At 38.0% G+C, this 144,179-nt stretch overlaps 1 protein-coding gene across 3 annotated transcripts; it reads right to left on the bottom strand.

Moving 5' to 3' along the window:
- Positions 1 to 347: 347 nt before the first annotated feature.
- GPR143 (G protein-coupled receptor 143) lies at positions 348 to 112,107 on the bottom strand. Of its 3 annotated transcripts, XM_053706456.1 has the most exons (10): positions 111,535 to 112,107; positions 98,750 to 98,859; positions 95,565 to 95,659; positions 54,097 to 54,189; positions 52,109 to 52,218; positions 39,608 to 39,716; positions 18,292 to 18,409; positions 13,732 to 13,984; positions 2,246 to 2,344; positions 1,328 to 1,464 (listed from the first exon to the last, which is right to left on the bottom strand). In XM_053706456.1, the coding sequence occupies exons 1-9, from the start codon at positions 111,788 to 111,790 to the stop codon at positions 2,292 to 2,294; spliced, it is 1,197 nt and encodes a 398-aa protein (XP_053562431.1). In that variant the 5' UTR covers positions 111,791 to 112,107; the 3' UTR covers positions 1,328 to 1,464; positions 2,246 to 2,291. The 3 variants fall into 3 exon arrangements, with proteins under 3 accessions (XP_053562430.1, XP_053562432.1, XP_053562431.1); XM_053706455.1 differs by lacking the exon at positions 2,246 to 2,344 and having other exon boundaries at positions 348 to 1,464; positions 111,535 to 112,106; XM_053706457.1 differs by lacking the exons at positions 2,246 to 2,344; positions 111,535 to 112,107 and adding an exon at positions 100,883 to 101,153 and having other exon boundaries at positions 348 to 1,464.
- Between the last annotated feature and the right edge of the window lie 32,072 nt (positions 112,108 to 144,179).

Here is a 144,179-nt window from a genome sequence, read left to right on the forward strand (position 1 = left end):
GGGAGATACAGACACAACTCCGTGGAGAATTTTGGAAGTTTCTACCAGAAAGGTGCATCCATTGGCTAAAAGTGTCCTACAGAAATATCAACCAGCCAAGAAATCATAGGAGGGGAATCATTACAGACTAAAGGACCACTACTTCTTTGGCTCATCCCATGTGTTAACATTACCTCATATGATTGGGGTAATTTCTGGTAAGAAGACAATCATTTACCAGTCTTCATCTGCATTTCCTTACTTATTTTGTGGGACTTTAGTATCTATTATTATTAATTAATTAATTAATTAATTAATTAATTAATTATTATTATACTTTGAAAAAGTTTATCAATTCTGTGCACTGAATTATTCTGATTATTTCTTCTTGATTTTCTTATCGTTCTAATTATGTCTGATATTGTTTATACAAATAATTAAAGGGACAGTAAAATCAAAATTAAACTTTCATAATTCAGATAGAGCATGCTATTTTAACCATCTTACCAATTTACTTGTCATCTGATTTGCTTTGTTCTATCTGTATCCTTTGTTGAAAATAATACTTAGGTAGGCTCAGGAGCAGCAATGCACTACTGGGAACTAGAAGCCAATTAGTGGCTGCACATATATGCCTCTTGTCATTGGCTCAACTAATGTGTTCATATAACTCTTAGTAGTGCATTGCTGCACCTTCATCAAAGGTACCAAGAAAATAATAAAAGTAAACTGGAAAGTTGTTTAAAATTGTATGCTCTATCTCAATCATGGAAGATCAATTTTGAGTTTTATGTCCCTTTTAATGTTTTGTTTTGTTTTTTAACATAGAACTAATAGAGAAAAAGCTAAAATTATTAAGGTGGCTTTATGGTCAAAATAAAGAATTCTGTTAAAATTAATTTTATAGGTCTTATGTAATTATAAATTGCAATCAACCCCCTTTCTAGATTTGACTTTTTGCAGGCAAGTCACTCACAACATGAGAGTAAGCTCAGAGTATGTGCTGGAGAATGTGCAGAGTGCTGATTATGTCACATAAAAGGTCATACATAACCTTTTACAGTTAGTACTGGTCAAATTAGTGCGCATGCACCTACCTCGTATAATGGGAGATACTTACATGCATCTGGCTGGGGGGCTGTGTAAAGTTTTATTTTGTTTTATTATCTTTTTGTAATTCTGCATTTGCAGACGTACATTTTCCTATAAATGTTATTTTCAAGATTTACCTTAACGTCCTTTTAGCAATCCCAGTTTAAAACAAATAGAATAGGCAGACTGGATGAGATCTACCTTCTTATACATTTAATGTAAGACAATGATAACATTTTGTGCAGCTCAAGCAGGTCTGTATTTTCATGCATGAGACTTATTTCACCAGCTTTTGGATTTCACCGTTTTCCAATGATTCACAATCAGCTTCAATATCACCTGCATTTGGCAGTTCATTGGATATGTGGATTTCAATTGTGCTTGTTTCAGAATCTAGAGAGGAAAAAACAAAAATTGATCATGTCCACTTAGGTTACAAAGCACAGCCTATTTCTATTAATTAATAACTTAAAAGGGACAGTCTACACCTTAGTCATCCTAAAGTCTTACTTTAGATTAAGCTGCAAATATCCTCCTGCACTAATTCCTATATCATGCAGCAGTAACAGTAAAAAAGTTATTTCAAAATGAATATTGTTTCAGGCGACTTGAAATGGCTGCCAAACACCGCCCACTAATGACATTACGATCTGGACTCCATCTAGGCATTCTGCCAAATAGCATTGATAGTCTGTTTAATCTAATTAGTGAGTCTTTTGTAACTAGTAAAGTTGATAATGCAGCTTAGATTGTGATGTCATCAGTGGGCGGAGCTTGGCAGCCATTTCAAAGTGGCCAGAAGCAAAATTAATTTTAAAATAACTTTTTTACTGTTCCTGCTGCATGATATAGAAAGGGGCGCAGGGGGCAATTTGAAGCTTAATCTAAGGTAAGACTTTAAAATGACTATGGTTTAGACTGTCCCTTTAAGGGATTGTGTATCTGTACAACATTAAATGCAATTGTGTACAGCTACATTATTTCAATGATTACAGTAATATCTGTAGAAATTTAAAAAAACATTAGGTACATTACTTACATTTATTTTCATACATTTTGCTTTTTTGAAAGGGGCTCAAAACAAATGAAAAATTTAAAGGGACACTATCATGTAGAAATGCATTTATGTTGATCATTTGATGGAGAAGAATTTTACTATGAGTAAGACACTTACCTTGCTAAGTATTTTTTCATCCATTCAGCCTTTAATACAGCTGTGCTCATGGGAGATAAATCTTCTGGGCAGAAACACTTTGATTATGAGTTGTTGCGTCTGCATGTTAGCCAAAAGAACTTGGTTTAATTAGAAAATGAATATACATGTGTAAATATTGTGTAATTCATTTAGTAGCAAGGAAATCAAATTTTCAGAAATAGAAAAAATCTTCCTATTATACAAAAAAAAAATGTTTAGCTTGAGAAATGTTTATTCATAGTAAATACTTCCTCTTTATTACATTATAGTGCCCCTTTAAGAAAAAAAATGAGCAGACTCTACTATAACAAATGTCTATGTGACATTTACCAGTTTAGTTCCACCTAATGACAACAACACAGTTTTAGTCGCTTCAAGGACATCTCACATACGAGTGTAGAGGAACACTGAAATCAAGATTTTTCTATAATATATATGATATAGCAGCATTTAAATATGCTGAGAAAAAGACTGTTTACACAAATATTGCAGTTTTAGTTGTCATTTGCAAGAAGTGCTCATTGGTTAAAAGGTTTTAAATAACAGCCAAAGAACATTAGTGGAATGTACCGATCAACCAATGAGCATTAGAAGTGCACAAATGATACTGATGTATAAGTTCAAACAGCTTTTACTTAGCTCTATTTCAGCAAAAAAACATTTTAATGTTTAAATACTGCTCTTTGGATTATATAATTTGCTTGAGCATTATGTCCCTTGAAAGATCCATCAATAAGCCTAACATGCAGCTATGTAGAAGGGTAAATGAACATGAACTAGAGTTTACAGCATTGTTATCTAAAAAAAAGCCCAGGGCTCCACCAATTCTTCCTTCACAGTACCTCTTCCAGTTTACAGAGTGGCCTTTAAAGGAACAGTGTACGTGGAGGTTTAGAATAGATCATGCCCCTATGGGGGTGGTGCAGAAAGATACTAAAATGTTCATTTCCCATTGTTCTTGCTAAGTATTGGTCTTACTGTCTATAGAGAAATAAGATAGTTGTTTGTAAATATATAAATATAAGCAAATGAGGTATGCTCTTCCTGCAAGCTCAGCCACTTTGATTGGGTTCTGATCTCAATTAGCAGAGATAGCTACTTCATATGCAAAAATATACATAAAGGAGTAATTTCCAACACATTTTAAACTCTGCTGTTGGTATAGTAAGTCATTCTAAATATGTTGAGGGTAAACCAGTTTTACATTTAAAGGGACAGTCTACACCAAAATTGTTATTGTTTAAAAATATAGATATTACCTTTATTACCAATTCCCTAGTTTTGCATAACCAACACAGTTATATAAATGCACTTTTTACCTCAGTGATTACCTTGTATCTAAGCCTCTGCAAACTGCCCCCTTATGTCAGTTCTTTTGACAGACTTGCATTTTAGCCAATCAGAGCTGGTTTACTGGAACTCCACGTGCATGAGCACAGTTATCTATATGACACACATGAACTAACACCCTCTAGTGGTGAAAAGCTGTTAAAATGCCCTGAGAGAAGCGGCGGCCTTCAAGGGCTTAGAAATTTGCATATGAACCTCCTAGGTTTAGCTTTCAACTAAGAATACCTCGAGAACAAAGCAAAATTGGTAATAAAAGTAAATTGGAAAAATGTTTAGAATTACATTCTCTATCTGAACCATTAAAGTTTATTTTGGACTAGACTGTCCCTTTAACTAATTCCTGTTCACTGTCTGTATACATCTGCTTTACATACCTCTGTGTATGAATGTGTATGCTTGCTGCACTTACCTTCATAGATATCTGAAGCTTATTTTTATTTTTTTGTTCAACGTTGATGTATTAAAAAATAAAATTCTAATCTAGTTCCTTGTTTGAAAGGGTTTGACAATTTTAAATTAATTGTGCAGTAGCACGAAAGAAGAGAGTTTTATATGAATGTGCAATATAAGAATTAAACTACAAAGTAGTACACTTATTAACTGACATATAAATTAGTTGAAGAACTCACAAACTAATTATTACTGTAATTATTTTTTCATTTATTTGTAATGTCATTATATTTCCCATCACAACATAAAACAAGACTGGGGAGGTACACAGCGGTATCTGAGAGTCCTGCTTCTGAGAGAGAATACAATATAAGGTAATTGCTAGAGAGAAGGAGAAGATGGTTGCTTGATGCATTAGTTGATAATTATAGAAAAGTGCATTGAGGATATCATTACTTTGATAGCTGGGTAAGTTGCATGAACGGGAGAGACTAGAGAGTTAGGACATAAACTTCTTTGTCAATTCTGAGGGAAGTTTGAAACGTGAGGGTGGGATAAATGAATGAAAGGAGTTACAAAGGCATAATATTGTGCTTCTGGCCAGTTATGAGTTACACATGCTGCAGAGTGTGCAAGGCATAATATTGTGCTTCTGGACAGTTATGAGTTACACATGCTGCAGAGTCACAGGCATAATATTGTGCTTCTGGACAGTTATGAGTTACACATGCTGCAGAGTGTGCAAGGCATAATATTGTGCTTCTGGCCAGTTATGAGTTACACATGCTGCAGAGTGTGCAAGGCATAATATTGTGCTTCTGGACAGTTATGAGTTACACATGCTGCAGAGTCACAGGCATAATATTGTGCTTCTGGACAGTTATGAGTTACACATGCTGCAGAGTGTACAAGGCATAATATTGTGCTTCTGGACAGTTAAGAGTTACACATGCTGCAGAGTGTGCAAGGCATAATATTGTGCTTCTGGCCAGTTATGAGTTACACATGCTGCAGAATTTGCAAGGCATAATATTGTGCTTCTGGACAGTTAAGAGTTACACATGCTGCAGAGTGTACAAGGCATAATATTGTGCTTCTGGCCAGTTATGAGTTACACATGCTGCAGAGTGTGCAAGGCATAATATTGTGCTTCTGGACAGTTATGAGTTACACATGCTGCAGAGTGTGCAAGGCATAATATTGTGCTTCTGGACAGTTAAGAGTTACACATGCTGCAGAGTGTACAAGGCATAATATTGTGCTTCTGGTCAGCTATGAGTTACACATGCTGCAGAGTGTGCAAGGCATAATATTGTGCTTCTGGACAGTTATGAGTTACACATGCTGCAGAGTGTGCAAGGCATAATATTGTGCTTCTGGACAGTTATGAGTTACACATGCTGCAGAGTGTGCAAGGCATAATATTGTGCTTCTGGACAGTTATGAGTTACACATGCTGCAGAGTGTGCAAGGCATAATATTGTGCTTCTGGACAGTTATGAGTTACACATGCTGCAGAGTGTGCAAGGCATAATATTGTGCTTCTAGACAGTTATGAGTTACACATGCTGCAGAGTGTGCAAGGCATAATATTGTGCTTCTGGCCAGTTATGAGTTACACATGCTGCAGAGTGTGCAAGGCATAATATTGTGCTTCTGGCCAGTTATAAGTTACACATGCTGCAGAGTGTGCAAGGCATAATATTGTGCTTCTGGACAGTTATGAGTTACACATGCTGCAGAGTGTGCAAGGCATAATATTGTGCTTCTGGACAGTTATGAGTTACACATGCTGCAGAGTGTGCAAGGCATACTATTGTGCTTCTGGACAGTTATGAGTTACACATGCTGCAGAGTGTGCAAGGCATAATATTGTGCTTCTGGCCAGTTATGAGTTACACATGCTGCAGAGTGTGCAAGGCATAATATTGTGCTTCTGGACAGTTATGAGTTACACATGCTGCAGAGCAGTGATGTGCAGTCACTAGAGGCAGGTGAGGCAGTGCTTCACCTCTCATATGGGCAAAAATATATATTTTTTTTATTGACTTAAAAAAAAAAAAAAAAAAAAATTGTATTTTTTTTCCCCAGCATTTTTTTTTTCACAGCTATATGTTGTGCAATGAAGAGGCACAAGCAGGTCTGCCCACCATTACACAAAATGCTGTGCCATCTACTGGATGAAAGTGGTTAAGATCATTGCATGGCCCATTAACTGCTTATTTGAGGCAGTCCTATTTGGGCTGAACCAATCCAGTGAGAGGCATTAGTAAATGGAACTTAGGGTTGGGGCTGGATGTTAAATCATATAAAATAAAACAAAAACGGAAAAAAACAACTTTCATTTATTTTGTTGCTGTCCTGTGAACCTGCTAGCTTTGCTAAAGTGAAAAAGAGAGTTCTGTTCTTCCCCTCTAAGTGCAGTGGAATGTGCCACTGTCACTTCCTGAATCCTTACAGAGCAGGAAGAGAGAGAGGCACAGAGAGCACTGTTTCAGCCCCATCTTATTAAAGTAAGATTTTACTGAAAAGGATTCTGTTAGTGAAAATGATAATTCAATGAATGTGGTTTAGTGTTTTTTTTACTCTTTTACAGCAAAGGATCGTTTTTGTATTTTGTTTACTCAAACTTTACACCCACTAACTTAGCAGCTTGCCTCTGTACTGCACACTAATGTATGGTCTCATTTAGTTATAGTCTCACTTAGTCTCTGTAGCTTTGCTGTTTTATTACTTAAAAATGCAGTGGGCCCTCTCCCCCCCCCCCCCTTGTATGTGTGTGTGTGTGTGTGTGTGTGTGTGTCTCTCTCTCTCTCTCTCTATCCATCTCTCTCCTTATGTGTTGTTCTCCCCCATGGTCTCTTTTTCTCTCTGTCTCTCTTCCTCCCCCTCAGACTCTCTCATCCCTTATGTGTCTCTCTAACCCTCTGTGTGTGATTGTGTCTCTCTCTAACCCTCTGTGTGTGATTGTCTCTCTCTCTCTATCTCTAACCCTCTGTGTGTGATTGTGTCTCTCTCTAACCCTCTGTGTGTGATTGTCTCTCTCTCTCTCTCTCTCTTTCTCTCTAACCCTCTGTGTGTGATTGTCTCTCTCTCTCTCTCTCTTTCTTTCTCTCTCTAACCCTCTGTGTGTGATTGTGTGTATCTCTCTTTCTCTCTCTCTAACCCTCTGTGTGTGATTGTGTCTCTCTCTAACCCTCTGTGTGTGATTGTGTCTCTCTCTCTCTATCTCTAAACCTCTGTGTGTGATTGTGTCTCTCTCTAACCCTCTGTGTGTGATTGTGTCTCTCTCTCTCTCTCTCTCTCTCTCTCTCTAACCCTCTGTGTGTGATTGTGTGTCTCTCTCTCTCTCTCTTTCTTTCTCTCTCTAACTCTCTGTGTGTGATTGTGTATCTCTCTCTCTCTTTCTCTAACCCTCTGTGTGTGATTGTGTCTCTCTCTAACCCTCTGTGTGTGATTGTGTCTCTCTCTCTCTCTCTAACCCTCTGTGTGTGATTGTGTCTCTCGCTCTCTCTCTAACCCTCTGTGTGTGATTGTGTATCTCGCGCTCTCTCTAACCCTCTGTGTGTGATTGTGTCTCTCTCTAACCCTCTGTGCAGGACCGTCTTTAACACAGGGCAAAAGGGACAGCTGCCCTGGGCCCAGTCTCTGTTGAGGGGCCCAAGAGTCCTAAAAAAAAAAAATTTTTTTTTTTTTTTTTTTTTAATGATTCATACCAGACTGCTGATGTGACATGGGGAACACACACATTCAGCCCTAATACTGTCACAGTCAATCTGTGCAGCTGCATACACTGCTCTCTTCAGTCTTGAGGCTGTGTGACTCATCTCACACTGTATCCATGCAGCCTTGGACAGACAGCATCATGTCTACTGGTCCCCTTAGCCCTGCTCTTTCTGCTGTGGCCCTAAGATCAACTAACTGAAGTTTGTTAGGGGAATAGTGCAATGTAGAAAGGTGTCAGTGGGAAGAATAAGTGAGTGCACACATGCCCCTCCCCATGCAGCATTGTCTAGTTCAGGGTGAGAGGGAACTTGTTCCTAGCAAAGAAGCTACATGTGCTGGTGTGGCTGATGTATAGCGTCATGCTGATACTTCACACATTAATGTAAGGTTTATTTTTATAGTTTTTATTTTCTCTCTGTCTCAGATTTTACAGCTTCCCATAGTAGTTCTGCTGTTCAAGTCAGTAAACTTATATTTGTCTGCACCTCCATGCTTCCTCCTTTATCTTGCTTTGCTCCTGTTGGCTGCCCTATATCTCTTTAACCAGCTAACCTCACACCAGAATCACATTCAAAAGAATATTAAATGAATCCACAGTGGAGGAATTTATATATTTATTTACTTATTAGTTCTGCTTAGGTCCAGTTTCACATATTGCAATTTTTTTTAATTTTTTTTTTTTTAAATGATTAGCCCAGCAGTGGATGATCCACCGCTGGGCTAATAATAAATAAAAATTGATTTAGTTGTTTTTTGGGATGTTGGGGTGGAGAGCGAAATTGCATGGGGTGGGGGTGGGGGGGGCCCAAGAAAATTTTTGCCCAGGGTCCAATCAATATTAAAGACGGCCCTGCCTCTGTGTGTGATTGTGTCTCTCTCTCTTTCTCTCTAACCCTCTGTGTGTGATTGTCTCTCTCTCTCTCTCTCTCTCTCTCTCTCTCTAACCCTCTGTGTGTGATTGTGTCTCTCTCTCTCTAACCCTCTGTGTGTGATTGTGTCTCTCTCTAACCCTCTGTGTGTGATTGTGTCTCCCTCTTTCTCTCTCTCTCTCTAACCCTCTGTGTGTGATTGTGTCTCTCGCTCTCTCTCTAACCCTCTGTGTGTGATTGTGTCTCTAGCTCTCTCTCTAACCCTCTGTGTGTGATTGTGTCTCTCGCGCTCTCTCTAACCCTCTGTGTGCGATTGTGTCTCTTTCTTTCTCTCTCTAACCCTCTGTGTGTGATTGTGTCTCTCTTTCTCTCTCTCTCTCTCTAACCCTCTGAGTGTGATTGTGTCTCTTTCTTTCTCTCTCTCTCTCTAACCCTCTGTGTGTGATTGTGTCTCTCTCTAACCCTCTGTATGTTATTGAATCATTGTGTCTCTCTCTCTTTCTCTCTCTCTAACCCTCTGTGTGTGATTGTCTCTCTCTCTCTTTATTTCTCTCTCTCTAACCCTCTGTGTGTGATTGTGTGTCTCTCTCTCTTTCTCTCTCTAACCCTCTGTGTGTGATTGTGTCTCTCTCTTTCTCTCTCTCTAACCCTCTGTGTGTGATTGTGTCTCTCTCTCTTTCTCTCTCTCTCTAACCCCTCTGTGTGTGATTGTGTCTCTCTCTCTTTCTCTTTCTCTTTCTCTCTAACCCCTCTGTGTGTGATTGTGTCTCTCTCTCTTTCTCTCTAACCCTCTGTGTCTCTCTCCCCCGTCTGTCTCTCCCTCTCCCCCCGAATGCTTCTCTGTGTTTCTGTCTACCTTTTATTTAATTAATCAATTGATAGTGCCACCTGATCGTGTGGCTTTATTTAAAGGGGTGAGGCCAAGCGCCCCACCATCTTTAGATTTCACCAGCCGCCACTGGATCAAGACATTTTTATATTTACTGCATAATGAAAGAATCTATAAGCATAATTTGCAGCATTAAAGTAAAAAATATGTTTTAAACATATTTTAATGGGCATGGATTTCTAGATCTCATAATCAGAGCAAGCCTTGTGTTATCTGGCAAGAGTTTCTGTTACAATCCTTTTAGACTAAAATCAGATGTTTACTAAGTTGACCAGTTTTCCAAGACACCATTTAAAGGGACATGAAACCCATATCAATCCCATATGCAAATTTAAATAACTTTCCAATTTACATCTAATATCTATTTTTTTCATTCTTTTGATATCCTTTGTTGAAAATCATATCTAAATATGCTCAGTAGCTGCTGATTGGTGGCTGCACATAGATACCACATGTGATTGGCTCACCCATGTACATTGCTATTTCTTCAACAAAGGATATCTAAAGAATGAAGGCGTATCCTAGCCACTGCCTCACCAGCCTCTGACGTCACTGCACGTCACTGCTGCAGAGTGTACAAGGCATAATAGTGTGCTTCTGGACAGTTATGAGTTACACATGCTGCAGAGTGTGCAAGGCATAATATTGTGCTTCTGGACAGTTATGAGTTACACATGCTGCAGAGTGTGCAAGGCATAATATTGTGCTTCTGGACAGTTATGAGTTACACATGCTGCAGAGTGTACAAGGCATAATATTGTGCTTCTGGACAGTTATGAGTTACACATGCTGCAGAGTGTACAAGGCATAATAGTGTGCTTCTGGACAGTTATGAGTTACACATGCTGCAGAGTGTGCAAGGCATAATATTGTGCTTCTGGACAGTTATGAGTTACACATGCTGCAGAGTGTGCAAGGCATAATATTGTGCTTCTGGACAGTTATGAGTTACACATGCTGCAGAGTGTACAAGGCATAATATTGTGCTTCTGGACAGTTATGAGTTACACATGCTGCAGAGTGTGCAAGGCATAATATTGTGCTTCTGGACAGTTATGAGTTACACATGCTGCAGAGTGTGCAAGGCATAATATTGTGCTTCTGGACAGTTATGAGTTACACATGCTGCAGAGTGTTTAGCTAGTTCAAATAAAGAAATAAACCTAAAGGAAGAATTTCAATTCACTTATATTCTTCTTGTATAACAAGTCATTGAAAATCCATTAAGGGGAATCTAGTTTTAACTAACCATCTGGAAATGTGGGCACAAGGTGTTAAATGAAGGGTGAGGGTGCTGTATTGCAGACAACGTTGTAAGTGTATTTAATGAGGGGCAGCAGAATATGATCTTTGAGTGCAGTGCAAGAGTCTTATAATCTGATCTCACAAAAGAGAAAAAGGTGTTAATAGCGAGAATTTAAATAGATGTGATTGCTTGTGTGAAGTATCTCGTATCACAGACATGTCCTAAGCTGATGAGGTTGTCTCTATTTTTTTTTCACGTTTTCTCATATACACACGTAACAGTGGACTATTTTATAAAGGCTGTTTTTTTGTTTTGTTTAGTGAGATAGAAGCAGCTCCAATGATTTAAATCACGCCACTCTATGCTCCGACAAAGTGCAGTACAAATCACATGAAATCTCATCATTTTCAAGCAGTGATGTTGTGCCAAGTTTTTTCAATGAAAAGTAAATTTCACAAATATGTTACATTGAATCTTGATGTTATAACGGGAAATCACGTTGCAATCTTGTGATAAACTGCGTCTGTATGCAAATCTATTGGTTATACCAGTAATAAGGAACAGCTTTTGATTTTACACTTGTGGGAGATCTCAATAAAACTTAAAGACCATTTCTCCTTTTTAAAGTGAAATGGGGAAGGGCAGTAGTGTTGGTAAATTAATGTTGTCAGTTTATATTATACATTTAACGAAAAAAATCTTTAAAAAAAAAAAGATTTTTCTAAGATATTTTTTGAGGACACATTATCTTTTACATGGTAAAGATATACCACAATTACTGTCCTGTCAATCCACCTATTCACAGCCAGGGGGCCCTCTCACTCTAAAATTGGAAACAAAGGTTCTTTTATATTTTACACCTTAAAAGATCCTAAATCACAGTAAAAATGCTCTAATTTGCTCCTAGGAGTCAGGCCAACTCGGTCAACCATGTAATCTTAATCTAAAAAAAAATAACAAATTATTATTTGCTAAGAAATAAGGAATGAAAATGAATTTAATAAAAGAGCTTTCATTAGTCCCTATTTAAAGAGACATCAAATTAGTTGAGATTATAATTCTTTAGAGAGAATAATTTATTGTGTAGCCCATTAAAGGGACATTAAACCCAATTTTTTTCTTTCATGATTCAGGTAGAGAATACATTTTTAAACAACATTCTAATTTACTTCTCTTATCTAATTTACTTCATTCTTTAGATATTCTTTGTTGAAGAAATAGCAATGTACATGGGTGAGCCAATCACACAAGGCATTTATGTGCGGCCACCAATCAGCAGCTACTGAGCCTAACTAGATATGCTTTTCAGCAAAGGATATGAAGATAATGAAGCAAATTAGTTAATAGAAGTAAATTAGAACTTTGTTTTAAATTGTGTGCTCTTTCAAAATCATGAAAGAAAAATTTTGTGTTTCATGTCCCTTTAACAAATCTAGACAAGTCAAAAAGAATCAATGTATCCAGAGGTTTTCTTTGAGAAAAACAAGTCCTTTGACTTGACTAGATTTGTTAATGGTCTACACCCTTGTTTCTCCTGGGGGTACTTGGGGCATTGACAAGGGGTACTCCTGGGGGTACTTGGGGCATTGACAAGGGGTACTCCTGATGTAGCTATTGTAAACATGACATATCAAAAAAAGCTGTGTTTTAAGGTCTATCCTCGAGAACTACTAACAAGGCAGAGTGTGAGTATTTCCCTGCCTATGTTAGACCTCTGCTCTATCACTGATTCATCTCAAATTAGTAAAACCAAAGATGGGCTTAGATCTGGCTTGTTAGTGACATATGAGGACTGGAGTTGAGCTTTACTGATATGAACAGAGAAAGTGTATTACTGTGACTGTGACAAGTGGCAGTTAAATGTGCCACTGGGAAATAGGTAAAGTGCATCATACTGAAGTGAGCTGCTGTAAAACAAGATAGATAAACTGTTCATGAAATGGGTATTAAGAATATGAAGATGGTACCATAAATATTACTTTCCTCATCATGCATAACATAGTTTATTTTCCTATGTTTTATTGTAAGAAGCTAAGTAATTGCATCTAAGTATTAATATCTATGGATTATATTTTTGTGTTTTATGTGTTTATTATTCTCTGTGGTAATTTTGCCAAATATTAAATTCCGGAAAACATAAAACAAATATCAGATTCCTATATATTTACTTCATTAACATATCTGATACAAGCTTGTGAAATCAAATGTTGCACAATTTCCATTTTTTCTTATGTAAAAGATAATGTGCTACATTTGGGGTACATAGAAATTAAATGAATGTCTACAGCGATGTGTATTTATGTGTTTATATGTGTATATATGTGTATTCATGTGTATTCATGTGTATTTATGCGTTTATATGTGTATATATGTGTATTCATGTGTATTGATGCGTTTATATGTGTATATATGTGTATTCATGTGTATTTATGGGTTTATATGTGTATATATGTGTATTCATGTGTATTTATGCGTTTATATATGTGTATTCATGTGCATTTATGTGTTTATATGTGTATATATGTTAGAAAAATGGCACCAATAGTCTTGCTCTACACAGGGTTGCCAACAAACTTCACTTTGTAAAAATAGCAATATCTGCAAAGCGCAATAAAACGAGGTATGCCTGTACATATCTAGATAATATTCTCAGGCTAATCTTTGCATTGAATACATCATTAAATCTATAATTTATTTACTGTTTTATGTCCCTTTAATAAATGCAAGGAGTGAGCTGTATCAGTAAATGCTAAAGTAATCTACCACAAAAAGAGGATGTTATCACTTTTAATTCAGCAAAAAATTCTTCGTAGTTGAAAAAATAATTCACAGTGGTCACAAAATATACTGTACAATTTGTATCTGTAACACAGCATCACATTGTAAAACAATAAAAGAAAACTGGATTTTTGACCAGATGAGGAGTCATCATCAGATAACTACCAGCCTTGGTAAACCGGAGAGTTTCTGTGCAGTCTCTCTATACTTCCATTACCTTCAGAAATAATGCTCAATGCGTCATCTGTTTGCTGGCTATTCCCAAAGTCAGTCTTACTCTGGTTCTGGATGTAGCCAGGGTAGTCCAGGAAAGAACCATTGGGAACAGTTTGTACAGGCTCATTAGCAGCAGAAGTAGACAAACGCTCCCAACCTGTTTCTTTTTGTCGAAAACTTAGTTCAATATCACAACCTGTCCATCCATAAAATGCCAATGAGAAAAGGAAGCCTTGCATTGGATTCAGTATGCCCTAAAATGTAGGTATACATAGATGTTAGATTAACCTAAAGACAGATATGCAGCGTTACTGCACTCATGAAAAGCAGTTCAACATATTCTTGTAACTTCAATTCAAATAATCAGACCACAAGAAAATCAGAACATCTGACTTTCACAAGTTCTGATTGGTTGACTTCACTTATGACTGCCTAATTTGTTTGATTGTTTAAGCTTTGTCAGTGATGTACATTTACAGACATATATTGCAGTAATCATTTGTTTACACCAGCAGTTATTTATGTCCCTTTTTAAGGGACACTGTACTGTAATTGTTTTCCCCAAGCAAAAACAAAAGCTATTTCAAATACAAAAATAAACCAAATTTAGTACTCTGCTGCTGGTATAAGTTTTGGGTAACTCAAGGAAAAACACAATTTAAAGTACAGTGCCCATTTAATGAGACGGAGAATATAAAGAACAAACTTTCTAGGTGGTCTCATGTATGACTTCACCACAGGCATCACACTAGCTCTTGCACACTAGCACTCCAAAAAAGTAGAAACACCTTTATTGGGAGATAAAACATGAGAAACGTTTCGGGGCACCTGCCCTTTTGTCAAGCTAATACACATATGTGAAAAACACACATTTATCACATACTCCATAAAACTGGTGTCCAATCAACTATCACCAGGAGTGCATATACTTATAATACGTCATCAACTTTATTCACATCAAATTTAACCCCACATTATTTAAATGAAGGGAAGCAAATTGAATTCTCTGATCAGGACATAGTATCCAATCTACAAGTTCACTTAGCCTCAGCAGATCTTTTATTCTATCTCCTCCCCTAAGCTTTTTTCTAGCCTGCTCTATGATCATAAACCTCAGTTGGTTTGCCTGATGTCCCATTTGTAAAAAATTGGCAAGTACAGGCAAGTCAGCTGTGGCCTTATTTCGTATAGTAGATTTATGTTGACAAATATGGTCGGCTGTTACCTCTACATACAGTCATCCTACATACTGTGGGGATGGCTAGTGTTAAATATGCACTAAATGAAGCAATCAGTATTAGTTTATAGTTTATATGCAAAAAAAACTGACATGGCGATGTGGTCAAGTGTGGCCACATAATATGCCTGTTTAGTTATGAATACCATTGATAAAAAGGTTGTTTTCATAAATGCATTGTATAAACAATATTCTCTGGGGTGGTTCCGCTGCATTGATGATTTGTTCATTGTGTGACAGGGTCCCACAGAAGCATTACAGGAATTAATATTACATATTGAAAGTGAGGTTTGCTTTTTTAAATTAAGTATAAAGAGTGATAACCATCATATAGAATTTTTGGACACAATGGTAGATAAAGAGTATTTTACACACAGATTTATATGTCAAACCAACAGACTGGAACATTCTGTTACATAGACAAAGCTTTTATCCTCCTAGGGTGTCCCCTAAATCACAAACGTATGCATGTGAATAGGAAAGTGTCAGATCCTGAAATTAGGAAGGGTAGATCTGATAACATGATGAGCAAATTTGTCAGGTTATAATAAACAATAACTACAATGTGTACAAGATGAATTCAACAATGTTGGAAAAAGACACAGGGGCATAAAGTTGACAGAATTAATTTTGTCAGTACTTTAATTTTTTTTTAAAAAGTATTGGTATCTTTTACAGGAAGGATGCCCTGAGGTTAAGGAATTTACTCAATTACCAAGAGCGTCATACCGGAAAAGTAATACCGATAATGATAGTGGAAATTCATTTTTTGGCAAGGCTAAGAATGATACATACCCTTGATTAGGCTATACACAAAATAATATTGTAATTTAGGGTGGAGAAATGACACGCCTTTATACAGGAAATAATTTTAGATTTCTGGGTTCTTTAATTGCAAATCCACATTTGTGGTGTATGCTTTAAAGTGTCCCTATGGATACTTTTATGTAGGAGAGACAACTCAAAAGATAAAAGGACTGCATTTGCCAACACAAACCCACTATACAAAATCAGGCCACAGCTGAGTTGCCTATGCCTGCTCATTTTTTACAAATGGGACATCAAGAAAACCAGCTGAGGTTTATCATTATATATCAGGCTAGAAAAAAAACCTAGGAGAGGAGATAGCATAAAAGATATGTTGTACAATGAGGCTAAGTGAATTTGTAGACTGGATACTATGTCTTCAAAAGGCCTGAACATGTGGACTCCTTTATGTAGGAGAGACCACTCAAAAGATAAAGGACCATATTTACCAACGCAAATCCACTATACAAAATGAGGCCACAGCTGACTCACCTGTACCTGCCCATTTTTTACAAATTGGACATTAGGCAAACCAGCTGAGGTTTGTGATCTTATTTCAGGCTACAAACAAAACTTGAGGAGGAAATAGAATAAAAGATCTGCTGTATAATGAGGCTAAGTGAATTTGTAGATTGGATACTACATCTTGGAAAGGCCTGAACAGGGAATTCAATTTGCTTCCTTTTATTTAAATACTGTAGGATTTTTTGTTACACTGATATATTACTCTGTTTATACATTAGGACTGCACCTGTAAGAGAACTGCTAATCTTTTTTCTTTTGTTTTGTTTTTAATGGGTGTTACAATTTATATATAGACATGTGGGGGTTACATTTTATGTGAATAAAGTTGATTATGTAATAGAAGTATATGGCCCCCTGGTGATAGCTTATTAGGCATCTGTTTTATGGAGTTTAGGATAAATGTGTGTTTTTCACATAAGTGTATTAACTTGAGAAAGGGGCATGTGCCCCGAAACGTTGCTCATGTTTTAGCTGCCATTAAAGGTTTTTCTACCTTTGGGGTGTTGCCTTCCTTCATATTTATTCTACAGTTAGTTTTGGGTACAAGAGATGATGATTCAGTAGGCATTGCACCCTATTGAGAATATATATATATATATATATATATATATATATATATATATATATATAAATATATTTTTTTATAATATCGACTGAGTGCAATATTGAGTGCTGGTCTGAACATTGGTCGTCACTAGTTCTGGAGCCAGCCCTACATTTCCCCACAAAGCAGAGGCCCTCCACACAATATTTGCACATGGTGCATATGTTATTTATTTATAAACCAAGTTCTCATATGAAAGAATAGCAATCATACATGTTAAAAATACTGCCTACCTGAAAACATGAGGTAAAAGGAGTTTAAACTGATACAGAAACTAACAGTAATGACTATCTATGCAGATGTGATTCATAGGGATTATTTGCTTACTGGATAATTAAGACAACTTCAGACACATCAATAAGAGGAGGAAGAAATAAAGTTGTTTAGTACAAATATAAAAGTTAAATATAAATAAAATAATGTATTTTAAACTACTCTTTAACATGCCATAAATAAAAAACAGTGTTTCTAAAAGCATTATTCATGCGTATACTATTATTGTTGTCTTAAAGGGACACTAAACCCAAATTTTTTCTTTCATGATATAGAGAGCACATGCAATTTTAAGCAACTTTCTAATTTACTCCTATTATCAATTTTTCTTCATTTTCTTGCTATCTTTATTTGAAAATGAAGGTCTCTAAGCTGTGGAATTCGGATAGAGATGGCACAAGTCCTGTATTCCTCTTAAAACAGTTTTCCCAGATAACACTGAAGATAAGAAAAACTTCACTGGTGTATGTAAATGTTAACCACGTATAAAAAATGCAGTATACATCAGAAGTCGGCTCCTCACGGTAGGATCCCTCCAGTCTACAGATGCAGATTAACTGGGGACCTGCGCCATCTCTATCCAAATTCTACATATTTCAACAGTCCCTTGGGAAAGACTGTAAGAAGGCAGCAATCCACCTAAAGGGAAGTACTGTTCTTACCCATTGTATACAGTAATTTACAATAACATCTGCAATAGCCTGTATTTGTTGTTTGTAATAATCTAAGCTAAGGAGCCAGACAATTTTTGGTTCAGACCCTGGACAGCACTTGGTTATCATTTAGCCACCAATTAGCAAGCACAACCCAGGTTGTGAACCAAAAAAGGGCCGGCTTCTAAACTTACATTCTTGCTTTTCAAATAAAGATAGCAAGAGAATAAAGAAAAAATGATAATAGGATTAAAATTAGAAAGTTGCTTAAAATTGCATGCTCTATCTGAATCATGAAAGAAATATTTGGATTCAGTGTCCCTTTAAAGTATCTTCGTCTGCTGTAATTTATTTCATTCATAACATAATTCATTACTTTTAAAACACAGAAGGATCACTATACTGTTATAAAAAAAGGTTATACAGTATTATGAAATATAAATTAGGTCATGCATGACTCACCATTATGAACCATGTGATGAATGCCACATTCCTCACATTTTTCAACAGATCTCCGTTCATGTCTGGCTGCATCTCCAGATAGAACAACAGGCTCTCATTAATAATATTAGATATCCAACTAAAAAGAGATAAAAAAAAAAGGCTTAGATACCCTAAATGACACATACTTTAGTTTAACAAGCTTAATTGCTAAATGGATATAGATCAAAAGGGATGTTCTTAGCAACATATAAATGCATTATACATAACAAATAAGACGAGAACTTACTGTTTTATTCTTCAATCTATGTAAAATAGTAATGTATTAAACCAGAAAGAAATAGTTATTCTATTAGCTGCACTCAATTAAAGAAAACGTCTAGTGTAAAATTTGTTTCCAGTGATTCACTGCAGAGTTTAAAACGTATGTGAAATTACTCCTTTAGGTGTATTTTTATATATTAAATAGCTGTTACTGCTAAGTGAAACCCCATTGAAATGGGCTGAGCTTGTATTGAAAGCAGACATAGTTAGCTTATCTGTCTAGTTATTTACATACTGCCTTTCTTATCTTATGTATCACTGTTTACTCATACACCAATAAATAGAGAGAACAATGGAACATTAACATTTTAGTACCTCTCTGAATTTGGAATTATCAGTAGATTTTTGTTCTCAGAAATGTCTAAGATTGTTTTCATTTCCCTGCCATTGTATCATGTGAGAGCCATCAGCCAATAACAGACTCATATTCATATACACAATGAACTCTTGCTTGGTAGGAGCTGATGCCTCAAAATGTGTGCATATAAAGAAACTGAGCAAAAACTGATAATGAAGGTAAATTGAAAAGTTGTTTACAATTGCATGTTTTGCCTGAATCATAAAAGTAGCTGGTCCATTTTTTGTTCAGAACCTGGGTAGCACTTGCTGATAGGTGGCTATATGTAGCCACCAATCAGCAAGTGCTACCAAAGGTGCTGAACCAAATATGGGCTGGCTCCTAAGCTTACATTCCTGCTTTTTCAAATAAAGATACCAGGATAATGAAGAAAATTTGATAATAGGTGTAAATTAGAAAGTTGCTTAAAATGGCATGATCTATCTGAATCGTGAAATAAAAAATTTGGGTTTCATATCCCTTTAATAAATAAAGCTGGAATTTTAGTTGTATAAAATGCAAGATGCGGTAATATTTTGCAATTGGAAAAGTAATGGTGAGAGAGTGAATGTGTGTATGAAGAAGAAAGAGAATTGGATCAATTATTACTACAAGGTAGAGTACATGGGATGGTGAATAGGTTGTGTGAATGCCTCTTAAAGACAGTGACATTTATTAAGCTACATTTTTAATATCTTATTTGACAATTCTTTCATTCCACAGGTTTAGTTATACTGAACAGTAAGAAATACTGAATTCAAATTTAGAAACACTAAACTATCATACCCTACAAAAAATTATAATCATATATCAAACATGGGCGTCCGTAGAAATTTTTCCAGGGGGGGCAAAAAAGTTAATTTTATATATATATATATATATATATATATATATATATATATATATATATATATATATATATATGATACAAGAAGAAAGGCGAGGACTCAGGAACTTGAAGCCAGGTGACTTTATTTGATATACAAAGGTGAGTAGCACTAACACAGGTGTGCAAGGGGTGCTAGATCTGACGCGTTTCGCGCATGCTCACATGCGCTTCATCAGAGATCTAGTAGTGTTACCTGTGGAAGGTTTATATAGAGAGTATCGGCCAATAGAACAAAATTCACAAAAGTGGGCAGCACTAATCCCAGCACTGATCCCTGTAATAATATACTAAAACTGGGTGTAAACGTGTACTATCTCAAGTGAGTGTATAAATGAATAGGTAAGTGACATCAGTGAATAACTTTCTAAAATCTGTTCGTTAAATCAGGAAAAAAGTATTTTTTAGTGCAAAGTGAAAGGAAACATGGGAGGTAATTTAAAAGTGATGTTAAAATCAAGTGGTGGTGAATTAATTAGGATGAACTATTGGCACAATGTTCACTACATTCAGACTAAAAGACTGGAAACCAGGGGCGGAGAGGGTCCAAGGGGGGATACTCTCCACCCCTGGATTCCATAATTGTGTTAAAAGCACACATCCTAGGCGTGCATTGGGGTTACTATTACTACTTTTTTATATTTTTTTTATTTTTATTTTTTTGTCTTGTATTAATGTATGTTTTTATTTGTTTGTTTTGTTTTTTATTCTTTTATTCATTTCCTTTCTTTTCTTTACACCTCGTGATATTTGTCTTCATGCTACTAAAGTCTTTGTCTGAAATATCTTTAAATTAATTTGGCCCAGAGATCACAGGGAATCAATGGTACGTTATTCTTAAATTTTATAAGTTGATTATCTCCATAGCATTGGATTCCTGTATTGGTAGCAGGGACACTTGTAATGTTTGCTGTACCATAAAACTCTCATTACAAATTATGAAACTAAGTTTTGAATGGACTAATAGATTAGGAAGGGCATTATTCCTGAAAGTCGCAAGATCACACTTGGGGATAAAGAAAAAGAGGGTACATTAAAGAAAAATCTAAAATTGCTAAATTAAAACAATATATATCTACCAAAAAGGTATCTTGCTAGTGAAGAAAGAGATATTGGTTAGATAAGGCATATTAAAATAAAAATGAATGTAAAAATAAATGTAAAAAAAAAAAAATGTAAAAAAAATGTAAAAAAAAGGGGGGATAATAGTAATAATGATAATTAATAGTAATATATGGCCATATCTTTGCTACATAGGTAGGGAATTAAGCAGGGTGCTTGGGTAAGGCCAATAGGATTGTTGATTCTATGTGCCCCTAGTGGCCGGACAAGTTAACACAGTATATAGAGTGGATACCTAGTTTTTGTGTCAGGACCAAGGGGGAAAAAACTGTACCTATTGGACATTAATTGCCCGCTCTATGTAAGCTTAATGCAGGTGACACGGGTACCCGGGTAGGGAGTGCGGAGGTCAGATCAGAAAAAGGATACTAAATGCTAAGTTAGAGCGATATGCAATTCTGGAATCGGCAATGGCCATTAAAAGAGAATGGTCTGAATGTAAGGTATGAGTTACAAACCAGTGAGAGAAAAGGGAACACTAAAAATTAAGTTGTCTAAATAAAACAGAAACCTAGGGACAGACATTCCTGGGCCTGGAGTTGAGTGTTAGGACAGGGGGGGAGGAGGGGAGATAATGAGGGGAAATGAAGGGGGGAAAAAATTAAGAAAGGGGCAGAAAGGTCCCCTGCTGATAGGGCATATATCAAACCTAATCAATGAATAGGTCAAGGTCATGTCTCATATTGATGCCATGGGGAGATTTGGTGTGAAGGGTAAATATCCAGTATGCCTCTTTCTTCTGGAGTTTCCCAACCCTATCCCCTCCTCTGATGTCATTGTGGATATGTTCGATGCCTACAAATGTAAAAAGATGTTTAATATGATTGCCGTGAGGCCGGAAATGTTTAGCTACAGGGGTTCTAGGGATTTCATCTTCTAAGGATAATAAGTGTTGTCTGATGCGGTCCTTGAGTGGTCGTGTGGTGAGGCCTACGTATTGTAGGTAGCACTGCCGACATGTAATTAGGTATACTACAAAACGGGTAGTACAGTCTATTCTTTGTTTGATAGAGAATGTTTTGCCCGTGCTGGAAGAGGTGAAGTGATCTGTTTTCTGAGTGTAATTGCAACTCTTGCAGGTATGGCCACATTTAAAGAAACCTTTACTGAGGCTGAGCCAGTGTGTCCCAGGTGTAGGTTTGTTGGTGAAATGTTTCCTAACCCTATCCCCCACTGTGGGGGCCTTCTTGGCTACACATTTAATTTGTTGTTTGGTTATGTGTTGTAGTTTGGCGTCACTCTGAAGAATGGGAAGGTATTTGAGTACTATTTTGCAGACCTCATCAAATTGTCTGCTGTATTGGGTGGAAAAGACAATTTCATCAGTAAATGCATGTTTCTTTGTGGTGTTAGTGGTATTTCTACTAGTGTAGCTTGAGAACAGAGTCTGCCTCTCTATTTTGCTCACTTGATTGGCTGTTTGTATGAGTGACTTCTTATTATAACCCCTCTCTAGGAGTCTCTGGGTGATGGCATCTGCCTGTATTCTGTACTGTTAAATTTTGGAACAGTTTCTGCGCGCCCTAATGTATTGGCCTTTGGGGATGCCCCTGATAGTGTGTCTAACATGGCAAGAGTCAGCTCTAAGTATGGTATTACGTGCTAGGGTCTTCCTGTGAATTGTGGAAATGATGTTAGATCCTTCATCTATATAAAGATGTAAATCTAAATAAGCTATAGAATTGAATGATAACGAATACGTAAACCCTAATATATATATAAATAAATCAAGGGTTGAAAATAACCCTAGAATACTAGTCGTAGTTTACACTATACATTTTGAAGTTACCACATGCTAAACTTTAATACACTTTCATAAACTTCTTTTATGCACTTAGATACATCGACACAGACACATTCAGACTAACAAACACAGATACATTAGCACCTTGATACACTTACACATACACACTGTCACTCACACATCCTGACACGCAATGAAACATACATACTGACACACACACTGTCACTCACACATACTGACACACAATCAATCACACAAACAGGGAATTTGTTCAGCAGGAAACATTGGGAGGTTGGCTTGGAGCTACGTTTTGACAATATTTGAATGATTTACCTTCATAATAAATATACATATATATACATATATATATATATATATATATATATATATATATATATATATATATATATAAAGAATCATGTAAGCCACATACAGACATATTAACCTGTTTGCCTATCATTTTATACTCAGCACCATATGCACCATGGTGCAAGTAAGATCTTAAAAAAGGGTCCTGGAGAACGCCTTTGTACTATACTGCCTGCCACTTGTTGTCTATTTAAAGGGACAGTAAAGTCATAATTAGACAGACATTCATGATTTAGATCAGTGTTCTACAGTCCTCAGGAGCCTTAACAGGCCAGATATTCATTATATTTGTATTATTTATTATTATTTATTTTGTCCCCTTTTTCTGTAATTCTATTCTGACATTTTGAGCTTTTCAGTTTCTGTTAGAAATGGAAGTGCAGAACACTGTTATATAACACACAGCTATTGGCTGAACACTCTAGTGACTTATTTATAATTGTCCCATTGCAGAGAAGGTAACCTAAGTTACAACATGACAGCTCCCATTGTTTCATTAACAATAAAACTTTACACTTATTTTAACTAATGAAACTTAAAAAAATACATCTACATGTTATACTCAGACTAATCTTTATTTGAATGCATCATTCTAGCATTTATTTAGTGTTTAATATCCCTTTAAATTATAATGCACACACAGACCTAGCAATCTGCCTGCCATTCTTCTACTACTTTGTATACACAGATTGTTAGCAGTTATACAGGTGGTAGCAGCAGGATTTAGCAATACTTTGCTTGATCATTGGTGTCAATCGCATTGCTAAATCCTGCTGCTCCTGATTGTGTAACTAGTAAAAAATATACAGTGCCACAAGGGTGCACGGAGGGGAAAAAAAAACTACACATTTTGTGCAGCTGTAACAGAACTTATCTGACTTTCCCCAGTACTGGCTGCTTATGAGAGGCTTGTTTTTTTCACACATGAACACTTATGTTCCTTCATAGGATCACCAGTTCAAGAGAGGGAGGGAAATAATGCATGCTGGGAATTGGAGTCCAAGAACTGCAGTTACACAATACAGAGATTGAACTAAAAATTCCAGAATGCTTTGCAACTCCCAGAATACTGTGCTTCTTCCTCTAACACTGAACTACAATGAAAGAATTAAAAGACATAAAAATATACATTCTATTGTCTTTTTTTGTTCCTGCAGTTTTACTTCAGGTGTGGGGGGGGGGATTTTTTTTTGGGGGGAGGCAATTGCCCCCTTATGCCCCCCCTCTGGACACCCATGATATCAACAAACTTCAACAGCATTCTTGATCTCCCAAAATCCCTTATCCTCTAATCATCCACCAAAGCATTTTCCCTAGACCTAATTCTTCAGCCCTTTTTATCAAATGTTTCCACCTCGTCTGCTCCATACACTAAGAACTGCTGATGATATTGCGGCACCTACCATACTATGCCACCCTAAAACTTACAAAGCCTCAGTCTTGACATTCAAAACAACTACTAGGGATAGGCGAATGTGGCTAAATCGAATGTTAGAACGAATATTCCTTTGTATATTTGTGTAATGACCATGGTTAATCAACCCTGCACCAGTCACTTGTTTGGCACAGAAAGGGTTAACAGTCCCTTTTTACCTTAACCAATCTGTCACAGTCTAGCCACTCCAGGCAAGCCTGTGACTTAGTTCAGTGGGTGCAATGGTTAACAACACTTTCTATTCTGTTCTAGACATCAAAAAAAATGTGCAAAACTCCCCTTTAATGCCACCCATACTAAACTATCTCTAAGCTGCCACCACTTAAGCTTTATTATATGTGAGATCTTAAAGGGACAGTATACTGTAAAATAGTTGTCCCTTAATGTGTTTACAATTGCTTTTTTTACCAACTGCGGAGTAAAAAAATGTATGAAAATTAGCTTTTTAAGATTTATTTGTGTAAATTAAAGCTCTGATTTTGTGTTTTGAAGCCACAACCTAATAAAATGGGTTGAGCTTGTAGGTATAATCAGATCTCATTACTGTATCACATTGTGTACATAAACATGTTTTTTATCTTATATCTGTCCATAAAACAATCACCAGTACTTGGAGAGAACAATGGAAAATCAACATTTTATTACCTTATCTCTGTTATATCCCACTGGGAGTATAATTTCTTCTGCTGGCTGTGTTTACAAAGCTTATCTATAGCTGGGATCTGCGGCCACAACATTTTTTCAGAATAGGTAGGGATACCACATGCTAAATCAATTATTTCAAATGCCAATATAAGGGTAAAGGATCTACTTGTAAACAATTTAATACATTCCAGCAGGTAAAGTGGATCATTGGGAACAAATTAAAGGGGAGAACATTTTTGAGTAAACTGTTCCTTTAAGGAATCCCCAGACTTACACATTAAATCCCAGAATACAATTAAGCAAAAAACTATCTTAAAAAAACACAGTATTAATACTACCAGTCTCTTTCAGCAACGTGGTTCAAATATTAGACAAAGGCAAAAACTTAATAAATTAATATGTATTATGAGCAAAAATCAAGTCACAGCAAGTTATTAATAAAAAGATGTTAACAAATAGAATTAAACACAAGCAAAATAAAAAAGGAGAAATAACAGAACTTAATACTTTACTAGCTTAGATGTCTGCGCCAGGGAGTGTGACGGATACCCCGGCTACCCCAACTGGGTAGCTCCGCCAAACGGGTCCTGCTTCCCCCCCTGATGACTGCAGCTATATAGCTGGCAAGTGACTACAGCCTGTAGCCACCCCTGATGCCCGACAGCCCCAGTATTCAGGGCCCCACCCTGTGGCAGACTCCGGCTACCCAGACTAGGTAGCTCTGCCAGAGGGTCCTTCCTCTGCCTGGAACAGGATGCTATGTAGCCCAGGAAAGTGATTTTAGCAGGAGCCCACCCCAATAACTGGACATACTAGCATTCAGGTGAAACAAGAACTGATTTTATTGGGAAACACACACTCCTTTTATACACACAGCTCATCTTGATAAGGCACTGGACAATCCCACAATTTTCCCGCCATTCCCACCCCTCCAGACAGACCGGCACCTCCATAGCAGCCCCAGTCCCACAGAATCATAGGACCCAGGGGTGGCGGCACTTGAACGCTCTCTGTCCCCTGATGACACAGTCCAAAAAGCAGCATGATTCATTACTGGGGACTGGAGATACAGTCCATTGAAGTTATGGGGGTAGGGGTGTCCAAAACCCCCGGTTCCCAAAGGAGCTCCCCTCCGGTAATTCCCCCACCTCTTGTCCTCCTTAGGGGTTACCAATCCCCAAAAGAGCGGCGTTTTGGAGCATGAGTTCCATGAGCCCGGCCAGCCTAGGACGGTTTTTCCTGGTCATAGATCAGCTCTTCCATGACCAAGTGTACACAGCAACACAACACATAGCACGCATCTGGGAGATCCCAAAAGCCATGAAATCTAATGTAACAGGGAGTGATCCATGTAGTAGGGGGGTGGGGGTAGCCTTGGCTTTCTGGTATCCATGACATCTCTCGCCCTCCAGTTCAACAGACCCGGCTAGATCCTTAACGGGTCAGCCTGGGGCTGTCCGATGGTGGCCCTTTACTTCTCGGTTGCTGGGAGAGGTTATCCCATCTCTCCTGAGCTTAGGGCATCCTGAGGGGTTCCTGCTGGCATTTATACCCTGCACCCTGGGCGCAAGGATAGTCACACGATGCAAAGTCCCAAACAAGTTTGCCAAGGCCGGCTCCCAAGCAGTTGCTCTCCCACAAATTCTAGTGTCTTTAGGTTCCATGGCCACATTGCCTCCCTCTGTGACACTCTGTTGAGTACCGGCTGACCCACAAATAAAGCCAGTGCTGGTTTCCCGGCTGTATTCCCACCACAGACCATAGGGTGAGGTTGCTACTTGGTGGGGCAGGCAAACCTCAGGTGCCCAAACGTGTGGCACCAACTGCATGAGCTTATAACCTCCTTGCCCAATGCAACGCCTGCCCCGTGTGAGAAATCCTCCTGGGCGGAAAAAGGGTAGAGATCGTGCCCAGCTACTAGGAAGAGAGACGGGCTGTCTCTCCTCCTGGGAAGGGGATCTGCTGCTGGGGAGTGAGGCTGGCTACCTCCACTCCCTGAGAAACTGTGCTGTCGCTGGTGAGGGAGACCATCTGTCTCCACTCCCTGGAAGGAGTGCTGCTGTTGAGGATGAAGACCAGCGGTCTCTGCTACCTGGAAGGGGTGCTGCTGCTGGGAATGGAGACCGGCTGTCTCCACTACCTGCAACTGGTTCTGCCTCTGGGGAGAGATAACAGCATCCATCTCTCCCTGCAAGGGGTTCTGCCACTGGGGAGAGAGACAAACTGTCTCCTCTCCCAGAAAGGGATTTTGCCACTGGGGAGAGAGACAGCCTGTCTCCTCTCCCTGCATGGGGTTCTGCCACTGGGGAGAGAGACCAACCGTCTCCTCTCCCAGGAAGGGTTTCTGCTGCTGGGGAGAGATATCAATATCCGTCTCTCCCTGCAAGGGGTTCTGTGTAAGGAGAGGGAGGACGACGCCGCTGGGGAGAGAGACCGACTGTCTCCTCTCCCAGGAAGGGGTTCTGCCGCTGGGAAGAGATATTGATATACGTTTCTCCCCGCAAGGGGTTCTGTGTAAGGGGAGGGAGGTCGACTGCTTCCGCTCCCAGGGGATGGCTCTGCCACTGGGGAGAGAGACCGACTGTCTCCTCTCCCAGGAAGGGGTTCTGCGTAAGGGGAGGGAGGACGTCTACCTCTGCTTCCAGGGGATGGCTCTACCACTGGGGAGTGAGACCGACTGTCTCCTCTCCCTGCTCCTGGCTCTGCTGCTCGGGAGAGAGACCGACTCTCTTGTCTCCGAGTAAGGGGTGCTGCTCATGGGGAGGGAGGACGACTACCTCCGCTCCCAGGGGATGGCTCTGCCACTGGGGAGAGAGACCAACTGTCTCCTCTCCCTGTACCTGGCTCTGCCGCTGGGGATAGAGACTGACTGTCTCCTCTTCCAGGAAGGGGTTCTGTTTAAGGAGAGGGAGAACGACAACCTCCTCTCCCTGGTTTCCCAGAGCTGCTTCAGGGTCTGAGCAGAGGCCGGCGGCTCTCTGCCCTATTACCAGTGCTTCTGCTTGGGTGGCTCCCTTGTCCAAATCCATAAGCTCAGGGCCAGGCTGCTGATCTGTATCTAGCAGCTCGTCAACACTTATGCTCAGGTGCCACTCCTCGGAGGCCAACCTCCATGATTCCCAAACTGCTGTATCATAGCTCCCTGCAGGCTCTGTGGCATGCTGTTTAATGCAATCTAGCAGTCTTTTGTATCTCTGTTCCATCTCCAATTCCTGGCCACATATATAATCCAAATCGGCTTGCAGCCAGGGTACCCGTGAGAGACTCAGCAGGCTCCCTCGGTACTCACAAATGTCCTTAAGTCTCCACTCTGCCTGACTCCCAAAATCTGGGTCCTCTGCCATTAGTTCAAATAGTAATCCAGGGCCGCCATAGCCAAAGCCCTCTGTGGGGACGCCATCACCCAGCCATGGCCACAATTGCATAGCATACCATCGGAGGGTCCTGTAGCTGTCATCCAGCACCATCTCATCCTGGACCAGTCCATCCAATTCAGACAGCCATTCCTCCCTGGGCTGTCCTCCCAGGCAAGGTACTCGTAACTTCCACTGGAGCCAGTAATCTTCGTCATCAGGGGGAGGGTTGTTACTCAATAGCCCTGCTCTTGTTTAAGAGCCTTCTCCAGAGTCGCGAGCGGACAAGGTCCCTTTGTGCCAGCAGGTCCCAATACGAACTAGGACCATCCAGCTGGGCCTCCTGTACTTTCCTTAGGAGCTTGGTTCCCATAGTTACCGGCTACTGTGGCACGTCTCCTCTGTCAGCAGAAACTGTGTGAAAGAAGCAGATCCCACCGCTGCCAGCCAATGTGACAGATACCCCGGCTACCCTGACTGGGTAGCTCCACCAAACGGGTCCTGCTTCCCCCCTGTCGACTGCAGCTATGTAGCTGGCAAGTGACCACAGCCTGTAGCCACCCCTGATGCCCGACAGCCCCAGTATTCAGGGCCCCATCCTGTGGCAGACTCTGGCTACCCAGACTAGGTAGCTCTGCCAGAGGGTCATTCCTCTGCCTGGAACAGACTGCTATGTAGCCCAGGAAAGGAATTTTATCAGGAGCCCACCCTAATAACTAGACATACTAGCATTCAGGTGAAACAGGAACTGATTTTATTGGGAAACACACACTCCTTTTATACACACAGCTCATCTTGATAAGACACTGGACAATCCCATAATTTTTCCGCCATTCCCACCCCTCCAGATAGACCGGCGCCTCCATAGCAGTCCCAGTCCCACAGAATCCCAGGACCCAGGGTTGGCAGTTTCGGGGTGATCCTGGGGGATGGCACTTCCAGGGTGTCATTTGAAAGCTCTCCATCCCTAGATGCCACAGTCCAAAAAGCGTTGTGATTCGTTACTGGGGACTGGAGATACAGTCCGTTGAAGTTAGGGGGGTAGGGGTGTCCAAAACCCCCGGTTCCCAAAAGGAGCTTCCCTCTGGTAATTCCCCCACCTCTTGTCCTCCTTAGGGGCTACCAATCCCCAAAAGAGTGGAGCTCTGGAGCAAAGGGCCGCTAGAGTGACCAGGGGTAAATTTAGCAGGTGTCCTGCTGTTCTGTGGCCGACTGGAAGTTCAAAGAGCCCGGCCAGCCTGAGAGGGATTAGGGGGGTGTCCATTGTGAGGTGGCCGACTGGGAGTTCCAGGAGCCCGGCCAGCCTAGGAGTTATTTTCCTGGTCATAGATCACATGACCAAGTGTACACAGTAACACAACCCATAGCACGCATCTGGGAGATCCTGTAAGCCATAAAATGGCCAAATCTAATGTAACAGGAAGTGATCCATGTAGTAGGGGGGTGGGGGTAGCCTTGGCTGTCTGGTATCTGTGACAGTGAGATTGGCAAGAAAAGATGGTCACTCACACTGTTGGTAGGTACACAGGCTCCCATGTAAAATTAACAACTTGTATTGTTAAAATCAAAGTTTTATACCTATTCTTTTTATATCAAATTGCTTTTGACCAAACCTCCTTCCAGAGGGGCCTGAGAAATATTCACCCCTCTCTTTTTACAATATATAATTTCAGCCAAGTATTCAGAGCTTTATGACATAACATCTTATAACTTCTGTTATACATATTCAGTGCATGCAGCCATATAAGCAAATTCCCAGTAACATCATGAGAATTTGTTTGGTACCAAATATGACATAGTTGTCATATTTTCATCATCTAGTGTCATAATATGGTTAAAGCATGTCTTAAGTTGTACAAGTGTCCTCTGATTGACCTTATCTAGCTCTGGGTAGAGGTTGTTTGGACAAAATAGCGAACCTGACAAATTAGCGGACCACATCACTTCCTGTGAGGTGGCATCAGCTGTTTAAAAATTTCTCGTCAAATTCCTCGACTGTGTTTAATGCGCATGCGTACGATTTCTAACTTTCTATACTGCACCCCGCTAACAAAGTGAGCAGCTCTTTCTACTGCTAGTAATTACAAGCCAATGCTCAATAATGCATTAATGCATTATGATGATGGAACCTCTAAGCTTACTAAAAGTTTTGTATTGTGAGACCCTTGGCATTTGGTTAAATGTAGTGACACTCTGAGAACCTTTTAACATTAAATGTGACACCACAGCCCCTTTGTGGGGTTGTAACAGAAAGTAATGAACCCTTCACAAATATAGTAAAACAAAAAAGAAATAAGGGTAAAAATCCATTTAAAATTATGAATAATACATAGAGCAATGATTTAGTGTTTTTTATTACAAGAAAACAGAAAACAGACTGTTATCCCTTTAATCACTCCAAGAAAGCAAGCCTACTTCTTTTTATTTGTATCACAATTGTCTTCCAACCTTAAAGACCCATTTCCTGCTTTCAGCACCCTCCTCTGATTTTTAAATAAAATATCAAAATTTGATCACAAAATCCTTTAATCATACCCCCTCATGCTCTTTTCAACCCAACAGCCACCCATGAAGTAGAGGATGAGGTGTCGGTACTTAAGTTATTTTCACAAATAACAAACAAACTGTCCACCCTATTCCTTCATACATTATTCCATCTATATACTACACTAAGTCAAAATCTAAGCCACCCCAAAAATGTCTCTCTTTTCCTTCTCAAGTCATACTTTCTCCTTGTAACAGCTTTTGTAAATAACCACTGACAGAAACTATGGATTATAACAGATATTAAAGGATAAACCTTAAAATTTTCTTTATTCTATTGTGTGTAATGTGTACTGATGTTTAAATTTGCAAATATATGTCATTAATTATTTTGCTTAACATCTTCACAATAATACACTAAGGGCCAGATTAGGAGTGGCATGCTAACAGTTACGCGCAGGCGAGATTGGGTTTATCAAGACTTTTTGCCTGCATCGGATGTAGCACTCATATACATATATATGTAGCACTCATATTACAAGTTGAAAGTAAATTGAATTTAACGCGTGTTAATATAACGCTATCTCAGAGTTCTGGTTAACTGTTTTGCAAAAATAAAAATGTCACAAACACATCAAAAATACATTGAAAAGTACACTTACACTTATAACAATACTATCTAATAACATGTATTTAAAAAAAGCATAAAATATGTAAGAACTTACCTGATAAATTACATTTCTGTCATGGTGGTGAGACTCCATGAGGTGTTACGTATGGGATACACATTCCTACCAGGAGGAGGCAAAGTTTCCCAAACCTCAAAAGCCTATAAATACCCTGCCCACCTCACACATACCTCAGTTTAAGGTATAGCTAAGTGATGATGTGTTTTTGGAGTAAAAGCTAAAAAATTAGGAGCAGGAAAAAATATGTGCTTCAAACAAAAATAATAATAACCCAAATGGGTGGGGCCTCGTGGACTCTCGCAACCATGAACAAAATTAATTTATCAGGTAAGTTCTTACATAAATTATGTTTTCTTTTATATAGGTGACGTGAGTCCACGAGCTGTTACGTATGGGATATAATACCCAAGAAGTAGAAGTTCACGAGTAACAATAAAGGGAGGGAAAAAATAAAAACAGCTTTTTTTCACTGAGAAAATTAAATCCAAAATAAAGTCTCTCAAAACAAAAAACTCAAATATATGCACTATTATCAAACTGAGACAACTGCCTGCAGAACCTTTCTGCCAAAAGCTGCTTCTGACAAGGCAAAAACATCAAAATGGTAACATTTAGTAAAATGTATGCAAAGAAGACGAAGTAGCCGCTTTGCAAATTTGATCAACTGAAGCCTTATTTTTGAAAGACCAAGATGTGGCAACCGATCTAGTAGAATGAGCTGTAAGTCTCTGAGACGGAGACTGACCCGCCTCCAAATAAGCTTTGCGAATCAGAATTTTCAACCAAGAGGCTAAATAAATAGCAGAGGCCTTCTGGCCTTTCTTAGGGCCAGAAAAAAGAACAAACAGACTAGAAGTAGCATCAACATAATATTTGAATGCTCTCACAACATCCAAAGAATGCAAAGGAAGGAATGATCATTTCACTATTAATGTTGTGTGAGTTAACAACCTTAGGTAAAAATTTGAAACAAGTCCCCCAAACAGCTTTATCTTGATGGAAAATCAGATAAAGAGACTCACAAGAGAGAACAGGCAATTCTGACAGCCAAATCAGTACTGAAACATATCAGCAGAGGTAATAGAATAGGAGCATAACGTCAATCTGTAAAGGGAGGCAGAAGATGAATCCCTGCGACCGAATTTACAGAGAGCCTATGAAAAGATTTCCTATAAAGCGAAAACATGATAATATGACATGAGGCAGTACTCCAGTCACTTCTCTCTGACAAGCACTGTATTCTGGGGGGAACCGGGCTCCAATATGCTCTGACGCGCCTTTCACTGAAGAAGTCAAGCACATCATAATGCTTCAACCACCTCCTAAGATGGCAAAGTTTTAAACTGGGGTATGTCTGATGTGGGCGGGGTATTTATAGGCTTTTGAGGTTTGGGAAACTTTGCTTCCTCCTGGTAGGAATGTATATCCAATTTGTAACAGCTCATGGACTCTCTCTGCCTATATAAAAGAAATTATTGCACAAAAAAACTATAAGGGCTCAAAGATATGAGGTCTCAGGTGTTAGAAAAAAAAAGGCAGGCAACGGGCTTTAACATTGAGATACATAAATATACATGTCTAAATATGTATGTATAACAAGTACAAATACATATGTATACATATACATATATAGCCATGTATAGAAATGCATTGGAGCCCTTTGCAGTCAAGTAGATGAAAACATGAAAAAGCATATTTATGCCATATTCATTTTTAATAAAGTGTTATACTGTGGGTTTACTGTGTATTTACTGTAAATATTACACATTTCAATGTTCTGCACATAGAATATTTACTAAGTATTTTTAGATATAGATCATTTTTGGAGTGCTAATTGCTATAATAGCAATAAAAAAACACTTGTAACAGCTGGTTAAGTGTTGCGCTCCCACAAATGGACAAATTTAATTTAAAGCTCCACTTGTTATCCTGATCTAAGTTTGTTACTGGCAGCTAGTCTGCCAGTCACAAATTAGTATTTTTATTTCTTTTTTATTATATATATTTATTATATATTTATTATATATTTTTCTGTAGTGTAGGGTCCTCACTCACCCTTTGCACCTCCCCCTCTAAGCGATCACCCTGGCCCTCTCTGCATCGGCCAGCGATGGTGCCAATCATTGGTGGCGAGGTCTAATTTGCTCTGAGTTAGTGTCCACACTGGGGGCTATCTAGAACATGGATTGCACTGCAGCTAACATTTGTGGTGGAGGAGCAAGAGCCTAATAGGACATAGGATGGAGGCCTTAGCAGCCGTAGAGATGCCTGGGAGTGCACATTGATGAACGCGATCGCGAAAAGCTATGATCAGCTTCAGAGGGATCTTAGCTCACTACTCTTTGCAGCCGCTTCCTCTCCGGAGTCCTCTGAGCACTGCTTTTCGTTAGACATGAACATTCATCACCTGGAACCGCCGGTAAAGACAGGATACCTTCCCGTTCAATACTCCATGGCCTGTGATGCTGCTGCGTCACAGCGCCCTACCCCAAGCTCTGCTGACATAGAGAGGAAGGTGGAAGGGTTGTCTAACACACTGGCGAGATTGAACTTCATTGAGCAGAAACCAGGTACAAATCTACATTCTAAGCCTCTGGTCTTGCTGGACTATGGATGGCAAGATATTTGGATACAATTTAATACAGAGGGCAACGAGACTGGACTGTCAGTTATAGGGAAGCCTTCCTTTATTTTACAGATTGAGAACTTAATTGCCCAAAGGGAGCCTGATTATAAAGGGCACCCCTCACTGCATACCTGCCTCAGTGCTGTGGCAAGCCTGTTCCCTCAGCCGGGCACTTTTCCTACATGCAACAGACTGGGAGTCGGATAATGCTAAAAATAGACACGGAGTCCCAGCCATCCAGCTCAAGGCTAGACAGACTCCAGGACACATTGCCAGTTTACACCATAATGAGATTCCCAAGTTAAAATACATAATGTTCTCTTATTATGATATAGCTTTACCTGATCTCCTACCTCCCCCAAAGTTTATGTGCACAACTCTATTGCTTATAATTAAGTTGTAGATAATGTGGTTTTATCTTCCCTTTGTTTTAGGATAGGTTTTTACTTTATTATACGACTCAAGAGTGTTATCAGATGCTTTCTACAACAAATCCTATTTTCTATCAAGGCTTAAGTGTACAGGCAGGGGTATGCAAGTTACATTTAGTCCTGAGTATACCAATAATAAGACCCTACATTACTATGGAAATTATGTTAGTATTACGGGGGCTGCATATATATGGATAGCTATTCCAAACCCTAGCTAAGACAGTTTTAGAGGTTTCTAGCTGCGAGATCACGAGTTTCCGCTTTATATATGACTATACTTAGACATATCCCTATGTTACAGCGGGGTATATTGGAGTCTATCCTATTGCATTATATTACTTATTAGACGAGAATTTTGTTTTCAAGGACCCTATCAGGAGACCTAGAATAACTCAGCATCCTTCCGCACTGCCAGCGGCCGAGGTAGTGTGGCATGCTGAGAATTTTACTTGCATGAATCAGAGAAAACTAACCCAAGTTGAATATTAGTACGGACTCTCCGTGGCCTTAAGTTAGGTTCACTAAGCATATAGCTTGCTGATGATTACAAAGACCAATTATAGTATGAGCCTGCATATTAGGAAGTATAACTAACTAGTCTGACTCCTCCATTCTCGAGGAACTCCTTGTGACCTAGTCATACTTAAGCATTTCTCTCAGCCTAAGCCCCAAAACATAGACACCTATAGCATCTGCATTATAGCAGATTTGAAAAGCCCCTATGAATCTAGATCAAGCCTGTTGTAAGGAAGACACAGTATGTGGACACAACAGACCCCGGAGCGCCTTGTTTCTTATACCTTTCATAAGATGTTTAGCCTGCTACACCTTCTCACTCTTATCTTTAGGTCCAAGAGTGACTGTGTTTTACATTTGGTAGTAACTTTCTGAATAGATTTGTACTGATCTTCTGTATTTAGACAGCCTTGTATTCTCTCATCCTTCCAGCTCTGAATGTCATGACCAACTAAATTCATGATGTACCTAATGCATTTACTACTGAACTCTTGAATGTTGTTGTTAACATGTATAACCTCAATAAAAATGAATTTAAAAAAAAAAGCACTATTTTAGTGCAAAGTGGGTACTGGCAGACAGCCAGTACCTAAGATGGCCGCAAATAGGAAGAGGGGGGAGGTTAAGAGTGCTGTTTGGGGGGGGGGGGGGGAACCTAATGTGCAGATAATATATATTTTGAAAAATAAATAAAAACCCTTTTTTTTGTACTGGCAGACCTTCTGCCAGTACTTAAGATGGCGGTGACAATTGTGAGGTGGGGGTGGGAGAGAGCTGTTTGAGGGGGGTCAGGGAGGGATCAGGGGGTGGGATGTGTCAGGTGGGAGGCTGATTTTTACACTAAAGGTAAAATTAACCCTACAAGCTAACTAATTAACCCCTTAACTGCTGGACATAATACAAGTGTGGTGCGCAGCGGCATTTAGCGGCCTTTTAATTACCAAAAAGTAATGCCAAAGCCATAAATGTCTGCTATTTCTGAACAAAGGGGATCCCAGAGAAGCATTTACAACTATTTGTGCCATCATTGCACAAGATGTTTGTAAATAATTTCAGTGAGAAACCTAAAGTTTGGAAAAAGTTAACAATTTATTTTTATTTGATCACATTTGGAGGTGAAATGGTGGCATAAAATATACGAAAATGGGCCTAGATCAATACTTTGGGTTGTCTACTAAAAAAAAATATATACATGTGAAGGGTTATTCAGGGATTCCTGACAGATATCAGTGTTACAATGTAACAATCGCTAATTTTGAAAAAAATTGTTTGAAAATAACAAAGTGCTACTTGTACTTATTGCCCTATAACTTGCAAAAAAGCAGAGAACATGTAAACATGGGGTATTTCTAAACTCAGGACAAAATGTAGACACTATTTAGCATGGGTGTTTTTTGGTGGTTGTAGATGTGTAACAGATTGTGGGGGTCAAAGTTAGAAAAAGTGTGGGTTTTTTTTCATTTTTTCATCATATTTTATAAAAAAAAAAAGTATAGTAAATTATATGATATTATACAAATTATGGTATCTTTAGAAATTCCATTTAATGGCGAGAAAAACTGTATATAATATGTGTGGGTGCAGTAAATGAGTAAAAGGAAAATTACAACTAAACACAAACACTGCAGAAATTTAAAAATAGCCCTGATCCTTAAAGGGCCATAATACCCAAATGTTGAAACACTTGAAAGTGATGCAGCATAGCTGTAAAAAGCGGACTAGAAAATATCACCTAAACATCTCTATGTAAAAAAGAAAGATATTTTACCTCAAATTCCTCAGTAGCCACATCCCATTGCAAAGGACTTCTAAGCAACATCAGTATGTCTGTCCTGGGACAGCTAAGGGGTTGAGCCTTGTGCACTCTTGTGTTATTTCCCTATTCGGTTTAAAGGAAGTTTAGTAAGAAATCTCATGAACGTTAAGTCAAATCTCATGAGATCACAGTAAAAGAGTTCATGACCTCAGCACTGTTGATGCTGATTGGCTACAGTTCATTTCTTCAATTTTTTTTTTTTTACCTGCAGCTGGGCAATAACTGAGTATAACTTTTTACACAGAACTTACTCTGCTGAGCTGAGGAAATTGTGAGGTAAAATATCTTCCTTTTTTACATAGAGATGCTCAGGTGATATTTTCCTGTCAGCTTTTTACAGTTATACTGCTTCAGTTTCAAGTGATTTAGCATATGAGTATTATGTCCCTTTAAGGGTAAGAAAATTGAAAAATGTTCTGGTCACTAAGGGATTAAATAAAATAAAAAACCTTGACAATAACGGGATTGTATGTATAAAGTAAAAAATGCTATATGGTTTTTTTTTACTGGGATTCTTATATTAATTCAAAATTTCTGAAGTAACCTCATTGCTCTTAGTATCTAGACCATACACGGTGTAATGCCCCCTATTATATAGTTATAACTTTTATTATATAAAGATTATGGTATAATTGTAGATCGCTATCCCGTATATTATCCATATATTCTCATATGAAACGTTATAAAAGTTAGACAAATTTTAATGCAGAAATTTTACTCAAGTTTATTTGTACAATGCTTTAATATTAGGTTTGTACTGTCATTGCTAAATTTGGACAATATACATATATATATATATTTTTATATTTATTTTTTTATTAACAAAGAACAGCATTTCTTTAAATCATCTTTAATATTATAATTTCTTATATCTAAAATGATATAACCCATTCTTATTAATCCAAAAAATAATCTTATTTTGATGTATTTAATTTGTATTCATAAAATGCACCATAATCCTTTATTAAAGGGATATAATACTCATATGCTAAATCACTTGAAAGTGATGCAGTATAACTGTAAAAAGCTGACAGGAAAATATCACCTGAGCATCTCTATGTAAAAAAGGAAGATATTTTACCTCACAATCTCCTCAGCTCAACAGAGTAAGTTCTGTGTAAAAAGTTGTACTCAGCTGCTGCTCAGCTGCAGGTAAAAAAAAAATAAAGAAATGAACAGCAGCCAATCAGCATCAACAGTGCTGAGGTCATGAACTCTTTTACTGTGATCTCATGAGATTTCATTGTAAACTTCCTTACACTGAATAGGGAAATAAGATGAGTGTGCACGAATGCTCACTCCTTCCACTGTCCCGGGACAGACGTACTGATTTGTTGCTTAGAAGTCCTTTACAATGGGATGTGGCTACTGAGGAATTTTGAGGTAAAATATCTTTCTTTTATACTTAGAGATGTTCAGGTGATATTTTCTAGTCAGCTTTTTACAGCTATACTGCATCACTTTCAAGTGTTTAAACATTTGGGTATTATGGCCCTTTAAGTATATGATTTTTGGAATATTTTTCTAGAGTTTTGAAAAAAATAACAGCAGATCATCTTCTTATAATGCAGCTTTTTTTCTCATAATTTCCAATAACAATATCATCTTTAGACCAACTGCTAATGGTTTAATAGCTAAAATGAACAGGAGTGGTGACTATGGACAACCTTTCTAGTCCCTTTATTTAAAATTAAATTTGTTTGTTGTAGTCTGATTAATTATCAGAACCGATGTGAGATAGTTATAAAAACGTTTTTTTGGTAAGTTTTACAGTTTTGTCATTAAATGATCCCAAGTATTTAAATGAAATTATTTTTCTGTATCTAATGATACAATTCCTGCATCTAGATCCTCTTATAAAGCATCTTTATAAATTATGGTCCCCTTTTTACCAGCCAGAAATAAGATAATATTTAAAAAAAAGAAAAAAACAACTTTCTCAAACGTGTAACATATGTTCTACTTGCCATGAATTTTGTTTGATTCAATCACTGGCATCATTCTCTTTGCAATTATCTTCTTAACTATTTTATCAATATTATAGAATACAATTGGTCTAAATGCTTCTAACATTGCAGGAACCCTTACCAAGGTTGTCTCACATATATTATAAACACAGTATAGCAGCTACTGCTTGTAGCCTTCTAAACATTAACGATAATAAAATAATGTTCATGAAACTTTTAAGTAATTCTGCTACAAAGTTCTGCATTTAGAATAAAGCCCCATCACCCCCCTGCCCAGTAATCCCCCTGACATATTTTGCCTTAAACGGCTTTATCAAGGTTCACAGGTGCCAGTGCCACTAGTCAATATTTAGGTGGCAGATAGAAATATTTCCTACATTCAGTTGATTTTAAGCATGTCTGGATTACAGCACAGCTGGGAACCCCTGGTTTCATTAGCAACCAATAAAAAAATTATACAAAGGTGTTTTAACAGACAACCGTTCAGTTGCTAAATGCATAATTTAACAATGAAATTTATTTGATTTTATGAAAATATAACCTTTACTTATAAATTATGACAAAGGTTTACTAATAAAAAAATAAATCATTACCAAATCACAAACACCAACATGATCTTGAAAAAACGGATCTGAATTTCAGTCCCTAGACGTCTTTCATTTTCTGTGTAGATTCCTTGTCTTCCTTTCAATAACGATGCAACTATATCAAGAGGTAAAAACAATGATTGTTAATTTAATTAAATGACCACATTTTCTTTTGTGCAATGCAAAAACAGAAATGAAATATGCTAATACATTATGCATGAAAATTATTAAGAAAATAATTTTTAACTTATGTTTAGACCACACAAGTGTTTTTTTGTTAAAGTAATGGTAAATCCTAGCGTTTGTGAAACGCTAGGATTTACCATCGTAACAAATAAAGGGGACTTTCATTCATGAAGTATAAAATACTTCATTCTGAAAGCCCCTTTATTTGTTAGCAGTGTTCGCTACGCGCTGAGCTGCTAAAGGCAGCCCACGGCAGAACGCAATTAGGCTGATAGGTGACGTTTCCACCTCTTAGCCAATAGCTGTGCAGGAAATCCAGCTTGTCGCCATGTTTTGCGGCGCAAGCTGGATTTCCCGCACAGCTATTGGCTAAGAGGTGGAAACGTCACCTCTCAGCCAAATAGAGTTCTGCCATGGGCTGCCTTTAGCAGCTACGTGCAGCGAACGCTGCTAACAAATAAAGGGGCTTTCAGAATGAAGTATTTTATACTTCATGATTGAAAGTCCCCTTTATTTGTTACAATGGTAAATCCTAGCATCTCACAAAAGCTAGGATTTACCATCACTTTAGAATATATTGTTTTTATCCAAAATACTTAAATGTAATCTCACAGACAATGCACTTGTCTCAGAGTTCCCAGCAGTTCCATAACAGGGGGATTTTCATAGTTTGTGAGCTCCATTTAACTAGGGATGTTGTTATAAAAAAACATTTGTTAATACCAAAATTGTATGGCTTGTTTAGTTTTTGCATTAAATAAATGGTTGGTTTTACAATGTTGTCCCTTTAACTGCAGCCATTTTTTATTATAGTTTGCACAAGTGCTTTTATTGTGCTGGTAATCATTGATTATTAGACATGTGCACCAACTAAACAAATGTTTTGTCCAAAATATTAATTTGGTTCACTCTCAATTATACATTTTGTCCAAAATTTGTTCATTTGCACATTTGTTTTGGACAAACATTTGTTCACCATTATTTTCAATGGACAGCAGAACATGTGACCGATTTTAATCCCTTAGGCCTAGATTTGGAGTTTGGCGGTGCCGTGAAACCAGCGTTAGAGGCTCCTAACGCTGGTTTTAGGCTACCGCCGGTATTTGGAGTCATTCAAAAAAGGGTCTAACGCTCACTTTGCAGCCGCGACTTTTCCATACCGCAGATCCCCTTACGTCAATTGCGTATCCTATCTTTTCAATGGGATCTTTCTAACTCCGGTATTTAGAGTCGTGGCTGAAGTGAGCGTTAGAATTCTAACGACAAAACTCCAGCCGCAGAAAAAAGTCAGTAGTTAAGAGCTTTCTGGGCTAACGCCAGTTCATAAAGCTCTTAACTACTGTGCTCTAAAGTACACTAACACCCATAAACTACCTATGTACCCCTAAACCGAGGTCCCCCCACATCGCCGCCACTCGATTAATTTTTTTTAACCCCTAATCTGCCGACCGCCACCTACGTTATACTTATGTACCCCTAATCTGCTGCCCCTAACACCGCTGACCCCTATATTATATTTATTAACCCCTAATCTGCCCCCCACAACATCGCCGCCAGCTACCTACACTTATTAACCCCTAATCTGCCATCCGCACGCCGCCGCCAGCTACATTATAGCTATGTACCCCTAATCTGCTGCCCCTAACACCGCCGACCCCTATATTATATTTATTAACCCCTAACCTGCCCCCCACAACGTCGCCTCCACCTGCCTACACTTATTAACCCCTAATCTGCCGAGCGGACCGCACCGCTACTATAATAAAAGTTATTAACCCCTAATCCGCCTCACTAACCCTATAATAAATAGTATTAACCCCTAATCTGCCCTCCCTAACATCGCCGACACCTAACTTCAATTATTAACCCCTAATCTGCTGACTGGAGCTCACCGCTATTCTAATAAATGTATTAACCCCTAAAGCTAAGTCTAACCCTAACACTAACACCCCCCTAAATTAAATATAATTTTAATCTAACGAAATAAATTAACTCTTCTTAAATAAATTATTCCTATTTAAAGCTAAATACTTACCTGTAAAATAAATCCTAATATAGCTACAATATAAATTATAATTATATTATAGCTATTTTAGGATTAATATTTATTTTACAGGTAACTTTGTATTTATTTTAACCAGGTACAATAGCTATTAAATAGTTAAGAACTATTTAATAGCTAAAATAGTTAAAATAATTACAAAATTACCTGTAAAATAAATCCTAACCTAAGTTACAATTAAACCTAACACTACACTATCAATAAATAAATTAAATACAATTCCTACAAATAAATACAATGAAATAAACTAACTAAAGTACAAAAAATAAAAAAGAACTAAGTTACAAAAAATAAAAAAATATTTACAAACATTAGAAAATATTACAACAATTTTAAACTAATTACACCTACTCTAAGCCCCCTAATAAAATAACAAAGACCCCCAAAATAAAAAAAATGCCCTACCCTATTCTAAATTACTAAAGTTCAAAGCTCTTTTACCTTACCAGCCCTGAACAGGGCCCTTTGCGGGGCATGCCCCAAAGAGTTCAGCTCTTTTGCCTGTAAAAAAAAACATACAATACCCCCCCCCCAACATTACAACCCACCACCCACATACCCCTAATCTAACCCAAACCCCCCTTAAATAAACCTAACACTAAGCCCCTGAAGATCTCCCTACCTTGAGTCGTCTTCACCCAGCCAAGCCAAACTCTTCATCCAAGCGGAGCAAGAAGAGGTCCTCCATCCGGTAGAAGTCTTCATCCAAGCAGGGCAATCGGATTGAACTTGATTCTGATTGGCTGATTCCATCAGCCAATCAGAATATTCCTACCTTAATTCCGATTGGCTGATAGAATCCTATCAGCCAATCGGAATTCGAGGGACGCCATCTTGGATGACGTCATTTAAAGGAACCGTCATTCGGCAAGTAGGCGTCGGGAGAAGAGGATGTTCTGCGTCGGATGGAAGATGATGGCTCCCGAAGAAAGAAGATTGAAGATGCCATTGATAGAAGACTTCATCCGGATCATGGACCTCTTCAGCTCCCGCTTGGATGAAGACTTCAGCCGGATCATGGACCTCTTCAGCTCCCACTTGGATGATGACTTCATCCGGATCATGGACCTCTTCAGCCCCCGCTTGGATCAGGACATCGGAGGAGCTCTTCTGGATCGATCGGTGAACCTGGTATGGTGAAGATAAGGTAGGAAGATCTTCAGGGGCTTAGTGTTAGGTTTATTTAAGGGGGGTTTGGGTTAGATTAGGGGTATGTGGGTGGTGGGTTGTAATGTTGGGGGGGTATTGTATGTTTATTTTTACAGGCAAAAGAGCTGAACTTCTTGGGGCATGCCCCGCAAAGGGCCTTGTTCAGGGCTGGTAAGGTAAAAGAGCTTTGAACTTTAGTAATTTAGAATAGGGTAGGGCATTTTTTTATTTTGGGGGGCTTTGTTATTTTATTAGAGGTCTTAGAGTAGGTGTAATTAGTTTAAAATTGTTGTAATATATTTCTAATGTTTGTAAATATTTTTTTCTTTTTTGTAACTTAGTTCTTTTTTATTTTTTGTACTTTAGTTAGTTTATTTAATTGCATTTATTTGTAGGAATTGTATTTAATTTATTTATTGATAGTGTAGTGTTAGGTTTAATTGTAGATAATTATAGGTATTTTATTTAATTTATTTATTGATAGTGTAGTGTTAGGTTTAATTGTAACTTAGGTTAGGATTTATTTTACAGGTCATTTTGTAATTATTTTAACTATTTTAGCTATTAAATAGTTCTTAACTATTTAATAGCTATTGCACCTGGTTAAAATAAATACAGTTACCTGTAAAATAAATATTAATCCTAAAATAGCTATAATATAATTATAATTTATATTGTAGCTATATTAGGATTTATTTTACAGGTAAGTATTTAGCTTTAAATCTGAATAATAATATTTAATAAGAGTTAATTAATTTTGTTAGATTAAAATTATATTTAATTTAGGGGGGTGTTAGTGTTAGGGTTAGACTTAGCTTTAGGGGTTAATACATTTATTAGAATAGCGGTGAGCTCCAGTCAGCAGATTAGGGGTTAATAATTGAAGTTAGGTGTCGGCGATGTTAGGGAGGGCAGATTAGGGGTTAATACTATTTATTATAGGGTTAGTGAGGCGGATTAGGGGTTAATAACTTTATAATAATAGCGGTGCGGTCCGCTCGGCAGATTAGGGGTTAATAAGTGTAGGCAGGTGGAGGCGACGTTGTGGGGGGCAGATTAGGGGTTAATAAATATAATATAGGGGTCGGCGGTGTTAGGGGCAGCAGATTAGGGGTACATAGGGATAATGTAAGTAGCGGCGGTTTACGGAGCAGCAGATTAGGGGTTAAAAATAATATACAGGGGGCGGCAGAATAGGGGTTAATAAGTGTAAGGTTAGGGGTGTTTAGACTCGGGGTACATGTTAGAGTGTTAGGTGCAGACGTAGGAAGTGTTTCCCTATAGGAAACAATGGGGCTGCGTTAGGAGCTGAACGCGGCTTTTTTGCAGGTGTTTTTTTCAGCTCAAACAGCCCCATTGTTTCCTATGGGGGAATCGTGCACGAGCACGTTTTTGAGGCTGGCCGCGTCCGTAAGCAACTCTGGTATCGAGAGTTGAAGTTGCGTTAAATATGCTCTACGCTCCTTTTTTGGAGCCTAACGCAGCCATTCTGTGGACTCTCAATACCAGAGTTATTTTAAAGGTGCGGCCAGAAAAAAGCCAGCGTTAGCTACGCGGGTCGTTACCGACAAAACTCTAAATCTAGCCGTTAGTGACCAGACCATTTTTCAATTTTCCTACCGTTAAGGACCAGGGCTGTTTTTATATTTCTGCAGTGTTTGTGTTTAGTTGTAATTTTCCTCTTACTCATTTACTGTACCCACACATATTATAAACCGTTTTTTTTTTCGCCATTATATGGACTTTTTAACCCCTTAATGACTGCAGCACTTTTCCATTTTCTGTCCGTTTGGGACCAAGGCTATTTTTACATTTTTGCAGTGTTTGTGTTTAGCTGTAATTTTCCCCTTACTCATTTACTGTACCCACACATATTATATACCGTTTTTCTCGCCATTAAATGGACTTTCAAAAGATACCATTATTTTCATCATATCTTATAATTTACTATAAAAAACATTATAAAATATGAGGAAAAAATGGAAAAAAACACACTTTTTCTAACTTTGACCCCCAAAATCTGTTACACATCTACAACCACCAAAAAACACCCATGCTAAATAGTTTCTAAATTTTGTCCTGAGTTTAGAAATACCCAATGTTTACATCTTCTTTGCTTTTTTTGCAAGTTATAGGGCCATAAATACAAGTAGCACTTTGCTATTTCCAAACCACTTTTTTTCAAAATTAGTGCTAGTTACATTGGGACACTAATATCTTTCAGGAATCCCTGAATATCCATTGACATGTATATTTTTTTTTTTTCAAAGACATCCCAAAGTATTGATCTAGGCCCATTTTGGTATTTTTCATGCCACTATTTCACCGCCAAATGCGATCAAATAAAAAAAAATTGTTCACTTTTTCACACATTTTTTCACAAACTTTAGGTTTCTCACTGAAATTATTTACAAACAACTTATGCAATTATAGCATAAATGGTTGTAAATGCTTCTCTGGGATCCCCTTTGTTCAGAAATAGCAGACATATATGGCTTTGGCTTTGCTTTTTGGTAATTAGAAGGCTGCTAAATGCCACTGCGCACAATACGTGTATTATGCCCAGCAGTGAAGGGGTTAATTAGGGAGCATGTAGAGCGCTTCTAGGGTTAATTTTAGCTTTAGTGTAGTGTAGTAGACAACCCCAAGTATTGATCTAGGCCCATTTTGGTATATTTCATGCCACCATTTCACCGCCAAATGCGATCAAAGTAAAAAAAACGAAAAAATTTTCACAATTTTAGGTTTCTCACTGAAATTATTTACAAACAGCTTGTGCAATTATGGCACAAATGGTTGTAAATGCTTCTCTGGGGTGCCCTTTGTTCAGAAATAGCAGACATATATGACTTTGGCGTTGCTTTTTGGTAATTAGAAAGTCGCTAAATGCTGCTGCGCATCACACGTGTATTATGGCTAGCAGTGAAGGGGTTAATTAGGTAGTTTGTAGGGAGCTTTTAGGGTTAATTTTAGCTTTAGTGTAGAGATCAGCCTCCCACCTGACACATTCCACCCCCTGATCCCTCCCAAACAGCTCCCTTCTCTCCCCCACCCCACAATTGTCCCCGCCATCTTAAGTACTGGCAGAAAGTCTGCCAGTACTAAAATAAAAGTTTAAGAAAAAAAAAAAAAAAGCATATTTACATATGCTGTGTTTAGGATCCCCCCTTAACCCCCAACCTCCCTGATCCCCCCCAAAACAGCTCTCTAAGCCACCCTCTCAGCCTTATTGGGGGCCATCTTGGGTACTGGCAGCTGTCTGCCAGTACCCAGTTTGAACAATCAAATGTTTATTTTTTATTTTATTTTTTTATTTTTTCTGTAGTGTAGCTCAATCCGCCCCCCCCACACAGACCAACCCCCACCACCTAAATCACACCTAAGGGTTTTTTTTTTTTAACATTAAATGTCCCACTTTTATTTTGTTTTGGGACACATTTCTTCTGTAGTGTAGCGGTTCCCACCCGCTCCCTCCCCGTGCACGCGCCCGCCCCCGCCCCCTCGTGCACGCGCCCGCACGCTCCCCCGGACTTCCCCGCCCACGATCCCGCCCCCTCCACATGACCAGGGCCATCGATGGCCGCCACCCACCTCCCAACACCGGCTCCCACCCACCAACGATACCGGCCATCGATGTCCGGTGCAGAGAGGGCCACAGAGTGGCTCTCTCTGCATCGGATGGCCGTAAAAGGTTATTGCAGGATGCCTCCATATCGAGGCATCACTGCAATAACCGGAAAGCAGCTGGAAGCGAGCAGGATCGCTTCCAGCTGCTTTCCACACCGAGGACATGCAGGGTACGTCCTCAGGCGTTAACTGCCTTTTTTCTGAGGACGTACCCTGCACGTCCTCGGTCGTTAAGGGGTTAAAGATACCATTATTTTCATCATATCATATAATTTACTATACATTTTTTTATAAAATATGATTTTTCTAACTTTGACCCCCCCACAATCTGTTACACATCTACAACCACCAAAAAAACACCCATGCTAAATAGTTTCCAAATTTTGTCCTGAGTTTAGAAATACCCAATGTTTACGTGTTCTTTGCTTTTTTTGCGTTATAGGGCAATAAGTACAAGTAGCACTTTGCTATTTCCAAACCATTTTTTTTTAATTAGTGATAGTTACATTCTAACACTTATATCTGTCAGGAATCCCTGAATAACCCTTCACATGTATATATTATTTTTTTTATTATTATTTTTTTTATTGAGGTTATTAGCAAATACAATCAAAATAAATTAGACAGTTATCAAGATAAGAGAATGACACATCAGGTAATCTTTCACATACCCTATTTCTTGACATAACTGAAAACACTTAAAAGAAACAATTGGCTTTAGAACATATATGGTAATGTAATCTCATTTTGTATAAACTTTAATTTACTCTATGCCTTCACAGAGCCACTCTTGGGCCCAATAGTATCTAAATGACACAGGAGAGGAAAGTTACTAGCACAGATGGTCACTCTTATGACCTTTGAAAGAGTGTGTTATAAAAACTTGATAAAGCTAGCACCACAACTCTAATAGTACATTTTAGCGGGCAAAATATATAGCCTAATACTAACTTTGTTAAAGGGTTAATGTCATAACAACAGGTAGGTTAAGCCGGTCACTCATGTACATATAAACATAGAAAAATATGATATAGGGTTTAAAGCATGGTTATAGGCCCCTTTAGGGTATTAGTAGAAAGCATGCTCAACAGTATATCACACAGATTAATAAGGAGCAGTCTAATGAACTTAATGGAGTTAAGGCTGCAGCTCTAATAATACGGTACATGTTTATAGGTAAAAAATAAAGTCTAGTACTTCCATTGTTTAATGACTATTGATGGAACTAATAGATCAGTACAGTTGATGGGCTGAGAGTTTCTTATCTTATATATATGGATAACATTTATTTTCTCGAGTAGTATTTGTGAGATTGCCACAAATAGGTCCACATGAAAAGTGATATGAAACCTATGACTCTTAGGATAGCATATTAGGATGGAAAGATAGGTATTCATTATAACACTTTCATGTCCACCTAATTTTGAGATATTCATATGTAGTAGTGTGATACAGAGAAGTCTAGTACATATGCTAAATATATTAAGAGAGAGCCATGTTGCCCCAGCCGCAGACAACACGACTTAAGTCCAGACCCCAATCAACTTATCCTGAGGAGAGTATTAAGGGGGTTGGGGGATAAACCTCATGTATGAAACTGCTATTTGACCAGCAATGTAGTTTAGAATCTGGGTATTTGATACAGAATAAACTCATACAAATATTATTACATAGTAGTCTCCAACTAATATATATACACATAGAAAAACATTTTCTGAACCTTTCAGTTGAATAATCATCTACTAAAGATATAAGCAAATATATGTTTAAATATGGCAGTACAAAATAGGAACCATAGACTTATGACTTGTGTATTCACCAAATGTAAGCCCTCTGCATTATACTTTGATAACTGCAAAGGAGAGCTACCAATGGCCTCTCTAGAAGTCCCACAATTATCCCACGCCGATTCTCACTGTGACTGTTATTGCACCCATAAAAACATTGGTTCCTCTCCATTCCAAATCTAGTCGGTGTGATCTCTTTGAACTGGATCTGAGAAGGGCCACATTTGGAGAAGGATCGACAAACATTCTGCTATGTTTATAGTATGTAGATGTCAAACTGTTGCAAGATAGGCCCCACTTAGAAGTAGAATTATTCCTTACTGTTTCAGTAAAGCCGTTCAAGGGATCATGACCAGATAGTCCTGTAGGAGCATCATAGCTAGTCGGGCTCCCACTGCTAGTCTTAGTTGCGGTAGAATCTCCATGAAAGTGGTAGTATCTGCTTGCCACAATTTCTGAGTTGGTGTAGTTGAAAGTATGGAGGGTTTTTTTATATGTCTTTTTGGTCCCTCTGTGGGGTTATTAGAAGTGGAGCGAAAGCATGGAGATTTATTTTGCCCACATGTCGGTCATTTGCGTGAGTCAATCTTCTCCTTACAGGTCATCTCAGGGTCTATCTCTGTTCCGATATCTTGTTCACACTTTCTAAAGGGTAAAGTGGCAGAGACCTTGTATTGCAATAAGTTTGCCGATAAGTCATGCTCCAGCTCTCTAAAATATCTGGTGATCGACTCGGTCACTGTTGCCTCCCATCGTGCGACTGCCTCCATTATAATCTCCTCCATTAGTCTAGGCTCAGAAGTAATAACCTTGCAGAGTTATGCCTTTTAATATTATTTGAAGCAGTTACACAACTGCCCTACCTGGATAACCGGGGAGGTGCCAAGATCTTTGGTGTTAGCCGCCGCAACAGATCTCAGCATTCTGGATCGGTGCACAGGGATCACTTACACAGCTGATTCAGTTATTTATCGAAGGACCAGATAAGATACTGCTTAAATCTAGTTTTCACAGATATGGAAGTCGCTGTAAACCGTTGATATTCGGCGGATATCTTAGGTATCTCCTTTAGCTACTGATATTGCGGCCATATTCAGTCACTGCCCAGACACGCCCCCCGTATATATTTGTTTTTAGTAGACAAGCCAAAGTATTGATTTAGGCCCATTTAGGTATATTTCATGCCATCATTTCACCACCAAATGCGATCAAATAAAAAAAAACTTTCACTTTTTCACAAACTTTAGGTTTCTCACTGAAATTATTTACAAACAGCATTTGCAATTATGGCACAGATGGTTGCAAATGCTTCTCTGGCATCCCCTTTGTTCAAAAAGAGCACACATATATGGTTTTGCCATCGCCTTTTGGTAATTAGAAGGCCGCTTAATGCCGCTGTGCACCACACTTGCATTATGCCCAGCAGTGAAGGGGTTAATAAGGTAGCTTGTAGGGTTAATTTTAGCTTTTGTGTAGAGATCAGCCTCCCACCTGACACATCCCACACCCTGATCCCTCCCTGACCCCTCTCAAACAGCTCTCTTCCCTCCCCCACCCCCCAAAGGTAACCCTAATCTTAAAGGGACAGTCTAGGCCAAAATAAACGTTCATGATTCAGATAGGGCATGTAATTTTAAACAATTTTCCAATTTACTGTTATCACCAATTTTGCTTTGTTCTCTTGGTATTCTTAGTTGAAAGCTTAACCTAGGAGGTTCATATTCTAATTTCTTAGACCTTGAAGGCCACCTCTTTTCAGAATGCATTTTAACAGTTTTTCACCACTAGAGGGAGTTAGTTCACGTATTTCATATAGATAACACTGTGCTCGTGCACGTGAAGTTATCTGGGAGCAGGCACTGATTGGCTAAACTGCAAGTCTGTCAAAAGAACTGAAATAAAGGGGCAGTTTGCAGAGGCTTAGATACAAGATAATCACAGAGGTGGTTATGCAAAACTGGGGAATGGGTAATAAAGGGATTATCTATCTTTTAAAACAATAAAATTCTGGTGTAGACTGTCCCTTTAAGTACTGGCAGAAAGTCTGCCTGTATAAAAATAAAAAAAAAATTTGGGAGGTTAAATATTTTTTTTAATATATTTTCTGCAGGGTAGTATCCCCCCTTACCTCCCAACCTCCCTGACTGCCCCCCGCCACCCGAACAGCTCTCTAACCCTCCCCCTATAGCTATTAGCTGCCATGTTAAGTACTGGCAGCTGTCTGCCAGTACCCATTTTGCTATGTTTTTTGCTTTTATTTTGTTTATATATATACAAAAATCCGTAGAGTAGCTGCCCCCCCTCATTCCCCTACCACCCTACCCCCTCCCAGATCATTTTGACTAAACTATTATCCCCCTCCTTCCCACTTTACACTTTTTCCATAGAGTAAGCATTCCCACCTGCTCCCGCCCCCTCCCACCCACTCCTGCCCCTCTCACACACCCCCGCCCCCTCCAGCGATGGACCACCCACCCACCTCCCTACTATCCCTCCAACACCACCAATGATTGGCACCATTACTGGCCGATGCAGATAGGGCCACAGAGTGTACCTCTCTGCATTGGTTGCTTAGCAAAGGATATTGCACAATGCCTCAATATCGAGGCATCGCTGCAATACCCTGAGAGCAGCTTCCAGCAATCATGATCGCTCCCAGCACTCAATTTGAGGACATGCTATGTGCATTTTTGGTCGTTAACTGCCGTTTTTTTTAGGACGTACATAGCCCGTCCTTGGTCAGCAAGGGGTTAACCCTAAACTTACATTAAACAATTTGAAACTTAAAATAATTGTTTATTTAAAGGGACAATGTACACTAGAGTTTTCTTTACATAAATGTTTTGTAGATGATCCATTTATACAGCTCATCTGTTAGTGTTTTTATAAAAATTAATAGTTTTGCTTACTTTTTAAGAACATTGTGCTGATTTTCAGACTCCTAACAACACAGTGCCAGATGTATACATGCGTTTACAGACTACTGGTGACTGCTGTTTATGTTATCTGTCTTTTCATATGCAGGGAAGGGGGACTGTCTGCTATTTTTGTTTACCCAGTCCCTTTCAGGGGGTGTCCCAGACTACCTCATCCACAATGCTAAACTGGGAGCTTCTAACTAAGTTTTTAAAATGTTTTATACTGGATTTTTATATCAGTATCTGTGCATATTCTTCTTTATAGTAGTGTCTATTACATGCAGTAATATGGAAATTGGTGTATACTGCCCTTTTGATGCAAACAATAGTTAGAGAACATATAAAAAATAAATGTCTTGAAAAATAAAGGATTGTATAAGAAATTGCACACATCACTTTTAGTTCACTGTCAGGTTTGACACAGACAGGCTGCTTAATCAATAAATCATTTTAGCACTTCCTGATCTCTTGTGATTGGCTTTTCTCCTGTATTTTTCATAGAACGAATATGAACAAATGTATGAACGAAATTCATGTGTTCAAACATTTGTTTATTCATTTATTTGTTCATATGGTGATTCATTAATTAGTTCATAAACAAATGCAACAAATAATGAATTTTAGAATAAGAAAATGTTTATTAGATGATTAGCAAAATTAAACTAACTTGCAAGTAAAAGTCCATTAAAAATATATTTTACTGTTTAAAATCAACCTGAGTATATCTGCAGTACCAAAAATACCCAGTATTAAAACCAAACTGCATCTGTTCTCTTACCTGCTGATACTGTTCTTCTAAACAGGACTGGATTGGCAATCATTACAAGGAAAAGAGGTGCGTAGGTTGTGACGTAATGAGGGATCGCATGCTCAAGACCTTCTTCACAGCTTTTAACAAATAAAGTAACAGAGGTTTACAAATTCATATTAGTAAAATTAAATAGTACTATAATATAATATAAATCCCTAGAAAATGAGTCAGTCGTCAATAAACTTAATAAGAGGTAAAAACAGGTCTTCAATAAATACCGCTACATGATATTACTTTGGTAGAAAATTCAAAGGTTTGGACTTTAAAAATGAAGGTGGGACACAAATGTTCAGGGACAGTTCCAAAAAATTAGCACATTTAGTTAATATACAACTCTACTTCTAAAGGATATATGACACGGAGTAGGTAACTGAATGATCTCCTAGATCTTATAGAACTTGCTATAATGGTGCCATTATGAAAAATTTTAGCAACGGTATCTGATAACATCTCCACTTTAGCACCCTGATCAAACTCACAATGTTATCGTTTAGTGGCAGTTTGCAATATAATAGCGGTTCCTGATATGACCAGCCTCCACAAACTTTCTGACTTTAGCTCTAACATTGGTACTTATATTATATAGGTATTAGGGTAATTGTGCATACACAATATATACTGTTTGAGTGATTTAATGTAAAAATTAAAAAAACAATGTATCAACTTTATTGGAACCACATTAAAAACAGTACAGACAATAAAATTGGAGATCATGACGGTCTCTTTAAAAATCACTTACCATCTTCACCTAGTGTGCCTACACGCTACGCCCACATCAAATAAGCACATGTAAATTGGGCATACTATTTAGAATACCTTGTAGAGTGGTAACTGTGATTAAGAGATCATGTAAGGGGTTTGTTTCATGTTGCAGTTAATTGCAGTACCGGGGGGTTCAGGTCAGTGGCAGGTTTTAATTGGAGTGGAGTGATAGCAATAGGTTATTGCAAGCTGTAGCTATCACGATCATTCAAAGCAATTCACAGACCTTACTCAAAATGATCTAACTCTATAACCAAAACAATGAAAGTGCGTCTAACAATTCTAAGAATTCTAAATCAGAGATCAAAATCTTTAATAATCATTCTAAGTACACAAAATTCCGTAATTTGCATTTATGAGATTTACATTCTGAAAATTGATTTAGAAGATTTATAGATGGATTATATGTTAATACTTTTTCCTTTGAACCTTAAGTACTTTATTTATAATAACGTTAGCAAATTAGCAATTGGATACTTTATAACTTTACATGTTTCATGGAATGTCTTATATGGTTTTGTTATTATTGAAGACCACACCTTCTAATACCTTTTTATAATTTGAATTATATTTCTTTAACTATATTATTTGTAACTTCTTTGTAGGCAATAAAGGGTTATATACTTGTATCCTGTTATTGGAATAACTATTCACCCACACCCATATTATTAACACTAGGAAATCCTATCCTCCAGTCACACATAGCAAGTGAGCATAAACATATGAAGAACAAATTGCCTGACTACTTTATAATACTTTAAACTTGCAAAATAAAATCCTGGAAAATGAATATCACATATCTGAAATACTCACAGCTTGATACGTTTATTGTATGTAGTTTGTTCAGTGATCTATTAGATAGTTTAGCATATTTTGAGCTTCAACTATGTTATATGAATGATGCAAAAATTGCAATGATACAGAAACAAAATTTACTTTAAAAAAAGTGATACAAATTAACTACATTTGATAAACAAAACCCTCATGGCAGCCTAAAAACTGCCCGCCCTATCTAAACCATGCCAGCCCTACCGAACCCTCAGCTTGTGAAAGAACCTGTGCAGGTACCCAGGTCCTGAATGTTAGGAGGTATGTATTGATTACAAGAAAGAAAGAAACTGCGTCACTGCGTCACTAGTACATTTGTGGCTTTACATGCATGTTCATAAATTACAAGAGGATATATCACTTACTTGGATACTGAAGGGTAATAAAGCATAGCAACCCCTTCAACACAAAGCAGGACAGCCAAGCCCCAGGTCATCATGTGGTACAGAACAATTGTGCTGAAATGAGAAGACAGCAATACTTTATATAACCATGTAGTGCATTGCTCCATTTAATTCATTTCTTAAAATACTTAAAGTATATGATACTCAAGAAACCTTAATTATTAAATATCTTCACCAACAATAACATATTAAAGAGACATGATGATAATGAAAAGAACCTTTTTATTTTTACCATCTCTACTGAGGGTGTGCCAACCAATCATGGCCCTGATAAAAGTGGAGCACAAAAATATTAGCGCTACTGAGCACCAACACCACGCACATTAAACCAATAGTGCTTCTATACTAAAAGTTGAAAGAAAAAGGTTTTGCTCCAGCGAAAGCGTCAGGCACGGTAACTTCAGAAAGTGGGGTCGAGCAACTCCATCTTCCCATAGACGTGTGCTAAACCAAGTGCCCTGCATTGTACTTCAATCAGAAGAAAAGAATACTTTGAGGCTGATATATATACATAAATCTGAGCGATACGTTTATATATATATATATATATATATATATACACATATACACATACACATATATACACACACATATATACACATACACACATAAATATGTATTTATTTATTTTTTCTCTCACTTTCGTCAAATTTAAAAGGCCTGTGGCCTATTTTATTTGCAGTTTACAACAGAAATCCAGCAAACCACACAAAACAGCGAGTCCTCAGCATATAATCTAGGAAAATACCAACAGTCTAATTAACACTGATTTATTACAGTATATTGCATCCCAGCACTTTCCGTTACCACAATAACACACCACCCTCATTACTGATTTTTCATTTAACTGCATGTAATACACTACTATAAAGAATAATATGCACAGATGCCGATATAAAAATCCAGTGTAAAACCATTTAAAAACCTTAAAGCTCCCAGTTTAACACTGTTAGTGAGATAGGCCTGGAACACCCACTGAAAGGGGCTGATGGCAGAAACCTTTTCCCCTTACCCCCCTCCCCTACATATGAAAAGACCCATTATACAAACAGAAGCAAGCTAAAGTCTGTATACATCAGTATACATCTAAAACTTTGGGGCTTGGTTAGGAGTCTGAAAATCAGCACAATGTTATTAGCCCAGATTGGCTATATAAATGGATCATCTACAAAACCTTTATTCTAAGATAAATCTAGTGTATAATGTCCCTTTAAGACTTTTATAGCCACAGCACACTCCAGGGGGTAGATTTATCATACCCCAGGCGGACATAAGTAGCTATAGCGAATCATGTCTGCCCTGTTTGCCAATCATCCCAATCGTATCTGATCTGGATGATTGCAGTCCGCCACCTCATCGGTGGTGGCGGATGAAGGAGCAGTGATCTGAAGACCGCTGCTTTTTAACTACTGTTTCCAACGAGCCACAAGGCTCGCACAGAATAAGCAGCATTTGCTGTTTAATAAATCGGCCCCAGGGGTCTAATGATCTAAACCTCTCCACTCTGTATGTAATAGACACTACTATAAAGAAAAACATGCACAGATACTGATCTAAAACTCAGTATAAAACCTCTTAAAAACTTACTTAGAAGCTCACAGTTTAGCACTGTTGAGTTTAGGCTGGGACACCTAGTGAAAGGGGTTAGGAAAGCAGAAATAGCAGACACCCCCCTCCCCTGCATATGAAAAGACAGATAACAAACAGTAGCAAGCAGGAGTCTGCAAACACGTGTATACATCTTATACTTTTGTGCTTGGTTAGGAGACTGAATATCAGCACAATGTTATTTATAAAAACAAAAAACTAGTGTTACAAAAACACTCCCAGATGGGCTATATAAATGGATGATCTACAAAACATTTAAACTTTACTATCACTTTTTTGGCAGTATGCATCTGCATGCACAATCCTGCAATACCATTTCTGAATGTAAAAGGGGCTTTTTCATCTAAAACATTTTTGAAGCACAACGTCACGAATCCCCCATATTTCTAGTGCACATGCACAAGCTCACCTACCTGCACATGTGCAAGCATAGGACAGGAACATACAGCTGTAAATGCACAATGCTTTCTCCCTGTCCTGTTGAATTGACTATTTAGAGCAGTGTATTATTATTATTATTATTATTATTATTATTAAAAGTATCCAACCTAATCTATTGTGTTTTGGTAGTGTTTCATATGTTTTGAAATGCAGAGTAATAATATTGTTTTGTGGATGGGTATTTGCTAGAGAACACTTCACCTGAAAGTGTGAGCTGTATTTTATTGAGCTAATGGTGTTAACAGTGCATATATTTGCTGAGAGTGTAAAAAAACAAATGACTAAATTATGAGTTGTGCGTTAGGGTTAAAAAGTAGCGTTGGCCGGTCCTAACGCTGCTTTTTAACGCCCGCTGGTATTACGAGTCTTGAAGGTACAGGCTCACTGCTCACTTTTTTGGCCAGACTCGGAAATACCACAAATCCACTTACGTCAATTGCGTATCCTATATTTTCAATGGGACTTGCATAACGCTGGTATTACGAGTCTGCCAAAAAGTGAGCGGTAGACCCTCTCCTGTCAAGCCTGGTACCGAATTTTAAAGTCAGTAGTTAAGAGTTTTACACTACAACGCCGTAGCATAAAACTCTTAACTAAAGTGCTAAAAAGTACACTAACACCATAAACTACCTATTAACCCCTAAACCGAGGCCCCCCCCCCACATCGCAAACACTAAAATAAAATTTTTAACCCCTAATCTGCCGAACCGGACATCGCCACCACTATAATAAACATATTAACCCCTAAACTGCCGCAATCCCGCATCGCAAACACTATTTAAATATTATTAACCCCTAATCTGCCGCCCCCAACGTCGCCTCCACTATATCAAATGTATTAACCCCTAAATCTAAGTCTAACCCTAACCCCCCTAACTTATAATTACAATAAATCTAAATAAAATTACTATAATTAGCTAAATTATTCCTATTTAAAACTAAATACTTACCTATAAAATAAACCCTAAGCTAGCTACAATATAACTAATAGTTACATTGTAGCTAGCTTAGGGTTTAATTTTATTTTACAGGCAACTTTGTATTTATTTTAACTAGGTAGAATAGTTATTAAATAGTTATTAACTATTTAATAGCTACCTAGTTAAAATAAAGACAAATTTACCTGTAAAATAAAACCTAACCTGTTACAATTGCACCTAACACTACACTATAGTTAAATTAATTACCTAAACTAAATACAATTAATTACAATTTAAAAAAATTAAAAAGTACGGAAAAAAAAACGAAATTACAGAAAACAATAAAATAATTACAAGATTTTTAAACTAATTACATCTACTCTAAAACCCCTAACAAAACAAAAAAGCCCTACCCTACACTAAATTACAAATAGCCCTTAAAAGGGTCTTTTGTGGGGCATTGCCCCAAAGTAATCAGCTCTTTTACCTGTAAAAAAAAAAATACAATTCCCCCCAACATTAAAACCCACCACCCACAAAACCAACCCTACTCTAAAACCCACCCAATCCCCCCTTAAAAAAACCTAACACTAACCCCTTGAAGATCACCCTACCATGAGACGTCTTCACCCAACCAGGCAGAAGTGGTCCTCCAGACGGGGAGAAGTCTTCATCCAAGCCGGGCAGAAGAGCTCCATCTTCTTCTGACGACTATAGACGAATGAAGGTTCCTTAAGTGACGTCATCCAAGATGGCGTCCCTTCAATTCCAATTGGATGATAGAATTCTATTAGCCAATCGGAATTATGGTGGGAAAAATCCTATTGGCTGATTGGATCAGCCAATAGGATTGAACTTCAATCCTATTGGCTGATTATATCAGCCAATAGGAGTTTTCCTACCTTAATTCCGATAGGCTGATAGAATTCTATCAGCCAATCGGAATTGAAGGGACGCCATCTTGGATGACATCACTTAAAGGAACCTTCATTCGTCTTTAGTCATCAGAAGAAGAGGATGCTCCGCGTCAGATGTCCTGAAGATGGAGCCGCTCCTCGCCGGATGGATGAAGATAGAAGATGCCATCTGGATGAAGACTTCTGCCCGTCTGGAGGACTACTTCTGCCGGTTGGGTGAAGACGTCTCACAGTAGGGTGATCTTCAAGGGGTTAGTGTTAGTTTTTTTTAAGGGGGGATTGGGTGGGTTTTAGAGTAGGGTTGGTTGTGTGGGTGGTGGGTTTTAATGTTGGGGGGGAATTGTATTTTTTTTACAAGTAAAAGAGCTGATTACTTTGGGGCAATGCCTCGCAAAAGGCCCTTTTAAGGGCTATTTGTAATTTAGTGTAGGGTAAGGCTTTTTTATTTTGGGGGGCTTTTTTATTTTGTTAGGGGGATTAGAGTAGATGTAATTAGTTTAAAAATCTTGTAATTATTTTATTTTATTTTGTAATTTAGTGTTTGTTTTTTTCGTACTTTAGATATTTTTTTTTAAATTGTAATTAATTGTATTTAGTTTAGGTAATTGTATTTAATTATAGTGTAGTGTTAGGTGTAATTGTAACTTAGGTTAGGTTTTATTTTACAGGTAAATTTGTCTTTACTTTAACTAGGTAGTTATTAAATAGTTAATAACTATTTAATAACTATTCTACCTAGTTAAAATAAATACAAACTTGCCTGTAAAATAAAAATAAATCCTATTAGTTATATTGTAGCTAGCTTAGGGTTTATTTTATAGGTAAGTATTTAGTTTTAAATAGGAATAATTTAGAGAATTGTAGTAATTTTATTTAGATTTATTGTAATTATATTTAAGTTAGGGGGTGTTAGGTTTAGGGGTTAATAATTTTATTATAGTGGTGGCGACGTTGTGGGCGGCAGATTAGGGGTTAATAAATTTAGTTAGGTTGCGGCGACATTGGGGGCGGCAGATTAGGGGTTAATAAATATAATGTAGGGTTCGGCGATGTTGGGGGAGGCAGATTAGGGGTTCATAAGTATAATGTAGGTGGCGGCGGTGTCCAGAGTGGCAGATTAGGGGTTAGTAATATAATGCAGGTGTCGGCGATGTTGAGGGCGGCAGATTTGGGGTTAATAAGTGTAAGATTAGGGGTGTTTGACTCGGGGTTCATGTTAGGGTGTAGACATAAAAAGTATTTCCCTATTGATTCCTATGGGGAAATCGTGCACAAGCACAAGCATGTTTTACCTGCTCACCGCTAACGTAAGCAGCGCTGGTATTGAGGTGAGATGTGGAGCTAAATTTTGCTCTTCGCTCACTTGCCGGGTTTCTAAAAACTCGTAATACCAGCGCTGTCTGTAAGTGAGCGGTGAGCATAAACTACTCATTAGCACTGCACCCCTGTTAACGCAAAACTTGTAATCTAGGTGTATGTTAGTGAGTGAATATAATACTGTGTGCAAGATTATATGTATGTGACACTGAGGGCTAGATTCCAAGCAGAGCGCAAAATTGTGCTTTCGTGAGCGCAATATTTGTGCTTCACTCATAATACTAGCGCACGCAATTGTCCAGGGAAGCTCACGAGAGAGCACTTCCATAGGTTCCAATAGGAGCCTCGTTCTCACGAGACACGGCAGAGAACCTAGCACAGCGAAGGGGGTAAGTGCACAGCAAAGTTTAAATATATACGTATATGAATAAATACATATATAACTATGTGATAAAAGTTAATGATATTTAATAAATCAAGGGGTCGATCCGATAAAAATCGTCGCCCGCAAAAGCTGGCGACGCCAATATTTGCGAGGGTTTGGTATCCTATATACGGCGTAACCTAGAAGTTACGTGCGTATATTTCTGCCGTCGCCCATAGTTTTTTGGGCCATAGGCAGGTATACCAAACCCGCGCAGTTTGGTATCCAATATACAGCGTAAGGACTTACGTGGCGAAAATGGAGAAATCTTACTCTATTTTCACCTCGCCACAAAAAGCAGCCGTAAGAAGCCTTACGCTGACTATTGGAGCCCCGTAACTCTCTAAACTAGCTGCTAAATAAACCTAACACCTAACGCATGCGCAATGTCTATCTAGCTGTCAACCGCGATCTGCTAAATAAAACCCAACACCTAACGCATGCGCAATGTCTATCTACCTGTCAACCGCGATCCCCCGCCGCAATCCCTAATAAAGTATTTAACCCCTAAACCGCCGCCATCTACATAAACTAACCCCCTACTGTGAGCCCCTAAAACCGCCGCCATCTACCTGATCTATCCCCTAATCTGACCCCTTACACCGCCGCCAGCTATATTAATATTATTAACCCCTAATCTAATATCCATAAAGTAATAAACTCTATTACCAGCCCTTAAAAGGGTCTTTTGCTGGGCTTTGCCCCAAAGTTAACAGCTCTTTTGCCCTATAACCTGCCCTCCCTACACCGCCGCACCTATATTAATGGTATTAACCCCTAATATAAGCCCCTTACACCGCCACCATCTATATTAAAATTATTAACCCCTAATTTAATCTACCTACCCCGCCGCCAGCTATATTATCTATATTAATCCTAAGTATATTATAGTTAATATAGTTATTACATTATATATATTAACTATATTAACCCTAATTATATTAGGGTTAATATAGTTAATATAAATACTATAGTAACTATATTAACTATATTAACTCTATCTAACCCTAACACCCCTAACTAAATTCTTATTAAATAAATCTAATTTATATTATAAACTAAAATATTCCTATTTAAATCTAAATACTTACCTATAAAATAAACCCTAACGCCTAGATTTAGAGTTCTGCGGCCAAAGGGGTGCGTTAGCTACGCATGCTTTTTTTCCCCCGCACCTTTTAAATACCTCTGGTATTTAGAGTTCACAGAAGGGCTGGATTTTCAGTACGTTAGGCTCCAAAAAGGGAGCGTAGAGCATAATTTAACGCCACTACAACTCTAGATACCAGCGGTGCTTACGGACGCGGCCAGCTTCAAAAACGTGCTCGTGCACGATATCCCCATAGAAAACAATGGGGCAGTTTGAGCTGAAAAAAAACCTAACACCTGCAAAAAAGCCGCGTTCAGCTCCTAACGCAGCCCCATTGTTTTCTATGGGGAAACACTTCCTACGTCTGCACCTAACACTCTAACATGTACCCCGAGTCTAAACACCCCTAACCTTACACTTATTAACCCCTATTCTGCCGCCCCCGCTATCGCTGACACCTGCATATTTTTTTTAACCCCTAATCTGCCGCTCCGTAAACCACCGCTACTTACATTATCCCTATGTACCCCTAATCTGCTGCCCCTAACACCGCCGACCCCTATATTATATTTATTAACCCCTAATCTGCCCTCCACAACGTCGCCTCCACCTGCCTACACTTATTAACCCCTAATCCGCCTCACTCCTGCCTCAATAACCCTATAATAAATAGTATTAACCCCTAATCTGCCCTCCCTAACATCGCCGACACCTAACTTCAAACATTAACCCCTAATCTGCCGACTGGAGATCACCCCTATTCTAATAAATGTATTAACCCCTAAAGCTAAGTCTAACCCTAACACTAACACCCCCCTAAGTTAAATATAATTTAAATCTAACGAAATAAATTAACTCTTATTAAATAAATTATTCCTATTTAAAGCTAAATACTTACCTGTAAAATAAATCCTAATATAGCTACAATATAAATTATAATTATATTATAGCTATTTTAGGATTTATATTTATTTTACAGGTAACTTTGTATTTATTTTAACCAGGTACAATAGCTATTAAATAGTTAAGAAATATTTAATATCTAAAATAGTTAAAATAATTACAAAATTACCTGTAAAATAAATCCTAGCCTAAGTTACAATTAAACCCAACACTACACTATCAATAAATTAATTAAATACAATACCTACAAATAAATACATTTAAATAAACTAACTAAAGTACAAAAAATAAAAAAATATTTACAAACATTAGAAAAATATTACAACAATTTTAAACTAATTACACCTACTCTAAGCCCCCTAATAAAATAACAAAGCCCCCCAAAATAAAAAAAAATGCCCTACCCTATTCTAAATTAAAAAAGTTCAAAGCTCTTTTACCTTACCAGCCCTGAACAGGGCCCTTTGCGGGGCATGCCCCAAAGAATTCAGCTCTTTTGCCTGTAAAAAAAACATACAATACCCCCCCCCAACATTACAACCCACCACCCACATACCCCTAATCTAACCCAAAGCCCCCTTAAATAAACCTAACACTAAGCCCCTGAAGATCTTCCTATCTTATCTTCACCTCGCCGGGTATCACCGATGGGTCCTGGCTCCGATATCTTCATCCAATCCAAGCGGGGGCTGGCGATCCATAATCCTGCAGCTGAAGAGGTCCAGAAGAGGCTCCAAAGTCTTCATCCTATCCGGGAAGAAGAGGCGATCCAGACCGGCAACCATCTTGATCCAAGCGGCATCTTCTATCTTCATCCGATGACGAACGGCTCCATCGTGAAGACCTCCAGCGCGGATCAATCTTCTTCTTTCGACGTCCAACTGAAGAATGAAGGTTCCTTTAAGGGACGTCATCCAAGATGGCGTCCCTCGAATTCCGATTGGCTGATAGGATTCTATCAGCCAATCGGAATTAAGGTAGGAAAATTCTGATTGGCTGATGGAATCAGCCAATCAGAATCAAGTTCAATACGATTGGCTGATTCAATCAGCCAATCAGATTGAGCTCGCATTCTATTGGCTGTTCCGATCAGCCAATAGAATGCGAGCTCAATCTGATTGGCTGATCGGATCAGCCAATCGGATTGAACTTGATTCTGATTGGCTGATTCCATCAGCCAATCAGAATTTTCCTACCTTAATTCCGATTGGCTGATAGGATTCTATCAGCCAATCGGAATTCGAGGGACGCCATCTTGGATGACGTCCCTTAAAGGACCTGTCATTCATCGGGAAGTCGTCGGAAGAAGAAGATGGGTCCGCGGTGGAGGTCTTCACGATGGAGCCGTTCCTCATCGGATGAAGATAGAAGATGCCGCTTGGATCAAGATGGTTGCCGGTCTGGATCGCCTCTTCTTCCCGAATAGGATGAAGACTTTGGAGCCTCTTCTGGACCTCTTCAGCCGCCGGATTATGGATCGCCAGCCCCCCCTTGGGCTTGGATGAAGATTTCGGAGCCAGGACGGATCGGTGTGATTACCCGGCGATGTGAAGATAAGGTAGGAAGATCTTCAGGGGCTTAGTGTTAGGTTTATTTAAGGGGGGTTTGGGTTAGATTAGGGGTATGTGGGTGGTGCGTTGTAATGTTGGGGGGGGTATTGTATGTTTTTTTTTACAGGCAAAAGAGCTGAATTCTTTGGGGCATGCCCCACAAAAGGTCCTTTTAAGGGCTGGTAAGCTAAAAGAGCTTTGAACTTTTTTAATTTAGAATAGGGTAGGGCATTTTTTTATTTTGGGGGTCTTTGTTATTTTATTAGGTTGCTTAGAGTAGGTGTAATTAGTTTAAAATTGTTGTAATATTTTTCTAATGTTTGTAAATATTTTTTTATTTTTTGTAACTTAGTTCTTTTTTATTTTTTGTACTTTAGTTAGTTTATTTAATTGTAGTTATTTGTAGGTATTGTATTTAATTAATGTATTGATAGTGTAGTGTTAGCTTTAATTGTAGGTAATTGGAGGTATTTTATTTAATTTATTTATTGATAGTGTAGTGTTAGGTTTAATTGTAACTTAGGTTAGGATTTATTTTACAGGTAATTTTGTAATTATTTTAACTATCTTAGCTATTGTACCTGGTTAAAATAAATACAAAGTTACCTGTAAAATAAATATAAATCCTAAAATAGCTATAATATAATTATAATTTATATTGTAGCTATATTAGGGTTTATTTTACAGGTAAGTAGCTTTAAATAGGAATAATTTATTTAATAAGAGTTCATTTATTTTGTTAGATTTAAATTATATTTAACTTAGGGGGGTGTTAGTGTTAGGGTTAGACTTAGCTTTAGGGGTTAATCCATTTATTACAGTAGCGGCGAGATTCGGTCGGCAGAATAGGCAGATAATTGAAGTTAGGTGTCGGCGATGTTAGGGAGGGCAGATTAGGGGTTAATAAATATAATATAGGGGTCGGCGGTGTTAGGGGCAGCAGATTAGGGGTACATAAGTATAACGTAGGTGGCGGTCGGCAGATTAGGGGTTAAAAAAATTTAATCGAGTGGTGGCGATGTGGGGGGACCTCGGTTTAGGGGTACATAGGTAGTTTATGGGTGTTAGTGTACTTTAGAGCACAGTAGTTAAGAGCTTTATAAACCGGCGTTAGCCCAGAAAGCTCTTAACTACTGACTTTTTTCTGTGGCTGGAGTTTTGTCGTTAGATTTCTAACGCTCACTTCAGCCACGACTCTAAATACCGGAGTTAGAAAGATCCCATTGAAAAGATAGGATACGCAATTGACGTAAGGGGATCTGCGGTGTGGAAAAGTTGCGGCTGGAAAGTGAGCGTTAGACCCTTTCCTGACTGACTCCAAATACCGGCGGTAGCCCAAAACTAGCGTTAGGAGCCTCTAACGCTGGTTTTCACGGCTACCGCCCAACTCTAAATCTAGGCCTAAGATAGCTACAATATAATTAATAATTACATTGTAGCTATGTTAGGGTTTATATTTATTTTACAGGTAAATTGTTAATTATTTTAACTAGGTATAATAGCTATTAAATAGTTATTACCTATTTAATAGCTACCTAGTTAAAATAATTACCCAATTACCTGTAAAATAACTCCTAACCTAAGTTACAAATACACCTACACTATCAATAAATTAAATAAACTACAAATATCTATCTAAAAATACAATTAAATAAACAACTAAATTACAAAAAACAAACAAACCCTAAATTACAAAAAATAAAAAAAAGATTACAAGAACCAATCAGCCAATCAGATTGAACTTGAATCTGATTGGCTGATTCAATCAGCCAATCAGATTTTTCTACCTTAATTCCGATTGGCTGATAGAATCCTATCAGCCAATCGGAATTCGACGGACGCCATCTTGGATGACGTCATTTAAAGGTACCTCATTCGTCGTTCAGTCGTCGGCCGGGATGGATGCTCCGCGTTGGAGGAGCGAAGAATGAAGATTGAAGATGCCGCTTGATGGAAGATGCTGCCCGATGGAAGAAGACTTTGCTGCCGCTTGGAGAAAAACATCGCCGGAATGAAGAATTCTTCTTTGCCGCTTGATTGGACATCGCCCGGATCGGATGAAGAGTTCTGCCCGGCGGGGTGAATACAAGGTAGGGAGATCTTCAGGGGGGTAGTGTTAGGTTTATTTAAGGGGGGTTTGGGTTAGATTAGGGGTATGTGGGTGGTGGGTTGTAATGTTGGGGGGTGGTATTGTGGTTTTTTTTTCAGGCAAAAGAGCAGTTTTCTTTGGGGCATGCCCCCACAAAAGGCCCTTTTAAGGGATGGTAAGGTAAAAGAGCTTTGAACTATTTTTAATTTAGAATAGGGTAGGGAATTTTTTTATTTTGGGGGTTTATTATTTTATTAGGGGGCTTAGAATAGGTGTAATTGTCTTAAAAATCTTGTAATTTTTTTATTTTTTGTAATTTAGTTTAGTTTATTTAATTGTATTTTTAGATAGATATTTGTAGTTTATTTAATTTATTGATAGTGTAGGTGTATTTGTAACTTAGGTTAAGATTTATTTTACAGGTAATTGGGTAATTATTTTAACTAGGTAGCTATTAAATAGTTCATAACTATTTAATAGCTATTATACCTAGTTAAAATAATTAACAATTTACCTGTAAAATAAATATAAACCCTAACATAGCTACAGTGTAATTATTAATTATATTGTAGCTATCTTAGGGTTTATTTTATAGGTAAGTATTTAGATTTAAATAGGAATATTTTAATTAATAATATTAATATTAGATTTATTTTAATAAGAGTTTAGTTAGGATTTTAGAGTTAGATAGGGTTATTATACTTAATATATATATAATAACGATATTAACTATATTAACCCTAATATAATTAGGGTTAATATAGTTAATATATATAATATAATAACTATATTAACTATATTAACCCTAATATAATTAGGGTTAATATAGTTAATATAGCTGGCGGTGGTGTAGGGGGATTAGATTAGGGGTTAATACATTTATTATAGGTGGCCGCGGTGTAGGGGGATGTAGATTGTAGGCAAAAGAGCTGATTACTTTGTGACAAAGCCCCGCCAAAAGCCCTTTTAAGGGCTGGCAAAAGAGCTGAATTCTTTGGGGCATGCCCCGCAAAAAGCCCTTTTAAGGGCTGGCAAAAGAGCTGTTACTTTGGGGCAATGCCACGCAAAAAGCCCTTTTCAGGGCTATTTGTAGGGTTAGAATTTAGTGGTAGGGATAGTTTAGTATTTTAGGGGTTAAATAATTTAATATAGATGGCGGCGGGGTAGGGGGATTAGATTAGTGGTTAATAATTTTAAAATAGATAGCGGCGGGGTAGGGGCTCACTTTAGGGAGTAGGTAAGGTAGATGGCGGCGGTGTTAGGGGCTCACTTTAGGGGGTTTAGGGTTAGACGTGTCGGGCTATGTTTAGGAGGCGTGTTAGACAGTGCGGGTGATTTAGACTTTAGTCAGGTTTTGTAGGCGCCGGCAGTTTCTAACGTGGCGCAAGTCACTGGCGACGCCAGAAATTTGTACTTGCGCAGATTTCTGGACATCGCTGGTTTATCCGACTTACGGCACGTTAGCATCTGACGGCGCCATATATGGGATAGCTCGAGTTGCGAGCTGAAACTGCGGGCGACGCGGGTTCCCTCGCTTGCGCCGCAAACTACGATCTATATCGGATCGCACCCCAAATGTCTTGTTAAAGAGATATGAAACCCACATTTTTTGCTTCCTGATTCAGATAGGAGTAAATTAGAACATTGCTTAAAATTGCATGCTCTATTATCATTTTTTTTTCATTCTCTTGGTATCTTTATTTGAAAAACAGAAATGTAAGCTTAGGAGTCGGCCAATTTTTTTGTTTAGAACCTGGGAAGTGCTTGCTGATTGGTATCTAAATGTAGCCACCAATCAGCAGGCGCTACCTAGGGTGCTGAACCAAAAATGGGGCGCCTCCTACCAAGAAAATTTGATAATAGGATTAAATTAGAAAGTTGCTTAAAATTGCATGCTCTATCTGAATCATGAAAGAAAAAAATTAAAGGGAAATAGTACTGACAATGTTTTTATCATGTATATGAAAGAGCAACAGTAAAATGTAAAAAAAAAAATTCCTTGAAAAATTTGAAGGGAAGCTAACAGGAAGTGAATGATTTTGTCCTGGGACTCGACATTTCCCACATTAGAAAAAAAATTATAGCTCCGTAATTCCTTTTTTTAAATTAAACAGATTTTTTTAATGTATGGTGTCCCTTTAATACTATCAAAGGGACATTCCAGCCAAAATTGGAATCCACATGGATGCATTTCGGTTTTAAATAGAAGCATTTTTGATATATACATGTATTAGCAAAATTACTTAAGGCTGTGACACACTGCAAGCGGAGCGGTGCGCAGCGTGTAGATGCGGCTGGGCACATTCAGTGTGTCCTGCCTTTTCATCTCTTAGCACTCTGCTGCATCAGGTTGCGCAGCTGAGCTCTCAGAGATGAAATAATTGAACTTCAGAAGCGATGCAACGCGTTTCGAAGCAGCTGCTTTGCCTCGCGCAGTATCGCTTGCAGTGTGTCACAGCCTTTATAATAACATTTTCAAAAGTGTATTTACGTATGCATTGTGCACCAGCATTTTAACCCCTTAACGACCGCGACATACCATTTAAGTCGCCAGTCGTTAAGGGCTTGTCTGCTAATAATAGCACGGGTCCAGCAGGCTTCCTAAAATAGTGCTGTCTCGCCGCTATTGAGAAAACAATCCCATAGAAAGATCAGCGATGTACAGTATACATTATGAGGTTAAACACAGCACTTGTTTAAAGAGTCTAAGGCGCTTGTACCATCTGGTAATAACACAATTTGTTAATTGCTAACGTGATACAAGTCCCACTGGCGCTCTGAGCAGCTTCAGTTTTTAAAATGCTGGTAACACTGAGAATTTCTAGGTATGCTTCACATGCACGAGCAGAGAAAAATGTTAAAACTAAAACAGTGATACATTTTAATAGAAGCATTTTTGCCAATACATATAACTTGCAAATATGTTTCTGCTCAAAAATTTAATTAATCTGCGTGCATCTACTATTTTTCTCTTTAACATAGTCTCACAAAGAAAGCAAAGATATATATAAAGTAATATCAGTTTGACCTTTTCCAGTTCCAACTTACTTTCTTACACACTCGTGATAACGCAGAAGAGCAATTACTATGCCTCTGGCCCTCAGAAAAGAGATTTAACATTTCATGTGGATAAAGTGTGAATGAAAGCATGATCAGCACAGCATGAATTAAATTATTAGCACAGACACAGCATTGTATTTAAACATAGTTTAGAAAAAGATTTGAAAACTAGAACGTTTAATAAATTATATTATCTAGAGATGATTGAAAATGAGATCTCTATCCTCTTATGCTTCAAAGCACATACAGCTAAAGATGAATTAACCATAAAGTGTTTAGTTATGCCTTGTAAAAAAATAATAAATGTATTTTCACGATTTATTTCCCACATTTGTCTTGTAGTTTAACTTTAAAAACTGATTCATTGATCAGTGCTTGAAGGGTCAGTCAACTTTCATGATTCATATAGGCCATGCAATTTTAAACAACTTTCCAATTGACTTATCATTACATTTGCTTTGTTCCCTTGATGCTATTTTTGAAAAAGATAAACCTAGGTAGGCCCAAACTTATTTCTAAACCGTTGAAAACCACCTCTAAGCTCAGAGCATTTTGAACTTTTTTTTACAGTTAGACAGTACTAGTTCATGTGTGTCATATAGCTAGCATTGTGCTCACTCTCGTGGAGTTATTTAGGAGTCTGCACTGATTGGCTAAACTGCATGTCTGTCAAAAGCACTGAGATAAGGGGGCAGTCTGCAGAGGCTTAGATACAAGTTAATCAGAGGTAAAAAATATTAATATAACTGTGTTGGTTATGCAACACTGGGGAATGGGTAAAACAGGGATTATCTATCTTTTTAAACAATACAAATTCTGGTGTAGACTGTCCCTTTGATGAGGTAATTGAGGCTTTTAAAGAAGTGTCTTCCTGGATTGCAACACATTGCAAATGTGGGTAAGAAAATAATTGTCTTAAAATTTGTATTTTGTATGCATGCAATGCTAAACAGTTTATATCTGCTGTATTGATGTTTTCACACATTTCTCCTATGTTAATGTATGTTTTTAGTGAATATGATGTCTCTCTCTTTAATTACAAGGGATGACAACATTTTATGTTCAAACAAAAACTCCTTTCCAAAAAGATTGTTTGCTGCAGGAACACTATATATTCTGATAGAACAGCTTTCATATAAACACAGGGCTAGGTTACAAGTGGAGCGCTATATATCACTTTCATGAGTAATTGCTCCTAAAATTCGAGACCCATAAATGATCTTTCCTAAATGATGAAACTAAATTTCCCAAAGGGCATGGTGTATATTTCAGGTAGTCTAAAAATGTTAAAAAACGTAAAAAAATATCATAATAAATGTTGAATGTCTATATTATACATATAAGCAAGCTGTCGAATAGAAGTATAAACACTTCACATAGTAGAGAAAATATATCTAATTGGTAGTCTTATAGCAATGATAGTAAAGGTATCTTTAATATTTGACAAAAGGGATACAATAATAGGTATCCATAACATTGCAGCAATTTTTTGTTAGTTTGTAGCAAGAAAGATACTAAATAAAGTTACTTCACACAAGTGGGCGTGGACTAAAGGAACGGAAATATGAACTCGGGCAAACAGTCGAAGAAATTACACGCCAGATAAAGCCCACAATGCACAAACAGTGCAGGGTGAAACGCATGTAGCGGATCTTTTGGATTCTAACAGGGGGTATCAGCTGACCCCCTGAGATAGCTATTATGGATACCGGAGCTGGAATGTTTTAGAGGTAGAGCACCAGGCACCAAGATTAACCCCTACGGAAGGGAAATACAAGCACCCAGAGAAACAGACCGGTGAAGTTTGTGAGTATAACACTATACTGAATCCCAGTAAAAGACCGGATGGCTAAGACAAATGCATGAAGGAATACACCAATAATCCTTGAATGTCGTTAAAGGGAGGTATGACTTTCGAACAAACATATTATGCCTAAGTCTTGTCAGGAATTTATGAGGTTGCTGGACTTAAACGCTGTACTATCGAAGTAAAATGTTTGGATCTGCCATCAATTGGGACGCCCTATAAAGTGAAGTCTGATGAGCGGGATATGTTTACATATAACACTTATGGGTTAAATCTTTAAGGTGACCTGACTTCACTAGCTCCCTCATTTGTTTCTTTACTCATATTGATCCCGGAGATGATTTCATTCTAAGACTGTCCAATCACTGTGCTATAAGATTACCTGATTTGGGGGACTTTAACAATTTATGAATTATCCCACTTGCATTACTTTACATATGGACAGCAAATAATTGATGGAAATATATATAATTTTTCTCCCGGGAGTCTTTTTCCTTTTTTCAGTGACCGGTCACTATCAATAGCAAGTTATCTTAGCTTGCAGCGATAGTTTTATTTAGGAACTATTCCTTTTGTTTTTTTAGGTTTTCACTGTATAATATTATTAGTATTATTTTTTCACATTTTGGTAATTAATTCATTGTATATGATACAAATTTATAACCTGATAAATCAATTGTGCAATGTGAATTGTTCAGTTGGTGTCCTTTAAACCGGGGTTGTTTACAATTTATTTGAATAACCAGTGCGGACTAAGATAGACTGAGGGGTTTGCTTTTGTTAAAGCGAATTTCCTAAATTTCTCTTTTTAATTATATTAATATTTTTTCTATCTGCACCATCAATCTGTAAGATTTTACAAACAGACGGCTAGATTACGAGTTTTGCGTTATGGCTCACTACCGCTTTTTCACTACCGCTGCTATTACGAGTCTTGTAGGTATAGCTGTACCGCACACTTTTTTGGCCGTAACGCAACGTAACTACCGCACCTTTCAAAAAGTCCTCTTTCAATGGGACTTCCATAGCTCCGGTATTACAAGTTTTGCCTGTCCAGCCAAAAAGTGAGCGGTACATCCTAAACCGTCAAGATTCGTACCGCCATCGAAAGTCAGTAGTTATGAGTTTTATGCTACAAAGCTGTAGCATAAAACTCATAACTAAAGTGTTACAAAGTACACTAACACCCATAAACTACCTATTAACCCCTAAACCGAGGCCCTCCCGCATGACAAATACTAAAATAAAATTATTAACCCCTAATCTGCCTCTCAGGACATCGCCGCCACTATAATAAAGATATTAACCCCTAAACCGCCACACTCCCGCATCGCAAACACTAGTTAAATATTATTAACCCCTAATCTGTGGCCCAAATGTCGCCGCTACTATACTAAAGTTAAGTAACCCCTAAACCTAACCCTAAGTCTAACCCTAACGTAACCCTAACACCTACTAACTTTAACCTAATTAAAATAATTAAAAATAAAAATTACAATAAATACCTAAATTATTCCTATTTAAAACTAAATAAATACCTGTAAAATAAAACCTAAGCTAGCTACAATATAACTAATAATAATAGTTATTATCACCACCAATTTAGGGAAGTAGAATCAATAAGGTATCTTGGAATCATATTCCATAAGAATCCAAACAATTGGTATAAATTAAATTTTATTAATTTTTTTGTTAAGGCACAAGCTAAACTATATACAGTAGATGGCAATAATTTCCTATATCCTTCTCAGGGAAAGTAATGCTCATTAAAATTATTTTACTACCTCAACTATTATATATAATACAGCATGTACCGTTGTTTATACTTAAGAAAGATATTGATTCCTTCTATAGAGCATGTGCTAACTTTATATGGGCGGAGAAGAGACATGTATTATCAATAAAGAAGCTATCCCAACTCACGGATTTTGGTGGAGTCTCCTTCCCGGACATTAAAATTTATAATATTGTTACGTTAGCTAGATATGCAGTGGATTGGCTTACCAAAGAAAATTACTTAACATATACTGACTTAGAAGAAAATGTAATATCTCCCTTTTCACTTAAAGCAGTGTTGCACTGCAAAAAAAAACAACTTCCAGTAAATATTCACAATAGGGTTATAATATGGAACACAATCATGGCTTGGCAGATGTTATGTGCTACGCTAGGAATAAATTATCAATTTTCTTCCTTGCTTACAATTAGCGGTAACCCAAACTTTATTCCTGGTCTAAATTCGCAGACCTTCAGATCTTGGGAACAGAAAGGCCTGGTGTTTTTAATTCAAATTTTAAATAGTAAGAATCAGATTAAAACTTTCGAAGCCATCTCCTGAGAATATAATATTTCTAATAAATCCTTTTTTGCTTACCTACAAATTAGACATTTTATTTCTGATAATACAGAAATTATACAAGGGTTTAGGGGTTTAGGAGAACTGGGCAATTATATTAGACTCTATCAAAAGGGTTGCCATTCAACTTCTTTTTTATATAAAACATGTCTAAATATGGTAAAGATTTCTTTGACACACTCCAGGTTAAATGGATGAACTACTTCCCTGACCTTGAGGTTAGGGAGCTTAAAAATAGTATTAAATGGATTAGGAAAGCACCAATTTCTAATACATGGAAGGAATTGCACATTAAATTATTAAATACTGTTTATATTACCCCCAAAAAGTTAGCCAAGTGGAAGAAAAATGAGAATATATCATGTACCAGGTGTAACTCTCTACGAGCGGATATCAGACACTGTTTTTGGTCCTGTCCCAAAATAAATCAATTTTGGAAAAAAGTTTCCTTCTGGTTAAATATAACTTTAGACCCTCAAATTGTAATACATCCAAAGGATATCATCTTCCTATATACACGGTCAAATAGACAAGAAGCTAACTTGATTAATACCTGTATTATGATAGGACGTAATTTAATCTTAAAGAATTGGAAGAGTAGTGAAATACACTACTCCACGCCAGGAGCAGTCATCCGAAACAAGTATTCAAATCGGTCACGGAAGGCCAATTTACTAGATTGAAGCGCAATTGTAGCAACTCTGAACAGTTTGACAAGCATGCTGATCAATTGTCAGAACGTCTGAAGGTGAGAGGGTATAAGACATTTGAGATACAAAAAGCAAGGAAGGAAGTCACTTCCATCAATAGGAGAAAATTGTTGGAAAAAGCTGAAACTAAGCCCACAAAGAGTGGCAGTGTGTACTTTGTAACAGACTATAGTATCCAATACAACAAAATATGCCAAATAGTAAGCAAGCATTTTAAAATGCTGGCAGCTGACAATGCGCTGGCTGGAGTAGTGGAACAAGGTTGTAAATATTTGTTCAGAAAGGGAGTTACTATGGGGAACCTACTGGCCCCAACCCAATTAAAAAAATAGTAGGAGGGAACAACCTAGCTCCTGGCTCAGATTTAAGAGAGTCTATAGGTGCAGTAATATCATCTGCAAAGCATGTGAACATCTATTGGTAGGAGAAGGTTTCAGATGTAGTGTCACTAATGAATCTTTCAACCACAAAAAGTGCATGAATTGCAGGAGCAATTTTTCAGTATATCTAGCTAGCTGTGAACTATGCAGATTACAGTATGTTGGCATGACAACAAGAGAGACACGGGTACGTATTAGAGAGCACCTCTTGGACATCAAGGCGGGCACGCTGACCACCCCACTCGTCCAACATTTTAAGTTGGTCCACAATAAAGATAGTGTCCATTTCAAATTAACCATAATTGAAACAGTGGATGTAGGACGAAGAGGGGGTGACAGAGAATCCGCACTTGCCAAAAAAGAGGTGTTCTGGATTTTTAAATTGAGGACGAGGTATCCCACAGGATTGAATTCATCTTATGATTTAATTAATCACTGGACATAGTATAGCATATTCCCAGCCACCTATTCTATTCTGATTATATATGTCTAGGTTTGAAACATAAAAGTATTCATATGTCCTAATCTATTTAACTGGCAGTGCAGTGCCACACTATTCCCCAACAACTGTATTATGGGGTATTATAGGGTTTAGATTGGACAAGTATAGCCCTTATAAATTCATCTGTTATTAATCAGGATTTGAGGGACCTAATAAATTATGATTACATTATTATGTGAGCAACACATTAGAAGTAATAATTTTCTAATTTTTCAAGAAATAGATCAGTGGGGCAAAGTCCATGAGTAAAAGTTTACTCCAGCCTTTTTTTGCAAACTTTTTGCAAATTTTGTAAATTTAACATTTATCACTAAAGCAATCTGAGTAGTAATCAAAATCATTGGGTTACCTATATAACATTTTGCTACTCTCGTATAGATTAGTTACTCACCTTGATTATGTTCCATGTGCACAGCCACTAACATATGCAACATTAGGTTTACATTTTATATTGTAAAAACAGGACACTTATACATTACAATGTGCTAAAGAGCAAGTAAGGAGTTAAAATTGGTAACTGCCGTTCAGCCAATGAAATGTTTTTACACCCCTTTTAAAGCTCATCAGTAATGAGGGTTACCTGCGAGCTATGACTACGGCATACAGCCGAAACGCGTAAGTTATTTATCACCTGAAGGGCAGTACACTTTGCTATCCTGTTTTTATGGATGAATAAAAGCTATACATTTTTACTTTATTTCTGCGACTCCAGTTCTCTTTTTTCTATTTGGAAGTAAGCCGATTGTTTGGAGTCAGCAGTTACCTTGGATGCAGTGACCAAGTTCAAGCTACAAAAAAACTTTACGAGGTGGAGTAGCAAGGACTTTCGGTTGAAGAGAATAACCGGGGACTACTTACCCCCGCAAGTCGGCATCGGTTGGTGACGTCAGACCTGGGAGCTGGTTGAGTCACTGAGGCGGCGACAGACGGAGAGGCTCGTTGAGCGTGGAGGCTCTGAGCGTAGTACACAAATCGGCGACCGCCCGAAGTGGTTATATACTCACGGCTATTTGAGGCACAGGCATCACCTGGGACCAAGAGCCGTGAAGAGGGGGGTAAGTGTGTGATATATATGCATGATTTCCACCATTTGCCTGACCGTTGTTAGAGGTTTTTACACCAGCTTAACACCAAGGGGTATGTTTCTATCCCACACTGGGAATGGACTGTTATAGAGAAGCTCCCTCCCTATCCATCTTCATTAAAACAATACATACCCAGATTATTTTTGAACAGTTTAATCTAATAACTCAGCAAGAGATAGATATCTCTAATTTCATTTTAAAGTGTCTTAACATTATTCTCTTATTTCGCTTAACAACTCAACATATGCTTACTCTGCATCTACATAGCTCGGAGGCCTTTCAGTATTTGGTACTGAGAGACATTTTCCCCCCAGCATGGGCATTTGGCTAAATCCCTGAGGTGTATGAGGAGGCAAGATAAGCCAACATCTTAAGACCTGAAATATGCCCCATAAAAGGGAGAGGGAGAGGAAGGGAGAAGGAAAGGGGAAAGTGTCTTTTTTTTTTTTTTTCTTCCCCTTCTTAGTTATAAAATTTTGAAAAACGTCAACAGTGTATACTTTAGCTCTTATTTATTTGTTCTTGGTGAAAGAGAATACTTTAGAGCAAAATTAGGTAAGATTTATGCAAAGATACCTAAATATTTTATGTGGCCCCGCGTGGCTATGCATTTACTGTATTAAGATCTGTTTATTGGTATCTATGTATAGTTGTTTTGTTTGTTTTTTGTTTTTCTTTTCCCCTTTTTTGCCCTGCATGGCTATTTATTTTTTATGCTGCATATTTGTATACCCTGTTAGATTAATAAAATAAATATTAAAAAAAAAATAGTTATATTGTATCTAGCTTAGTTTTTATTTTTATTTCACAGCTAAGTTTGTATTTATTTTAACTAGGTTGATTAGTTAGAAAATAGTTATTAACTATTTACTAACTACCTAGTAAAAATAAATACTAATTTACCTGTGAAATAAAACCTAACCTGTCTTACAGTTAAACCTAACATTACACTAAAATCAAATAAATTACATTAATTAAGTACAATTAACTAAATTACAAAAAAATAAACACTAAATTACACAAAAAAAATAATTATCAAATATTTAAAATAATTACACCTAATCTAATAGCCCTATCAAAATAAAAAAGCCCTCCAAAATAAAAAAAAAACCTAGCCTACACTAAACTGCCAATAGACCTTAAAAGGGCCTTTTGCGGGGCATTGCCCCAAAGAAATCAGCTATTTTACCTGTAAAAAAAATACAAACAACCCCTCAACAGTAAAACCCACCACCCACACAACCAAATCCCCAAATAAAATAATCCTATCTAAATAAATCTAAGCTCCCCATTGCCATGAAAAGGGCATTTGGATGGGCATTGTCCTTAAAATGGCATTTAGCTCTTTTACATTGCCCAAAGTCCCTAATCTAAAAATAAAACCCACCCAATAAACCCTTAAAAAAAAAAACTAACACTAACCCCCGAAGATCCACTTACAGTTTTTGAAGACCGGACATCCATCCTCATCCAGCCGGGAGAAGTCTTCATCCAAGCGGGCAGAAGTCCTCAACGAAGACGGGAGAAGTCTTCATCCAAGCGGGCAGAAGTCCTCAACAAAGCCGGGAGAAGTCTTCAATGAAGCCGGGAGAAGTCTTCAACGAAGCCGGGAGAAGTCTTCAACGAAGCCGGGAGAAGTCTTCAACGAAGCCGGGAGAAGTCTTCATCCAAGCGGCAAGAAGTTGTCCTCCAGGCGGGCAGAAGTCTTCATCCAGACGGCATCTTCTATCTTTATCCTTCCGACGCAGAGCGGTTCCATCTTCAAGACATCCAGCGCGGAGCATCCTCTTCATATGGTCCCAGGCATACACTGAAGGTTCCCTGTAAGGGAGGTCATCTAAGATGGCATCCCTTGAATTCCAATTGGGCTTCTGCCCGCTTGGATAAAGACTTCTCTCGGCTTCATTGAGGGCTTCTGCCGGCTGGATGAGGATGGATGTCCGGTCTTCAAAAACTTTAAGTGGATCTTCGGGGGTTAGTGTTAGGTTTTATTAAGGGTTTATTGGGTGGGTTTTATTTTTAGATTAGGGACTTTGGGCAATATAAAAGAGATAAATGCCCTTTTCAGGGCAATGGGGAGCGTAGGTTTATTTAGATAGGATTTTGTTTGGGGGGTTTGGTTGTGTGGGTGGTGGGTTTTACTGTTGGGGGTTGTTTGTATTATTTTTTTTACAGGTAAAAGAGCTGATTTCTTTGGGGCAATGCCCCGCAAAAGGCCCTTTTAAAGGGACAGTAAAGTAAAAAAAAAAACTTTCATGATTTAAATAGGGCATGTAATTTTAAACAACTTTCCAAATTACTTTTATTACCAATTTTGCTTTGTTCTCTTGGTATTATTAGTTGAAAGCTAAATCTAGGAGGTTCATATGCTAATTTTTTAGGCCTTGAAGACTGCCTCTAATCTGAAAGCATTTTGACAGTTTTTCACCACTAGAAGGCGTTAGTTCATGTGTTTCATATAGATAACATTGCGCTCAAGCACGTGAAGCTCTTAGGAGTCAGCATTGATTGGCTAAAAATGCAAGTCAGTCAGAAGAACTGAAATAAGGGGGCAGTTTGCAAAGGCATAGATACAAGGTAATCACAGAGGTAAAAAGTATATTATAACTGTGTTGGTTATGCGAAATTGGGGAATTAGTAATAAAGGGATTATCTACCTTTTTAAAAAAAAAAAATTCTGGTGTTTACTGTCCCTTGAAGGGCTTTTGGCAGTTTAGTGTAGGCTAGGGTTTATTTTTATTTTGGGGGGGCTTTTTTATTTTGATAGGGCTATTAGAATAGGTGTAATTAGTTTAAATATTTTATAATTTCTTTTTTATTTTGTGTAATTTAGTGTCTATTTTTTTTGTAATTTAGTTAATTGTATTTAATTAATGTAATTTATTTACTTTTAGTATAATGTTAGGTTTAACGGTAAGACAGGTTAGGTTTTATTTCACAAGTAAATTTGTATTTATTTTTACTAGGTATTTAGTAAATAGTTAATAACTATTTACTAACTAGTCTACCTAGTTAAAATAAATACAAACTTAGCTGTGAAATAAAAATAAAACCTAACGGCTGATTGGAACAGCCAAAAGAATGCAAGCTCAATCCTATTGGCTGATTGAATCAGCCAATAGGATTTTTTCAACCTTAATTCCGATTGGCTGATCTAAGGGACGCCATCTTGGATGATGTCACTTAAAGAGACATTCATTCTAGAAGAAGACTTCGTAGGAAGAGGATGCTCCGCGCCGGATGTCTTGAAGATGGACCCGCTCCACGCCGGATGGATGAAGATAGAAGATGCCGTCTGGATGAAGACTTCTGCCAGTCTGGAGGACCACTTCTCCCGGCTTGGATGAAGACTTCTCCCGGCTTCGTTGAGGACTTCTTGCCGCTTCGTTGAGGACTTCTCCCAGCTTCATTGATGATGGATGTCGGATCTTCAAAACTGTAATTGGGTCTTCAGGGGTTAGTGTTAGGTTTTTTTTAAGGGTTTATTTTGTGGGTTTGATTTTTAGAATAGGGGTTAAGCCGCAATAGAGCTAAATGCCCTTTTAAGGGCAATGTCCATCCAAATGCCCTTTTCAGGGCAATGGGGAGCTTAGGTTATTTTAGTTAGGGTTTTATTTGGGGGGTTGGTTGTGTGGGTGGTGGGTTTTACTGTTGGGGGGGTCGTTTGTATTTTTTTTTACAGGTAAAATAGATGATTTCTTTGCAATTCCCCGCAAAAGGCCCTTTTAAGGGCTATTGGTAGTTTAGTTTAGGCTTGGGTTTTTTTTTGGGGGGGGGGGCTTTTTTTATTTTGATAGGGCTATTAGATTAGGTGTAATTAGTTTAAATATCTTGTAATTTGTTTTTTATTTTCTGTAATTTAGTGTTTGTTTTTGTAATTTAGGCAATTGTATTTAATTTAGTTAATTGTATTTAATTTAGGTCATTTATTTAATTGTAGTGTAGTGTAATGTTAGGTGTTAGTGTAACTTAGGTTAGGGTTTATTTTACAGGTAAATTTGTATTTATTTTAGCTAGGTAGTTATTAAATAGTTAATAACTATTTATTAACTATTCTACCTAGTTAAAATAAATACAAACTTGCCTGTGAAATAAAAATAAACCCTAAACTAGCTGCAATGTAACTATTAGTTATATTGTAGCTACCTTAGGGTTTATTTTACAGGTAAGTATTTAGTTTTAAAAGGAATTATTTAGCTATTAATTGTAGGTTTTATTTAGATTTATTTTAATTATATTTAAGTTAGGGGGTGTTAGGATTAGGGTTAAACTTAGGTTTAGGGATTAATAAATTTAATATAGTGGCGGCGACGTTGGGGGCAGCAGATTGGGGTTAATAATATTTTAACTAGTGTTTGCAAGGCGGGAGTGCGGCGGTTTAGGGGTTAATATGTCTATTATAGTGGCGGCGACGTTGGGGGCGGCAGATTAGGGATTAATAAGTGTAGGTAGGTTGCGGTGACATTGGGGGCGGCAGATTAGGGGTTAAAAAATATAATGTAGGTGTCTGTGATGTTGGGGGCAGCAGATTAGGGGTTAATAAGTGTAAGATTAAGGGTGTTTAGACTCGGGGTTCATGTTTTTTTTTTTTTTTTTTTTTTTAAATCTTTTTTATTGGGGGTGAAGCTACAAAAAGAAAAACAATACAATACGATTCATCTCAGAAAAATACAAGTACATCTCTTTCAAATACAGAAAAAGGAAGAAAAAACAAAAAAATGAAATGACACGTTTCTGCGTTGCCTGACCTTTGCTTATTTTTCCAGTTATAACTGATCAGTTTTACTGGAATATCTTAGCTACTCCCACCAATGCCTTTTATCTAATTTCTTACATTCGCTTTAGGAACGCTCAATCCCAATCTTTTCCGTCCGAAATATTTTGATCTGTTCCTGAACCCGTGTCTTGATTTTGCCAACTTAATCTTTATCTTGAACTAGTCTATATCCTATGTAGATACTACGTATAGTCTGTCTTAACATATAATAGAGTATACTCTGAGTTGTCTCACGAAAACTCAAAGAAAATTAGTATTGCTACCCCAGAGGGGGGGGGGGGGACAGAGGGAGGGAGAAGAAAAAAAAAAAAAAAAAAACACATAACAATCCTGTCTTATTACCTGTATAACCAGTTTGGAGGTACTGAGCCATCTAAAGTTAATTCTAAAAAGGGTATCGAGTCTCGAAAGGGAGATAAGATGTGATATTGTATTGTTATAGGTTCTCCGTGGATATAGGCTTTCCACTTCTTGAAAAATATATTAATCTTTTTGTCTACCTCTTTATCCAGTCCGATTATCTCTAGGAAAATCTGACTTCTCATATGATTTACAAATTCCGCTATAGAAGGGGGCATCTTTTGCTTCCATATTTTACATATTTGATTTCTAGCTAGCAAGATTGCTGTATTTATAAATAATCTGTCTCCCTTGTTTTGAGATGGGTATAAAAAAAAATATATGTTTTGCTCCCAGTTCTATCGTTGCTCCTATTTTTTTATTTACCCAGTATTGGATCTTATTCCAAAATTGTACAATCTTGGGGCATCCCCAAAGATAATGCAGTAGGTCCGCTTTAACCTTATGGCATTTAGGGCATGCTACCTGAAGTTGAGACCATTTAGCAATTCTGGCTGGGGTTAGATAGAAGTTGTTGACAACCTTATACTGAGATTCTCTCAGATTAATTCTATCTGTCGCCTCTGCTGTTCTTTTTAGACTATCTATTATATCATTATCTTGGATGTGTGGGAAATGGATTGCGTATCTCTGTTTGATCTGATTAATATGCAATTCGCCTTCCTGAGTCATAATATATTGGTACCAAACTGATATTGATCTGATGCCTGCTTTATATAATGTTATACCTGCCTCAATATTTGTTTGCGTCCAGTTCTCACCAAGCCTTTTTTCATAATCATTTATAAGATGGCGAGCCTGTAGATATGCATAAAAATGTTGAGATGGCAGATTATATTCGCTTGCCAAATTTGCAAAGGATCTGATTATCCCAGTTTGGGGTTCTTTCAGTTGAGATACATAAATCAGGCCTATATCCTTCCACATATGAAATATTTTGTTACTGTAGCCTGGTGAAAATGCTGGGCTGCCACAAATCGGAAGCAATCTGGAGATCTGGTATTCTGTCCCAAGTAATTTACAAAATTTCTGCCACGCAAGCACTATGTTTGCGATTGTAGTTAATTTGCTTACATTGCTTGGTAAATGTTTATATGGATAATGGAGCAGAGCCTGCAGATTGAATGGTTTAATTAATTCTGTTTCCTGTTCGTAGTATGTAACATAATCTGCTCTGCTGAGCCAATCCACCCCAAATTTGACCAGAGAAACTATATTGTAATATTTAATGTTGGGACACGAGAAACCCCCAAACCGCTTCTCCTGGGTGAGCTTGCTAAATGCAATACGTGAAGTCTTTTTCCCCCAAATAAATAAAGCGCATGCCTTGTTAAAACCATTAATATCTTTCTTATGCAATAATAATGGTAAATTCTGAAGCAAAAATAAAAATTTTGGGAATATAATGGTTTTTATCACATTTATACGAGCCGAGATAGATAGGTAATATAGATTCCACTTTGCTAGATCATGATGTAACTTCTGAAAGATTTCTTTAAAATTAAGCTGATACCATTGTGCCGGATTCTTGCTGATCTTTATCCCTAAGTACTTAATACTTTTTACTTCTTTAAACATATCTGCATAGCTATTTCTATTTTTTATAATCCACAAAATTTCTGATTTGCTGATGTTAATTTTATACCCAGAAAATGAGCTAAATATGTCTATTATTTGCATAAAACGTGGTATGTTGTGTTTCGTATTTTGTAAAAATATTAGTAGATCGTCTGCGTATAGTGATATAGATACCTGCTGTTTTCCTAGCAGAACCGGAGGAAGGGTCTTTCTTATATATATAGCTAATGGTTCCAGTGCGATATCGAAAAGTAATGGTGATAAGGGGCACCCCTGTCGTGTTCCTTTGCCCAGAGTAATATTCTGAGATAATTCTCCGTTAATAAGGAGTTGGGATCTAGGTTTATTGTATACTAACCCGATCAGGTCAACCAGGGCGCCGGAAAAGCCAAACTTTCTTAATGCATTTATAAGATGGTCCCATATAATTGAGTCAAAAGCTTTCTCCGCATCCACGGTAAGTAATGCTATATCTTCAGGGTGAGGTTTATTTCCGGCGTCCTGGTCGACCCGATGTAGATAGTCAATGGTAGTGAGGACTCTGCGCATATTCCGAACTGAGTTTCTCCCTGGCATGAACCCTACCTGGTCAGGGTGTATGATTTCCGTAATAGATTTTTTAATTCTATCCGCTATCAGAGACATTAAAATTTTGTAGTCCTGATTTAGGAGTGAAATTGGACGGTACGACGCTACGTTAGTTGGGTCCTTATCTTTTTTATGAATTAGAGTCACTACTGAATCGGCAAAATAGATTGACTTCATATCTTTCTGTAAATAATATTTGTTGAATAATTTAGTTAAGGTGGCAGATATCTCTGTTGCCAAAATTTTGTAGAACTCTGCCGATAAACCGTCTGGCCCTGGGGCCTTACCGGATTTTGCCTTTTTTATAGTATCTAATATCTCTGCTTCAGTGATAGGAGCATTAATGGTCTGTAGCGCTTCCTGGGAGATTTGAGGGATGTCTAACCCCAGCCAGAACAGCTCTTTTTGCGTCTCGTTCACTTCCTCCTTAGCATATAAATTGCTATAGTAATTAAAGAATGTATTGCTAATTTCCTGTTTATTCGTAGAAAGTTTCCCTCCTGTTCTAATAGCAAGGATTTGGTTTGATTTCTTCCTGAATTTGATCAGTCTAGCCAGGTGTTTGGCCGATACACCCTGGCAGCCCTGGAATGTGGCCCTATTTCTTAATTCTTCCTGCGCTCCAATTTTCTTTAAAAAGCATTCCCGTTCTACTCTTGCTATTTTGTATTTGTCCCAATTCTCCTTATTGGGTACTCTGAGATTTTAGCATAATTGTTTCTAAGTTGGTTTGAAAGCTGTGTTTCTCTCGCCCTATTTTTCCTGCTTCTTTTAACCATGTATGCTTTCACCTCCCCACGAATAACTGCCTTACCTGCCTCCCAGAATATCTCAGTTTTGTTATCATACTCTTTATTTTGAATGGAGTATTCTCTCCATTTTTGCTTTAGCCAATTTACAAAATTTGCATTTTTGTTCATATACTGCGGAAAGCGAAAAGTATTACCTGCTTTCTTGGGGGAAACACCCGACATAATCCTTAAGCCTACAATCGCATGGTCAGATAAGATTATCTCCGAAATCTGAGATTCAACTTGATTTCTCATAACCTGCTCATCTAATAGGAACATGTCAATTCGAGAAAAAATTTTATGGGCACCCGATTCGCATGTGAATTCCCGTGCATCTGGATGCTGAATACGCCATGCGTCATGTAATTTTAGTATACGTATAAAGCTTTGCAATTGCTGAGCTTCCCTAAGATTGGCCGCTCTCCTCCGGACTTTATATCTATCTAAGTCTGGGCACATTGTACTATTGAAGTCCCCTGCTACGATCAAATTCTGCCCGATTTAGGGGGTTAGGACCTGCTTCATCTTTTCCCAAAACTTTATATCCCAGTTATTTGGGGCATACAAATTACATAGTGTCCAAGTCTTATCATCTATATTTAATTGTAACACTATGTACCTCCCTTCTGGGTCTAGTTCTTGCTTAATTAATGAGTACGATAGATCTCTTCCCACCATGATCGCGACCCCTCTCTTACGTTTCTCACATGGTGTTGCGACAATTTCAGCTATCCAGTTTGTTTTTAACTTTCCTATCTCTGCTTTTTTCAGGTGCAATTCTTGTAAAAATATAATATCTGGCTTATGCTTCCTGACTTCTTTGAGAATATTTTTTCGCTTAATGGGTGATGTTATTCCGCCCACATTCCATGATATTAACTTTAATGAACTATTCATTTTTCCTGTTTTTAATCATTACAAACACAAAAACACAAACAAAAACACAAAAAAAAAGAAAAAAAAGAAAAAAAAAAAAAAAAAGAAAAGGGCCCTCTCCCCCATATCTCCCCCACCCTCCCTGTCCTTTTGGTGATATCTCCAATGCATTCTCTCTTTCCTAGAATAGCTAGTGAATTCTATGAATTACATTATACTTCGATATTATTTTCTCTGCAAAACTCTTTTGCTTCCTCAATTGTGTTGAGTGCTATGACCCCATCCATGCCCAATACTGTAATTTTCGCTGGGTATTTCATGGTTGCTTTCAACCCTGCCTTGATTAGGCCTGAGCAGAATGGTGCCATAGCACGCCTCTTTGTCGACGTTTCCAAAGAAAAGTCTTGAAATAAGAGAATCTGCTTAGTGTTTATTGTGAGTGTCTGGGCTTGTCTATACTTTTGCATAATTTTTACTTTGTCTTGAAAGTTTAGATATTTTATCATGACCATTCTTGGTCGCGCACTGCCATCTTTTGTCTGCCTTACTACACCAACCCTGTGTGCCCTTTCCACCTGAAAACTCCCTTCTACTACTTGTAGGCCTAATAGTTTGGGTAGTGTTTGAGCACTGAATAGTAAGAGGTCCTCAAATTCTCCTGATTCTGGGAGCCCTATTACACGTACATTACTCCGCCTGGACCTATCCTCAAGGTCCTCGATTTTAGCTTTTAATAACTTGATCTCATCTGAATGTGTATCTATAACTGCTTCTTGTGTGAAGTGTCTATCTTCTACATTTGAAATTCTGGATTCTATTTCAGTAAGTCTATTTGAAAATTGTTTTATTTCATTTGATAATTCTGAAATTTCACTCTTCACCATTTCAAATTGGGGCAGAATCAGTTCCGCCAGCTGATTCGTTGTTAATTGTTTCTCTACATTAAGATCAGGGCTCCTTAAAGTTACTTCTTGCATGTTTTCTTGTGAGGACTTTGGTTTCCTATCCCTCCTTGGATGCATAGCTGGAGATTTGTTTCTAGAATTTGTAATAAATTTCTCCATTGGGTCGACTAGTTAAAGCTATTCTTTGTTTAGTCCTCAGCTTGGCACCTAAATGTGTGTATTCGACTGCACTTGTGTCCTTATTTACTCTGACTCAGTTTATGAAAACTAAATGATTCAGCTACCCCCTTTTTGCAAAGTGCAAAATATTACTTAAACAGATAGCTTCTGTGTCTTTAACCCTGGCTGATGGTACTTGATTGTCTAGGGCAATTACTTATTTATTCTGTTTAGCCTTATATGCGGAGGCCTAACTTCAACCTTCTAGCCTTCTTCTAGCTCTATATCCGAAAAGATAGTTTAATACTTTATAATTTATAATTTTTGCGCAGAGCTATAGAGTCTATTCGCCTCTTATCTAGTCCTGGACAATTTTTTCACTTATTACTGGGTATAACACTTTGGTGAAATGTACCCCTGTTCACACCTATGCGCAGAATATAAAACAACACGTCTCAGATACCTTTTACAACATTACACAAGTATATACAAAACTAGGCAGCCCTTTAGCAATTCACTGCTGTTTGTAATAACTCGACACTTCAGCACCCTTGTATAGAAACAACCCACAATGTGAACATTTAACTTATCTGGTGAGCTCTATCAAGTTAGCAGTTATTGACACACTACGTGAAGACCCGGAATAGCACTTGATGTGCAGACCTAACTAGTCATACAAAACATGAACCCTCTTTCCAAGACAATTTTTCAATACAGCACATACTTAACAAATTAAGTTACTTATACAGTGATTAAGTGCTAAACCTTCTTTGTGGGCTTTTATGCAAACTTATAAGTTTTAAGTTTTCTACAGATCTAAGATACCCTGTAATGATTTAATTTTTCAGATGAATTAAATGGCAATGCCAACCTCTGTAATAACCCAGTCAATCTGCTATACACTATGTAGCTTGCCGTGCCTTGGGGTGTCACAGCTTGATTTGCTTCCCCCCCCCCCTTCGTTTTCACGTTTCAGCTATTGAGAGGCTCATACAGTACACGTTAATTTAAAGCATACCAGGTGATTAAATGCACACAAAAAAAAAGAAAAGGAAAACTTCTTTCTATATAAAATACACGCTAAAAAGAGACTGGATGTAACCTATGTAGCAGATTTAAACAGTTTGAGTGTTATTGCTTATATTTTTCAACTTCTATGTTGTTTCACATGACTCAGGAAATCAGCAGTCTTTAGACTACGCTATAAGTCCCAGTTGCAGACCAGTGACCGTTGTTCTCATATTCCGGCTCCACCTGATCTAGCTGTATTTTCAGCCACCCTTTGATAGTAATTTCCATGCAACTTAGTCCAAAAAGATCCACCTTCTGTGCCCCTCTCCTAAGGTTATGCCATTAACACCTCAAATAGACAATAAAGTACCGGGTCTCCCTCTGTGTATACTGAAGAAAGGAGGGACAGGAAAAATGGCAGAGACTACAAGCAACAGTTCACCATATACCTTTCTGTGCCTGCATGCTAACTAGCGTTCACTGCCTTTTTTTAAAGCACAGAGCATTTGGGCAGCCATGCTACCATTTTAAATTTAGTGGGCCATTAATAACTTCGATATGGCATCCTCGCTTATCTTGCCTCTTCAATTATAGTGCGCTCTTTTCTGGGGTGCGTAGCTTACTCTTACAATCAACAGCCCTCTATTGCACCACCGCTTCAACACCAACAAATTGACAGCACTTCAGCACTTTACTTTACTTACCCCCCTCTTTCTTCACGGTTTTGCAGATGAATAGCCTTTTCTCCCGCGGGGATCTCTGCCGCTCTCACAGCCCTGCTGCTGACTGCGCCGTACCATGACAAACACTTTGGCGCTCGGGCGTGATGTCAGACATGTTCACCGGCTTACGGAGGGGGGTAAGGAGACTCCGTTCTCTTCTGCTTTACCGGGTAAGTGGATTCTTATAGGCACAGCCTTCTCCTTGTATATGGCTCTCTCCGCCTGCACCACACTGCTACTATACTGAACTTGTAGATGCGTTGTCCCGGATGAGACACCTCTCGTCCTGGGCAGCGTCGTCCTCGTTCAGTATTCTGCTTGTGTTTTCTGGTCTTTGCTTGGGGCGGTGTGTAATCAATGAGAGGCTGCTGCTTATCCTGTTTTGCCCCCGGCTCCTTAGTCTCGGCTTGTTATAGTAGCTGGACCCAACCAGCCTGTTGGGAAAAAAAGGACTTCCTTTACCCACTGGGTCTCCTCAGGCTGGGTATTTGACTTTCTCCCCCGCAATAAGGCTCTGTAGATAGGGAGCAAAAAGTTTTTCCGCTCTACAAACAAGAGAGCTCGAGCGCACGCCACCTCCACCACGCTCCTCCCACAGGAAGTCCCCCGTGTGGTGTGTATCTACCTGTCACCAGCTATCTCCCAGTAGTGTATTCCTCATTCGGGGTTCATGTTAGTGTGTTAGGTGTAAACATAAATTTTGTTTCCCCATAGGAATCAATGGGGCTGCATTACGGAGCTTTACGCTGCTTTTTTTGCAGGTGTTAGGCTTTTTTTTCAGTCGGCTCTCCCCATTGATGTCTATGGGAAAATTGTGCACGAGCATGTACAACCAGCTCACCGCTGACTTAAGCAGTGCTGGTATTGGAGTGCGGTATGGAGCTCAATTTTGCTCTACGCTAACTTCTTGCCTTTTAACGCCGGGTTTATAAAAACCTGTAATACCAGCGCTGTAGGTAAGTGAGCGGTGACAATTACGTGCAAGTTAGTACTGCACCCCTCATAACGTAAAACTCGTAATCTAGCCGTAAAATAGCTACAATGTAACTATTAGTTATATTGTAGCTAGCTTAGGGTTTATTTTATAGGTAAGTATTTATTTTTAAATAGGAATAATTTAGGTAATAATAGTAATTTTTATTTAGATTTATTTTAATTATATTAAAGTTAGGGGGTGTTAGGGTTAGGTTTAGACTTAGGGTTATGATTAGGTTTAGGGGTTAATATATTTATTTAGTGCTAGTCATGTGGGAGGTCAGAGGTTAATAACTTTAGTATAGTGGCGGCGACATTGGGGGCAGCAGATTAAGGGTTAATAAATGTATGTAGGTGGCAGCGACATTGAGGGCGGCAGATTAGGGGTTAAAAAGTGTAGGTAGGTGGCAGCGACGTTGGGGGCAGCAGATTAGGGGTGTTTAGACTCAGGATTTATGTTAGAGTGTTAGGTGTAAACATAACTTTTGTTTCCCCATAGACATCAATGGGGCTGCGTTACGGAGCTTTACGCTCTGTTATTGCAGGTGTTAGGCTTTTTTTTAGCCGGCTCTCCCCATTGATGGTTATGGGGAAATCGTGCACGAGCACGTCAAACCAGCTCAAAGCAGTGCTGGTATTTGTGTGTGGTATGGAGCTCAATGCAGTCATATTGCCGGGTTTTTGCAAAACTGTAATAGCAGCGCTATTAAAGGTGAGCAGTGGAAATAACTTGCAAGTTATTACCAAGCCACTCATAGTGCAAAACTCGTAATCTGGCTGAGAGTGTTGTAGGTTATCTAATTTGAATCAGGATTAGTACTGTTAGTCTCTTTTTTACTATACATACAGTTGTATGCAAAAGTTTAGGCACCCCTGACAATTTCCATGATTTTCTTTTTTAAATAATTGGGTGTTTGGATCAACAATTTCATTATGATCTATCAAATAACTAAAGGACAAAGTAATAATATTTAAGTAGTTAAATGAGGTTTATTGGTTTAACAAAAAATGTGCAATATGCATAAAAATGAAATTAGACAGGTGCATAAAATTTGGGCACCCCAACAGAAATATTGCATCAATATTTAGTAGAGCCTCCTTTAGCAGAAATAACGGCCTCTAGATGCTTCCTATAGCCTGTAATGAGTGTCTGGATTCTGGATGAAGGTATTTTGGACCATTGCAAAACATCTCCAGTTCAGTTAGGTTAGATGGTTGCTGAGCACGGACAGCCCGCTTCAAATCATCCCACAGATTTTAAATGATATTCAGGTCTGGGGACTGAGATGGCCATTCCAGAACATTGTACTTGTTCCTCTGCATAAATGCCAGAGTAGATTTTGAGCAGTGTTTTGGGTCGTTGTCTTGTTGAAATATCCAGCCCCGGCGTAACTTCAACTTTGTGACTGATTCCTCAACATTACTCTCAAGTATCTGCTGATATTGAGTGGAATCCATGTGACCCTCAACTTTAACAAGATTCCAAGTATCGGCACTGTCCACACAGCCCCACAGCATGATGGAACATCCACCAAATTTTACTGTGGGTAGCAAGTGTTTGTCTTGGAACGCTGTGTTCTTTTGCCGCCATGCATAACACCCCTTTGTTATGACCAAATAACTCAATCTTTGTTTCATCAGTCCACAGCACCTTCTTCCAAAATGAAGCTGGCTTGTCCAAATGTGCGTCTGCATACCTCAAGTGACTCTGTTTGTGGTGTGTGTGCAGAAAAGGCTTCTTCCATATAACTCTCCCATACAGCTTCTCTTTGTGCAAAATGCACTGAATTGTTGAACGATGCACAGTGACCATCTGCAGCAAGATGATGAAGGTGGCATGAGGGCTGTTTTTGACCATTCTCACCATCCTTTGCCTTTACAATATTTTACTTGGCCTGCCACTTCTAGCCTTAACAAGAACTGTGCCTGTTGTCTTACATTTCCTCACTATGTTCCTCACAGTGGACACTGACAGCTTAAATCTCTGCGATAGCTTTTTGTAGTCTTCCCCTAAACCATAACGTTGAACAATCTTTGTTTTCAGGTCATTTGAGAGTTGTTTTGAGGACCCCATGTTGCCACTCTTCAGAGTAGAGTCAAAGAGAACAACAATTTGCAATTGGCCACCTTAAATACCTTTTCTCATGATTGGATGCACCTGTCGAAGTTCAAGGCTTAATGGGCTCACCAAACCAATTGTGTGTTCCAATTAATCAGTGCTAGGTAGTTACAGGTATTCAAATCAACAAAATGACAAGGGTGCCCAAATGTATGCACCTGTCTAATTTAATTTTGATGCATATTGCACATTTTCTGTTAATCCAATAAACCTCATTTCACTACTGAAATATTACTGTGTCCTTCAGTTATTTGATAAATCAAAATGACATTGCTGATCCAAATACCCAATTATTTATAAATAAAAATCATGGAAATTGTCAGGGGTGCGTAAACGTTTGCATACAACTGTATGTGTTATATATATATATATATATATATATATATATATATATATATATATATATATATATATATATATATATATATATATATATATATATATATATATATACACACATATACACACACTAGTCCTAAAGCCCGTATACATGGGCTATTTTTTGCATACAAAAAAATCTGCAGTAGCAATAACCAGCCGCTTAAAAGCTTTTGAGCTGGCCTATTTTTTGTTCAGTACCCTGGATAGGGCTTGCTAATTGGTGCCTGCATTGAGCCATCCAATCAGCAAGCGCAAACCAGGTTCTCAACCTAAAATGGGCCGGCTCCAAAGCTTTTATTCCTGCTTTTTCAAATAAATATAGCAAGAGAAAAATAAAAATTGATAATAGAAGCAAATTAGAAAGCTGCTTAAAATTGCATGCTCTATCTGAATCATGAAAGAAAATATTTGGGTTTAGTATCCCTTTAATTTACTCTTATTGTCAATTTTTCTTCATTCTCTTGCTATATTTATTGTATAAAGCAGGAATGTAAAGATTAGGTGCCAGACCATTTTTGGTTCAGAACCTGGGTTGTGCTTGCTGATTGGTTTGCTAAATGTAGCCATCAATAAGCAAGCACTATCCAGGGTGCTGAACCTAAAATGGGCTGACTTCTAGGCTTTATATTCCTGCATTTTAAATAAAGATAGCAAGAGAACAAAGAAAATTTGATAATAGGAGTAAAGAAGAAAGTTGCTTAAAATTGCATACTCTATCTGAATCATGAAAGAAAAAAAATTGGTTTAGGATCCCTTTAATTATTGCACTCCCGCAAATGGGCAAATTTGTCCATTTGTGGAAGCGCAATAATTTAGTGCTCCACTTGTAATCTAGTGCTCCAATTCATTAACCAGAGATCAAATAACTGCATAAAGCAGTTATAAGGGCTTAAAGTGAGGTGATGTGGGGTGTTAGAAAAAAAACGGCACTGAAAAGTGCCTTACATAGCTGTCTATGGGGACTGTGTTTATACTGTAATATATATATATATTTATTTATTTATTTTTTATTTATTTATTTTTTTGCATACCAAGAGAGAAGCGCTCTACCAGGAACGAACAGCAGCTCATTAGCTAGTTCTATGGCGATTTACCGCCCGGAAGCAGCCTTTTTTAGACCAGTGTGCTTTTCACAGAGGAAAACTTTCCTGAAGTATATCAGTCTTATCCTGCCAAGTAAGGTCATTCCAGCCCCGAAATACCAGGCAATTTTCCTCCGAACAAGGAACATGACATCCCCAGATCGTTTCGGCCTCCAGTGGGCCTCGTCAGTGAGGTGCAGCCACATTCCTCTAAGCATATTGGGCAAGGAGTCCACGTCTGGTTTCCACCATCACCCATAGGGAGACTTCCCAAGGGTCATATTAACTTGCATACGAAGAGAGAAGCGCTCTACCAGGAATGAACAACAGCTCATCAGCTAGTTCTATGGCAATTTACCACCCGGTAAAGAGGCCGAAACGATTGTCTGGGGTTGTCATGTTCCTTGTTCAGAGGAGAATTGCCTGGTATTTTGGGGCTGGACTGACCTTACTTGGCGGGATCAGACTGATATACTTCAGGAAAGTTTTCCTCTGTGAAAACCACACTGGTCTAAAAGAGGCTGCTTCCAGGTGGTAAATCGCCATAGAACTAGCTGATGAGCTGTTGTTCATTCCTGGTATAGTGCTTCTCTCTTCGTATGCAAATATATATATATATTTATTTATGTGTTAATATTATTATTATACTTTATTTATGAAGCGCCAACATATTCCGCAGCGCTGGCCATGGATACAATTCATTTAAATAAAACAATACAAGACTTGTAAGAGACAGGACAAAATTTACAAACACATACAGGAGGGATTGAGGGCCCTATTCCCGTGGGAACTTACAATCTTAATATGTGTATATACACACACACATATATATATATATATATATATATATATATATATATATATATATATATATATACACACATACAGTATCCCACAAAAGTGAGTACAACCCTCACATTTTTGTAAATATTTTATTATATCTTTTCATGTGACAACAGTGAAGAAATTACACTTTGCTACAATGTAAAGTAGTGAGTGTACAGCCTGTATAACAGCGTAAATTTGCTGTCCCCTCAAAATAACTCAACACACAGCCATTAATGTCTAAACCATTGGCAACAAAAGTGAGTACACCCCTAAGTGGAAATCTCCAAATTGGGCCCAAAGTGTCAATATTTTGTGTGGCCACCATTATTTTCCAGCACTGCCTTAAACCTCTTGGGCATGGAGTTCACCAGAGCTTCACAGGTTGCCACTGAAGTCCTCTTCCACTCCTCTAGGACAACATCACGGAGCTGGTGGATGTTAGAGACCTTGCGATCTCCCACCTTCCATTTGAGGATGCCCCACAGATGCTCAATAGGGTTTAGGATTTGATGCAGTCTGCACGTATGGTCTGAGCCCTGACAGTATGACCCTCCACCCCTTCAACCTCTGCAACAATGCTGGCAGCACTCATATTTCCCAAAGACAACCTCTGGATATGACACTGAGCATGTGCACTCAACTTCATTTGTCGACCATGGTAAGGCCTGTTCTGAGTGGAACCTGTCCTGTGAAACCGCTGTATGGTCTTGCCCACCATGCTGCAGCTCCATTTCAGGGTCTTGGCAATCTTCTTATAGCCTAGTCCATCTTTATGTAGAGCAACAATTCTTTTTTCAGATCCCCAGAGAGTTCTTTGCCATGAGGTGCCATGTTGAGCTTCCAGTAACCAGTATGAGAGAGTGTGAGAGCGATAACACCAAATTTAACACAACTGCTCCCCATTCACACCTGAGACCTTGTAACACTAACGAGTCACATGACACCGGGGAGGGAAAATGGCTAATTGGGCCCAATTTGGACATTTCCACTTAGGGGTGTACTCACTTTTGATGCCAATGGTTTAGACATTAATAGCTGTGTGCTGTGTTATTTTGAGGGAACAGCAAATTTACACTGTTATACAGGCTGTACGCACTGACTACTTTACAAAGTGTAATTTTTTCAGTGTTGTCACATGAAAAGATAACGCTGCACGACTTACCCCCTTTGCTGTGCTGGGTTCTGTGCTGTGTCTATCGGCATCAGAACGAGGCTCCCATTGGAGCCTATGGAAGCGCGCTCTCGTGAGTGCAAAGCTTCCATGTAATGTGAACGAGATTGCACTTTAATTGTAATACCAGCACACATTTGCGTGCAACGGTATTACCGAGTGGAGCGCACATATTCCGAAAGCGCAATTTTGCACTCCACTTGTAATCTAGCCCATTATATTTTGATCTTTAGAACTTGTTTTCATGACACATAAACACTTGTTACATTACTGGCTGGTAAATATTTTATTTTGTCAACTAGGAAAAGACTTAGAGGGGCAATGTGTGCCAGTACACAGTTCATAAAAAAATGTTAACCTTTATTTATTTTTAAAAAAAAATCTGTAGTGTAGCGGCCTCACCTCCAACCTCCAAGCGATGTTTTGTAGAACCTCCCTCTCCCAACACATTTTCTGTAGGTAGTAGAACCCTCCCACTCTCTCTCTACCTCCCTCTCACTGTGGAAATCTTTTTCTACAGTGTAGCAGTCCCGCCCGCTCCTGCCCCCTCCAACAATTAACCGTCCACCTGCCTCCCATACCACCAACATATTGCACCACCACAAACCAATGCAGAGAGGGACACAGAGTATAGCACAATCTCATCGCTGTAAGCGAGATTGCCGCAGAAAGAGCACAAGACAGCAGCGTTGTACAGGGTATGGCGATGGTCCTTAAAGTGCCATAAAACAGGTTGAGATCTGTGCATATCCTAAAAAGGCTAATTAATTAAAAAATAGTTTGCATTAAAAAAAAATGTTTAAAAATTCCTGGCAACATTTTAAAATAATTTTTAAAAATAAGCAAAAATACTTAGTCATCCTGTCTGGAGCAGTCTACTCCACCCCCCTTATTAGTGTTTAGAAATAGGCATTGTATTTTAACTGAGTTTGAAGCTTCTAGACATGCTCTAGCAGATAATCCCTATTTACTTTTGCATTCTACCAAAACAACAAGAGATATAGATACAGCCATAGAAGGAAATGTGTCGGGGGGAGTTAACTTAAATGAACGGGTTAATGGCAAGACACTGCAGTATAAATTCACAGGTAAAGTAATTAAAGTACATATTATATTTTGTCTCTATCCCTACTTGTTTTATGTCCCTTTAAGGGCTAAACAGCTAGTGCCGTGAGCAACTTTCCAATTTACTTCTATTATCAAATTTGCTTAGTTCTCTAGGTATCATTTGTTGAAAAGCATACTTAGGTAGGCTCAAGATCTGGGAACTAGCTGCTGATTAGTAGCTGCACATAAATGCCTCTTGTCATTCGCTAACCAATGTGCCAGTAGTGAATTGCTGCCACTTCAATAAAGGAAATCAAGAAAATAAAGCAAAAATGATAATAAAATTAAGCTGAAATGTTGTTTAAAATTGTATGCTCTATCTGAATTATAAAATAAATTTTTGGGGTTTCATGTCCCTTTAAGCAACTTTCTAATTTAATTCTATTATCAATTTTAATTTGTTCTCTTGCTATCTTTATTTGAAAAAGAAGGCATCTCAGCTAAGGAGCTAGCAAATGTTTGCTTCAGAACCATGGACAGCACTTGTTTATTGGTGCTGTCCAATCAGCAAGGACAACCCAGGTTGTTCACCAAAAATGGGCCGGCATCTAAACTTACATTCTTGCTTTTCAAATAAACATACCAAGAGAATGAAGAAAATTTGATAATAGGAGTAAATTAGAAAGTTGCTTAAAAATGAATGCTCTATTTGAATCACGAAAGAAAATTTTTGAGTTCAGTGTCCCTTTAAGCCTTGGCAAGTAATTTACATTTTTTACAATGTACAATAAAATTTGATCAGACATGGATATCTGATAACTTTGATCTTTGGTAAGGTGTTTATCTGAACACAAAATGTACAAATTATATATTGATAAGAAAATAAATATACTAATATACCTTATTCCTGCTGATCTTCGAACAACTAGGTAAGCATCAACAGCATAGCAAAATAGCCACCAGAAGCTTGCACTGTAAAAGAGCTGTATCCACATCTGTAGAAGGACAACACACAACGGTACAAGCATTAATGCAATGCCGAAACTGGATAACATTAGTTGTACTGCATTTGTGCCATGTTGTGTAATGCTGCTTTGTATTTGTGGTGCCCACAGGGCCGCCACTAGAAATTTTGGGGCCCCTGACTTAACCATTGATCAGGACCCCCCCCCCCCCCCTTTGACATGTACAATTTTTGACCAAGTGACTAAAATGTATATGCACTTTTTTCTAAAGTGTCTATTTAAACTTGGAAATGTTGTAAAGGTAGTAACATACAAACACACAGACACACTCATACACTGAAACACACACACACTCACACTTAAGGATTCACATATAGACACTCTAGCAGACACGTAAAGGAACACACAAACGCACTCAGACACAGACACTCAGCACTTGATTACATTGACCTGACAAGTAATGAGGTAGACTACAGTTCTGTAAAAAAAAGGAGATTTAGAAAACAAAATATGGAGTTCTGATTATCTCTTTGTAAAGGAAGATGCCAACTAAATGATGACAACAGCATGCAGTGGCTGAAAGGAAGGGCCCTGAACTGCCTAAACAATAATTTAAAGGTTAAATGGTGGATTGGTGACTTCCGTAAAGGTCTCAAAGTCTGTAGAAAGATGTGAATAATCAGTAGTAAGGTCAAAATGTACTAAAAAGGAACAGACAATGGACACACACACACACACACACACAAACTCAAACTTGCACATACACCCAAGGAAACACTGACAGAGACAGCCTCAGAAAATGCACAAAGACATACACACAAAGACATACACACACAGAGAGACAACCACATAAAACACAGAAAGACATACATACATACACCCTCACTGAGACATCCACAGAAAACACACAAAGACATACACACACCCTCACAGAGACATCCACAGAAAACACAGACATACATACACACACACCCTCACAGAGACATCCATAGAAAACAGACATATACACCCACCCTCACAGAGGCATCCAGAGAAAATACACAAAGGCAAAAATACACACACCCTCACAGAGACACCCATAGAAAAAGCTCAAAGACATATGCACACACCCTCACAGACATCCACAGAAAATGCACAAAGACATAGAGACCCACAGAAAAAAAATACATACACACTCATAGAGACATAAACCAAAGCACAAAGACATAAACACAGACACCCACAGAAACACTCACAGGAGGAAACATTTATGCACCTTGCATCCCCTAAATCAACAGTGTGTGACATGCATGATAAAAAAATTGCAGAAATTAAGAGATCACTTTTTAAAGAATCATATTTGTAAACGTGTAAACAAAAATAATTCTGTGAATTCAAAATTGTACATTAATGATCTGGGTAGATGGCTAGATGAAGAAAAGTACTTTTAAAAGGTTGACATGTGTTTGGTTTTTTTTCCCCATTTTCCCCAACCAAGAGCACAACTTCAAATATAGTGTACAAATGTTCCCATCTGTCAGCTGTACTTATGGATTTTGAAAATGCTGTACTCTATATGGTCTTAGTGGAACCATAAGCTGTGGTACTCATACCATTAGATCTGGTTAAATGCAGGATTTAGGCTTGTTGGTATGTAACAAAAGGGCACCTACCATTTGTGTATTGAGGAGGAAACATTTCTGCATGGTTTCAAATATAATAGAATTTCTACAGCATTGTCAAATAATCATAAATACACTGCTGCTAAAAAAATGTGTTTTTTTGGACCCCTGGTCCCACCCCATACAACTACTACCACACTGAAGTTACAATCCGAAATTGCACAATTTGCTAAGTAAGTCCTACCTCCTCTGCAAATGAAAGTGATCTGCCGTCTGACTCAGGCACACAATGTACAAACAAAGTGCCAAGTCTGTCTCACACTGTGCATAGTGGTTTAGTGCACACTCAGAAATCCTCTCAAATGCTAATACTTTACTCCTTGTAATAACATTTTCCATGCTCAGTTAGCACTCTGTTGTAGTACCCACTGGTGGCTGCCAAAAATTTTTTTTTTTTAGTTCTTTCCTCATGGGGCCCCCCTGGCCCACTGACAGGAGTCACCCCTGTCACCCCCTGATGGCGGCCCTGGGTGCCCACACATAACACTGAGGCACTCTATGTCAGAAAACACTGCAGCCATGTAGTGCATAACACAACGTATAACATTGTTAAAAGCATTCTTGCAAAAAAACATCATATAGTGCTCCAGACATCTGCATGCTCCTGAGCCTACCTAACTGCTTTTCAACAAAGCATACCAAGCAAACAAAATTAAAATGATAATTGGAATAAATTCGAAAGAATTTTTTTTTTTACAGTTTTAGAATCCTGAACAATTAAAGAAAAAAAATTGGGCTCTATAGAACAGTGTTTCTCAACTGCAGTCCTCAACTACCCCTAACAGTCCAGGTTTTTATTATAGCTAAATTAGAGCCCAGGTGAAATAATCAGCTGATGGGTGATAGCAGGTTAGTAACCATGCTTATTGATCAGCCAATTATTTCACCTAGTTCAGATATAATGAAAACCTGGACTGTTGGGGTATTTGAGGACCACGGTTGAGAAACACTGCCATAGAACAAGCAATTTTAAAATACTTTTCAGTCTACTTCTCTTCTCAAATTCTCCTCTTTCTTATGGTATCCTTTGTTGAAGGCATGCCTACATAGGCTCAAGGCAGCAGTGGCTACTATGAGCTAACTGATGATTGGTGGCTACCAGATGTATTCATTTTGATCCTAGTAGTGAATTGCTGCTCTTGAGCTGACTTTGCAGGGGTTAAAATATGCAACTGTATAATAGTAAAATGCTCTAACACATTTTTCTCTTTGCAGTTTGATGTCCCTTTAAAGTCAAACAGCACAATTAAAATTTGGTCCCAAAGCTCTTGATAACTTGATGAAACTTCTCAAAGTCAGAACTTTTTAAAATATATCTAGGTAGAGCCAACATAGACTAATTTGTTCCTCTAAGTCAAATAAACATAAATAAAATAAACGGGCAATGTCTGTCTTTGTCATTAAATGTAATAAACATAAATAATATATATTATTATTAGTTCTGGGAATTAATACGTACCGCACTTCCAACACAGAACGTAATAGGCCAGACGCTTGTTGAGTTAATTAGTGACATATTCCCAATGAATTTTGGAGATGCTAACCACACCGTTGATCTTATTATAATTCCTAGAGAAAAAAAAAAAAGATTAAAGTGAATCCCATAATAAATTAGAAGATCAAATGTTCTAGAAATCCATAAAGAAATAAATCACAAATTAATTAAATATAAAAAAAAAAATCCTAAAATCTAATTATCACTTCTTATGCACCTGCCTGTAATCATGAATAAACCCATCATGGAACCAAAGTTACACTGCACATGCGCAAACAGGTCAGTACTGGAATGTAGTGAAAGATATATTTCAACATGGCATCACCCATGACTAGAGGGAGGCAGGGAAAAATCTCAATACTATGCCTATAAAATATATTCAGTGTTTAATTAAAGTTGGATAAAAGTCCAAATTTAAACTCATTTTTTATCATGTGAAGTTCTCTTTCCATATTCATTGTTTCTAAATATTTGCTGCTCATTAAAGTTTTATTATAAGGTATCATTTACCATGGGCGTATAGCTTATGCTTAATTTAAAGGCATTTACACAATACATGTTGGACATATCTAGATCTAAATATAAAGTCACTGTAGTTTGTGTTTGGAGCTTTTGAATAACTTGTTAGCGTGTAATTCTACCATTTCTAATATAATTAAATCCTACATTGTTCAAGTGTTGCCAAAAAACATAAATGGATAATAAATTAGGTGATATAAATAAAGATTGCATATATACAGAGGTCTGTGTATATTCTTTTCTGAATACATACACACATACTATGAAGTCATACAACTAAATTTATGTAGAGTGATCATCATATTGAAGCTACCAATCGGTGTTCCTATTACTGTTAAAGTGATTGTCAATACTAGTGTTTGTGAAACGCTGGGATTGACCATTGGAACATATAAAGGGGACTTTCATTCATGAAGTATAAAATACTTCATACTGAAAGCTCCTTTATTTGTTTTAAGCCTTTGCCGCACTGAGGTGCCCAGGCAGCCCACGGCAGAATGCTGTTTTGCTGAGAGGTGACATTCTCAACTCTTAGCCAATAGCCCTGCGGGAACTCTGTCTTGGCGCCGGATTACCCACATGGCTATTTGCTAAGAGGTGGAACCATCACCTCTTAGCAAAACAGTGTTCTGCCGTGGGCTGCCTGAGCAGCTCAGTGGGGCAAACGCTTGAAACAAATAAAAGAGCTTTCAGTATGAAGTATTTTATACTTCATGAATGAAAGTCCCCTTTATTTGTTCCAATGGTCAATTCCAGCGTTTCACAAACTCTAGGATTGACAATCACTTTAATGCGAACGTTGGCACCAAGCGCATCCATGTGGTGCTGTTTTAGGCAGGTATAAAAATATGCTGTACGAATGCTTTCAAAAAGGTAAAAAAAAAAAGAAATAATAGTAATAGTTTATTTTTATTAATTAACAAAATGCAAATTGAGTAAACAGAAGACTAATCTAAATCAAATCAATATTTGGTGTGACCACCCTTTGTCTTTAAAGCAGCATCTATTCTTCTACCCTTGCACAAGGTTTTGAAGGCATACAGTCAGGTGCATAATTAAACAATTATACCAAACAGGTGCTAATGATTATCAATTTAATAATATGTCATAACTGTAGGTTAATATGTATATTGAAACACAGCCATTAAGAGAAAAGGCTAGACATGGGCACTTGTGCATTTAGTTAGTGAATGCAGATCTGGATTTGCATCGATCTTAGTGCGTTGCACTTTCACAAGAAATCCAGCTCTGAAAAGAGTCGAATGCCGTGAGTGGCCACCTTCTTCCGCATTGGATATTAACCAAATAAAATAATGCACATGTCTAGAAAAAGCTGTGTAGGAGGAATAAAATTGGGTGAGAAACAGGAAATTTAATATTTTACACATACAAACATTTACATGAACTGCATATCAGGCGCATTTCTGAAGATAGGCAAATGTAACTGTTTTTGCACTTACCAAGAGATTCTCATTTCATGAGCAAGATTTCTTATTTTAGGCACTTCACACAAATATGAATGTTAATGGCCACTAACGGTCAAGCCCCAAGGCTCGCCCGGAGCTGTGTTATACTTACCCGATGTCAGACTGTGCAGCATGCTGTTTTGCGATAAAAGTGAAGAGACTGTTGTGGTAAAAGACCAGTGGCCATGCTAAGTGAGTATCGGATTAGCGTGACGGCTCCCTGGATGTCTTCGTGCTTTCTGGATGCCATTACTGGAAGCGAGTGTATTATGTTTACTAAGTTACATTACTTACAGACTGCTTTAACTATATATATACACCCCATGACCCTGCAAAGCTCACAATACAAAATAAAAATAACACAAAACATAGTCTGGCAAAATCTTGCAAGTACACAGCTAGATTAACAGCAAAATAGAAGATTTAGTTACAGGATTTGGACAAAAGGTCCCTGGGTCACTAACCTACAGCCGCACAATGCATGCCTTCTACCAAACACACTGAGATACAAACAAGCCTTATACAGGTCCTTTGCAATTTCCCTAGACACATACAATACAAGGAAATGGACTGCACTCTCAAATCGGACTGGGTACACATCCCATGATCCTGCAAAGCTCATAACACTCACAGACAGCTGCACAGCTTTCAGGGACTAAAGCAGTTGACCCTAGCCAAGCCTGGATGCAAAGCTCATAGTCAAAATTACAGAACTAAATTCTTAATACAACACATAAAAAGTCTGGTACTCTCTTGCAAGTACAAAGCTAGATTAGAATCAAAATGGAAGAGTTAGTTACAGCAGTGCTTGATAAATTTGTCCAATATCTAGGAGCCAGCAGGAAAAATTAGGAGCCAGCAATTATTAGGCAGTCATGGAGAGTGAGTGAGTGAGTGAGTGAGTGAGTGAGTGAGTGAGAGAGAGAGAGAGAGAGAGAGAGAGAGAGAGAGAGAGAGAGAGAGAGAGAGAGAGAGAATATTTACTAACTTGTCTATATAGTCTTTTAATATATGTGATGGTATTTTTTATGTTACTTTTAAATGGTTAGTCAAATTCACTCCCAATCTACACTGAGGTTCAGCACACACTGTCCTAAGTATTAATATGTATTAATAAAGTTTTAGTACCTCTTGTGATATTTTAATTAATGTTTATTAAAACAGTTAAAAAACAAACTGCAGCAAATATCTCTGCTGAACATTATGGCTTTATAAGGGAGTATAATATTGGTCACACAGAGCTTGGAAATTCTTAATTCACTGACATAAATTTACATTACTGCTATCAAATACCATATCTATTATGGCTTCATAAGATAATATTAAATTTATCACAGAGAGCTTAAATAATTAAGTAGAAATGTTAAGTGGTATGAATGTGCAGTGTTGCTGCTATCTGGTACTATGTGTCTCACTGAGTGTAAAATAGCAGCCTATATTTGTTATTAAAGAATAAATAAATACATTTAAAAAAAAAAAAAAAAAAAAAAAAAATCGGCAGCATTCTTTGGCTGTCTGTCCAGAACACAATTGCAACAAATGTAGCCAAATGCTGTAACCTTCTCAAACAGTTCCTATCCCAATGCTTTATTTGTGCACAGTGCGGTATGAAACTCGGCTACTTTGGAAACAAACAGGACAGGCTGCAGTGCAGCGTTATTACACTACTACCAGTGGTAACCTCCTCCTGAGTCCTGCACAACGAGATGCTTTCTTCAAATAAAGCCACGGACTGACAGGGAGCCAGGGAAGGGTAAAAATATGCAAGGAGCCCTGAACGGAGAACTTGACTCTCACGTTGCGGTGCAACAACAAAGATCATATGGACATCCCACAGAACCGCAACCCCTCGACCCGTGCAGCATTCTGGGGCTTGTAGTTGAGTTTATTGCTGCATAGAAAGTAACTAGCCATGCCGGGCTAAATTTAGATGCGGCTCATAATGGTAAATAGCAGTAAGTGAGACAAGTGGCAGGACACTTTGGGGGATCAAAATATGGGTGCCAGGGGTTCATTTCAAGGTGCCAGGGGCTTATAGTAAAAATAACCCTTCCATTTTGCTTTTAATCTAGAGAGTGCCAGACTCTTTATGTGCTGTGTTAATAATTTTGCTTTGTAATTTTCCTATTTTTACAACTTATTATAGATCACACTCCCTGCACCCTTTGTTGTTATAATTATGACTCAGATAATCTCCATCACATTCTGTGAGATTATCTTTTATTTAATGCAGCAAGAAGTTACTTAAATGGACAGGAAACCCCTACATTTTCTTTCAAGATTTGTATAGAACATACAATTTTAAATTACTTTTCAATTTACTTCTGTTATCACAATTGCTTTATTCTCTTGTTATCCTTTGCTGAAGGAAGAGCATCGCATTACTGGCAGCTAGATGAACACATCTAGTTAGCCAATCACATGAGAAAAATGTGTGCAGGCACCAATCAGCAACTAGTGTAGGATATGTGCATTCTCTTTTTCAACAAGGGATATAAATAGAACAAAGCACATTTGAAGGCAGAAGACAAATTAAAATGACATGCTCTATCTGAATCATGCAAGTTTAATTTTGACTTTCCTACCTCTTATAAGGGACAGAGTTTTGTAAAAATGTTCTAATCTGTTCTCAACATTACGTTTAACTTAAAGTGATTGTAAATTTTAACGAATGAAAGGCCAGTATTACATTATACTCTTAAAAACAGGCTGAATGCCAAAGGGGGCACAACGATTGGAGGAAGCTGGATTCGTCATCCATATGCTAAAGAAACCAGCAGATACGGGCGGAGGATCGGCGCTTTGTTTACCATAACGCAAAGGTAAGTATTTTAAAAAATAAGCATCATTGTAAACTTTAATTAAAGTGCCCCTGTTTTGAAAAGTATTATTTAAAACTGGCCTTTAATTTGTTAAAGTTAACAATCACTTTACGTGTATTACATTGTTTACAAATAGCTCCTTTACCTTTATTTATTTATTAACATTTTCCTGTTGAAAGCTCACCTATACCATAAATTTCAGTACTACAGTAATAGCTACAGAAAAGCTATATAAACATGTTAAATAATCATCCTCCCAGTGGGGGTGGGAGATCCCAGGGTGTTCCAATCCCGGCTTTAGATACAATGAATTAGCTGCTTGTCTGAGTACATGACATACAAGAGTGCTTTTCTTTCTGACCTCAGTGGGAAGCAATATGCGTCAAAGCATTGTCATCCTGAGGCAAAGTTCTATGATTTGAGTATTACTGTAGATTTTTGATTACCTTGAGAGTAGTAGACTCCAGTTAATAATAGTTTTAGACATAAAGGTGGGATTGATGGAGGACTTTGTGAAACATTCTTTCAGGAAACAGGCCATGAGATAATTGTGTAACCTTACTATAAATTGCCTTATAGATCCACATAAAAATGAATGCACTCCATAGACATGCTCACTAATCATACAGTATGCTACTTACATGACACAGACATGCACTTTATGGCATACACATTCAATCGGCTAGATTACGAGTTTTGCGTTATGAGTAAAAAAGCAGCGTTAATGCTCATAACGCTGCTTTTTTACTACCGCTGCTATTACGAGTCTTGTAGGTACAGCTGTCCCGCACACTTTTTTTGGCCGTACCGCAAATCAACAAAAATCTTTTTTCAATGGGACTTCCATAGCGTCGGTATTACAAGCTTTTTTTTGGAGGCCAAAAAGTGAGCCTACAGCCTATCCCGCAAGATTCGTAACGCATTCTAAAGTCAGTAGTTATGAGTTTTACACTACAGAGCTGTAGCATAAAACTCATAACTAAAGTGCTAAAAAGTACACTAACACCCATAAATTACCTATTAACCCCTAAACCGAGGCCCTCCCGCATCGCAAACACTAAAATAAAATTATTAACCCCTAATCTGTCGCTCCAGACATCGCCGCCACTAGAATAAACATATTAACCCCTAAACTGCCGCACTCCCGCCTCGCAAACACTAGTTAAATATTATTAACCCATAATCTGCTGTCCCTAACATCTCCACCACCTACCTACATTTATTAACCCCTAATCTGCCGTCCCCAACGTCGCCGCCACTATACTATATTTATTAACCCCTAAACCTAAGTCTAACCCTAACACCCACTAACTTAAATATAATTAAAATAAATCTAAATAAAATCTACTATTAATAACTAAATAAATCCTATTTAAAACTAAATACTTACCTGTAAAATAAACCCAAAGCTAGCTACAATATAACTAATAGTTACATTGTATCTAGCTTAGGCTTTATTTTTATTTTACAGGCAACTTTGTATTTATTTTAACTAGGTAGAATAGTTACTAAATAGTTATTAACTATTTACTATCTACCTAGTTAAAATAAATACAAATTTACCTGTAAAATAAAACCTAACCTGTCTTACAATAAAACCTAACCTTACCCTACAATTAAATAAATTACCTAAATTAAATACAATTACCTAAATTACAAAAAAAAACACTAAATTACACAAAATAAATAACAAATTACAAGATATTTAAACTAATTACACCTAATCTAATAGCCCTATCAAAATAAAAAAGCCCCCCAAAATAAAAAAAAACCCTAGCCTAAACTAAACTGCCAATAGCCCTTAAAACTGCCTTTTGCGGGGCATTGCCCCAAATAAATCAGCTCTTTTACCTGTAAAAAAAATACAAACAACCCCCCAACAGTAAAACCCACCACCCACACAACCAACCCCCCAAATAAAATCCAAACTAAAAAACCTAAACTCCCCATTGCCCTGAAAAGGGCTTTGGATGGGCATTGCCCTTTAAAGGGCATTTAGCTCTATTGCAGCCCAAAGCCCTAACCTAAAAATAAAACCCACCCAATAAACCCTTAACAAAACCTAACACTAACCCCTGAAGATCCACTTACGGTTTTGAAGAGCTGACATCCATCCTCAACGAAGCCGGGAGAAGTCCTCATCGAAGCGGCAAGAAGTCCTCAACGAAGCCGGGATAAGTCTTCATTCAAGCCGGGAGAAGTGGTCCTCCAGACGGGCAGAAGTCTTCATCCAGGCGGCATCTTCTATCTTCATCCATCTGGCGCGGAGCGGCCCCATCTTCAAGATATCCGACGCGGAGCATCCTCTTCTTTCCGACGACTAACGACGAATGAAGGTTCTTTTAAGTGACGTCAGCCAAGATGGCGTCCCTTAGATTCCGATTGGCTGATAGAATTCTATCAGCCAATCGGAATTAAAGTTGAAAAAATCCTGTTGGCTGATGCAATTAGCCACTAGGATTGAACTTCAATCCTATTGGCTGATCCAATCAGCCAAAAGGATTGAGCTTGCATTCTATTGGCTGATTGGAACAGACAATAGAATGCGAGCTCAATCCTATTTTTTCAACCTTAATTCCGATTGGCTGATAGAATTCTATCAGCCAATCGGAATCTAAGGGACGCCATCTTGGATGATGTCACTTAAAGGAATCTTCTTTCGTCGTTAGTCGTCGGAAAGAAGAGGATGCTCCGTGCCGGATGTCTTGAAGATGGAGCCGCTCCACGCCGGATGGATGAAGATAGAAGATGCCGCCTGGATGAAGACTTCTGCCCGTCTGAAGGATCACTTCTCCTTGAATGAAGACTTATCCCGGCTTCGTTGAGGACTTCTTGCCGCTTCGATGAGGACTTCTCCCGGCTTCGTTGAGGATGGATGTCGGCTCTTCAAAACTGTAAGTGGATCTTCAGGGGTTAGTGTTAGTTTTTTTTTAAGGGTTTATTGGGTGGGTTTTATATTTAGGTTAGGGCATTGGGCTGCAATAGAGCTAAATGCCCTTTTAAGGGCAATGCCCATCCAAATGCCCTTTTCAGGACAGTGGGGAGCTTAGGTTTTTTTAGTTAGGATTTTATTTGGGGGGTTGGTTGTGTGGGTGGGGGGTTTTACGTTTTTTTTTTTTACAGGTAAAACAGCTGATTTCTTTGGGACAATGCAACGCAAAAGGGCCTTTTAAGGGCTATTGGTAGTTTAGTTTAGGCTGGGGGGTCTTTTTATTTTGGGGGGCTTTTTTATTTTGATAGGGCTATTAGATTAGGTGTAATTAGTTTAAATATCTTGTAATTTGTTTTTTATTTTGTGTAATTTAGTGTTTGTTTGATTTTGTAATTTATGTAATTGTATTTAATTTAGTTAATTGTATTTAATTTAGGTAATTTTTTTAATTGTAGGGTAAGGTTAGTTTTTATTGTAAGACAGGTTAGGTTTTATTTTACAGGTAAATTTGTATTTATTTTAACTAGGTAGTTAGTAAATAGTTAGATTTAGGGTTAATAAATATAGTATAGTGGCGGTGACATTGGGGGCGGCAGATTAGGGGTTAATAAGTGTATGTAGGTGTCGGTGATGTCTGGAGTGGCAGATTAGGGGTTAATAAGTAAGATTAGGGGTGTTTAGACTCGGGGTTTATGTTAGGGTGTTAGGTGTAAACATAAATTTCGTTTCCCCATAGGAATCAATGGGGCTGCGTTACGGAGCTTTACACTGCTTTATTGCAGGTGTTAGGCTTTTTTTCAGCCGGCTCTCCCCATTGATGTCTATGGGGAAATCGTTCACGAGCACGTACAACCAGCTCACCGCTGACTTAAGCAGAGCTGGTATTGGAGTGCAGTATGGAGCACAATTTTGCTCTACACTCACATCTTGCCTTTTAATGCCGGCTTTATAAAAACCTGTAATACCAGCGCTGTAGGTAATGACAATAACATGCAAGTTAGCACCGCACCCCTCTTACCGCAAAACTCATAATCTGGCCGTATGTTTGCTATGTGATTTGATTAAATTTATGATGGTTGACAACTTTAAGATTTAGGGTGCTACAATAATGACAAAAGATGCCTAGTGCCCACATTAAACTGCCACTGCTGGATCATATTTTTGAGGCTATTCTGTGTGAGCAAATTGATTGAGCCACTGGATGATTAACTTGGTCTGTCGCTAAATCACACGCCTTAAAGGGACATTCCAGCCAAAAGAGAAATGCACACAGGTGCATTTCAATTTTGATTAGAAGCATTTTTTAATATACAGTACATCTATTAGCAAAAATGCTTCTAGTAAAAGCTAGAGCTGTTTCAAGAGTTTACTTAAAGGGACAGAGTGTACTTAAAGGGACACTGAACCCACATTTTTTCTGTTGTGATTCAGATAGAGCATGCAATTTTAAACAACTTTCTAATTTACTCCTATTATCAATTTTTCTTCATTCTCTTGCTATCCTTATTTGTAAAAGAAGGCATCTAAGCTATGTTTTTGGTTCAGGCCCTGGACTTGTTTATTGGTGGGTGAATATCCACCAATCAGCAAGAACAACCCAGGTTTTCACCAAAAATGGGCCGGCATCTAAACTTACATTCTTGCATTTCAAATAAAGATACCAAGAGAATGAAGAAAATTTGATAATAGGAGTAAATTAGAAAGTTGCTTAAAATTGCATGCTCTATCTGAATCACAAAAGAAAAAATTTGGGTTCAGTGTCCCTTTAAGTATGTTCCGTGCACCAGCATTTTAAAACAGAAGCACTCACTCAAAGAGCCCAAGGTGCTTGTAATGACGCAAGTTACATCATTGCTGATATTATACAAGCCAGACGGGCGCTCTGAGCAGCTGCAGAATTTATAATACTGGTGCTCTGAGAAAAAATATCTATGCTTCACATGCAGGGAAAATGCTAACATTAAAACAGTGATAACATTTACTAGAGGACTTTTTGCCAATACATGTATATTATTATATGATATAGGTTTATATCCAAAGATGTACAGTATCTCACAAAAGTGAGTACACCCCTCACATTGTTGTAAATATGTTATTATATCTTTTCATGTGACAACACTGAAGAAATGACACTTTGCTACAATGTAAAGTAGTGAGTGTACAGCCTGTATAACAGTGTAAATTTGCTGTCCCCTCAAAATAACTCAACACACAGCCACTAATGTCTATACCGTTGGCAACAAAAGTGAGTATACTCCTAAGTGGAAATGTCCAAATTAGACCCAATTAGCCATTTTCCCTCCATGGTGTCATGTGACTCGTTAGTGTTACAAGGTCTCAGGTATGAATGGGGAGCAGGTGTGTTAAATTTGGCATTATCGCTCTCACACTCTCTCATACTGGTCACTGGAAGTTCAACATGGCACCTTATGGCAAAGAACTCTCTGATGATCTGAAAAAAAGAATTGTTGCTCTACATAAAGATGGCCTAGGCTATAAAAAGATTGCCAAGACCCTGAAACGAAGCTGCAGCACAGTGGGCAAGACCATACAGCAGTTTCACAGGACAGGTTCCACTCAGAACAGGCCTCGCCATGGTCGACCAAAGAAGATGAGTGCACATGCTTAGCATCATATCCAGAGGTTGTCTTTGGGAAATAGACGTATGAGTGCTGCCAGCATTGCTGCAGAGGTTGGAGGGGTGGAAGGTCAGCCTATCAGTGCTCAGACCATACGTTGCACACTGCATCAAATTGGTCTGCATGGCTGTCGTCCTAGAAGTAAGTCTCTTCTAAAGATGATGCACAAGAAAGCCCGCAAACAGTTTGCTGAAGACAAGCAGACTAAGGCCATGGATTACTGAAACCATGTCCTGTGCTCCGATGAGACCAAGATAAACATATTTGGTTCAGATGGTGTCAAGCCTGTGTGGTGGTAACCAGGTGAGGAGTACAAAGACAAGTGTGTCTTGCCTACAGTCAAGCATGGTGGTGGGAGTGTCATGGTCTGGGCTTGCATGAGTGCTGCCAGCACTGGGGAGCTACAGTTCATTGAGGAAACCATGAATGCCAACATTTACTATGACATATTGAAGCAAAGCGTTATACCCTCCTTTCGGAGACTGGGCTTCAGGGCAGTATTCCAACATGATAACGACCCCAAACACACCTCCAAGATGACTACTGCCTTACTAAAGAAGCTGAGGGTAAAGGTGATGGACTGGTCAAGCATGTCTCCAGACCTAAACCCTATTGAGCATCTGTGGGGCATCCTCAAATGGAATGTGGGGGAGCAAAAGGTGTCTAACATCCACCAGCTCTGTGGTGTCGTTATGGAGGAGTAGAAGAGACTCCAGTGGCAACCTGTGAAGCTCTGGTTAACTTCATGCCCAAGATGGTTAAGGCAGTGCTGGAAAATAATGGTGGCCACACAAATTATTGACACTTTGTGCCCAATTTGGACATTTCCACTTAGGGGTGTACTCACTTTTGTTGCCAACGGTTAAGACATTAATGGTTGTGTGTTGAGTTATTTTGAGGGAACAGCAAATTTACAAGCCGTACACTCACTACTTTACATTGTAGCAAAGTGTCATTTCTTCAGTTTTGTCACCTGAAAAGATATAATAAAATATTTACAAAAATGTGAGGGGTGTACTCACTTTTGTGAGATACTGTAATTCACCTATAGGCTATGTGCTTTTTAGTTTTGACCAGCACCTAACTTAAAGGATAAATGTTGGACGACCCTGTTTTAAACAAATACTTTCAGAAATATGATCACACAAATATACCAAGATTAGTTGCAGAAAAAGACATAGCTGGTGTCTGTAGCTAAGTTTACTTTCAGACATCTACAGTTAGTTGTACAATAATGTTTACAGATGTTTATGTTGTTAGTAGCATGACAGCAGCCCTGCAAATATAAATTCTGAGAAGCCCGAAGCATTATGGACACTCCTCTACTCCAACATAAAGATAGGAAAAGAAATCCAGTGTATATTGTAGTTTGATATAAACAAAGATGTATCTTTAAATACGGTGGTGCATTACAGTACAGTTAAATAGTTTATGAAAGGTAAACAGTTTAATGGGGGAAAATAAATACCACAAGCGTAGCAAAAAAAAAATTAAATGTGCATGATTCAGATAGAGCAGGCAATTTTAAACAACTTTCCAATTTACTTCTTTTATCAAATGTGCTTATTTCCCATGGTATCTTTATTGAAGAGTAAAACTAGGTAGGCTCATAAGAACTCAAAAGTGTGCACGTGCCTTTAGTACTCTATAGCAGCAGTGTTTTGCAGCATTGTATAACAAAGCTACAAATAATGTTGCAACACACTGCTGCCATGGAATACTAAATACACGTGCGCCCTCCTGAGCTCTTAGTTTTATTATTCAATAATAGATACCAAGAACACAAAGCAAATTAGATAGCATAAGTAAATTGGAAAGTTGTTTAAAATTGCATTCTCTATCTGAATCATGAAAGTTTAATTTTTACTTTACTGTCCCTTTAACCTGTCTGCACCACTAAAAATACTGCTCTTAAAATAAAATAGACATTCATCTCAAAATGTAATTCCTTGTATAGTATAACATAACTTTCCAATGAATGTTGGTTATTTTTCCTGATTTCTTTATAATGTAATGCAGAAAACTGTGATACTTATATCACAATAATAGGATAAATTATGCAGAACCTTGACCCTGCAACATTTTACAAAAAGTTGTGTCCCAGAACTGCAAAACGAAGTACATTCCTAACAAAATAACAGTTTTAAAACATTTAAGTACTCAGATCTGTTTCAATAGAAAGCCCCTTTAAATGAAGTATTCAGTAAAGTGATACAACAGTAACTTTTGTAGATAACTCATGTGAAAAGTTACTTATATGTATGGAACATTTAACCCCTTGAGTGACAGAGGGCTGCTATGCAATGTGTTTGCAGACCTACCTGCCACCTAAGAAATTAGGCTTTGAGTCAAATAAGAGTTAATGATTTACCTAAGCATCCCAGCAGATCACACACAATGACTAGCAGAAGAATCTTTGATGATGATGGCTTTGGCAATGTGGATCTCCCCAGTTTCCTGAAGCCTTGTTTATTTTTAGGAAGAAGCTGTAAAAGAGTTAAAAGCAAACTGACCGACCCACTTCCTATACACACAGAGCTAAAAATCTTAGGCTGGAAATCGAGCACAAGCTGAGTGGCTGTGTCCCTGTTTGCACAGCAAAACGTTTCCAGCCGTGGGGAAGCCATGGATCAGCTTGGGAAAAAAATGTCAGCAGCCTAGAAGTCAGGAGCAGAAAAGAACAAATTTCTAGCAGATCCACGCTTGGTCTTCAGGTTCATTCTTTAGCACTGTTAATCACGGGTTGACTCTGATCATGTGCTTCACAATCCCTAAAGCTATGTCTTTGTCCTGCCTCTTTCTCTTTAAATTCTCAAATCTGTGCAGGGAAGTGTGTAAAATCAGCTCCAGCGCTGAAATAGTATTGGTATCTGCCACATGGGACTTTGAAAACATGTAGAGACCTAAAGTTCTTTTCATCCCTGAAAATAGGTCATTACTGCTTTTTATTTTCACTTACCCAACCAGTGTAACTTGTTTAGCAAAGATCATTGTCTCTTTATTATTTTGCATGTGGATCTTTTGCTTCTGTTATGTAAACAAAGCACATCCTTTATTAAAGTTATAACTTTTTTTGTTTTTAAATACATTAATTACATTTATTTATTTTGATTGATTTATTTTATTTTATTGTAACAAACAGGAAAGTTTTTATTTATATATGTGCAACATTGTGACAGTGTTAAAAAAAAATCAGGAAGTTTTAATGCAAAAATGACATGCTTTAAATAGCTAAACATACATTTTTTTTACATCCTAGATAAGTTTGTATTTAAAGGTATATGAAATACACATTTTTTTATTTCATGATATAGATAGAGCATGCAATTTTAAGCAACTTTGTAATTTACTACTATTATAATATTTTTCATTCTCTTGGTATCTTTATTTGAAAAGCAGGAATGTAAGCTTAGGACCATTTTTGGTTTAGCACCCTGAGTGTTACATTTAGCCACCAATCGGCAAGCCCTACCCAGGTTCTGAACCAAAATAGGCTGGCTTCTAAGCTTACATTCCTGCTTTTTCAAATAAAGATACCAAGACAACAAAGAAAAAATTATAATAGGAGTAAATTATAAAGTTGCTTAAAATTGCATGCTTTATCTGAATCATGAAAGAAACATTTTTGGTTTCATATCTCTTTAAAGTCCTGGTTGTGATCCACAGGTATTCCAGAACATGGCCAGTGTTTGGTGGTTTTGATTGGCTCAGTGCCCGTTTTCTCAGCGGAAATCCTGACCCTGCAGACCTTGCAATGCTGGATGGTCCGCATGTAAGAGCGGTCCACCGCCTGTCCAGCTTTTCAGGGCTGGTAGGCTTCATTACCTGCTGGGGCCAGTAGCATGGAGCAGAGGGAGGCTACAAAGAAACCTGTGCCTACAGCAGGGACATGCAGTCATAGGAGGCAGGTGAGGCACTGCCGCACCTGCCATTTGGGGCATTTTAAAATTAAAAATTATATTTTATTTTTAAAAAAATTAAATAAAAAATTAAATTCCATATTTTTTCCACTATATTGCACAATAGAGAGAGGCAGCATAGGAATCATCTTTCTCTCTATTGCGCAATCTTGTAGCATACTTTTCTATCAGTAGCCGCTCTGCTGCGCCACCCAGTCATGGTTTGTAGCTGCAGCACGGCTTAAAATCAAAGCCTCTTAGTTTGCAGGGGAGCCAATGAGTGGTGGTCATATAAGTTCTCCTGGTGATTGACAGCACCAGGAGAATGTGACCAGTGATGTTCGACTCCCTGCGCAGTGCGCATGCGCAAACCAACGATCCTGCCACCAGAGAGGGAAGAAGGAGAGTGAGACTGCCTGGTCTGCTTTCCTGACATTGTGAACCGTTGTGGACTGAGGTGGATCGGATCTGGAGGACAGCTGCTGCCCTCACTACAGTACAGAGAAGACAAAGTCCTATTACTAGTAAGTGACAATAGTTACACAACACACATACATACATGTGTTTTTGACTCACACAGAGCATACACACTTTTGCAACTTAGGGAGGGAGGGGACAGGCCCAATAATGTTAAAGACTTTTATGTACTGGCCGGGGGCGGCCGACTCAGAGTGCAGACTTCAATACTTTTGCTGGTGACTTTAGTTTACTGACACACAGCACGCGGCCGCACTACACTGATGCTGCGTGCCGTCACTTGCCCACGTGACACAGACTGCCGGAGAAGCCAGGCAGACAAGAGCAGACTCTGCAGGTGAGCTGCCTGGGACCATCAAAATGACAGTGGACCTTTTTTTTAGACTGGGCCACCACCCAGTGTTATTCCTCCGTGGCCGTATATGGGCCTTTCTAGGGAGGGAGCCGTGTCACGCGCTAGCAGGGGCCCAGTTGATCGTTAGAGTAGCACATAGTTTGATTTTTAATGTGCACAGCTGGCTGCCATTAAAAATCAAAGTTGTGGGTGAGTGAAGGGGGCAGTGACAGCTCAGGGACATTCCCCAAGGCTGTTTTCGCTATGTGTGCTGCACACGCTGCACATATAATCAGAGGGGGATCAGGTAGACTGCAGAGCGTAGCGCTACTCAAGATGTGGCAGAACGTTTAGGACACGGAACTGGGACAGAGCGGGAACTTCGAGGGAGGCTTTCACTGGCACTTCAACTCTTGGATCTTGGAACTCATTTTAGATGGAGGTAGGTAGACCAAGGCAGGGGGGCTTAAAAGAAAGGGACTGTGCACCACTCCATTTAAGTTCCTTATGTGCAACCTATTTTTTATTGTTTTAATCTCACTCAACTACATGTTTAGGGTTCACGGTACAGCAACCATTGTATTTTTTTTTTTTTTAAATGATTCGTTTTTAAATGCATTTCTATAAGCTTGTACAGAGCTTTTTTGTGTTCTCCAAATTTGCATATGGGCACACCCTTTCTAGGCAACCATTTTACCAGCAAACTCAGGATTTTATATTGTGAACCATGGGTCTCTTATCAGATCCTTTATTACATTGTATGTGTTTTGGCTTTCTCTTTTTCCTCTCTTCTCAGTCCTATCTTTTACCTCTCCATCCCTCTGAGTGTTCCCTCTTCCTTCTTCTCTTTCTCTTTCATATCTTCTTTCCCCTCTCTCACTCTTTTTTCTCTTTTTTTAATCTTTTCTTTCTTCATTCACTCTCACCACCCTTTTTTCTCTGTCTCTCCTCTCACTCTCCTCATCTGTCCTATCTTTCTCTCTCCTCTTCTGTAATCTCACCCCTTTATCTTCCTCTGTCTTTTTTCTCTCTTCCTTCTCCCTTTTGCTTTTTCTTTCTACTTTTCTCTCCTCTTTCCTCCTCTCTTCTCTCTCATTCTGTGTTTTTCTCTCTTTCTTTTATCTCTCTCTTACATTCTAGCTTCCTTTTCTCACTTTCCCTTCTTCTGGAATTTCTTTCTCTTCCTTCTCTTATTCTCACTCTATCTCACTTCAAGTGAATGTAAATTTTGATGCTAAAGTGCCCAGTTTTTAAAATTTTTATTAAAAACAGGGGCACTTTAATTCATCAAAATTTACATTTCACTCCTGTTGTGAAAAAAAAATTACCTTTTAAACTTGACAGCAGCTCCAGCTTCCTCCGGTCGTTGTAAGCCGTTTCTGACGTCAGAAATGATGGATATGTTATCCTTCAATCACAGCTTCCCCCCCCCCCCCAGGGGAATCTGTGTCTGATTCAACACCTTGATTGGAGGAAGCCTGAGTCATAATTTTAGACCCAGGAAGAGGCTTTGCGACAGGTGGAGGAAGCTGGAGCTGCTGTCAAGATTAAAAGGTAAGCTTTTTTTTCTCAACATGAGTGAAATGTAAATTTTGATTAATTAAAGTGCCCCTGTTTTTAATGGAATTTTTAAAAACCGGGCATTTTAGCATCAAAATTTACATTCACTTTCAATCTTTCTCCTGATGTTTTTTTTTGCTACATCATATGAAACATTTTCAGGTTTTTGGTTAAAGAGTGCTCACATTTTAGTCACAATCAAAAGTTATATCCATTGCTTACAGAAGATTATGTGGGCAGAAGGAAATTAGTCCTAAGTTTCCTGAAGAGCTGTTAACGCTCTCTGAAACTTCAGCCGACTTGCTGCCATTCGGCTAGATTACGAGTTTTGCATTATGAGTGAAAAAGCTTCATAACGCTGCTTTTTCACTACCGCTGCTATTATGAGTTTTGTAGGTATAGCTGTACCGTACACTTTTTTGGCTGTAACGCAAAGTAACTACCGAACCTATTAAAAAGTCCTTTTTTAATGGGACTTCCATAGCGCCGGTATTACGTATTTTTGCCTGGGAGGCCAAAAAGTGAGCGGTACAGCCTATACCGTCAAGATTCATACCACCATCTAAAGTCAATAGTTATGGGTTTTACGTTACAAATCTGTAGCATAAAACTCATAACTAAAGTGTTACAAAGGACACTAACACCTATAAACTACCTATTAACCCCTAAACCGAGACCCTCCCACATCGTAAACACTAAAATAAAATTATTAACCCCTAATCTGCCGATCTGGACATTGCCGCCACTATAATAAACATATTAACCCCTAAACCACAACTGCACTCCCGCATCGCAAACACTAGTTAAATATTAACCCCTAATCTGCCACCCCCAACGTCACCGCCGCCACTATACTAAAGTTATTAACCCCTAAACCTAACCCTAAGTCTAACCCTTACACCCCTAACTTTAATATAATTAAAATAAATCTAAATAAAATTACTATCATTAACTAAATAATTCCTATTTAAAACTAAATACTTACCTGTAAAATAAACCCTAAGCTAGCTACAATATAACTAATAGTTACATTGTAGCTATCTTAGGTTTAATTTTTATTTCACAGCTAAGTTTGTATTTATTTTAACTAGGTAGACTAGTTAGTAAATAGTTATTAACTATTTACTAACTACCTAGTTAAAATAAATACAAAATTACCTGTAAAATAAAACCTAACCTGTCTTACACTAACACCTGACATTACACAACAATTAAATCAATTACATTAATTAAATATAATTAACTAAATTACAAAAAAAACACTAAATTACACAAAATAAAAAAGGAATTATCAAATATTTAAACTAATTACACCTAATCTAATAGCCCTATCAAAATAAAAAAAAAACCCTCAATAAAAAAAAACCTAGCCTAAACTAAACTGCCAATAGCCCTTAAAAAGGCCTTTTGCGGGGCAATGCCCCAAAGAAATCAGCTCTTTTTCCTGTAAAAAAAATACAAACAACCCCCCGACAGTAAAACTCACGACCCACACAACCAAACCCCCCAAATAAAATCATATCTAAAAAACCTAAGCTCCCCATTGCCCTGAAAAGGGCATTTGGATGGGCATTGCCCTTAAAAGGGCATTTAGCTCTTTTCCATTGCCCAAACCCTAAGCTTAAAATAAAACCCACCCAATAAACCCTTAAAAAACACTAACCCATGAAGATCCACTTACAGTTTTTGAAGACCGGACATCCATCCTCAACGAAGCCAGGAGAAGTCTTCATCCAAGCGGCAAGAAGTCATCCTCCAGACGGGCAGAAGTCTTGATCCAGATGGCATCTTCTATCTTCATCCTTCCGACGCAGGGCGGCTCCATCTTCAAGACATCCGGCGCGGAGCATCCTCTTCTGTCGACGGCTACTGAAGAATGAAGGTTCCTTTAAAGGACGTCATCCAAGATGGCGTTCCTTTGAATTCTATCAGCCAATCGGAATTAAAGGTGAACAAATCCTATTGGCTGATGCAATCAGCCAATAAGATTGAGCTTCAATCCTATTGGCTGATCCAATCAACCAATAAGATTGAGCTTGCATTCTATTGGCTTATTGGAACAGCCAAAAGAATGTGAGCTCAATCCTTTTTTTTTTTTTTGCAATACTTATTATTAATTTTTTACAATATATACAACCTCACAGAAATCAACACATATAAAAAAAAGCAACAAAATACAATTCATAAATACAGAAACAATATTGCTATTGAAGGAATACAAAACAAGCTCTGTTTATCTTGCAATTTCAGCAAAGCAAGAAACCAACAAAACAAAATAAACAAAAAAATAATAAAATAGGAACCAAATTTCTTCTTTTCCTTTTTCTTTCTCTACAATGGCTCTCTTGTCTTATTTTGAACCCATAATCGACTTACACCATCAATTATGCATAATACTACTCGAAAGATTTGTATCATAAAGACAGAAGGGAGAGAGAAACAAAAAAAAAAAAGAAGAAAAATAAACATAATTTTTTCTCTTTCCTCTCGCCACTCCGGCTCTCCCATCCCCCAATTCCGCTGCGTCACTCTAACCAATCATGAGGAAATAAATTCAATAATGTTAGCTCAGCAAAGCTTACAGATGATAGAAAGGGGGAAAGAATCGTCTTTTGTGACGATATAGGGTATGATAGAATAACTGGAGACCACTTCCAAAGAAATTTCTGTATTTGTTTCTCAGAGGCGTCATATAATTGATATGATTCAAACACTATTTGATCTTGTAATATTCTAAAGACCATAGTTAGACCAGGTATCCTCTTAGCTTTCCAGTTTTTCAAAATACAATGTCTAACAGCTAATATAATTGTATTTAAACTATTTATGGTGTTGCAATTGATCACATCGTTTGATGACACCAAGAATATAATGTCTTTCCCCTCTAATGCTATTGTTACTTTATATAATTTATTGAACCAATAGATAATTTTCAACCATAATTGTCTTACCTTAGGGCAGGTCCAGAACATATGGAGTGAGTCTGCCTTACCATGTGCACAACGTGGACATAAATTAGCTGTCATTGGATAGAATTTAGAAATTTTCCAAGGTGATAAATAAAAATTATTAATCATCTTCATATGCGATTCTTTCCACGATATAGGTATTTTACATTTACTCATAGCCTTAAAGCTCTGATTAACAGAATCATAATCTACTGATGGGAATTTTGAAATCCATACTTTACAAAGGTTATCCAGAATAAGCTGGATCTGTTTACTCAACAGAATATCATACATTAGAGAAATCGACGCATCTCCTGCAATAAATTTTTGAATACATAATTTAATGTCCGCCCAGATCAATGTGGTCAACATGCGCCACTTCTGGCTTGTGACAAAGTGCCGAATTTGGAAGTATGCAAATAGATCAACTCTATTAATCCCGAATTTGCTAAAGATATCTTCTGCTGATGCCATTTGGCCAGCTGCATCTAAAACTTGTTTTACATACTGTAACCCTTTTCCAGCCCATTCTCTAAATGTTTTTTGATACAATCCTGGTGGGAAGCTTGGATTGCCTACAATCGGTAAAAAATCAGAGATGGAAAAATTCAGATCTAGCAAATTACAAAATTTCTGCCATGCGGATACAATGTTCTTAATAGAGATGAGACAACAAATATTCTGTGGCAGCTTTTGAACAGGGATGTGTATAATAGCTTTCAATGCAAATGGCACAATTAGAAGCGAATCTACTTCTTCAGAAGCTACTATATTAGATCCAGCTATCCAATCTACCGCTATTTTAGCCAAAGCCACTATGTTATAAAATGTAATATTTGGTAGCGCTAATCCTGCTGTGTCTACTTTTTGCATTAATCTTTCCAAACCAATTCGAGACTTTTTATTATTCCAAATGAATTTGGAAAAAGCAATATTCAATAATTTTATATCCTTATTTAGAATAAATAACGGGAGATTCTGCAACGGATACAACAACCGCGGAAAGACAATAGTTTTAATTAAGTTGACACGCGCTGTCAAGGGGAGTGGAAAAGCAGCCCATACCTGTAGATCTGCAATAATTTTCTGAAACAGTGGCCCATAATTATCTTTATACCAGTAGCTAGGGTTTCTATGTAGAAACAGACCCAGATATTTAATACCATCAACTTGTCTAAATGGACTGTTGGGTACTTTGGCCTGAGTATTGTTTAAGCACATTAATTCACTCTTTTCTAAATTTATCCTATACCCGGAGAAAGAGCTAAAGATTTCCAACGTATGCAGAATCAGTGGGATAGATTGTTGTGTATTTGCCAGAAATACTAGCACATCATCTGCATATAATAATGTTTTAAGCGGCTGGGTATCCACCAAAACTCCCGGTAGTACTTTCCTGAGCTGTATTGCTAAAGGCTCTAACGCGATATTAAAAAGTAGCGGGGATAAAGGACATCCCTGTCTGGTTCCTCTTTAAAGTATTATTTTCGAAGATAGGATCCCATTAATTAAAATATAGGATATAGGGTTATGATATATTTTACAAATAAATTGTACAAATTCACCTTTAAACCCGAACTGATCTAATGCTCGAAACAAGTAGTTCCATACAATCAAGTCAAAAGCTTTAACCGCATCTAGAGATAAAATCGACGCTTTCTGCCATAACGGTCTCTGTTTGCTCTTATCCACATTCCACATGTAGTCTAAAAAATTAACCAGTTTACGTATATTTTTCGAGGGATTTCTCCCCGTCATAAATCCGGTTTGATCTGGATAGATAATTTTATGTAGCGAGACAGATAGCCTAGATGCAATAATTGACATTAAGATTTTATAATCTGTGTTTAAGACCGAGATTGGCCTATAAGAGGCCGGGTCTTCCGCATTTTTATCCTTTTTTAAGATGAGTGAGATGTTAGCTGCAGAAAAATAATTAGAGATAGAGCTCTGAGAACAATAATAAAAATTAGAGGTATCTAGAATTAGAGGTATCTCTGTATTTAAACATCTATAGAACTCTGCCGGGAGTCCATCCGGACCTGCTGCCTTATTTAGCTTTAACTTATCTATTGCTTTGTTAATTTCTGCCAAGGTAATTGGAGCATTAATTACCACAAGTTAACATTCCAGTCTATTTCTTTGTTCATACCCAGTGGAGACAGAGAATGTTAAAGTGTAGAGAAACATTTTGGATCTACACTTTGCAATCTCTGGCTCCACTGGGTATGAACAACTGATATGTGTAAATCTCTACAACTAATAAATCAGATCTCACCAAATAGCGCCCTCCATCATATACTAGGAGACGACATAACGCAGATGTCAAAGAGAATGTTGGTGTACATTTTCACGGCAACAAAAATCTGTATAGCTAGATCATGGAAATCCCCCAATCCCCCCCAGCTTATTAGAAGTCAAGAATGTAATTGACTATATGGCAATTATGGAGTGACATTTCTATAACTCGAGTGATCAGATGGAAGTTTAATGGCTAGTATGGGACGTATGGCTACAAAAATAAGGAGAACACTACCTGACCTATATACCGAGAGCCTTCACAACCCACTTATTTGTTGATGTGCCTGTCCCTCTTTTGCTGCTGCTAACTTTAACATAATTAAAATAAATCTAAATAAAAATTACAATTAATACCTAAATAATTCTTATTTAAAACTAAATACCTATAAAATAAAACCTAACCTAGCTACAATATAACTAATAGTTTAGGTTTTATTTTTATTTCACAGCTAAGTTTGTATTTATTTTAACTAGGTAGACTAGTTAAAATAAATACAAATTTACCTGTAAAATAAAACCTAACCTGTCTTACACTAACACCTAACATTACACTATAATCAAATCAATTACATTAATTAAATACAATTAACTAAAATTACCCCCCCACACTAAATTACACAAAATAAAAAAGAAATTATCAAATATTTAAATTAATTACACCTGTAAAAAAAATACAAACAACCCCCAACAGTAAAACCCACCACCCACACAACCAAACCCCCCAAATAAAATCCTATCTAAAAAACCTAAGCTTCCCATTGCCCTGAAAAGGGCATTTGGATGGGCATTGTCCTTAAAAGGACATTTAGCTCTTTTTCTTTGCCCACCCAATAAACCCTTAAAAAAAACTAACACTAACCCCCGAGTATCCACTTACAGTTTTTGAAGACCGGACATTCATCCTCATCAAGCCGGGAGAAGTCTTCATCCAAGCGGGCAGAAGTCCTCAACGAAGCCTGGAGAAGTCTTCATGCAAGCGGGAAGAAGTCCTCAACGAAGCCGGGAGAAGTCTTCATCCAAGAGGCAAGAAGTGGTCCTCCAGGCGGGTAGTCTTCATCCAGACAGCATCTTCTATCTTCATCCTCCTGACACAGAGCGGCTCTATCTTGAAGACATCCAGTGCGGAGAATCCTCTTCTGTTGACAGCTACTGAAGAATGAAGGTTCCTTTATCCCTTAAATTCCGATTGGCTGATAGAATTCTATCAGCCAATCAGAATTAAAGGTGAAAAAAATCCTATTGGCTCATGCAATCAGCCAATAAGATTGAGCTCACAGGAACATTACTAAGCGGGTTTCCTGTGGGAGGAGCTGCTCAGTATCGCACGCTGAGACCGGCGTGGTGCATGGAGAGTGAGCAGCCCGCATAACAATTTCCTACGGCCATTTCTCCCGTATTGCTCCGTTACTTCCTGTACACTCCTTCCAGCTTTAGTACGTGCTCGAGAGTTCCCCACACACCTCCGTTTCTCACTGGTAGAGCAAGGGGGCTTGAGCGTCAGATCGCTCTAGGATTGGTCGGGATCCTCCCTCAGCTGTATCGCACCTTTTACCGCTGTCAGCTGTATTGATTCACAGCTATCCAAGGGAGACTTTGACGCCAGGCAGGCCCTAGGAGGTGTAGCCACCCCACAACGGGCACCGCTCTCCACACTTGATCGCTCTACTCCGGCTGCTCCATAGAATACCAGCTCTGCCTCCAGCGAACACCACCATCGACCTCCGGACCCCCAGGGCACCTGCAGCAAATACAATCACAGATCCAAGGTACCAGATGTGACGGTATTGGTTTCAGCCATTTTCCTCTTTTCCAGCTTTTGTCTTTTATTTTGTATTGTTCAAAGTTTGAAGTTGCGGCTCGGACTAAAAGCCGTTATAAAAAGTCCTTTTTATGGGTTTCCGACCGGGGCTGGAGTCTACTTGCCCTGCTCCCTAGGGTGCTATTCTGCGCCAACAACGGGAGAGATGGCCGTAGGAAATTGTTATGCGGGCTGCTCACTCTCCATGCACCACGCCGGTCTCAGCGTGCGATACTGAGCAGCTCCTCCCACAGGAAACCCGCTTAGTAATGTTCCTGTGAGCTCAATCTTATTGGCTGATTGCATGAGCCAATAGGATTTTTTTCACCTTTAATTCTGATTGGCTGATAGAATTCTATCAGCCAATCGGAATTTAAGGGATAAAGGAACCTTCATTCTTCAGTAGCTGTCAACAGAAGAGGATTCTCCGCACTGGATGTCTTCAAGATAGAGCCGCTCTGTGTCAGGAGGATGAAGATAGAAGATGCTGTCTGGATGAAGACTACCCGCCTGGAGGACCACTTCTTGCCTCTTGGATGAAGACTTCTCCGGCTTCGTTGAGGACTTCTTCCCGCTTGCATGAAGACTTCTCCAGGCTTCGTTGAGGACTTCTGCCCGCTTGGATGAAGACTTCTCCCGGCTTGATGAGGATGAATGTCCGGTCTTCAAAAACTGTAAGTGGATACTCGGGGGTTAGTGTTAGTTTTTTTTAAGGGTTTATTGGGTGGGCAAAGAAAAAGAGCTAAATGTCCTTTTAAGGACAATGCCCATCCAAATGCCCTTTTCAGGGCAATGGGAAGCTTAGGTTTTTTAGATAGGATTTTATTTGGGGGGTTTGGTTGTGTGGGTGGTGGGTTTTACTGTTGGGGGTTGTTTGTATTTTTTTTACAGGTGTAATTAATTTAAATATTTGATAATTTCTTTTTTATTTTGTGTAATTTAGTGTGGGGGGGTAATTTTAGTTAATTGTATTTAATTAATGTAATTGATTTGATTATAGTGTAATGTTAGGTGTTAGTGTAAGACAGGTTAGGTTTTATTTTACAGGTAAATTTGTATTTATTTTAACTAGTCTACCTAGTTAAAATAAATACAAACTTAGCTGTGAAATAAAAATAAAACCTAAACTATTAGTTATATTGTAGCTAGGTTAGGTTTTATTTTATAGGTATTTAGTTTTAAATAAGAATTATTTAGGTATTAATTGTAATTTTTATTTAGATTTATTTTAATTATGTTAAAGTTAGCAGCAGCAAAAGAGGGACAGGCACATCAACAAATAAGTGGGTTGTGAAGGCTCTCGGTATATAGGTCAGGTAGTGTTCTCCTTATTTTTGTAGCCATACGTCCCATACTAGCCATTAAACTTCCATCTGATCACTCGAGTTATAGAAATGTCTCTCCATAATTGCCATATAGTCAATTACATTCTTGACTTCTAATAAGCTGGGGGGGATTGGGGGATTTCCATGATCTAGCTATACAGATTTTTGTTGCCGTGAAAATGTACACCAACATTCTCTTTGACATCTGCGTTATGTCGTCTCCTAGTATATGATGGAGGGCGCTATTTGGTGAGATCTGATTTATTAGTTGTAGAGATTTACACATATCAGTTGTTCATACCCAGTGGAGCCAGAGATTGCAAAGTGTAGATCCAAAATGTTTCTCTACACTTTAACATTCTCTGTCTCCACTGGGTATGAACAAAGAAATAGACTGGAATGTTAACTTGTGATTTATGCCTAGATATTTTCCTTAATTTGTACTTACAATGTAAATAGTTTGTGATAATGTGTATAAAACTAAATGCTAAGAATTGTGTTACAAATAATTTATTTGTATTCTTCTAGGTCTCTGAGTATTAGAAGTGATGGCCTTTTCTCACCACTAGATGGAGCTGTGAATTGTTGAATGTTTGCATTTGATTGCTAAGAATGATTAATGTACACCTGTAACAGGTAATAGTCTCCCCAATTGGGTATATAGTTGTGGTTGTTAGGCCTTGTTTTTATCTCACATGATTAAGGTCCTTTGACTGACTGAAACGTCGTGCTGTGTATCTGTTGATGTCCCAATAAAACTACTTTGAACTACAGTCGTTGTGGTGCTGTTCCTTCTTTGGAAATTCACTGGATTTGAGGTTTGGGCAGAACCTGGGAATCGTGCACCTTTATCTTTGCAGTACTTATACTGTGCCTCTCCTGTGGTAATTATACATAGTGACTTCCTGTGGCTACGTGCATTGGTAATCTGCTTGAAAATTATATACCATTGCTAAAATGGAAGAAAATGGGACTGAACCTAGAACTTTTACTTATAGTGATCTAGAAGCTGCATGTATCACAACTCTTGTACGTGGCTCAAGGACCTTCTTACAAATTCCACCAGTAGAGAATGCTGCAAAAGAATACGAGAAACTAGCCAAGAAGAACCTAGCCTATGAATTACATGTTACCACCTTGGCTGGGTACCATCGGGTGTGACGTATACACAGAGGCTTGCGCATGAATGTGAGACCCACTCACATGCGTAAAAATAAGGAGTACTGTGAAAAATTTACTTATGTGCTTAACAAGTGCTCATTCGACTTACTTGTTTTAACGGTTGAGTATCTGCAACGGGACCTGGATGCCCAGAAGGAGGAGTTGACATGCTTGGAGGAAACCCTGAAGTTGTCACTATCGATGGATGACCTTAACAAACTGCTGACATCTGTGAAAACATCAATTGCAGAATTAAAATCTACAATTGAAAATAGGAAGAGGCAAAAATTCCAAAGAGACAAAGAAGATTATAGAAGTGGCAATGTATACCGCTGGACCCAAGATGATGACAGGAAGAAACCGGGCTCCAATAGATGGCGTAGACAGCGCCGCATACGTGAGGGAAGCGTAAGCCCGTCGTCATCAGTAAACGACTCCTCGGGGGACTCATGAGGAAGCGGAGGAGAGGTGGCAGAAAACATTGCTGCAAACAAGACGGATACGGTTCCGAAAGTCTCCAAGTCACAGAGGGTAACCCGGAGCAGGAACATCCGCAACTAACGGTGAACATCTCAGGCCATGAATTAACAGACATTGAGAAAGAGGTATTGCAGAAAGGGCTGTCTTTTTGCCCTATAACACAATGTGACTTTTTTTCCTTGCAGAGGGACTTGCATGCCTTTTTTAGAAATATAAAGTTAAAGGCATTTTTTTCAAATCAAGACAAAACCACTGTCAACCCTATAGGGGAAGGTAATTCACCATTGGGTAATAATAATCTATTGCTGTATGTATTAAATCTGAGAAATAAGAGTTTGTTTACACCTAGTATATATAATAACAGCATTGAAACATTTATACAACTAGTCCTTAAAGATATTGATGTGTTGAAATGTAAATATAACAAATCCCCTATATACAAAAAGGGTGTTCAAGGAAATTTTACTAAAGAGCAAAGGCTGGCTTTATACAACCTTAACTCTAATAAAACCATAATTTGCAAGCCTGCCGATAAGGGCGGAGTCACTGTAGTGCTGGATAAGTCATATTATATAAGGGAAATAGAATTACAACTTCAGGACCAAGAGGTATATAAACTATTGGAGTATGACCCTTCTTTTATGATTAAAAAGGATCTTGTGATTTGCATCAATAGGGCAGTGTGTAATGGACTGATAACTTTAAAAGAACAAAAGTTTCTTATTCCACAGACATTTTCTTAACCAGTCCTTTACACACTGCCTAAGATCCACAAGAACAGACAAACCCCTCCAGGACGCCCTATTGTTAACCAATGTTTCTAAATATTTAGACAAAATCTTGAGACCCTTTGCTGTACAATCTATGTCGTATATCAAAGACACAGGTGATTTTATAGCAAAACTGGAATCTTTGGAATTACAATGTGATAAATCAATTATTTTTTCCTTAGATGTCACATCTTTGTACACATCAATCACACATGAGAGTGGGCTAGGAGCTATGAGACAAGCTATTTTCACTAGCAATAGTTTTACTGATTTTCAGTGTGAATTTATCCTGGAATTGTTACAAATGGCCCTCTACTGCATTTTTTTCCTCTTTCAGGATTCATTTTACATCCAATGCCAAGGTACTGCAATGGGGTCCAATGTTGCCCCCACATATGCCAATGTCTTCATGAATATCTATGAGGAGAGGTTCGTGTATACCCACAGAGCATTCCTACAACATGGGATATGCTGGTTTAGATATATAGATGACATATTTGGCATATGGGGGGGCGGCATGGACTCCTTACTTGGATTTGTAGCTGACCTAAATATCTCTACCAGACACATTAAATTAAAACTAGTGAGTAGTGAGGAATCAATAGATTTCCTTGACACAACTGTATATAAAAAGATGGGAAATTGCTAGTTGACTTGTATAGGAAAGATTGTGACAGAAACAGTCTGTTAAAATATGAGAGTGCTCACTATCCTCCTTTGATCAATAGCCTCCCTAAAAGTCAACTGCTCAGGGTAAAAAAGATTGTGTCTGATGAAGTCTTTGCACAGACCAGATTAAAGGAAATGGGTAACCTCTTCTTACAAAGAGGTTATCCAAAGCCACTAGTTGAACAACAGATTAGAGAGATTGGGAATGTATCTAGGACATCTATCTTAAAGGGCGACTATAGTAATAAAAAGAGGAAAGATAAGGATAAGGACAAGCGAATGATTTTTGTATCTCAGTTTAACCCTTTGAGTGTTAAAATAACTAAGATCATTAGGAAACACTGGTCTATATTAAGGGACTTGAACCCTAACATTGTTGAATTTCAGGAGGTACCCATGCCCGCCTACCGGCGGTGTAAGAACATAAAAGATGTTCTTATTAAAGCTGATGTAGGGTCTAAGAAGAAAAATGTTCAAACTTTTTTGTCTACCCCTAAAGTGGGCTGTTTTCCCTGTTTGGGATGCTGCAATTGTAGCAACATCATAAAAGGAGATCACTTTGTACATCCCCTTAATGGGAGAAAGTATAAAATCCCAGGTTATTTTACTTGTAATTCTGAGTACATTATATACCTCATTAAGTGTCCTTGTTCGAAAATTTATATTGGAGAATCTACCAGAAGGGTTAGAGACAGGATCAATGAACATAAATCCAATATACGTTGTGGCAATAGGGATGCTCCTGTCTCTAACCACTTCTTACAAGCAGGACACAGTATATCCCAACTCAGATATCAAATAATTGAACAAATTAAAAAACCCAGGAGGGGGGTGATAGACAGAGAATGTTAAAGTGTAGAGAAACATTTTGGATCTACACTTTGCAATCTCTGGCTCCACTGGGTATGAACAAAGAAATAGACTGGAATGTTACCTTGTGATTTATGCCTAGATAGTTTCCTTAATTTGTACTTACAATGTAAATAGTTTGTGATAATGTGTATAAAACTAAATGCTAAGCATTGTGTTACAAATAATTTATTTGTATTGTTCTAGGTCTCTGAGTATTAGAAGTGATGGCCTTTTCTCACCACTAGATGGAGCTGTGAATTGTTGAATGTTTGCATTTGATTGCTAAGAATGATTAATGTACACCTGTAACAGGTAATAGTCTCCTCCCCAATTGGGTATATAGTTGTGGTTGTTAGGTCTTGTTTTTATCTCACATGATTAAGGTCCTTTGACTGAAACGTCGTGCTGTGTATCGGTTGATGTCCCAATAAAACTACTTTGAACTACAGTCGTTGTGGTGCTGTTCCTTCTTTGGAAATTCACTGGATTTGAGGTTTGGGCAGAACCTGGGAATCGTGCACCTTTACCTTTGCAGTACTTATGCTCTGCCTCTCCTGTGGTAATTATCCACTTGAACCCCCCCATGTAAGCCTACAAGCCTATCAGGTCTATAGATCACCTTCATATTAAGTAATCTCTTAGCAGGACCCTCTACCTATCTGCTTTTTAGAAATGCTTCCTTCGCATATTATACCAGAATCTGTTGGCGCTCTACAAATAACTGATATTAATAATATGTTTCAATAAATCTCTCTCTTTAAATGTTGTCCCACATTTTGTTGTAACAGTGAGTAAAACATATTTGGTTTGTTCCATAATGTGCTTCAGCACTAGTAAAAGAATTGCTTGGCTACAGGTTCTTTAAAGTCATAGATGAGTTAGTAGGGCGATATTTGCTGTAGAAGATAACTGGTATAAATTTTTTTATTGATGTTACCTTAGGAAATATATGTGGCAAAATATACACAAGTTATGGCGCGATCAAATATACGGCGCAGGTTTCGGCGCAAGCGTGGGAACCCGTGCCACCCGTAATTTCACCTTGCACATTGGGGTATTACATATACTGCGCCGTTAGATGCTAAAGTGGCGTAAGTAGGACAAACTGGCGATCTTCTGAAATGTGCGCAAATACACATTTTAGTCGTCGCAAGTAACTTACGCCAGTATTTTATCCACGGAAAGTGTCAATAAAGAGTAGTTTTATGCAAATTAGGCCAACACTCGTAAAAATGAACCGCAATTTCCTATAAAAATGCGACACGTAATTACGCTATTCAAAATTCATATATAAACCCATATATAAAGAGATGAAGGTAATACAATTATGATTTCCCATTGTTCTCTCCTCCATGTATTGTTGATTGTTTTGAGAAGAAATTTAAAGTAAATAAGCAAGTATATGTCCACAATGTGATAAAGTACCTACAAGCTCAATCCATTTGATTATGTTGTGGCTTCAAACTATTTCAAATACACAAATAAACCTTAAAAAAACAATATCATAGTATACTATCCCTTTAACTTTGAGATGCTGCTTAAATGTATGTGTTTGTTAAGGCTTCCAGGGAGTTACGTTGCTTTTTTAGTCAGTGCAAGGGTTGCTGCGCCTGCAAAATGTGACGAGATGAGAATGGAGTAGATTTTCAGAATTCTGCGCGCGTAAGTCCTTACGCTGTTCTATGTTAGTCTATGGGTAAAAAAAATAAGTCCGAAGGGTGAAATATAAGCGCGTAACTTGTATGCTACGCCGTATATGTAATACCAAAATCGCGTAAAATCTGGCATCGCCGGCTTTTGCGAGCGACGCTGCAAAATGTGACGAGATGAGAATGGAATAGATTTTCTGAATTCTGCTCGCGTAAGTCCTTACGCTGTTCTATGTTAGTCTATGGGTAAAAAAAATAGGTCCGAAGGGTGAAATATACGCGCGTAACTTGTATGCTACGCCGTATATGTAATACCAAAATCGCGTAAAATCTGGCGTCGCCGGCTTTTGTGAGCGACGCTGCATATGTAATGAATGCCAATATTGGCAAATTAGAAGATTTTTTAAAATAGATATGTTATGTTATTTTTTATAAACAAATAAATATTGAATTTATTCGAAAACAGAAATGTCATTTTTAAAAATAATTGAAATGGCCACTAGAGTGCGACAAATTACAAGGAAATACAAACAGAAACACAATAAGAGTGTATGAGCAGAAACAATATATAAACTCATTTCCAAAATGTTTTATGTTTATTATTAACATACAACTTTTCATTCATTGGATCCACTTAGTCAATAAAATATAAAAATATGTAAGCTACCAGCGAACACAGACAAAATGCGACTGCAGATACTGGAGCACAGTAGAAATTTGACACTGCAACAATATACACAGTGACTGTATAATTATTTATTTTTATATATATATATATATATATATATATATATATATATGTGTGTGTGTATATATATATATATGTTTGTGTGTGTGTGTGTTTCTGTCTACAACAATCTACAGGCATTTTCAGACTTGCAAATCACTAATCAATATGTGCACATTAGAAAGACGATTTTCTGTTTGACTATTTATGCTCATACTTTTTGGCCAGTCTTTCTGTGAAGAAGAAAAAGCGTGAATCCATATACTGTTGTTATTTTGTAATGCCATACATTTGTATAAAATGCAATTAAAGGGATGATGTACTATAGAATTGATTTCCCCTGTAATGTGTTGCAGATGTATGGAAAATTACTCCTTTGAGTTTATGTTTGTATATAAAAATAGCTGTTTTGCTGATTAAAGCCTCAATACATTGTTCTCAAGAACATGTCCATATAAGTGGGCTGAGCCTGCAGAAATAGCAAACCTAATCTTATCTAACCCTATATATTAAGCCCTCTTTATCTTATCTCTATTTGTTTGTACACAATGGGCATCATTTAGGGCCTGACGATAAAAAAAAAAAAAACACTGGTGTGGAGAGAAATCACACAAAACCTTTTTATTTTTATTTTTTTAGTATTATATTGCAATGTAGGTGTCTCTCCATCACATCCATAACCCAGAATAGTGAGATAAACAGTCCTCAAGCTAAAATTTGCCTTTATAAACTAGTTTTCTGTTGTGTGTATATGTATATTGATTTTTATATATATATATATACAGTATATATATACAGTAAACAAGTTAATATTTAAATACAGTAAATAAAAGCAAATTATTCATTAATATTAATGCCGCCTCCGTCCAGTCCCGGGCTCTCAGTGACAGCGTGATGTCTAATTCTTAGACTGCTTTGTGCTCACAACTTCCAAGAGCAGTTATGTTGGGTCTGGTGGCATTAAAAGGGCTTGCTTTCACCTTTGCTTTCACCTTTGCTTTCACCTTTGCTTTCACCTTTGCTTTCACCTTTGCTTTCACCTTTGAGAGCCCACTATAGAAAAAGGAAGCTGCAGAGCAAAGTTAGTATTAATTTTAATTACACTAAACAGACCAGATATCTGCTGAACGGCAGTGGAGGAAATCACGCACCTGTGCTGATTTCCAACATTATAAATTCACCCTTAAGTCCTACAACTCTGCGCTCAGCCTGGCCAAACAAGTCTATTTCTCATCCCTTGTCTCATCTCACGCATACAACCCCAGAAAACTGTTCTCAATCTTTAACTCCCTTCTACGTCCGCCTGCCCCCCCGCCCACTACCAACCTCACTGCTCAAATTATTGCTGATCACGTCAAAAATAAAACTGACACCATTAGAAAAGAGATCTGCACCTCACACCCCTCAAACCCAGCAATCCTACCCACCCCTTCTATTAACAAAAATCTATGCTACTTCCCTCCTGTAACAGAGGAAGAAGTCTCTACACTCCTATCCTTGGCTCATCTCACAACCTGCCCACTTGACCCTATTCCTTCAGGTTCTCTAACTTATCTAGTTTATAAATGTTAGCAACAGGTTCTCTAACTTCTCTATAATACAGAACCTATCCAGTTTATACATTTTAGGAACAGGTTCTATACACTTTCTACATTTTAGGAGCAGGTCCTTAAGAACTGGTGAGAACAGGCTGAATTCCACCACTGCTTATATTTATTAACTTTATTTTAGACTTGACACTCCCATTGGTCCTCCCCACCCTGAGTAAAAACACAGGGTCCAGTGGAATAACAATATGTAAATTAGTTTTAACCTGTTATGAGCGTGCACAGACTAACATAAATCTGTGCCCTGGTGCAAAAATGTTTTGGCGCCCCCAATACACACACACTGACAATGAGTATGTTTGTTACACTTTATAATGATGCTGAGTATTTATATGCTGGCAGTAAACACACTGTGCTGTATAATGATGGGAGTTTCTATACACTATACCCTGATGAGTACACTGCTCTGTATAAATATGATGAGTATGTATACTCTGATGAATATGCTGTGCTGTATAATGATGTGAGTTACTATACACTATACCCTGCTGAGTACACTGCTCTGTAAAAATATGATGAGTATGTATACTCTGATGAATATACTGTGCTGTATAATAATGTGAGTTACTATACTCTATATCCTGCTGAGTACACTGCTCTGTATAAATATGATGAGTATGTATACTCTGATAAATATACTGTGCTGTATAATGATGTGAGTTTCTATACTCTATACCCTGATGAGTACACTGCTCTGTATAAATATGATGAGTACACTGCTCTGTATAAATATGATGACTATGTATACTCTAATGCAGTGTTTTTCAACCAGAGTGCCGTGGCACACTAGTGTGCCGTGAGAGATCCTCAGGTGTGCCGTGGCTGACAACAGTGTGGGGGTGTCCCTCTTTCAAATTTTGAAATATTGGGAGGTATGTGACAGGCTCATCAGGCATCATTTACAACCATGACATTGACATGCATTCACATACAATGATTATGATTGTTTGTGAATGAATGTCAATATGTCATGTATAGTTTGTAGGAGGCATGGCATGACAGCACAGTACAGTGTATATATATATATATATATATATATATATATATATATATATATATATACTGTATATATATCCGTGATTTTGTAAAATTTTGGGATGGTGGTGTGCCACAGGATTTTTTATTGTAAAAAAGTGTGCCACGAAAAAAAAAGGTTGCAAATCACTGCTCTAATGAATATACTGTGCTGTAAAATGATGTGAGTTTCTATACTCTATACCAGGGGTCGCCAACCTTTCGGACCTCAGGGACCACTAAACTCACAATTTTGAATCCCGTGGACCACTATCATGAATTTTTTTTAAAAAGGTACAAACCTCTATAATGTGTGTATTTGTGTGTGTGTTTATATATATATATATATATATATATATATATATATATATATATATATGTGTATATATATATATATATAAACACACACACACATACTGTACATAACTAGTATAATCATAGCTAAGTTTACATTATGTATATATGTACACATTTTTAAGAATTATTTTTTGGAATTAACTAACTAAATGACAGAATTGAGAGAATACTTCCAAATGACAGATGAAGGGTGAGTGCCAACCTTTAAGCTGGAAACAGAGAGTCAGAAAGTGGGGGGAAAAGAATTATGTTTAAAAGGACCACAAGACTTCCAAGTTACCTCTCCAGTTAGGAATTATTCAAAACTACTTATGATCATGGATAGACATTGGAGTCCTAAATTAAATTTATATCAGCTCTCAATATGGATGTGAGCTAACCGTGACTGATGTTACTGGCAATTACTATAATACTGGTGGGTAATAGCTGATCTGCTGGATGGCAGTTACTGGAATTCAGGTGGAATGGCTTTGTGCACCATTCCACCTGAATGAAAAATAATTACTATTTAATTTAAAAAAAGAAGATGGAGGGGAGGAAGACAAAAAGTGATGTAAGTCCATCTGAAGGAATTAGGAAAACTACTACAAAGAGACAGGTAAAGTGAAGAAAATAAATGAAATATGAGAGATTACTTTTTTTTTAAGATTTTCTTTTTTTATATTTTACTTCCATTATTTCAAGCCAAGACTATACCAACCTCTGCTAGCTTTAGAATGGAAGCATCTTCCTCTGAGCACAGTGCTGGGCGGGAGGAGTTCAAAATACAATCTAGCTACGCAAGTTGCGCAGTACTATGCAAAGTGCGTAGGGAGATTGTAATTTAACTCCTCCTCCATCGGTTTTCACTGATGTCCAGCCAGGCACTGTAGAGAGTTGCGGCGCAACGGGGGTGACACCATCAGAGGAGATTAATTCCTGCTTGATGGTGTCAAGGACCACCAACATCTTCTCGTGGACCACCAGTGGTTCACGGACCACTGGTTGGCAACCGCTGCTCTATACCCTGCTGAGTACACTGCTCTGTATAAATATGATGAGTATTTACACTCCAGTGAGTATGATGTGCTGTATAATGACAGAATATCTATACACTAATAGGGAACAAATACACTGCACTTTATAATGATGATGAGTATCTATACACAGATAATGACCACATAGGCACACACCTATGTATAAACTGGCTGCTATTAGCCCCCCAAGCACTTTCTGCACCAATGGTAGTTCTGCCCCTGAATCTACATGCTCACTAACTGTATTGTTTGTGTACATTGCTGACATGAATCGCATGCACACACATACAAGCACTGTGAACTAACCACAACAGCAATTACATGACAGGCCCCTTCCTGTGTATGGGTTGTTATTGGCCTCACATATCTATTAAACATACAAACTGTGGTTTAGAAGGAAGTTTAAAAAATGCTGGATTTTGAATTAAAGAAAGAAATATTTTAAATAAATTACACAAACATTAAGTGTTACACTAAGGACAAAAATTATTTTGTTTGCATTTCTAGTGAGCAATGTATTTATCTTTATTTTCCCAAGGGTACCATAGACTACAGAAAAAAACTGAAGAGAGCAAAAACCATAGTACAATAATGTTAGAAAAAAATAGAATTATGTTACCCAGTGTCACAATGCACTTACAAATTCCTTATGACAGGCACACCTTTAAAGGGATATTGTAGTCTGGAAGTTTCTATGACTCGTATAAAAAAGCAGCATTTAAACATGTTACTTTCTCTTTTTGTGGCTGAAAATATTTGAAGTAAATACTTCATCATTGGCTGTACTACTTGCTAATGCCCATGTATTAAAGCTGCCCTTTTGTGTCAGTTATAGAGCATTTATATGTACACTGTACCTTTTAAGAAGTAAAAAAAAAAATTCCTCCAGGGAATATTACATGTAAAAAAGAACTAACTTGCACGTTATTGTCACCGCTCACTTACCTATATTTTTATAAACCCGGCGTTAAAAGACAAGAAGTGAGCGTAGAGCAAAATTGTGCTCCATACCGCACTCCAATACCAGCACTGCTTAAGTCAGCGGTGAGCTGGTTGTAATTGCTCGTGCACAATTTCCCCATAGACATCAATGGGGAGAGCCGGCTGAGAAAAAGTCTAACACCTGCAATAAAGCAGCGTGAAGCTCTGTAACGCAGCCCCATTGATTCCTATGGGAAAACTAAATTTATGTTTACACCTAACACCCTAACATGAACCCCAAGTCTAAACACCCCTAAGCTTACACTTATTAACCCCTAATCTGCCGCCCCCGACATCACCGACACTTACATTATACTTATTAATCCCTAATCTGCCACTCCGGACATCGCCGCCACTATAATATACATATTAACCCCTAATATGCATCAGCCAATAGGATTTTTTCAACCTTAATTCCGATTGGCTGATAGAATTCTATCAGCCAATCGGAATCTAAGGGAAGCCATCTTGGATGACGTCACTTAAAGGAACCTTCATTCGTCGGGTAGTCGTCGGCAGAAGAGGATGCTCTGCGCCGGATGTTTTGAAGATGGACCCGCTCCGCGCCGGATGGATGAAGATAGAAGATGCCATCTGGATGAAGACTTCTGCCCGTCTGGAGGACCACTTCTCCCGGCTTGGATGAAGACTTCTCCCGGCTTGGTTGAGGACTTCTCCCGGATTCGTTGAGGATGGATGTCGGCTCTTCAAAACTGTAAGTGGATCTTCAGGGGTTAGTGTTAGTTTTTTTAAGGGTTTATTGGGTGGGTTTTATTTTTAGGTTAGGTTTTTGGGCTGCAATAGAGCTAAATGCCCTTTTAAGGGCAATGCCCATCCAAATGCCCTTTTCATGGCAATGGGGAGCTTAGATTTTCTTAGTTAGGGTTTTATATGGGGGGTTGGTTGTGTGGGTGGTGGGTTTTACTGTTGGGGGGTTGTTTGTATTTTTTTTTACAGGTAAAAGAGCTGATTTCTTTGGGGCAATGCCCTGCAAAATGCCCTTTTAAGGGCTATTGGTAGTTTAGTTTAGGCTAGGGTTTTTTTTTTATTTTGGGGGGCTTTTTTTATTTTGATAGGGCTATTAGATTAGGTGTAATTAGTTTAAAAATCTTGTAATTATTTTATTATTTTCTGTAATTTAGTGTTTGTTTTTTTGTACTTTAGTTTATTTAATTTAATTGTAATTAATTGTAGTTAGTTTAGGTAATTTATTTAATTATAGTGTAGTGTTAGGTATAATTGTAACTAGGACGTTATTAAATAGTTAATAACTATTTAATAACTATTCTACCTAGTTAAAATAAATACTAAGTTGCCTGTAAAATAAAAATAAATCCTAAGCTAGATACAAATGTAACTATTAGTTATATTGTAGCTAGCTTAGGGTTTATTTTATAGGTAAGTATTTAGTTTTAAATAGGAATAATTTATTTAATTGTAGTAATTTTATTTCGTTTTATTTAAATTATATTTAAGTTAGGGGGGTGTTAGGGTTAGGTTTAGACTTAGATTTAGGGGTTAATACTTTTAATATAGTGGCGGCGACGTTGGGGGCAGCAGATTAGGGGATAATAAATGTAGGTAGTGTTTGCAAGGCGGGAGTGCGGCGGTTTAGGGGTTAATATATTTATTAAAGTGGCGGCGATGTCCGGTCGGCAAATTAGAGGTTAAAAACTTTAGTTAACTGTTTGCAATGTGGGGGGGGGCCTCGGTTTAGGGGTTAATAGGTAGTTTATGGGTGTTAGTGTACTTTTTAGCACTTTAGTTAAGAGTTTTATGTTACGGCGTTAGCCCATAACACTCTTAACTACTGACTTTTAAATGTGGTATCAGTCTTGACAGGAGAGGCTGTACCGCTCACTTTCTCCAAGACTTGTAATACCAGCGCTAGGCAGATCCCATTAAAAAGATAGGATACGCAATTGACGTAAGTGGATTTGCGGTATGCTCGAGTCGCGGAGAAAAAGTGATCGGTACACCTGTACCTGCCAGACTCTTAATACCAGCGGGCGTTAAAAAGCAGCGTTGGGACCTCTCAACGCTGCTTTTAACCATAACGCAAGACTCGTAATCTAGCCGTTAGTTATTAATTGTAGGTTTTATTTAGATTTATTTTAATTATATATAAATATCTATACTATAATCGTGTTTGTAACGCGTCCGTCGCCAGTTGCGCACGCATCCTCAAAGGAATGTTGGCAGCTCGAGGCAGCCAAAAGAATTCACCTGGATGCAGCAAAGCTTCTTTCACCACCCTGTCATTTTCGGAATCCACCGGGATGCAGCGAAGGCAAACGGAGCATTACAAAAAAAAACTAACCACCCGCAATGTGTTAAAAAAAAACCTTACCATCCGCAATAAGCATTAACAAAATATAAACCTAACCGCCTGCAATAAGTATTAGAAAAAAAACCTAACCGCCCGCACAAAGTATTAAGAAAAAAAAACCTACTAAATTATTAACCCCTAAATCCGCCAACCCTAACATCGCAAACTACCTAATACATCTATTAACCCCTAATCCGCCATTCCCCCACATCGCAAATTAAATAACTATTTTATTAAAGGGACGCTGAACCCAAATTTTTATTTCATGATTCAGATAGATCATTAAATTTTCTTTTAAATATTTTTATTAGACTTAGCCATTTAACTGACAGAATAAATCAAAATAAAACAAAGAAAATAACATCTGTTCTGCATATGTACGTCACGCAGGACGACCATGGTCTCGCAGGACCAGCATAAAACATTGACGTATCAATACAAAAACAATATTAGGCAGTCATGACAATGTTAATGATCTTTCTAGATTCAATAACGACTACGATCAAGTATTAAAGAAGCTAATTTTCAAAACTAAATAAAAGAGAAAAAGAAGGAAAAGAAAAAAAAAAAGAAAAAAAAAAAAAGAAAAGGGGATGGAAAAAACAAGATGAAAAAAAACAAAAATCCACCCCTCCTACTCCCATGGCCAAGAGTACTAACCAGCATCTAGGATATCAATTTTTTATCAAAGTTTATTCCACCGAAATCCTATTTCTAATCCAAGTATCAGGAAATTCGCCATGTAGAACTAATTCTGCGAAACTAACTGAAGCCAAAAAAGGTCTCAGAATCTGTCTCTGTACAGCACTTGGGTAATTCTTAATAACCGGCGCCCAGCCTGTTAAAAACTCCTTAATTTTCCTTTCAGAAACAAACTGAGAATGAAAGGATTCAAAAATAATATGGGCTTGGATATCCCCTATGACTTGTGTCAAACTGGGAGGACTCTTTGCAATCCATTTTTTAAAAATATTGTACCTAACTGTTAGAATCATTGTATTTAGGGTACGCATTCTCTCCCTTCCTCTTATCTCCGGAAAAAGCAATACTATCTTTTCAAGGGAGAGGACAATAGAGCTTGCAAAGACCCTATTATACCAGAATTGGACTTTCAACCATAATTGAGAGATCTTTGGACAAGCCCATAACATGTGGCAGAGGTCAGCCCGGGTATATGCACAATGTTCACATTGAAAATTTTTATTAGGAAAATATTTGGCCATTGAGGCCGGCGATACATATGCATTATTTAATAATTTCAAATGAAATTCTTTCCAATTTGTAGGCACCAGAAGTTTCGCCACTCTCGCAAGACTATCACTTATTCCCTCTGGATCTATAGAACTAATGTATGGAAGCCAGAACTTAGTCCGCTTATCTTCCTCCAGCATGCCTTGCTTAGTCAGCATAATATCATAAATTAGTGAGATTGGTGAATCACCAAGAATAAATTTTCTAATACAAGTCTTAAGCTCAAACCAGTCACCTCTCTCACCAGGGTGCCAATTCTGAGCATTGATAAAATGTCGAGTCTGAAAATATGCGAACCGATGCTGTCTGGACAGGGAAAATTGTTCCCGTAATGTTTCCCAGGGGAACATCAGTAAGTCTTCATTAACTAGTTGATGAACATATTCTAACCCTTTAACCTGCCACTCATAAAAACATTTCTGATCTAAGCCCGGAAGAAACTGGGGATTCCCCCTGATCGTAAGGTATTCAGAAAAGGAAGAATCAATTTTGAGCAGTTTACAAAGTCTATTCCAAGCTATAATAATATTCCTAAATGACCTTAGTACGGATACCTCCGGCGGAAGAGATTGGGGAGAACAGTGAATCAGGGCTTCCAGCGCCCATGGTTTCACAAAATATGACTCAAGCTCCAAGGTAGTCACTAACTCCGCCCGGGTGACCCAATCAAAAATAATCTTGACCAAAGCAGCATAATTGTATAGTCTGATATTGGGCAAAGCCAAGCCCGCACCAATATATTTTTGCGTAAGCCTATTAAGCGATAATCGTGGCTTTTTGGCTTTCCAAATGAATTTTGAAAACCAGGCTGCCAGTTTCTTCAAATCCTTATTCAGAATCAGGAGAGGTAGATTTTGCAAATAATAAAGAATTTTAGGAAAAATTATAGTTTTAATCAAGGTTACGGAAGCTGTAAGTGATAAAGGGAATGCTGCCCAAATCTTAAGATCCTCTTGAATTTTCTGAAATAGCCAACCGAAGTTGGCCTGGTACCAAAGTTTCGGATTTCTATTAATCTCTAATCCCAAATATCGAACAGCATCTACTTTATGGAAGATTGTTACAGGTTGGTTAGGGCACTGTGTCCCAAGCCACATCAATTCACTCTTCTCCATATTGACCTTATAGCCTGCAAAAGTACTAAATTGATTTATCACAGATATCACCTTTGGGATAGTATCAGCTGGCTTATTAAGAAAAAGTAAAATATCGTCAGCATAAAGAAGTATTTTCAAATTTTGACCTCCTAACGGGATCCCAGGGAGAATCTCACAAAACTTGATAGCCAGAGGTTCTAATACAATGTTAAAGAGCAGGGGCGAAAGAGGGCAACCCTGTCTTGTTCCTCTATGTAAAGGGATCTCGGGGGAAATCGTACCATTAACTAATAAGTATGAGATAGGTTTCTGATAAATCTTTCGAACAAAATCAGGAAAATTACTGATAAAACCAAATTTGCCAAGAGCTAAGAACATATGTTTCCAAGAGATGCAGTCAAAAGCTTTGACTGCATCTAATGTAAGAACCGCTACATTTTTTAGATCAGACCTTTCCCTACCCTGTTCTGAATTCCAGATAAAATCAACCAATGTTGTTAATTTCCTTATATTCTTAGAAGAGCACCGGGATGGCATGAAGCCCACCTGGTCTGTGTGGATGAGTCTCTCCAGACATAGCACCAGTCTGCAGGATAGAATGGAAGCCAGGATTTTATAGTCTGCGTTAAGGACTGAGATAGGCCTATAAGATGCCGGATCCTCCGGGTTTTTCCCTTTTTTAAGAATTAAGGAGATATTGGCAGCCGAGAAAAACGAGGAAGGTATATTGCCTGATATGTAATAGCTATTATATAGCTTTTCTAATATAGGAACAAGCAGCTCAGATAATGTTTTATAAAATTCTATTGGGAGCCCATCAGGACCTGCTGCCTTGTTCAACTTAGCCCGAGATATTGCACTGCTAATTTCCTCGGCTGAGATAGACATTCAATATATCTAACTCTTCTGATTGAATTTTAGGTACCACGATCGAGGACCAAAAGTTTATTTCATTGTCATAATTAGAATCTCCTTCAGCATATAAACATCAGTAAAAGTCATGGAAAATTCCTGCGATTTCCTCCGTATCTGAGGTGCCTCTACCCATGTGCTGTATCACAGGAATAAGATTTTAATTTTTCTTGGCTTTGACTAATCTCGCCAAACTTTTGGCTGAACTACCATGAATGCTTTTATATCGTAAATTGATTTTTAGCTCTTCTTCCTGATGTTTTTGTCGCAGGACGGAATCTCTTTCTTTCTTGGCGTTTATGTATAAATTCCAATTATTCCTAGAAGGTTGACACCGAAAATTCCTAAAAGCATTTCTGACCTGGTTAGATAGCTGGACATCTCTAGCCCGGATCTTCTTATTCCTAGTATGCAGAAATCCCTTTATTTCACCCCGTAAAACCGCTTTGCCAGCTTCCCAAAAAGTTTGAATTTTATACTGGTATGCTGAATTAAACCCGACGTATTCATCCCATTTTCCTTTTAACCAACCGATAAATCTAGGACCTGGGATAGAAAAATCTACGGCTCTTACTGCCACACCTATCTTGCGAGCGCAGCGAGACAGAGATTATTGCATGGTCAGAGATCATAATCTCACCAATTTCAGCCACTAATTTGCCACTGGAAAAAGAGATTGAAGTAAAAAACAAATCTATGCGAGAAAACGTCCTGTGTGCTTTAGATTCACAGGTAAAGTTTTGTACATCCGGGTTCAACCCACGCCACACATCATGAACCTGTAACTTCTGACAAAATCTTAACAAATATTTTGAACTTCTCTTATTTACTGACATGTTTTTAGATGAAAGCCTGTCCACTTCCGGAAATAAGGTCATGTTGAAGTCCCCCCCAATTATCAGGTTTTCTTTAGTATATGGAAACAACTTAATTTTAATTTTATCCCAAAATTCAGGATTAAATTTGTTGGGGCCATAAATATTACACAGAATAAATGTAGTCTTATTTATATACATGTGTAAAATAATGAATCTGGCTTCTGGGTCTATCTCCACCTGAATAACCTTATAATCAAGCGACTTGTTTATCAAAATCGCAACCCCACATTTCCTGCCTCTGACTGAAGATGCAATTACCTTCCCTACCCATTTGATCTTAAGTTTATTGGCTTCATGGCCATCCAGATGAGTTTCTTGAAGGAAGGAAATATCAGGATTCTTCCTTGCTAGGAGTTTAATAATAAGTTTACGTTTAGAAGGCGAGGAGATTCCTCCCACATTCCAGGAGGTTATCTTAACGTCCATCAATTAATATGAACTATTTATCTCTAAGAATCCTTAATAGGAGGAGGAGGGGGGGAAAGAGAGAGAGAGAAAAAAAAAGAAAAAAAGGGAAAAACACACAAAACCATATAAGTATAAAACAAATAAACAACCAAAAGGCATCTATACCCTTACAAAGTAATAACGAAAAGTCTTCACTTTTGACAGTCTGTCGATCAATTTTATCAAACATAGAATCCCATATAATAGGGCACCTCAGATTTCTAAAAAAAACACTTGTGACCTTAAAAAAAAATTTAACCATAGTTAGACTGGCTAATGTCGACCTTATTTATCTTTGAGAAATTCTTTTACTTCCCCCACCTCAGAGAAGGTCAGGCGAGATCCTCCGTACTCAATTATTATTTTAGCCGGATAAATCATTCGGGCTTGAATACCTTTATTAATGAGTTAAGTACAGAGGGGAGCCATCGTCCGCTTCCTCTGCGAGGTCTCTGCAGAAAAGTCCTGAAACAAGAGGACTTTATTGTTACCAAAAATTAGAGGATCCTTTAATTTTTTAAATAGCTTCATTACTTCTATTTTGTCCTGAAAGTTCAGTATCTTACATATACACATTCTGCTTCTTCCCTGTGCTGTCTCTGTGATTTTTTTGGTACCAATTCTATGGGCTCTCTCGACCAGGATGGGCAATCTGGATTGTGGGACCCCCAGTCTCTGTGGTAGTATCATGGAAGTAAATTGTAACAGATCCTCAAATTCAGGGGATTCTGGAAGACCCACAATTCTGATATTATTTCTTCTTGCCCTGTCTTCTAGGTCGTCAAGTCGCCCCTGGAGGTTATTGATTTTAGAATCCTGTTTAGTAATTATGCTATCTTGGGTGTTGACCTGGTCCTCTAGATCAGAAATCCTACTCTCTGCTTCCTGCATTCTAGTAGAAAATTGTCTTACTTCCGCTGAAAGTGCTGAAATTTCAGATGAAATTGAGCCCAACTCTTTTTTAATCATATCAAATTGAGGTGAAAATAGATCAGATAGTTGAGCAATCAGAGAGTCAGCGGGATTAGACAATGGTTCTATCATATTATCGAAGCTAGCTTCGGGAGCTTTAGCTTTTTTATCTTTAACTTTACTCGGCATTCTGGGAGAGGAAGATTTCCCCTGTGATAAAAATTTATCCATAAATTAGAAAGAACAATATAGGGGTGAAACAATCGTGCGTGCAATGAGAAGAGAAGAGAAAGAAAAAAAAAGAGAAAAAAAAAGGGAAAAAAGTGGCAAGAGTGACCAAAAAAATAAACAACGCTGAACCGGAGGAAACCAAACCCTCCTAGTGAAATGAATATCTAATTGTTATTAGGATATGTCCCTACGACATATGAGGAGTGAAGAGTGAAAGAAAAGAAAATTGTGCAGTGCTCTGGTGTACAGCTTAAAAATACGTGAAAAGAGCAGAGTAACGATAGTAATCCCACCAGCTAAGTTCGTATATAAGAACTCTTGATTATGAGTTCACTAAAGAAATAAATATGATTTATCAGTAATACCCCAACACACGAAAAAAGAGAGGATTAGTAGAGAAGAATTCACAACGGGCCACTATAGATAGAAACCAGGACCACTGCTTTTTTGGATAGCACCCAAAGGTTAAATTGTTCTACCTAGAAATACTAAAGATGATCTTATAGGTTCATGCTAAAGATCACTGAACCCAGATTGGTAATAGCACCCTGAGAATGATGTATATACCTAGCTAAATAGTTCTCCCAGTAGCTGGAAAAAAGAAAACCCAAATTAACCAGCAATCTTTTAAGGAACAAATCAGATTGAATCTCACAGTCTGCAACACTTTTTAAATTGCTAAAAAAAAATGGGAATCTGAATTAGCGTTGCAAGCAAAACATTACATTAAAATGCATCTAAACAACATCTAAAAAATAGTAAAAAAAATTCATAACATTGAAATGCATCTGTACAATATGTATTATCTCATGCAACTAAAGAAGGAGAACACCAGCTGGAATAAGAAATCAGGGAGGTCTGGGGATGATCTTTCAAGGATACATTACCCTTCCTTTATTTCTACCAATCCCTTTCCTGATCTTAAGAAAGGAGAATAACTTGTTTCAGTAATTTCACCTAACAAAAACTTGAATCTTACCACCGCTAAACATATACTTATAAAAAAAGGCATATCTTTTATATAAAATCAAATA

This window comes from Bombina bombina, chromosome 3 (genome assembly GCF_027579735.1).
Source record: "Bombina bombina isolate aBomBom1 chromosome 3, aBomBom1.pri, whole genome shotgun sequence".
NCBI lineage: Eukaryota > Metazoa > Chordata > Amphibia > Anura > Bombinatoridae > Bombina > Bombina bombina.

What these genes read in the sequence shown, in the direction of transcription:
- GPR143 (XM_053706455.1), bottom strand. Translation starts at nt 111,790, where the DNA reads ATGGCTTCCCCACGGCTGGAAACGTTTTGCTGTGCAAACAGGGACACA. An exon ending in CGAAGATCAGCAGGAATAAG is followed by an intron (nt 54,190 to 95,564) that starts GTATATTAGTAT and finishes TTCTCATTTCAG; the next exon opens with CACAATTGTTCTGTACCACA. An exon ending in TCATCACATGGTTCATAATG is followed by an intron (nt 13,985 to 18,291) that starts GTGAGTCATGCA and finishes CCTACATTTTAG; the next exon opens with GGCATACTGAATCCAATGCA.